The sequence below is a fragment of the Nyctereutes procyonoides genome, unplaced genomic scaffold (genome assembly GCF_905146905.1).
Source record: "Nyctereutes procyonoides isolate TBG_1078 unplaced genomic scaffold, NYPRO_anot_genome, whole genome shotgun sequence".
Lineage (NCBI taxonomy): Eukaryota > Metazoa > Chordata > Mammalia > Carnivora > Canidae > Nyctereutes > Nyctereutes procyonoides.
Genome location: NW_026575052.1, coordinates 11,793,045 through 11,932,578, shown reverse-complemented (window position 1 = coordinate 11,932,578; position 139,534 = coordinate 11,793,045). Strand labels below are relative to the sequence as shown.

Here is a 139,534-nt window from a genome sequence, read left to right as displayed (position 1 = left end):
TATAGGTGATGGTTACCAAATGGTGGTTTTCTAATTACATTATCTCTGCTTCAGGCCCTGGGCTGAAGGCGGCGCTAAACCGCTGAGCCCCCCGGGCTGCCCCCATTCCTATCATTTTAAAAAAGATTTTATTTATTTGACAGAGAGAGAGGAGGGAGAGAGAGCACATGCCTGAGCACAAGCAGGGGGAGGAGGAGAAGCAGACTCCCCACTGAGCAGGGAGCTGGGATGGGTGGGGGGGCGGTTTCCATCCCAGGACCCTAGGATCATGACCTGAGCCTAAGGCAGATGCTTAACTGACTGAGCCACCAGGCACCCCTATTATTTATTTTGATGCCTAATTGTCCTCAGTTGGGCCAGTGGGAACCTCTTCAGACCGGTGCTTGGGTCCTGTGTCCTCATCTTTCTTTGAGCACTTTCTTACTTTCTGGCACTTCAAGCTGTTCCAGCCTTACCTATATTTTCCCAGCCCAGTGCTGAGATCAGCCATCTCTTCAAGGAGCCAAATGTTTTATAAAATGAATGTGATAGGCAGGAGTCGTATTCTTATTTATCTAGGACGTTAAATCTGTAGAACCCAGTATCTCCAATTTCTTTCTTTTTTTTTTTTTAAGATTTTATTTATTTATTCATGAGAGACACAGGGAGAGAGAGAGGCAGAGACACAGGCAGACGGAGAAGCAGGCTCCATGCAGGGAGCCCGATGTGAGACTGGATCCGGGGACTCCAGGATCACGCCCTGGGCCGAAGGCAGGCGCTAAACCACTGAGCCACCTAGAGATTCCCCCCCCCCTTTTTTTAAAGAGTATCTCCAATTTCTTAAAAAGTCTTTTACCTGAGAGAAGATCTGACTTTGAACATGAAGTTTGCTTACTGACTTTATGATCCTAGGTAATATGAAATGGGACCAATAATGCCTAACCCCCAGAGTTGTTGTGAGGATGTCAACTCCAATGATCATTGTCTGCTTTTGACTATAGTGTCTCCAGCACCTAGCAAGGACCGGTGTGCACAAGGGTTTGAAGGGAGGAGCTGAGGTGACAGGTGTAGAGTGTTAGCATTGTGCCTCATGCTCAGCCAGCCTGCAGGTGGGGGTGGCTTCTTTAGTGTTTATTGGACATGGTCTTCTTTGTGGACTGTTAGTATATGCCCAGAGTTAGAGCTGATCATCAGGAGTGCACTGGTTAGCTGGAAGCCTCTGCCCATTTCAGAGGGAGAAAGGGTTCCGACTGAAGAAGCAGAACTGAACTAGCTTAAGTGTCCTAGGAAGATGGCCAAAGACAGGCAGTGGAGTCCAGAGGAGGCTGCAGGTAGCAATTAGCCAGCAGTTCAGGAAGGCGTGGCAGAGCTGGACCTGTAGCAGAGGGTGGAGTGGAGAGCCTTAGTAGAAGCAGACTTTTGGGAGATGGGAAGCTTTGCCACTAGACTTGGGGAGATAAATTGATGAGGCTGCGTTTTGGAGGCCCCATATTAAACTCTTGATTTAATGCAAGACACAAGCCTCCTCATCTCAAAGGGAGACCAGGACACGGCCATCTAGGAACTCCTAGTCAGATGAAGGAGACACAGACCTCACCCTTGGGGACCTCATACCCTGATCTCACCACTAACCCCCATCCTCCTCATTCTGCTCCCTGATCCCCCTCCAAATCTGATTGGACCTCAGGCTCTTGGCTTGTCCCCCTTCTGTCCGGGAGGCCTTGCAATCTTGCACCAGGCTACATTTCTTAAAAACACCCTCTTTTGCTCAGCCTCTGAGGGTTTCCTGGAAACGGGGTGGTGTTGAGTCTGCTTCAAAGTGGCCAGGGGTTGTTTTGGAAGGTGACACCTTCCCCCTTGTCTACCACAGCCCCCTTCCAAAGCCTCCTCACCTTCCAGCACTCAAAGCTGCTCTAACAGCTGACAGGGGGGAAATGCAAATACAGAAGCTGAATCAGTCTGCTCCGGAAGGCCACAAGTAGAGGGTGGTGGGCAGCTAGGTTCCTGCTTGGCATGCCCAAGTGGGCACAGCGTGGGGAGTGCAAGCAGCCTCTGATGCCACAAAAGCAGTCACATTGCCATAAAGTCCTCTGCCCAGGAGCCTGTTTATACAGGACTTGGAACTGCAGGTCCCCAGAGACAGGTATGAGCCTCTCTTGTTTGTACCCATTTTAAGATGTGGAAACTAAAGAAATGGATTGAAGAAGTTCCCAGAGCAAATTGGTGGCAGAACTAGGCTAGAACCCAGATTTCCCACCTGTCCTGTATCTTCTTTCCATAAACCCAAGTATCCTTGGCTAGGCATCAACGGAACTCAGAATTTTCCAAAATGTTTTTTGAGACTTCGTGTAGCATTCTAAAATGCAATCAAGGCTAGTGATATTTTCACCCTTTTAAATTTATTGGAAAAAATAATAATAAATAAAATTTATTGGCAAAACATATGCATTATAAAAATAAACATGTTTCTATGATTGATCCTGCTGTGACATAATCATTGCCTTTAATAAATGGTATGCCACACCCAAGCACTGTGCAGGGCCCACGGTAATGGCAGAAATCCCTTGCCACATTCTCTCCAAGACCACACTTCCCATGGCTTGCCCCCGGGCAGTGACTGAGCTGGCAAGGGCTGGAAGCCAGGGCTATCTTGGGAGACCAATGAGTCTTCTAATGGGCAATTTCAGATTGAAGAAGACCCCGTGGCTCTGCTGAAACTTTCTTAAAATTTCGTCACAGTCTAAGACTTTCCCAGCCCAATCTTCATTCCTTCCTCTCTGTCCTCCATCCGAGTCTCACTGGCGCCATCTCCTGCCAGCTCTCCCAGCTTCCTCGGCTCCTTGCCTATTTTCCCTCACGAGTCTTTTCCCCAATAAATCTATCCCACCACATTTAATCCCCTCCTGACATTTGCTTCCAGGAGGACCTGAACTAACACATCAAGAAGTCCTACAAGCTTCATGAACTATTCCCCAGTGCACAAATGCATTGCTTCATTTCAACAAATATTTCTTCACTTTCATCTTAATTAATGTGTTCTCCAACCACATACTGAATTGCATTTAAGATATTTGATAATTTTACTGTGTCTTGCAACTAGTCTTATAGTTTCAGTGACTGTGGTGCTCAGTACTTACTGTCTATTCAAAATAGGAATACATTTTTTATCATTTCTTGTAGCAGTTAATTTGTGACACCTCCGTTGTTTTGTGAGAGACTGGGATGTCTCCTTTAATCTGGAGGTCGTGACCTTCTGGTGGTGTTCTGATATATTCTTACTTTAAGAGTGTTCTATGGGAAATGAGTTTGTGAAGAGATGCTCCAAAGCCAGCTGGAACATGTTTCTCCTCAGTTCCTGACACTGCTCAGGGCAATGAGCTTTAGACAACTTCTGGCTGAGGGCAGAGCAGAGACTGGCATTGCCATAATCCACAGGGAACAAGTCTTCTAGAATCTGTGCCTGCCCGTCCTGTGCAGAAAAGAGGACCCTCAGTTTCTTCAGCCACCTTGTGTTGACCTCTTTGGTTTTCTTTAAAGTGTTAAGAATGACTAAATCTACAGGTGGTAATACTGTTGGATGCCTTGCGGGTTTTGATCAAGATGAGAATTTTTTTTTTTTTAAGTAGGCTCCACACCCAGTGTGGGGCTTGAATTTATGACCTTGAGGCATGACCTGAGCCAAAATCAAGAGTCAGATGCTTAGCCGAGTGAGCAACCCGGGTGTACCTCAAAAGATTTTTACTGTGAATGGTGTCTTTAAATTTCTCTCATATGTTTTCCAAATTGCTCATTTAGTTCTTAAAAAAGATTCTGTGATTCTTAGAGTTAGAAGTTAGGAGTTAGCTCTGGAGTTAGGCCTGGGTTCAAATTCTAGCTTGTTATGTAACCTTGGGCCAATCATTTAAAATCTCTGAGTCTTATTTGCTTTTCTATGGAATAGAGATGCTACCTCCTCTGGCAGGATGAAGTGAGGTCATGTACATTAGTAGTGGGCAGGGAAGGGACTGCTAAACCAGAGGGTCTGGAAAGCCACTGAAGCATGGAGTCATTAGTGACACAGTAAGTTGGCCTTCTCTGGACAGCAGAAGGAAAGCTCCCTGCTCTTTATTCCTTCAACACTTTCTCTGTCTCTTAAAGCTTTTCATCATTGTCCTTATTGTAATCTGTGGTCCAGACTGGGAGATTTTGGATGGCCAGAAGATTTGGAGTCTACTGAGGTTGAGACACTGTGGGCTGAAATGAATCCAGGAAGCCATTGTGTACAAGGACTGCCCCTGGGAGAGTGAAATGGCCAAGACACTGAGTAACAGCCACTGGGTCTGATAGGCCAGCAAACCTACTTGTCAGAGCTGAAGGAACTGCTACCATGAGGGGCTCTGATATATCAGAGAGCAAGTCGGGCTGTGTTGGCTCCCCTCTGTTGACAGAGGGGGTCCCAGATATGAGAGGGATATTCTTCCCATTACTGAGAGCACAACATTGCTTTGGTAGGGTAGGCATGACTTGTTGGCTCAGTGTTTGGGGATCCCCAGGAGACAGTGTCCTTGGCTCCCCATGGAGACAACTGGTTGCATCCCTCAGGTAGCATGTTTGAAAGCCCATCAGGCCATCCCCAAAACTCCCCAGATAAAATCCCCCTCACAGTTCCCATTCATCCAGCCTTTTTTTCTGTGCAAGGTGCTGGATTAGGCACTTTCCATGCACAGCCTGCTACAACCTTCATAACAACCCCAAGATCTATTACTAGTCCTATTTTATAGATGAGGAAACTGACGCTAAGGCATGTTACAGAAGTTGCTCAAGGTGCAAGCTAGAGCTCGCTTCAGCAGCACATGTACTAAAAAAGGTGCAAGCTAGAGTAGCAGAGGTAGCATTTTAATTTAGTCCAGTTGACTCTGGGGCCTTGGGCTATTAACCAAAATAATGAACTACCTTGAGGCAAAATAACTGAGGGAGGTTTCAAGGTTGGGTTGGGGTGAAATTTAAACCATTTCTTTTAACATATCCTCATTTATTTCCAGGCTTGGTAAAGCCTGAGTGTTTGAGTTACATTTGCATTCCGGGTTTGCTACGCATCTACCTAGCATCTGTAAATATCTGTTATGACAGAGTTAAGGCAGCAGGAGTCAGAACCATGGGCCTTCCTGGTATCTAAGACTCTTGCCTCTTGTGCTGGAGGAAGCTGTCTGGCCTTGGCAGTGCCTCCTGACCAGGGTTCGGAGGTTCTTCTGGCCTCAAGCATGAACACTGTCTCTCAGTGTCACAGTATCACACCTGTGGTCCTAGATGCTTTGTTCTTTGTACATGAGCCAAAGATGGTAAAAAGCTCAACATACTTGGCCTATGATTCAGCTCTGCTACTTATTGGCAGTGTGATCCCAGCACGTTAATGAGCCTTTCTGAGCTCAGTTTCTTTTCTTTTCTTTTTTTTTTTTTTTTTAAGATTTTATTTACTTATTTGAGAGAGAGAGAGATAGCAAGAGAGAGCAGCAGCTGGGGGCAGGGAGAGGGAGAAGCAGACTCCCCCCTGAGCAGGGAGTCAGATGTGGGGCTTGATCCCAGGACTCTGGGATCATGACCTGAACCAAAGGCAGCCACTTAAGCTGACTGAGCCACCAGGTGCCCCTGAGCTCAGTTTCTTATCTGTAAAATAGGAGGAAGAATAACCACCTCATAGGAATGAATGAGGAAATAGATATCTAGGATGTAACTCACTAAAAGAAATCTATCATAACAACAGAAAAGTTCCAATTCTTTTTCTCCTCTTGGTTACTATCACCACCATTACTTTGTATGACTTCTGAATCTTATAGTTTCTACAGCCCACTGAGGAAGCTTCTGGGTCTGCTCCCTGCAGTGGGGAGGCAAGTCAGAGCCAAACCTCAGAGCCAGGAGGCCTATGTTCTCTCAGTAAGCCACCAAGTTGCCATGAGACCATGGGCAAATCACTTTCCCTTCCCAAAGATCAGTTTTCCCATTGGCAGGCAGACAGAACAGTGCCTTGCTTGCCCCACTGGGCTGTTGTGAGATTAAAGGCTACAAGGAGCATGAAAGCATTTGTAAGGGGTCAAGCCCTTGAAGAGATTATCGTGTCCCCTGAAAGAAGAGCAAAAGATGCAGGAACCCAGAAGAGCTAAGCTGTCTCCTGCCTCCAAGTTTCTGCCTAGAGCTCTTCCTCCTCTTTGCCTGCTTCACTTATTCATTCAACATAAATTGGTTGAGATCCACATCAGAAAAAGAAAAGAAAAAAGCTGTTTCAAATCTTGACTCTGGACCCTGTGCACTCTTGCAAAAATGGTTGACCTAGAGCCTTTGACCTCTTCACTTTCACCTTCCAAATTTTACTCAAATGTATCTAGAGCAGAACCATATTCACATACCCAGAGTCCTAACTGCAAGGGATTCTGGGAAACTTAGGTGTTTTTGTTGTTGTTGTTGTTTTTGTTTTTTGTTTTTTTTTTTCTTCACATTTCACCTGTGTCCACTTGTGTAGTACAGGAAGTTTTCGGTTGTGGTCTTGGGGCCGTAAGATAGAGCTCTGTGTCAGGCTCCATATTGAGTGAAGAGTCTGCTTGAGATTCTTTCTCCCTCTCCTTCTGCCCCTCACACTTATTCTCTCTCTCTCTCTCTCTCTCTCTCTCTCTCTCTGTCTCAAATAAATAAATCTTAAAAAAAAAATTACAGCCATCCTAATGGGAGCAAAACAGTATTCATAGTGGTTTTCATTTGCCTTTCCCTAATGATGTATGATCCTGAACATTTCTTTATATGTTTACTGGCCATTTGTATATTTTCTTTGGAGAAATGAATGCATGAGCATTTTAACCCATTTTATAGTTGGGTTATTTGCCTTTTTTCTTTTAAAAGTCTTTATTTATTTATTCATGAGAGACACACAGAGAGAGAAGCAGAGACACAGGCAGAGGGAGAAGCAGGCTCCATGCAGGGAGCCTGATGCAGGACTTGATCCCGGGGCTCCAGGATCACGCCCTGGACTGAAGGCGGTGCTAAACCGCTGAGCCACCCAGGGATCCCTAATTATTTGCCCTTGCTTATTAAGTTGTAAGAGTTGCTTTTATATTTTGAATACAAATTCCTTATCAGGTATTATGATTTGAAAATATTTTTCCCATTCTTGGGTTGTTTTTTCACATTTTTAAACATAGTAAAATTCACATCACATAAAATTAACCATTTCTATTTTTTGCTACTATAAATAGTAGGTAAACTAGACTTTATAAAATTAAAAACTTTCCTGCTTCAAAGGATTCCAAGAAAGGAAAGTGTGTCGGGACGCCTGGGTGGCTTAGCGGTTGGGCGTCTTCCTTTGGCTCAGGGCAGAAATGCTGGAGTCCTGGGATCCGGCTCCCTGCATGGAGTCTGCTTCTCCCTCTGCCCAAGTTTCTGCCTCTCTATCTCTCTGTGTCTCTCATGAATAAATAAATAAATAAATAAGCTCTTAAAAAAAAGGGAAAGAGTGTCTATAACTAAAAATAAAAGTAAAAGAAGTGTTGGAAAAATTGTAGAGAAATTGGAAACTCATACATTGTTGGTGGAAACGCAAAATGGTGCAGCTGCTGTGGAAAATGATTTGGTGGTTTCCCAAAAAGTCAAACAAAGAGGGGTGCCTGGGTGGCTCAGTTGTTTGAGTGTCTGCCTTCATCTCAGGTCATGATCCTGGAGTCCTGAGATCTTGCATTGGGCTTCCTGCTCTGCAGGGAGTCTACTTTTCCCTCTCCCTCTGCCCCTCCCCACCACTTGTGCTCTCTCTCTCTCTCTCTCTCTCTCTCTCTCTCGAATGGTCTCTCTTTCTCAATAAATAAATCAAACCTTTAAAAAAAAGTTAAGCAAAGAATTACTGTATAACCCAGCAGTTCCCCTTCTAGGCATATACCCCAAGAACAGGGAACAGGTGTTCAAATAAGCACCTGTATACACATGTTCATAGCAGCATTGGGATGGTTGTAATTTTTTAAAAATATGTAATAAGAGGAACCTGGCTGGCTCACATCTGTAGAGCATCTGATTTCTCTGCATTGTTGCCAACCGTTGTCTTTTATTATATATATATATATATATATATATACATAACATTTAAAAAAGTAATCTCTATACACAATGTGGGGCTCAAACTCACTGAGATTAAGAGTTAGATGGGGACATTAGTAATCCTTATCTTAGAAGATTTTTTTTTAACCTTGAAAGATTTTGAGGAAGATTAAATGAGACAATTGTAGAGGTTTAACATGTAGGAGTCACTCAGTAAATGTACCCTTGCTTTTTCCTGGCTGCACAGTGTTTTGTTGCATGGTTGCACATAATATGTAGTGGACATATAGGTGGACTTCAGTTGTTCCATTTCATACAGGGTGCAAAGGACATCAATGTGCATGGTATGTAGCATTGCATAGTGGTGATCAATGTGGCATAGTATCAGCCCTACTGGGTTTGAATCCAGTGCTTGTGACTTTTTTTGATCTCCTTTCCTCTTGGAATGATCGAGATGAGAGGATGGGTGGGTTCAGGTATTCTTTGAAGACATCTCTTAATTTTGTCCTCAGGACTGGAAGATCACAGGTGGGTGCAGGGGAAGATGCAAGAGTCTTGAGGCCCCTTCTGCAGATGTGAAAGCTGGGGCAGCCTATCTCAGGATCTCCCCACCCTAGGGTGTGAAGCCAAAACGAACTCTCTGTATCTGGCAGACTGTCCAGGGAGATGAGATAAGTGAGTGTCAGGCAGGAGGAAGGAGGTGTCAACCACAGAGCAGAGTGAGGTGAAAGCACGGAGCTCCCCACCCTTAGCCTTGTCCAGAGTCACTTCCATACAGCTGCTTAACCCTCTGAACCTATGACAGTCCCAGATCCCCTCCTGACTTAGATTCCTTACCTGGTGTCCTTATAAGTATCCTTGTGACAGAGCTTCAGGACCCATGCACTGAGCCAACCTCAAGAGCTCAGCTGGCTGGCCTCAGGGTTGGAGGTAGCCATAGCTGTGGATTGGAGAAGCTTTTGAGGTTTTCAAAGAGGAAGTAGGGCTTTTGCCCGTGGTTCCATTGTTTCTTCCTCTTACTGCACAAGCCAGCCAGACACCCCTGGGTCTACTTTGCCCCCCAAAGTAGAGTATGCCTATTCTAATAATAAGTCCTGAGAGTTGCATCCCAATTTCTATTTTAGCTGCATCTAGCAAGGCTTCTGGTAACCAAAATGTGAATTTCCAGGGTCTGGGTCATATTTCCATGGGCTATATTCCCAGCAACTAGTCCAACACTGAGACATAGTTCTCATAGTCCTAAAGGGAATCGAGACTCCACTGTACCACACCTGTGGCTCTTTTTACTTCTTCAAGGTACCCCTCAAACAAGTCTTCCTTGAGCTTTCCTTCCTCTCCAGGACATTGCAGCCCTAACTTGGGTCATGTGGTCTTGAGCCAGTCACTTTCTTTTTCTGAGTTTCAATTTTCCTGTCTGTAAAATAGGAATAAAACTATTCATCTTGAAGTGTCATTGTGCTGATTGGGTTAAGCAAAACATGTCAAAATGCTTTGCAGGGTTCCTGGCACATATTAAGTACCCAAATGCCAAAAGCTGTAATTATTGTAATGTGCGGACTGACGTAAGGGCAGGATAGCATTGGGTGAGCACAATGGTCTCCAACTAGGGGCTAAAGAATAAAATGGAATGTAGTTAATCTTTCCAAGTGTGATGTTCAAATGCTGGTCCTCCACACTGAGCCAGGAACATTCATTACAACTTTAACATTATTAGGAAGCCGACTTGCAGATACTTGCCTAACCAGGGCAAGGGTTGATGTACAATAGTAACGTTAACCCACGATTGTCAAGTGCTTGCTTTGGGCCAGGCACTGTTCTAAGAGCTTTACATAAATTAACTTGAGGAATTCTCAAAAGAACTCCATGAAGCAAGTACTAGTATTATCCTCATTTGATAGATAAGGAAGAGGCACAGAGAGGTTAAGTGACTTGCATAAGGTCCCTGAGGTGGGATTAAGTCCAGCAGAGCTGATATTCTTAATCACTCTGCATATACTTCCATACAGAGGTCTTCTCCAGTCTTGTGTAGAACAGGGAAAAATTGGAAATACACAATGCAGGAATGCCATATAGTTTGTCCATCTCTGTAGGGGAACCCTATACAGTCAGGAAAAAGTAAGAGGAAACTGTGTATGCTCTGCTTGAAATGATGGTCACAGTAGATTGCTGGATACAGAGAGCTGCATGCACAGTAGATGTATTGTTATAATCCATGTTATATAAAAATAAAATTTGAAAGTTAATTTATAGGGTGCTTGGGTGGCTCAGTGGTTGAGCATCTGCCTTTGGCTCAGGCCATGATCCTGATGTCCTGGGATCTAGTCCCACATCAGGCTTTCCACAGGGAGTCTGCTTCTCCCTCTGCCTATGTCTCTGTATCTCTCTCTGTGTCTCTTATGAATAAATAAAATCTTTTAGGGACTCCTGGATGGCTCAGCAGTTGAGCATCTGCCTTTGGCTTAGGGCCTGATCCCGGATTTCCAGAATCAAGTCCCTCATTGGGCTCCTTGCATGGAGCCTGCTTCTCCTCCCTCTGCCTATGTCTCTGCCTCTCTTTCTGTGTCTCTCATGAATGAATAAATAAAATAAAATATTTTAAAAAGTTCACTTACTTGTTTGTAGGTTCATACATAAATGTCTGGAAGGATAATTACCAAACAATTCACATTGACCACTGGGAAATTGTGAAAGAGGGGAACTTCCATTTTTGTCCTTTTGTTCTCTGATGTTTGAAATGTTTACCACTAGTATGTTTTAATTTGTAATTGACAGAAAGAGAAAGAAAGTAAAAGTGCATGAGCCAGGAGCCTGCTGACCTCTGTCCAGTCCTCCAGCTCGTCAGTCCTCACTGGCATCTCTCACTGACCCTGGAAGGCCCCGAATCCTATTTCCCCTCCACGTCCCAATCTCCTTCTTCTTCCTGAAGACTTGGCATGGTCTGGGTCTCTCATCTGGGTCCAGGCACTGTGCAGGTTCCCTGGCTAAGAGGCTGTGGTCCCATGCCTGTGCTACCCACCCCGGCTATGTCCAACATGGTGTCATCCATCACAGTTGGGCCAATGACGTCACAGTGGACCTGGAGGCTGACAACACAGAAGACCTGACAGGGCCCAGGAGATGGGAGCAAGGAAGGGATTGGCAGGTAGAGGCTATTTTGGGTGGGAACTTGAGGGACCACCTCCCAGGACATTCCTAGCCAGGCCTTTCAGGGATTGGAGACCCAGAAATCTCCAAGGCCACTCCCCTTTTTGTTTCTAATCAAGAGGTTGTCTAGACTTTTTTGAGAGTTGGGAGCAGAGTATGATGCCAGGAAGGGGTGGAGTTGGTCAGTGGTAGGTAGAAGCCAACAGTGTGTGCAACTCCTCCTTGGAGACGAGTCTGTGGCCTTCTGTGGATGCCCCTCTGGGATTCCAGCAAGGCTGTAGGGGAGGCAAACTTGTGGCCTTGGAGGCTTGGAGGACTCTAGCTTTTGGGGCATGGAGTTTGGGTGGATCAAGCCTGCAAGTGGTGCTATGGGAGGAACTCCTCCATTAATCTGGAAAAGGCAGGAAGCTGTTTATACAGGTAGCTAGCCATTCACATCCTTGACTATTCCCGGCTAAACCCTGTTGCTTCATCTTCTGTTCTGGGCATACATTATGCAGGATTCTTTTTTTTTTTTTTAAATGCAGGATTCTTTATTTAAGCTATAGAAACCATTTCAGGGGGATTTAAGAAAAGCAATTCATTTAAAAGATGTTGGGGAAACTCACAGAATGTCTGGAAAGGCTGCAGAGCCGGGCTTGGAGAACAGGCTGGAAGCCCCAGGACCACATGTGCCAGGACCAGCTCAGAGAGGATTCTACAACCTCCTCTGAACCCCTTTGTTTCCCCTGCTGCCATGGAAGACAACATGGCATCATGTGCAAAGTGGAATCTCCACTGATCTCCACAGAAGCCAGTGGCCCCACTTCAGGACCACTGGCTTCTGATCCAGCCTGGATAAGGGTATCTAATTGGGCTAGTCCACGTCACGTGTCTGTTTCATGTGCTGGGACGAGGAGTCAGAATTAAATGCAAGCCAGCCATTTTGGCTTTTATTTATTTATTTTTAAAAGTTTTCCTTTATTATTTTGGCTTTTATAGTGGGAGGTGCCTTCTTCCTCCCTCCAGACTCATGTGGGGGGCGGGGGGAAGATCCAAAGAACTGGGCATCCAGAAAACCCAGCAAATGTCTACAAGGGAAGCAAAAATGAGTAGACAGTGGTCCCTGTCCTTGAGATGCTCCCAGACATGCAGGAGTCAGTTATATGGGAAGATAATTATGATAGGAAGTGATGGAGGCCATAGGGAAGGTGATCAGCAGCCAGGGGCTGGGCTGGCAGAAAAAGAGTGATAATATGCCCCTGGCTCATGGCAGAGAGTCCAAAATGTCTTTGTGTGTTCCAGGCCACCTAGATGCAATGGCTGGGTGGAGTCTGATGACGGGTTGGGGCTGTGTCACGCTGGGCTAGACACTGTGTGACACAGACACATGGACCGGGCAGGGTTTGCGTCTCCGGAAATGATGCACCTTTTTTGCTCATAAAAATAATGAAATTGCTTGGCCTAAAAAGCTGCTCCCTGGCTAATGGAGCCTCCCTTTTGATAGCTAGCCATGCCTCATCAGCATTTTGCTATGTTCTTGAGTTAACCTCTTGCCCCCACTGGGGCCTCAGTGCAGCATCTAGATAAGAGAGTTTCTCAGAAGAGGCAGATCAGAGTTGGGCCAAGAAAGAGCAAGGTGTTTTTGCTGCCTCCTCGGCTTCTGCTCTGTGAGATCAGGTTCCTACTGTCTTCTCTGCTTCACCCCGTATCCTTCTCTGTTGCCTGCTCTTGTCTGTCTGCACCCATTTCTGTCCCTGCATCACGTCTTTGCCATCATCATCACCACTTGCCTCTATCTCGGCTGGGCTGCTATCTCCAGAGGGACCCCAGCTCCAGCTTTTCATCCCTGCTCTGTCCCTCTTGGGCTCAGCCATCTGGGTTCTCTTGCAGCCAGACATAGCAACCCCCACCCCACCCCACCCCACCTCCACACACTGACATTCCAGTAAGCCCAGTTCGTGGTGGTCCAAAATCAGCACTTTGTCTTGTAGAGTTGCCACAGGTAGGTAAAGGCTGGTGGGCGGCTCCCTCTCATTGGGTCTCGCAGGGCCCCCTGCCTGCCCGCCTACCCTCTTCTTCCTATTTGTGGCTGCTTCAAATGTAGTGCCTTCCTGTCATCTCTCACACTCACCAGGGCCCCAACCAGAGCAGCTGGCTGCCTGCCCCACCTCCTTGCATCTTCCTGAGGGAACTTATGCAGAGCCAGGTGAAGAGCCTCATGCCAGCAGGTGAAGAGCCTCTGCTGGGTAGGGTTGGGAGGAGTCGGGGAAGAGAAAAGGGAGACTGGGGTTTGGAAGGCTGAGATACTCAAGTGAATGGACCAGGGGCACTTGAGAAGGAGGGATGTGTGGCTACTGAGGAGAATGGGAAGGAACCTTGGGACACTCGTTGAGCTGAGGTGGTCCTGTCCTATGTGGCCCTCAGTGAAATAAGGCAGAGAAGCAGAGTGCCAAGTGAGCAACAGCCGAGGAATCAGGGCATCTTCCCATCAGGCCAGTCAGGAGACCCAGAGGGTTCTTGGCCTACTCTCTCAGGCTGTCCCCAGGGAGGGAGCTAAGTCTGGCCCGGCTCCTTCAGCTGCCCAGAAAAGCTGTGTGGATGATCGAGGATGCAGGGGCACCCCTTGGTGGGAAGGCTGTGGTTGGCAGTCATGGAGGCAGAAGTCCCTCTCAGCACGGAAGGAAGCAGCTTCTCAATTCCTGGTGTCCTCCAGAAAATCTGGAATGTTCCTTCAGCTCTCTGAGTACACTTGGAAGTAACATCCATGAGAAACTTCCTCTCTCTCTTCTCCCCTGGGGATGAGGATAAGGTCAACTCTGCTTCTCACCTCTGATTATCTCCATTCAGTCTTCTGACACCTAGCAAGAGAGCATCACTGGCCTCTAAATGTCAGTACTGCCTCCTTCACACATCAGCCTGTCCAATCCTCATGTTTTGCAGATAGAGAAACTGAGGTCAAGAGGGGCAGTGACTGGCTCAAAGTCACATGGTGATTTAGTGGAGGGGTCGGCTCTAGGAGCCAGGCTCCTATTCAGAGGTCCTTCACTGCTCACTTATGACCGACCTGTCTTCCCAGGTAGTAAGGGCATGAAGTGGGAATCTGCTCCAGAACGACATTGCTGCCACAAGGCTAAGCGTCTGGGGAGTATAGGGAGCTCTCTGTCCTCCAGCTTGGATTCACAGCTCTGCCAAGGCGACCAGGTAAGGAAGGATCCCAGACTACTTATGGAAGGGAGAGGATGTCAGGATGAAGTGGGGGAAAAGCGGAAGGGACCAGATTCCCATCATTCCCTGGTCCTCAGCATCCCTACCACACCCAGGACATTGAGGGGATGTGCCCTTGAGGTGCCAGAGACCCTCTCCCATGTCCCAGGGGCCAGACTCTTCCTCCAGGGCATCAGAAGGGATAAAGCCTGCCTGCTGGATACTTGGCTGTCTGGCCACGGCCTGGGCCTTAGGGGGAGGGGAACTCAGGGTCATCTTTGGGGGTTTACAGTCTTTGATGAGGATTTTCTCTAAGTTCATCTTGGCTCCATTCAAAACACAGTTGATGGTCTGAGACACAGTGGGCCCAGGGCGGTCAGGAAGGGAAGGTGGAAGAGGGAACAGGGCTCGGGAGAGAGAACAAGGCCAGAACCCCTGGAGAGTAGGAGGGCATACTGGGGTGGGCATCAAAGTGCCCCAGGAAAGAAATTTTCAGATGAGGGATGGGAAGCCCTTTGAGCAGCAGACGTGGTGGAAGGCAGCTCTTAGCTTCTCCTCTCGTTTTATTATTTTGTTTTGTTTTGTTTTTTAAAAGATGTTATTTATTTATTTATTTATTTATTTATTTATTTATTTATTTATTTAACACAGAGGTAGAGCCAGAGAGCACAAGCAGGGGGCAGGGGCAGAGAGAGAAGGAGAAGCAGGCTCCCCACTGAGCAGGGAGCCTGACACGGGGCTCGATCCCAGGACCCTGGGATCATGTCCTGAGCCAAAGGCAGATGCCTAACTGACTGAGCCACCCAGGCACCCTTCTCTTCTCCTTTGGGAAACCAAACAAAAGCTGGGACCATCCCAGGGACACAGATGTCCCAGCTCCCCACCTCAAGCCCCTTGCCTCCTGCCCTCCAGGTCTTCTCAGCTTGCAGGCCACTCTCTGACACAGTGGATGCCCGTGGCTCATCCTATGCCAGCTGGCTGTGCCCCTCACCCCTGGCACCAGCCAGGTCTGCCTTGCTGACCTGTTGCCAAGGCCTGGACCTATACCTGTGCACCCTGCAGCCCACACCATTGGGCACAGCCGGGCAGAGTCTCAGAAGTGAAGTCTTGAGCACAAGTAAGCCCAGGGCAGAGGGCTGTACCTTGATGGAGGTGGGAAGTGGGAGGCGGGAGAGGACTCTTAGGTTTCAGGAAAAGATAGTGAGGGGACCCAGTGTCACTGGTGAGGACAGTGTCTCAGGCACACTTTACTTCCATGTTTAGGCCTAGAGTCTTGGTTTTGGCAGTGCGGTGGGGGGAGGTTTCAGGGTGACACCTGAGCCAGAGGAGATGGAGAGTGGCTTTCTCAGGCAGGGAGATCTGGAGTAGGTACAGCCAAAGTCCTGGGGATTGAGGATGGGGCTTTGTCTCCTAGAATGTTTGAGCTAGAGGGTTTTTTTTTTTTTGAAGATTTTATTTATTTATTCATGAGAGACACACAGAGAGAGGCAGAGACGTAGGCATAGGGAGAAGCAGGCTCCATGCAAGGATCCTGATGTGGGACTCGATCCTGGGACTCCGGGATCACACGCTGAGCCAAAGACAGACACTCAACCGCTGAGCCACCTAGGCGTCCCTAGGTGACTCTGACTGGGAGCCAGAGAGCTGAGGGTGGAGTCCTGGTTCTGCTCCTTCTGGATCTGTGATTTCAGGCACATTACTGAGGCCAGTTTCTTCTTCCATGAGAGTAGGATCCCGCTATACCTATATTCTAGGTCTGTTTTGTAGTAATGCACTATCTCATTACATACCTGTGACCTCCTGGAGGGCAGGAGCTTTGCTGCTACGTCCCTCATTTACCCAGCATTGAGCACAGAGTGAAGCAGTTCAGTGAGGTTGGCTCAGTGAATAAATGAGAATCCAAGCAGACAATCTACTTCATGGCATTTTTTTTTCTTTTTAGTATTTCACTTTACAACCCTCCTAGCTTATCTCTAGCCTCCCTGGCTGTTACATCTCAGTCTCCCTTGCTAGTTCTTCTCTACTTACCTCCAAAATATCTCTATGCTCTGGACCTCCTTCTCCAGAGCCTTCTTCCCTCCCCTCCCCCACTTTAGTCTCCTCTCTCCTCTTCTTGCCCTCCTCTTTTCTCTGCTTCATGGAGAGTAGCACTTTTTTTGTTTTTGTTTTTGTTTTGTTTTTTAGATTTTATTTATTTATTCATGAGAGACACACACACAGAGAGAGAGAGAGAGAGAGAGAGAGAGAGAGGCAGAGACACAGGCAGAGGGAGAAGCTCCATGCAGGGAGCCCAATGTGGGACTCGATCCTGGGTCTCCAGGATCACGCCCTGGGCCGAAGGCAGGTGCCAAACCGCTGAGCCACCCAGGGATCCCCTGTTTTTGCTTTTTAAGATTTTATTTATTATTCATGATAGTCACACACAGAGAGGCAGAGACACAGGCAGCAGGAGAAGCAGGCTCCTCACAGAGAGCCCAATGTGGGACTCAATCTCAGGACCCCAGGATCACTCCCTGAGCCAAAGGTAGACGCTCGACCGCTGAGCCACCCAGGCATCCCAAGTAGCACAATTTGATAGAACTTCCTGCAATTAGGGATACCATCTATGCTTGTGCTGTTTGCTACCTTGCCTACTGAGCCTTTTAAATGTGGCTGGTACGATGAATACCCACCATTTGCTTTGACGTGGATGGACCTGGAGGGTGTTATGCTGAGTGAAGTCAGTCCATCAGAGAAGGACAATCATCACATGGTTTCACTCATACGGAATATAAGAAATAGTGAAAGGGATTAAAGGGGAAAGGAGAGAAAATGAGTGGGAAAAATTAGAGAGGGAGACAAATCATGAGAGACTCCTAACTCTGGGAAACGAACAAGGGGTTGTGGAAGGGGAGGTGGGTGGGGGCGGGGTGTGACTGGGTGACGGGCACTGATGGGGGCACTTGACGGGATGAGCACTGGGTGTTATACCATATGTTGGCAAATTGAATTTAAAGAAAATATTTTAAAAATTAAGTGTCATGGGATCCCTGGGTGGCGCAGCGGTTTGGCGCCTGCCTTTGGCCCAGGGCACGATCCTGGAGACCGGGGATCGAATGCCACATCGGGCTCCCGGTGCATGGAGCCTGCTTCTCCCTCTGCCTGTGTCTCTGCCATTCTCTCTCTCTCTCTCTGTGTGTGTGACTATCATAAATAAATAAAAATTAAAAAAAATAAAAGTGTCATAAAAAAGAATAAACTACAAGTGCTAGAAAAAAATGTGGCTGGTATGAGTTGAGGAACTGAATTTTTTATTGTACTTATTTTAATTAGTTGAAATGTGATCACATGTCAAGTGACTATCTTGGACACTGCCGATCTGGCTCAGGTGGTCTCATTAGGCAGGGCCCCTGGCACCCAAAGTTATATCTTCAGCTTGGATCTCTCCTTTAAACTCCAAACCAAATCACCAAACAAACAAACTCCAAACCAATTCATCCACCTGCCCACTTGACTTCACTTAGATGTCTAATAAGCTTCTTGAATAGTTTTCTTTTTTTTTTAAATATTTTATTTATTTAAGAGAGAGAGAGACAGAGATGTCGAGAGAGAGCTCGAACAGGGCAGGAGAGGGAGAAGTAGGCTCCCTGCCACTGTGGGGCTCCATCCCAGGACCCTGGGATCATGACCTGAGCAAAAGGCAGACTGACTGAGCCACCAAGGCGCCCTTGAATGGTTTTCTCGTCTAAAATTTTTGAGCGCTGCATAAACACTAGCAGCTTTTGTCGGCAAGCACAGACCAGGAAGGCTCAGAGAGGGGAAACACCTGTCCAGTCATCCAGCAGGCTTGCAGGCTAGAGGGCTCCCCAACCCCGGGCGGGCCAGGTTGGATGGGGAGCAGAACCTTCCCCCAGGCTGCAGCACCCTGACCACCCTGACCATCTTTCTTTTCCTGCTCAGAGCACCAGCCACCAGGGCCGAAGGCCGGCTCCATTGATGATGAGAAACTCAAGGCCAAGTACCCTGCAAGCAGGGACAAGAGGGAAAGTGGGCAGATAAGAGCTGGAGAGGGGGCCCTCTGCCCATCCTTCTCTCCTCCCAGCGGCTCTTCCCCGACCCCCTGCTGGAACAGAAAGAGCCCCAGCCCTTTAGCGGTCTTCCCCTGCCCTCTGCCCAGGCCCATCTCCAAAGACCTCCCATTCTGCCTCCACCCCATCTCTCCTGCATATCCACTTCTGCTTCCTCCTTACCCGTGCACCTATGGGGCCCTACCTTCTGTCCAATGTCCCCCCCTCCTCATGCTGCCCTCAGGCTCCTCCTACCCCACCATGGCTGTGCCCAGTTTGCTGATGAAAGTCAATGAGCCCAGGCACCCCACTGCCCAGAGGGACATCCCGTATCCTTACCCAGGGGCCTCCCCGGCCTCTGGCCAAATCCCGCCTTTCCAGGCCAGGAATCGAGATCCTGGAGCTGCCAGGACTTACTCCCCAGGGCCAAAGAGCACTGGCAGGGTGGCTGCAGCCAGGCGGGCCCCAGCAGGCTCCCGGCCGGGCACCACAGCGCTGCCTTACCTGCTGAAGAAGGAGAACGGAAAAACCCTGTACGAGTGCAACGTGTGCAGCAAGAACTTTGGGCAGCTTTCCAACCTCAAGGTATCTGTCTCCCAGGCCCCTGCTGCTCCCCTCAGTGTCCTTCCATGACCCCCCCTAAGCTGAGTTCAGAATCAAGGACCTTAAAGCCACAGCAACTCCTGGGCGACCTCTAGGCTGTGATCTGGGATGGTTCCTTTGGCCCCTCACTGTCATGTTTGCAGAGAGGAGACACAGGATAGGATGGCCTCTGAACTCCTCCCCACTCTAAGAGACTGTCTAGGAGAGCTCTCATTTCAGTCAAAAATGGGGCAGCCAAGGGAAGGGTTTCCCCAAGCTCACTTTGGCTTAATGGTGAAGTTAGGCCTGGATATTAGCCTCTCGAGGTCTTTCCTGAACAACTACCTTTCTGGATTCCCAGTCAAGCCTCCTCTGATTTGTTTGTTTGAAGGTCCAGTGTGGGGGGCACCTGGGTGGCTGAGTGGTTGAGCGTTTGCCTTTGGCTCAGGTCATGATCCCGGGATCTCTGGGATCGAGTCCTGCATCAGGTGCCTCGTGGGGAGCCTGCTTCTCCCTCTGCCTGTGTCTCTGCCTCTCTCTGTGTGTCTATCATGAATAAGTAAATGGAATCTTTAAAAGGAGGAGGAGGAGGAGGAGGAGGAGGAGGTCCAGTCGGGGAACGGGTAGATTTTAGTGAGTTTGGGTCACAGACCTGACAATTAGCCTTTTTCACATGGGATCCCACAAAGCAGCATGGCGCTGTTAGTGTTATCATCCACATGGTCCAGCGGGGGCATCCTGGGCACCTCTCCGTGTGGCAGCAGAGAGGGGTTCTAGGCCCATGCTGGCAACTCTGAAGTTGAGTAAAAATTATGATTGTTGAGGAACGATTCTTCTAGGTTCTCCAGGGTGTGAGTTCTTAAGCTTTAATGAGATTCAAACCTGGAGCCCTAGGAAACATGCAGATTATGAGGTCCCAGCCCCAGAGATTTTGATGCAGCTGGTCTGGGGGCAGGGCCTGAGCATCTGCATTTTCCACGTTTCCAGGTGATGCTAATGCTGCTGGTCAGTGGATCAGACTTTTTTTTTTTTTAAGATTATTTATTTGAGAGAGAGAGAGAGACCAGGGAGGAGGGGCAGAGGTAGAGGGAGAGAGAGTCCCAGCTGACTCTGAGCTAAGCATGGAGCCCAATACAGGGCTCGATCCCATGACCCTGAAATCACGACCTGAGCTGAAACTAAGAGTAGATCACTTAACCAACTGTACCACCCAGGCGCCCCTGTGGACCACACTTTGAGCAGCACTGCTCAGGATATATATACATGGACTATACCTTACCTAGTCTTCTGACACTGTCACACCCCCGCCCCCGCTACTGGGCACCAGAAAGAGTGAGGGTATCTTAGGGAATGGAAGAGAGGCCCTGAGGGGAGTGATAGAGTACCCAGGAGATTGAGAAGCCTTGGTGCTCAATAGAGGTCCTGTGGGAGTGTGGGGAGAGATCTGGACAGAATCCCAGGCTCTGCTGGAGGGTTCTGGGCAAGTTGGCAGCATTTCTCCCACATCTTGCTCAGGTCCATCTGCGTGTGCACAGTGGGGAGCGCCCATTCCAATGTGCCCTGTGCCAGAAGAGCTTCACTCAGCTCGCCCACCTGCAGAAGCACCACTTGGTGCATACTGGGGAGCGGCCCTATGAGTGCCTGGTGAGACCCTCCTTCCCCTCCCCTGTACTCCTGCAGGCTGGTGAGTAGCTCCAGGCCCCTGGAGGGATGGCACCTATAGCCTCCAATCTCCAATCTTCCTGAGCAAGTGGAGACAGGCCTGGGGGCAAGGGTGGAGGTGGGGAGGCAGGTGGAGGTGAAAATGACCCCTATCAGCTTGGAAAGACCAGAATGCAATATTGGAAGTTACTCCCTGGGCCTGGAGTGAGGACTAGAGATGTACGTCTATGGGAGGAGGCTAATAAAGCTGGGGAGTCCTGGGGAGTGGAGTCCCGGATAAGTAAAAAGCCTAGTGTGTGCAAAGTATGCAAACACTACCAATAACATCAGCTTGATGTGAGCTCCTCTCTTTGAAGTCCTGCCACATCCAACAGCAGGAATTTTTCCCTGTTTTACAGAGGCAGACATGAACAAAGCATAGTAGTTCTCTGTCTTCTGGGCTACTTGGCTTCAAATCCCAGCTCTCCCTCCAACTTGTGTGACCTTTGGCTAGTGGCTCTCCTCCTTTGAGCCTCTGCCTTCTCGATGTAATATTGGAATTAGACTAGCACTTAGTCATGCCTCTCCAGGGTCCTGGGAAAGACTATGTGAGACCAATTCCTGGCATGTGGCAGCTCCCAGTAAACGTTAATTACGCCCACGAAAGCTGTAGGCCCACGCGTAAGGGTCCTGTGTGATGATCTCATTCTGTCCATCATACCTATGAGGTTAGGTATTAATAGTCACATGTTACCAATAAGGAGAGCAAGGCTTATAGGAGATGTCACCTATGGAAGGTCACGCAGGGAGGAAGAACCAGGCTACTAACCCAGATCTACCTGGCTTCAATGTGCCAGACACCGTGGGTCCCAGGGAGAAATCTACAGGGGACAGCTTCCAGGGTCTGTGCTACAGGGAGGCAGTGGTGGTGGTGGTGTGTGTGGGGGGGTGCCCACAGTGGGGAGGGGAGCAGAGATCTTGAGCCAGCAAGGTGCACAGAGCTGACACCAGTGCCCATTCCCACCAGATGTGCCACAAACGCTTCAGCAACTCCAGCAACCTCAAGACCCACCTGCGCCTGCACTCGGGGGCCCGGCCCTTCCAGTGCAGTGTTTGTCCACGTCGCTTCACCCAGCACGTTCACCTGAAGCTGCATCATCGCCTGCATGTTGCACGGCCTTGTGGCCACCTGTCCCTGGCATCTCTTGCCTGCTTTGCCCGATGGCACCAGGAAGCACTGGATCTTGTGGCACTGCCATCAGAGAGGCAGATGGATTGGGATTCAGAAAAGGCCAAGGTGTCCTTGGCACCTGGGGAAAAGTAGGGGCAGCCAGCCTGAGCCCTCGTGCCTGGAGAGGAGGCAGGAGCAGAGCAATTAAAGGATTTTCTCTATGGCAAGTTGAGGCCTCCTGAGCTTCATCAGTGGAGGGAGAAGTCACTGTGTATTTGTCAGGCCTCACACCTCACCTGGAAGCAGGTCAGGGAACATAGCCAGGGAGAGCCTGTGATGCCCACTTATGGGGTGGGCGCTTGCAGCCATCCACATCTAGCTGGATTTGGGTCCTGCTTCCTTTCTGGGATCTAGTCCTCCAATCTCAGCTTGCCAATGGATAGTCCGCCTTCCAGGACTCTGCATAGTGCAGACTATGTTGCCAAGCACTGGGCCCACTGCCTTCTTTCCTGAACAGATGTTCTAGCACCTGCTGGAACACCTCCATGTACATCAGATGTACATCTGATGCTTCCCACCACCTTCTTGTCTCCCAGTTCACAGGAAACTAGTGTGCCTCCTTAGCTGGTACTCCCTCCCATGATCAGGAGGGGTGTGCTCCTCTATCCGTACATGCCAGGATCTGAGCTGCCTGTGGGGGGTGGAAGGGCAGGAACACAAGGAAGTCAATGTCCACTCATGACCAGGAAACACCATGCTGCCCTGTGTACCAGGACCAGTTACCGCGAGGGCAAAGAGCTAAGGAGGTCCAAGTCTAGGGGAGGGGCAGAGGCCCTACAAGGAGTGTAAACAGGTAAGAACTGGCAAAGAGAACCCAAACGAGGACTCTCCTAATGACCGACCTCCCTGCAGTCCCAGAGGATCCCCTCAGGTGTGCAAGGTGTTCTGCACCTCTGGACTCCCGGGGGTTAGCATCAGGTGGGAAAGGACACTGCCTGGAAGCAGGAGACCCAGGTTATAATCAGCAGCTATTACTGAACAGTAACAGCTGGCCAGCTTCCAGCAGGGGGCTCCGTTCGCGCCCCGTGGGTTTGAGCGCGGCTTCCCGGGCCGGGCGCTGGGCCAGATTCCCGGCGTGTCGTAGGCTCTCCAGGAGCGCGCGCGGGACAGCTGTCACCAGGAGCCCACCGCGTCAGGGCCACGGCGGGGGGGCTTTGGCCTCCCCCGGACGTGGGGATCAAGGTCCGGGTGTAAAGCCCACCGCGTCACCCCTTTGGCCCTGAGCCAGATGCCGAGCACTCGGGCTGAGCCCCACCCGCTCCGCCAGGCCGCGCCCCCTCCCGGTGTTGCCCCGCCCCTGCCTCCTCGCCCCGCCTCCTGGGGAGCCCCCGCCTCCGGGCCCCCGCTCGCGGGAGGTTCCTCTCTCCGCGCCCACCTGGTGCACCGCGGGCGTGGGGTCGCCGGCACGCGGGGCGCCCCTGATGCCTCCCGAGGCCTAGAGAAGTCGCGCGGACCGCGCGGAGAGCACGGCAAGGGCGGGGAGGAGAAGTGGGGCTCAAGCAGGGGGCCCCGGCAGAGCGTACCCCATGCCCGGGGGCCAGGGCAGCCTCTGGGTCCCTCCCCCGCCCGCAGGGACTGGGTGCGCGGCCGCTGTTTGCTCAAGGGGGCGGGCCGGAGAAGGCGTTTCTCTGCAGGGGAGCGGATCCGGGTGGCCCCCGGGGCCCGCAGCGCCGTAGAGCCTTGCCCTTGCCCTTGCCATGGCCGAGCGGCACAGGGGGCTGGGGGCGCGCCTGGCCCGCCGCTTGGCAAGGCTAAGGCTCTGGAGGGAGCGCCGGGGGAAGCGGACCCGGGAGGAGGCCAGAGCTCGGGATAGGTGAGGGGGATGGAGGAGGGCTGAAGGGGCGCCCCCGGGCCCTGTGTGTGTGTGTGTGTGTGTGTGTGTGTGTGAGAGAGAGAGAGAGAGAGAGGGTAGTGGATGTTCAAATAAGCGTGTATGAGCGTCTCAGAGCATAAAAAAATGTGTTGGTGTGCTGCGATTTGGGGTATATGTGAACCCGGTCTTTAGAGAGTACCTGTGCTCTTTTAAAACTTTAAAACAACTTTTGCAATTCCCTAAACAAGCAGGCGGCCTGCGGACAAGGATTTCCTCTCTGTAAAGGCAAACGTGGTAGCTCCTCCCGCTCCGGTGGACTTTGATTGTCACATCACAGGCCAGTTTACCTCTGGTCTTCATTCCCTTTGTTGTGAGCCTGAAGAGCATCTGAGTTGCCTTAGACTGCACTGCATTTGCCCTTAGATGCCACGGGGACGATTTCCCCTGTCATCCCAGATCCTAATAACAATAAAGCTTTGTTTGCCCCTTGCTTCAGTGCCTTACCTGGATTATCTCATTTAATCCTCACAGCAGCTCTCTGAGGCAGGTAGTTCTAGTGATTCACATATGGAAATGGAAGTTCAGAGAGGTGAAGTCACCTGCCCGGTCACACAGCTGGGAAGTGGTGGAGCTGGGTTGCAAGCTTAAGCAGTATGACTACTCCTGAGCCCGTATCCTGAAGCACTGGGCTGCTCTGTTGCCTGGAGACATTTCAGGACTGCCAGCCAGGGGGCCAGAGCACCATCCTAACCCTAGCTGCCACTGGCCTTGTCACCTTGAACAAATTGCTTCCTCTGTCTGAGCCCATTCACTGGCAACTAATATCCAGGTGGTAGGAAAAAGGCCCTGGATGGCAATGCTGAATGGCTGGGAGGGGCATAGTAAAGAGGACCCCAGTGGTTCACAGGCCCTATATCTGAAAAGAGCATGGAATATGCTCGCAGGCCCGGGGTGTTGTGTATCTAGGTAGTTACCAGGCAATTTGTTCTGATCTTATCTTCAGCAGCACTGGGAGGGGTGGGGTACCTGAGGACCAGGGCAGAGTGAGAAGAGGGGTTTGTTCTGCTCGCTCACACCAAAGAGAGAGAGAGAAGAGGGGAGGGCCTAGCCACCCTGGAAAGCCTGGAAGCCTGGGTGCCCCTGGGGGTGCCCACACCCTGCCAATGCCCTGCCCGCCCCCACCTGGAAGACATGCCCTCTCCCATTACCAGGTCGGTTGGTTGGGCAGGAACCTGCCCTATAGGCCCAGGTGGTGGCACTGCCCCTCCCTTTCCCCACTTGAGAGGAGGCAGGGTTGGCATGCAGGTGAGTCAGGGGTTGGGAGGACAGGGGAGGGACTGTGCATGCTCATGGGCCACTGTGATGATACATCCCATGCAGGCACTTGGACTCGGTTCTCACCAGATGTGGGAAAGGGACTCCAGCATTAAGACACAGACCTCTCTGATCCCTGCGGATTCCCCGGGGTTGGGCACAGGGTGCACAGAGGAGGCATTGGAGGCACTCATTAGTGTCGTGATGTCCAACCAGCCCTTGGAATGGGACAGTTCTAGTGTCCTAACTCCAAGGCTCACCAGCTGTGTGACTCCAGGCAAGTTACTTCACCTTTCTGGGCCTCAGTTTCCTTATCTGAAAAAATGGGGGCGTAGTATCCACCTTGTAGGATTATTGTGAGGCCTGAAGAAGACCACTTGAGCACCATACCGAAGGCTCAGCTTGGCACTGGGAGGGCCTCAGCAAATGGCAAGTCTTTGAATTATTTTTTTATTTTTTATTTTTTTTAAATTTATTTATTTATGATAGTCACAGAGAGAGAGAGAGAGAGAGGCAGAGACATAGGCAGAGGGAGAAGCAGGCTCCATGCACTGGGAGCCCGATATGGGATTCGATCCCGGGTCTCCAGGATCGCGCCCTGAGCCAAAGGCAGGCGCCAAACCGCTGCGCCACCCAGGGATCCCAAGTCTTTGAATTATTGAGATGCTGTCCTTTTTCTATATTCTGGCCTCGCTACAGACCTAGTCCCCGCTTTTGTCCTAAGTTCATCCCTGTCTCTCTCTTTTGGAGGAGTAGACAGCTGTGGGAGGGAGCAGAGGGGAGGCTGCTGTGTAGACCCTACCCCACTCCCAAGGGTTCAGGACCTCAGCCTGCCCGTGTGCCCTGAGTGAAGTGGGCAAGGGCCCCAGGGTCCAGTCTGAGGGTGAGAAAGGAGGAGGCTACTTCACTCCTTTCCCTGTGCTTCCTTCCTAGGCCCTGGGGTGGCCAGAGCTGCCCTGACCTGGCCCAGGGCCTGGGCAGCACCAGCAATGTCAGCCTCCAGGTAAGAGTGAATCTGAAGGGGTAGGCGGGGAGGGGGTTTCAGAAGCTCTGGGAGGGGCTGCGCAGGCCCTGAGAACCCTGAGTTCTCTAATCTTCCCTCTGCCACTGATTCACTATGTGCCCCTGGGCAGATCATTCCCCCACCTCAGTTTCCCTATCTGCAAAATGGGAACAATGCCATTCATAGTTGTTGTGAGAAAGAAAGTCATGGATGCAGGACCTCCAGCGAGGGGCCTAGATGCTCTGGAAGCCTGAGCTTCCTAATGCCCAGGCCCTCGGGGAAGCCTGAGGGCCAGTTCCCATGCCCAGGAGCCCCCTTTCCATACTCCCTCAGCTTGACCTTGTCTTATCTTTGGCCCCCTTCCCCCACTTCCTGGCACAGCACTTCAGGGGTGAAGCTGGACCAGTGGTCTCACTTACTGGCCACAATTCCCCTGTCTTCAGTGGGGACTTGAGCCATGGCTTGAACAGTGACAGGGTGTCCTCCCTTTGGAGGAGCAGAAGGCCTCCTCTGGAGGTGGCTCAAGCAGCCATGTGTCTGCGGTCCTGAATACCATTAGTAATTACTAGCATTTAATTGAGTGCTCATTATGTGCTGGTTACTCTGTGCGGCTTATCTCATACTATCTTCACAACACTCCCAGGAAGCAGGTACTGTTATTATCATACCCATTTTACACACTGGGAAGGTGAGATTGTGGCTAGGAAGTAGCAGAGCTGTGATTTGAGCCTGGGTTGCCTCGCTCCAGCCCCCCATGTGAATCACAGTGCCATCCTGTCTCTTGAGGTATTCAGCCCTTGGGGAACAAGAGGCTGTACCTATTTCACAGATGAGTAAATAGAGGTATTTGGGATCAAGGGCCCCTGCTAGGAGGACTTTTGAGCCCAGACCTGGCTCCTCTTTTACCAAGGACACAATCCTGCCCCTGAAAATTAGTGGTTTGGGGAGCAGTGTCCATAATGGGTGTGGAATCCCTGGCCCTCTCCCTTCACTCACTCACATGGCCAGGTTGGGCTGCAGGGAAAGAGAGCAGATGGAGGTTAGGTTTGTCCCACTTTCAGGGGAACCCTCTTCCCTGGCTCCCTCACGGCTCATGTACACTTCTATGCCCAGGTACCTCCTCCTGGGTGTGCTTGGGATTCTCAGGCTGCGAGGTACTGGGTGTGGGGGCTGGTGGCTGTAAGCTCTCTGGAAGCCTGGAGTGGGCAGAGGCCATAGACACTTGTCGCAGGCATGCCCATGCAGTCCCCAACCCCCAGAGAAGTTGCTGCCGAAGGGCCAGAGGTCTGTGGATGCCTGGGAAGGTGGCCGTTGGCCTGAGAGTTGGGCCCTCACTGAGTGACTGCAGTCAAGTGGGTGTCCTCTCTGGGCCTCACTTCCCTCAGATTAGAAGCAGGAGAGTGAGTTAAATGCTGAGGTCCTTCCCAGAGCTCTGCCCTTTTGTCCAGTTCTCATGACCTTTAGGGCAGCTCTGCTTGATGTCAGAGCTCTGTTCAGCTTCTCCTGTGCCAAAGAGGGCAGTCAAGGGTGTTGAGAGGTGCTTGGAGGGCGAGGAGTGCTGTCACCATTCTCCTGCTTTTGCATTCCCTTAGGCCCAATCCCGCAGCTGCTCGGAATGGGACCTTCAGGCGGGGAGCCGTGGTTCCTGGCTTTGGAAGAGGCGACACAGCTCTGGGGAGTCCACTCAACCCCTGGGGCGCCTACAGAGGCCAGCGGTGGGCAGTGCTTCCGACCTGGCCAACTACGCCTCCGTGGGACGGGAGAGCCTGGCACTAGCGGCAGAGCCTGCTGGTGCCAGGTGCCCCTCATGCCCGGTGCCAGCTCCTGGATGTTCGGAGCAAGGAACCCCAGGTCGCACTGGCCTGCAACCCCCGTACACTGCCCCGGAGGTTCCTCTGAGGCCTGAGCCACCGGGCAACCTGGAAAACCTGCTGCCCCGCCCAGTGTCTTTCCCCGAGGCAGAAGGGGCAAAGGGCGAGCCTGTCACACCGGAGCCAGCCCTGTCAGATCTAGCCCAAATCCTACGCGAGTGTCCCTCTGCCAGGAAGACCCGCTACCACATCACTATCACCCTACAGGGGCACGGGCAGGCACCTGGGGAGGAGGCTGAGGAGCCTAAACCGGCCCGACCAGCTCTCCACCCCTGCGGCCCTGAGGAATCCAGGGGCTGGCAGGAGCCTCCCCAGGGGCCCCGCCCCATCACAGGGTGCCTGACAGACCTGCCCCGGGAGCCCCGGCGGAGAGCCCCACTGCACCAGGAGATCACAGCCCAGTGGCAGGAGCTCCAGGGCCACTGGACGCCCGGGTCCCCACACGGACGGTGAGTAGGGTCAGTCCCCACGTGGGCCGACAACGAGAGGGGCAACTGGCCTGGCTGCCCCCTCTTGGCTCCCTGCCTGGTCTCTGGGCTTTTCCAACCCAAGGCCCATTCATTCAGCTCCCTGGGCATGCGCTGACTCTGTCCTGACCACTCAGCTCTGCCCTCCTCTCCCTCCCCTCATCTGCAAGCTACCTCCGGGGAACTAATGCCTCTCTCCTTCTCTGTCAACCTGAGGAGGAGGAGGATAGCTTGTCATGGAGGGGAGGAGGAAGGGTCATCTTCTCCTCAGCAATACCCACCACTCCTTGGTTCTGTTTAGGACACCACAGACCCAGCCTGGGGATAGGTGCCCAGCCAAAGTGCTGGGTGTCCCGGGACAAGCTGCTTAACCTTTCTGGGCCTTGAGCTGTTGAATAGATTTGGTAGCTGGAGGTGAAGAGGGAGGAGGTGGTCATGGGACATGCTTTGAACTCCAGGGAATTGGGCCGCTGAAACAGCAGGGATGCTCATTACTAACGCCTCAGTTGCAGCAATAATTACCCCACCTGGCTCTGGGGTGGCGACCACAGACCAGCCTCGAGGTTCCCAAGCCTCAGTTTTCATTTGTGTTAAAATGACTCTCCTGAATCTGTCTGGTAGGCCCAGAGGTAGAAGGGTGGGTCCCTTAAAACTCAGGAGGGGGTGATGTCTCTAGGGCCACCAGGAAGAGGCACTGGGCCTTATACAGGGCCCTGAGAATTTCTGAGGATGATGGTGGTGGCTGTTACTTATGGCTTGTTTTCTAAGCATCATTCTTTTTTCTTTTTTCTTTTTTTAAAGACTTCTTTATTTTAGAGGGTGTGTGTGTGTGTGTGTGTGTGTGTGTGCGCGCACGCTCACGTGCACACGCGCAGGGGAAAGGCAGAGGGAGAGGGAGAGAGAGAGAATCTCAAGCAGACTCTGCCCTGAGCGTGGAGCCTGACTTGGGGCTTGATCCTATGACCCTGCGATCATGACCTGAGCCGAAACCCAGAGTCGGGCACTTCAGTGACTATGCCACCCAAGAGCCCCCTAAGCATAGTTCTTTTTAATCCTCAAAAAGCCCCGTGAAGTAGGCCTGATCTTGCTCACTGCCCCCATTGCCATAGGGAAACTAAGGTTCAGGGAGGTCACATCACTTGCCTAAAGTCAACTAGATTGGGAAAGAAGACGTCAGAACTTGAACCTGGAGGCCTGTGGCTCTAACCACTGCTTTCTCCTGCCTCTCCCAGAGGCTTTGTGGGCCCTGTGCCGCCAGTAGAGGGTTGAGTGGCTGCTGTAGTGGGTTTTCAGTGACCCTGTGGAGGTAGATTTGGCAGCATCAGGAATGCCCAGGCCCCCGGGCGGGAGTCAGGGTACCTCGTTCTGGGGTAAGGAAGAGGGAAAGGCGGGAGCCAGGCTGGCTCAGACACCTGCTCCGGTGCCCCAGCGGGGAGAGAAGGGCTGCAGAGAGAGGGAGAGTGGGGGGAGGAGGCAGGCCTTGGAGAAGGAAGAAGCAGTAGGTTTAGCTGAGGGGACTCGGGCTCTACCTGCCACTCCCCGGCTATTTTGGGACCAGGTAGCTAATGACAGACTCTGGCTGGAGGCTAGGCTCGCTTACAGAGGCAGGAAGCGGACCTCCAGGGATATTATCCTTCTCTGACCCCTTTCTGGGCAAAGCAGTCTCTGGGTTAGGATGGGCAGATGTTGGTGGGGGGCGGCGGGGATGTGGGAGTTGGGGCTGCAAGTAGGATTGTGTAAGATATGTATGCATTTGTGTGTGTCTGTGTTCAAGTGCAGGCAAATATCAAGAGGAGGAGGAGGAGGGCTGTGTGTTGACCGTGTGTCCTGTGACTGTGGGCATGTGTCACTAGGTCTGTGTGTTTCTGTGAGTGTGTGACTCGTGCGTCCACCGTGTCTCGGAGTGTCTTTAACTCTGACTCTGTGAGTCTGACCCTGTCGGTCTCTGTCTGTTTTTGTGACCGTGTGACTCGGTGGGTCTGTGTGTCAGCGTGTGCCTGTGTGACGCAGCATGTATTTGTGGGCCTGTGGGCCTGTGGACTGGTTTGGCCTAGTTTGGGGGTGACTCACAGGTAAGCGGGGAGAATCCAGGACTTGTTGGATTAGACAAGGCTCTTTCCCACACTCCCCGCACCCCCTCCTCAGCCTCTCCCTTTCCCGGCCCCACACACCTAGTTTGGAGGTCACAGTCACCCTGCCAACAGATCCATTTCTGGTCTGGGGCCCCAAAGAAGAGAGGGCTCTGGGAATGAGGACTTCTGCTAGCCTAGGAGAGGCATCCTGGGTCATTGGGGTGTGTCTTCAGAGCAAGGACACAAGGGGGCAGCTATATTCAGGCAGATTCCAGCACAGTTTGAAGAACACTCCAGCAGTCATGACTATCCAGGGATAGGACAGGTCAACTGTCAACTGGTGACCTCTATATCCCTAGAAGTATGCAAGCAGAAGCCAATGACCACATGTTTATGGAATGAGTGACTGGCAGGGGTGTTGTTCAGGGGCTGGGCTGGCTTGAGAAAGGCATGGAATTCTGATTGCTAGGAGGTCATTTACAATATCTGATCTGATGACCAATGGCTTCCTTTGAAGATGTTCTCTTGATGCTTTGCCAAAACCAATAGGCCCCTCCAAATGTGGCTCCTGTTTTTTTTTTTTAAAGATTTTATTTATTCATGAGAGAGAGAGAGATAAGCAGGCACCATGCAGGGAGCCTGATGTGGGACTCGATCTTGGGACTCCAGGATCACGCCCTGGGCCAAAGGCAGGCACTAAACCCCTGAGCCACCCAGGGATCCCCTGTGGTTCCTGTTTTTACATCTAATTCTTTGACCCCTGAACTCCTAGGATACCATCTTTTGGTGAACCAAGCCAGGGCCTAACACATCACCTAACACTGGATGAACAAATGAATGAATCAATCAATCAATGACTTAGAAACCCAGTCTCTGCCATTTAATGTTAATGTCCTCAGGAGCAGGGAATCTCAATGGAACCCTAGTACTTATTATTGCAGAAATAAAGAGGAGACTCAGTGGGGGGCTCAGTGATAGGTTGAAGCTCCTTGTCCGGAGTCTCAGCAGGCACAACAAGTTTCTATTAGAAGGAAAGGGGCTCCTCAGTGAGGGGGGTGGGGAAAGGAGCCTCAGCAAAGGGCTCTGATGTGGGGCCTCAGATGTCTGGTTGTGTCCTGCTCTCAGGAATTCTGGTCTGGGGAAAGGTTTGGGGAAAGATTCATGTCAGGCCCCTCCCTTCCCCATATGCAAGGATTTTCCAGGGCCACTCAGATCCTGTCATAGTTTCCCATGGTTCTGGAGTCAAGTCAGGCTTCCCTGGGCCTCAGCCCCTTTCATCTCTGTTCCTCATAAAACCTGAGTCACTTCTAGGGCCACAGAGCAGGATCAAAGTTCTGGGTTCCACCGGCTTCTCAGGAGGGAAGAAAATAGAGGTGGGGGAGGGGAGTTGGGGGAATGGGGGCATTTCTGGCCTTAATGTCCCTTATAATGGCCCAAGGGGCTGCCTCATGGAGAGAAATGGCCTGGAGATGGGCTGGCCCTGAGGCTGAGGATGAACAGCCTGACCTCTTGGATCCTTGGGATCTGAGAATAGGGTTGTCCTGTTCAGCACAGGCTGGAAGTTGGAGTGGGGGCTGGGTGGTCCCTCCAGCACTACTGTGGCCCCCCCCTTTTTTTGTGGCCCCCTTTAAAAAGTAGAATCTCCAAACCATAGAGTCTCTGTTCACCAAATAATTAACGTTAGGGAGTTTACTCCCTAATGATGGTCAGGTGCTTAAGGTTGGAGTTCAAGTATTGCCTCTGCCACTGTGTGTGATTCTGGGCAAGTTTCTTAACCCCCCTGAGCCTTTTTTTGTTCTCATCTGCAAAATGGGGAGGTTTGTTTAGAAATGGGTCTTTGAGGTATCAAATACATGGGATTCTTTTGAAGATTCACTAGGACAATGGACATAAAGCAGTTAGCAAGGCGCTCCGTCCTGAGTAAGCCCTAAGCCCTCAAGAGATGGCTATTGTCGTTATTATTACTATTACTATTAAACCAGAGAGATTCACCTGAGAGTTTCTAGAGAGCTTATTGCTATCCCCTACCCATTAAAGGAGATAATAGAGACCCAGAGAGATCAAGGAAGGGTAAGGAAAAAAAATAGGACCCAGGCTCCAGCCCTCAAGGAGCGAATGTGAGATGTGCTTGCTAAAGAGGCTCATGGGAGTAGCAGAATGTGCTCAGAGCCTTGGCCTAGTGGACAGGAGGGAAGATGCCTGGACATGGATTCAAACGGGAATTCTAACCACAGCCCGGCGGCTTAGCAGCTGCACTGCCCTAAGCCAGTCTCTTCTCTTCTCGGACCCTCAGTTTCTTCATCTGTACAGATAATCACAGAGGAGAAAATTGAGGGAAAGTACATTCACAGGCAAAGTGCTATGTGCTGCTGGGCTTCATTCAGACTCACAGGTGCACTTAGGCTCCAGTAGCTGTCACCACATGCTTTGGCCAGCACACAGGTGTGCATGCCCGTGAACATTTGCTCACAGTTTTCCAAGGTGATAGTGGGAAATTTTTGTTTTGGGTTTTTTTTTTTTTTTTGAAGATTTTGTTTTTTGAGAGAGAAGGAGGGAGAGAGAGGGAGAGAGAGAGAGAGAGAGAGAGCGCACAAGCAGAGAGGAGCTGGGGAGGGGCAGACTCCCCACTGAGCACAGAGCCTGATGCAGGGCTAGATCCCAGGACCCTGAGATCATGACCTGAGCCCAAGTCAGACACTTAACCAACTAAGCCACCCAGGTGCCCCTCCAGTGTTTTTGTTTTTAAGCAACTTGTCATTCTTTCTCTCCTATTGGACTTGGACAATAACTATGAGACACATACCGTTAGTATTCCAGTTTTGTGACTGGGGTCCCTGAAGCTTGAAGGGGAGAAGTGGCTGGCCCAGGGTTATTCAGCTAGTAAGCAATAGGGTCAGGGGAAACTTGGCTTTGCCAGAGCCCACATCCCATCTTTCCTTACCTTGCCTTAAAATGATCAGGGACAGGGTCAGAACAGTTGCCTGGTTTCCTAATGTTTGGCTTCTGGAGGACTAGACCCAGGGCTCCTTGGGGCAGAGTCATGGCCCTATCCACAGGCCAGTGAATCCAACCCATATGCTTTTTTGCTCTCTCCCCTCTGTCTCCTTCCAGGCTCGGGCCTCAGCTTCACCCCTTGAAGGACTCTGGCATTGGGGATCATGTGAAAGTGGGGAGATGGTGGGAGAGCTGGGAATATCATGCCCATTTTACAGATGAAGAAACAAAGGCCCAAAAAGTCAAATGACTTGCCTGGGGTTACTGAGCCTGAGCTTGGCAGGGGTAGTTACTCTGTACTGCTGAGAGCCACCCTCCCCACCCCTTGACCCTGTCTCTCTTCTTCCTGGCACCATCTGCAGGGAGCTGGACCATACTGAGCCAAGGACATCTCTGGACAGGTTGCTGGGGCCTGACATGGAGGGGGCAGGTGGGCCCCCGGCTCAGGCTGAGGCCCCAGTGGTGAGCACCACACTGGCGTGGCGGCGGCCCCCTGCCCAGGAAGAGATGAGACACCGTTTTCACAAGGTGTCCCTGGTGTCAGGGGCCCAGACAGAAGCCCCCCGGGAGGAGATGTTGGAGTATAGCCACAGTCGAGAGGAAGTCAATGGCTTTGCAACCCGGGAAGAATCGACTATAAGTTACAAGGGACCCCGGGATGGGGCCGGCTCCAAGAGCTTCCAGAGCCACGGGCCCATCTTTTCCAAGAAGTACACGCTACTCCCCAAGGAGAAGAGGCCACTGGGGAGACGGAAGGAGGCCGTAGACCAGGGCGACAGCAGCCCCCAAGAGCCCAGGGCTGAGCAGGCCAACCCGGAAGCCCTGGCCAGGACAGAGCTTTTGGTGCCCCTGCCCGGGCCCCGGGAGCCCAGCCCCCACCCTGGCGTCAGCCTCAGCAGTGGGAGCCCCCGGAGCCTCGAGGAACGCCGGGTGACGCGCACCGTGCAGACCACCGTGGTGGTGGGAGGGCACGTGGAGCGGCGGGTGAACAGCTCCGTGACCGTGGGCCCAGGGCCATGGGGCGAGGCCCAGCCCAGGGGCCGCAATGTTGTTCGCGCAGTACGGGCAGTGATCGTGAGCCCCGAGGCCGAGGGCTCCCCTACCCGCAGTCAAGCCCGGGAGCTGCTAAGTAGCCTCGTACCCACTGAGCGGAGCCCCGCTGCCAGCCGGCTTCCCAGGCCCATGGCTGTTGTGCCAAGGAATCCGGGTCTGGGTGGCTCAGGGGGCGCGGCCTCGGGGCAGCTGCCTGAGCCGGGGATGGCAGAGCCAAAGGACAGATCTGCTCTGGGTGCTGCAGGCAGCTCGGAGGATGGTCACCCGCCTCTGAACCAGGACGTACCTGCAGCTCACCCAGAGCAAGACCAGAGCCGAGCCCCTGAGGTCCTAACGCGGCAAGGAGCCTCCAGTCCCACCCAGCCCTCTCCCCAGATTTCTCGGAGCCATGTGTCATTACCCTCCTCTCTCCGACGCCAGACTCCTACTCCCTCCCTGGACCCAGAGCACCCCCCAGAGCAGCCAGCGGTGCCCACATACCCCAGGACCCAGCTTACTCTCAAGCCCAGGGTACCCCAGGCGCTGCCCTCCATAAAAAGGGAGGGGCTCACAGATCCCTCTGTTGTCACCGTCCTGCCCATGGCAAAGAGCGAGGTGCTTGTTACCGGCCCTGGACAGTCTCTTGCTCCATCCTCTACAAGACGGAAGGCTGTTCCTAGCTCAGGAGCGCTTTCGGCTCCATCCTCCCCGGGGAATAAGCTTGTTCGGGACTCTGAACATGTCCCTGTCTTCTCCCTTACCCAGGCAGAGGTGGTGGCAGGCCCTGCTGCTCCTGCTGCCTCATCCCCCAAGCCAAGCAAGGTGGTCCAGGCCCCAGCAGGCAGCCCTAGCACCCCAAAAGAGGCTGTCCATGATACTAAAGGTGACCTTGCTTCTTGTCCCAGCCAGGATGAGGCTGTTGGAGGCCTAACCACTTTCACTATTCCATCTCCCCAAGAGGAGGAGATTGTTGAGGGCTCCAAAGTGAGCCCCATCGCATCTCCCACCCAAAAGGAGCTTGTCCAGGGTCCTGGTGCTTCTGCTGCCCCATTTTCCACCCAGACAGTGATTGCCCAGGACACTGCTGTTCCCCCTGCCCCCTCCTCAGAGGGTAAGGTGTCCCCCAGCCCAGGAGGGCCCCCTGCCTCAGTGCTGATGAGAGCAGAGGCCAGCCTGGAGTCCCAACTTGTCCCCAACTCCACTGAGGGCGAAATGCTCCCAGAGACATCCAGGGAGGAGGAGGAGGTGGCCCTGGCTGCTGACCTGGAGATATTCCTGGATACTCTGCGGAGCATGGAGCCGCCTGAGATCCTCCGCACTCACCGGCTGCCACGAGCCCCCCGGTCCTCCTACCTGGCCATGTATGCTACGCTGCCTGCCATCGAGGAGGACCAGCCCGGACCATGGGTGCTGGGACCCAGCCCCCAGGAGGTGCCCACACTAGAAGGGAAAGAGGAAGAGGAAGAGGAGGAGGAAGAACCAGAGAACCCCTACCTAAGTGACGATGAGAAGCTCCAGCGCAGGCAGGAGAAGGCCGGGCCTAGCCCCTCCTGGGACTCTCGCCCTGCGAGGCCCCCCCAGGTCTCTTGTTCTCCTCTCGAGATGATGAAGAAACATGTAGCAGATGCCAAGGGCCCCCGCCCAGAGCTGGGGCCAGAGTGGCAAGCAGGCAGTAGGCCCACTTCTCGTCTTGGAGGCAGCCTTCTCTTCAGTGGTCTGGTGTCTGCCACCCAGGAGGCCCCCATCTCGGAACCACTGGGCACAAAACTATCTGCTCTGCCACCCCATGTGACACCTGGCACCAGGAAGGTGCCAGGACAGCTGCCCCTGCTCTGCAGCGAAAGGCCACCACCAGAGAAGCCTGCTTGTGCCCAGCCCCTGGCGGGGTGGGTGAGTGAGACCTTGGATGAGCAAGGGAGGGTGCCCAGCCTCACCTGGGGCAGGGTTTGGGTGGCATGAGCACTGTGGCACTGGGAACGGAGTCTGGAGAGGCCAGAGGCTTGGATCTGATGTCTAGTTCAGTGTGACCTTATACAAGCCACAATTTTCTGGGCCTCAGTTTCCCTATTCACACAGCAGGAGGCTTACAACTTTGGAATCCAAAGGGCTTAGTGGCTCTGATCTCTTGGAAGCTGGGGAAAGGGAGTGATAGGCACCTGCCCCCTGGGATGGGTGATGAGGTCCCTGGAGTTAGTGACATCCTCTGTGGGCAGCTCTTTGGGTTGGAGGCCAATAGGGAGCAGGTGGGATCCTTGGAATGACAGGTTGTGGGGAGGCAGTAAGGAAGCCACACCATAAGACTTTTTATCACCTCCCTCCATGCCAGAGCCCAGCATTGAAGATCCAGGGCAAGCTGAACACCAGGCCTGGAAAGGTAGGGGGGAAGACTGTGGGGAGGGGGAGCAGCAGGAGGCCGGGACCCGGGGACAGGGCCTGAGGATACCCTCTGCGTCCTCTCCAGATGATCCTCTTCTCAGAGCCTGGCTGCCAAGGCAGCAGCAGGGATGTCTGGGAAGACACTGCTGACACCTCCAGCTGGCCCTGGGTGGCCTCCGTGAGGGTGGTTCGAGGCTGGTGAGTGCAGGCTGCCGGGGCGAGGCAGGGGGCTGCTTGTGGACCTACAGGATTTCAGAGCAATGAGATGTACCTGGGCCAACCTGACCGAAACCCCCTCAGGCACCCCTCCCCTGCTTTGTGGGTACATCCTCTACCCACCCATGACCCCGGGTCTCTGTGCCTACAGCTGGGTGCTATACGAAGAGCCAGAGTTCCGGGGCAGGAAGCTGGTTGTGCCTGAAGGAGATGTGGATTTAGGAGCCCCAGGGCCAGCGTGGAGCACCCAGGGCATTGGCTCTGTGAGGCGGGTTGTCCGGGTAAGTGGCTGGGAGCGGGCACCAGATGCTCCCCAGGCCCTGAGGACGGGGACAGCCTAGGTGCCTGCAGTTGGAATGGCTAGGAGAGCTTATATGGGTGAGGAGCCTAAATGGGGCTTATTATGGGGTCACCTATAGATTCCTGACCTCAAAGCTATTTGGGGAAGAAAGGAGTTCTGGGGTGCTTGGCCTGGCTTGGGGAGGCAGGGGGCAGACAGAGGCCAAGCCCCAGCTTGGGAGAGTAGCCTGGGAAAGTATGAGCTGGACTTGGAGAAGGATTCAGTTAGAGCAACAGAAATGGGCGGGAGTGGCTATGGGTGCCAGCCCACCCCCCAGGGCCCAGGATCTCAGGCCCACAGTTAGACCCAGGGTGCCACAGCTGTTTGCTCATTTGCTCACCAATGCTGGTTAATGTCTGCTGCATGCCAGGCACCATGCCAGGCAATGGGTGGGTGGGGAGATCTGCTCTCTGCCCTGCAGGACTCATGGTTGAGCTAGGGTATGAGGGTTGGACTTGAAGCAAGAAAGGCAAATAATCAGATTAGGGGTTTATAAACATCCCTCTGGCTACCAGGAGGAGAAATCTGGGACTCAGGAAGACCAGGCAGGGCTGTGATTTCCAGGTGAGGGGCACCTCTGACTTTGAAGGGAGAAGTGTGTAGTTTGAAAAGGCATGGTCAGTGTTATGGTTTCGTATAGTTTTTGACAAAACTGTCTTGGCCACTAGAGACACAGAAGAGAAAGCAGTAACTCTAAAGGCAGGGCCTATCAGACTTTTTTTTTTTTAATTAAAGTTTGAATAACTCCAAGACAGAGCTGTTGCAATACTCCTGGTAAGAGGACGAGAGCTGACGAGTCTTAATGAGGGCAGTGGCCCAGCTATGCAAAGGAGGGAATAGTTTTGAAAGCCTCTCCGGAAACACACAAATGTTTGCAGACAGTTTATTGAGAGCTTCTCACGATAAATTCATCTTCATGTAGGAGGTAACGAGGAGTAAGAGAAGAAAAAAAAAAAAAACAAGAGCTTTGAAGTCAGGTGGGGGACCTAGTTTGATTTGATTCGTTCAGCATCGATCGGGCACCTGGTGTGTTCCAGGCATGTGGGAGGTGCTGGTTGCAACAGTGAACAAAAACCATATTGCTCTGTTCTTTACCCTGCTACGTACAGGCTTTGTGCCCAAGGGCAGGCCGCTTAACTTCGCTGAGCCTCACTTTTCTAGCCTGTGAATGGAGTAATGATTCCTGTTGGGAGGGCCAACTGAGATGGAGTAGGACATGCCCTTACCACAGTGCCTTGCGCTCAGTAGATGCTTCATAAGCATCTGATGAAGCAGCGAGGGAATGACATGGCCCTGGCGGGAAAGAAACACCCAGAATGCAGAGAGGACCCTCTGCTGCCTGGGATAAGTTGCAGATAGAAGCCAGTCTGGACTAGGGCAGGAATTGTTTACAAAGGAAGAGTCAAAGTTAGATCTCAGGAAACAGCTGTCAATCCTACTTGTCTCTGGGTTGGAAATCAGGGTACCCAGAGGCATGGTACTTGGCAGGCTCCCGCTGGGAACTTTGGACCTTTGGTGCCAAAGGTCCAGCGCCAAAGAGAGGGCTTTGGTCTCAGGCTTGTCTGGCCCACTTTGCGGAGAACGCCCCAGTTACCCTTCTGGCTTCTGTGGAGATGGCCACAAAGGGTTCCCAGAAGCGCTCTGGAGCCCTGGTTGGACACAGTTGGGGAAGCAGTTACTGGCAGGGTGTGGGGGGTGTTCTCTGAGGAGTACTGCTTTACACTTACTTCTTTTTCACCCCTCTTTCCTTCTACAGGACTACAGTACCCCAGAGATCATCGTGTACTCTGAGAAGGGCCTCAAGGGGGAGCAAGTGGAGCTAACGGATGCCTTGGAGGACACCCAGGGCCTGGAGAAGCCCCTGCAGGCCGCATCTGCCACTGTCTCTGCAGGACTGTGAGTCTGGGCTATTCTGGAAACCCTTCATTTTACATTCATTTTTCTAAGTGCTGGGGACACAGAGGTGATGGGACACAACTCCTGTCCTCAGGAAGTCCTTACTTAGTCTACTGGAGGGGACAGGCAAGTAAAAAGACAGTGGCAATCAGAGTCCTGGCATGGGGCAGCACAGAAAAGCACCGAAGCAGCCTGAGGTCAGAGAAGCCTCCCTGGAGGAGGAGACACCACAGCAGGGATGAGCTGACCACAGAAGAATCTCAGCATAATGAGAGCAGGGCATGAGGGATTTTGTAGGTTTTGTTCACTACTCTCTCCCTGATGCCTGAAGCAGGGGCTGGCACGGGGTAGATGCCCCTAAATATTAATGAATTAATTTAATGGGGAAGAGTATACCTAGTGGAGGGAACAATACCTGCAAAGGCTCAGAGGTGAGAGATCTAAGCCTCAAAAGCTGAGTCTGGCCCAACCAAACAGCAGGTGGGGAGATGTGAAGACCAGGAGTATGATCGGGGGACAGATCAAAAGGCCTCTGTGCAGCTGGGCTATCTTGTGGGGGCTAATGGGAAGCTACTGGGGGTCCCTAAGCAGGTATGTGTGCAGGAAAGAATTCTCCAGCTGCTGTGTGAAATTAGAGCACGCTGAGCCAGAGGAAGAGGGATCAGTGGAGTGGCTACTGCAGATTAGGGGGTCCTGAAATATCCTCCAGTGTCCCCTTGATGGGGGCCTCTTCCCCTAAAATTCCTTCTCCCCTCTAAACCTCCCCCCATCCACCAATCTGTGTCCCTGGGTATCTGGGGTAGAGCTGCCTCTCTGCCTCCTCCCCAGGTGGCTGCTGTACCCCAAACCCTCCTTTGAAGACTCTCCCTGCATTCTGGAGCCTGGAGAGTACCCGACCTTGGAGGCCTGGGGTACATCTGACCTCAGAGTGGGCTCCTTGAAGCCCATGAGATTGGTAAGGGGCAAGTGGTCACAGGTGACCTTGTCCTGCAATTCTGGGGGAAGAAGTAGGGCCTGGGGGCTCCTGCTGAGCATGGGATGGAGAGGGGGGCGTGGAATTAGCCCAAGGGGTGAGGCAGAGGGAAGACAGGGGGTTGGCCATTTTTAGGGGTCTCAGGATCAAGTAAATCCTGGGTTGCCAGCCCCCATCTGTCTTCTTTCACCTCTGGGCTGGCGCCTCAGCTTTGTCTCCTCTGTAGGGCTGCCCAAGCGTGGAGAAGCCGAGGGAGCCCAAGGTAAGAGTCTGGGCTGCACTGTCAAAGACGGCCTTTGGGTAGGGTGTGTATATGTGTGTGGCTACCTTAGCCTGGACCAGAAGACAGGAGAGGAGAGTGCTGGGAAACAAGCTGGCTCTGGGAGGGTGGAATCCTATGGGCTCACTGGGAACCGGCTTTTGATGTGTAAGGAGCAGGTCAGAGAAGAGACAGCAGTTACCTAAGGGACTGGAGCTCAGGTTGAGAGTGGGAGGACTTAGCTCTGGGCTAATGCTGGGCAGGGCCTCCCTGGGCTGGCTGGGTGTTTCAGGCTAGATGGCTCCCCACCACCCTCACACCACCCCTTGTCCCCAGATTGTGGTTTATGAGAACACAGGCTTTCAGGGCCAGAGCTGGGAAGTAAGCAGAGACATCTACAACCTCCAGGAGCCAGAGGACAGCCAGAGCCCCCACCTGGCCTCTGTGGGGTCCCTGCGAGTTCTTGGGGGCTGGTGAGGACACAGAACCTTTCCTCCTCTTTCATCCTCCCCTCTTCCCTCTATGCGGGGGGTGGGGGTGGGTGTTAGGGAGTGGCCCGGGCTGCCTAGGGGTGGGGGCAGCTGTCTTATACATTCGTGGACCTTCCATGACCGAGTCCGCTTGTTCCCCTCCTTCCCCCAGCTGGGTGGGCTACCAGAAGGCAGGCTTCCGGGGCCACCAGTATCTGCTGGAGGAGGGAGAATATGCTGATTGGTCACAGTGGGGAGGCTATGACGAGGTGCTGACCTCCCTGCGGGTCATCCGGACGGTAAGCAGGGGCAACTGGGCCATCCCTCTACCTGGGGCCACAGCCACACTCCTGCCGCCCCACCAAGTACAATCTGTGGAGGGAAGAGTTTGTTCCCTCTTTCCTAGTTCTCCTGAGTACTTCCTGCTGCTCTTCCCCAGGCCACACTGGTCGCCTTACTCCAAAGTCCCCTGGTGGGCTGTGTCCCCGGGGTCTGGGCACTCCCAGGGGTTTCCGTGGGTTGGCAGGAGAGACCTGACTATCCTTGGGGCCCAGGACTTCGGGGACCCGGCCCTCGTGCTGTTTGAGGCCATGGACTTCGAGGGGCACGCCGCGGAGGTGAGAGAGGCATTGCCGGACGTGGAGCTGGCGCGACACGGCCCCCACACGCAGGCCATCCACGTGCTCAGCGGCGTGTGAGTGACCCCGGCTCCGGGAGCCAGGCGCGCGGGGAGCGGTTCCAGGGGAGGAGCCGGCCCCGCCCCGCTGACCCGCGCCCCGCCCTCCCTGCAGGTGGGTGGCCTATCAGAAGGTGGGCTTCTCCGGGGAGCAGTACGTGCTGGAGAAGGGCGTGTACCGCACCTGCGATGACTGGGGCGCGGGCAACAGCGCCCTCGCCTCGCTGCAGCCGGTCCTGCAGGTGCGCGCCAGCCGCGGGGGACGGGGGCCCGGGGGCCCGGGGGCAGGGGCTCGGAGCCTGGGCGGGGCCCACCGCGGGGGGCGGGGCTGGGAGGTGCGGGCTCCGAGCGCGGGGGCGGGGCGCCTGGGAAGGGGCGGGGCTAACGCGGGCCTGAGCTACCCGAGAACCGTGGAAAGGGTCGGGAAACAGGCTGGAGTCTGGTACCTTTCTTACGTCTCGAAACTTTGGGTCCTCCCTTCAGGTCGGCGAGCACAATCTGCACTTTGTCTCAAAGGTAAGGAACTGTTGGGGGGTCTGTCTCCTCTTCCTCCTCCATCCCGTTCCATCGCCCTCCACTCTCAGCTCTTCCTTTCTCTGCCTGCAGATTCAGCTTTTCTCTGGCGCCGACTTCCTGGGCGACCACATCTCCTTCGAGGATGACCAGACCTCCTTGCCCGTCTCCTTCCAGCCCCAGTCCTGCCGTGTCCACGGGGGCAGGTGAGGACGTGAGGGAGGGGAAAAGCGGGGCGCACCTGCCTGGAGTGCTCAACTCGGGTGGGGAATCTGGGCTGCAGGAAGGTCTTTCCTTCAAATGATTTCTTTCCTTTCGCTCCCTTGAGATTACCTGTTCTGTCCCAAATCATTCAATCTTAAAACAAACAAAGCCAAATAAAGTTTTAACGGAAAACGTAAAGCTTGTAGATAGTATAGGATGAAGAACCCCAATCTTGTTTCATCTATCCCTTTGCTCTTTTTTTTTTTTTAGTGGTGCATTTAAAATTCCCAAGTAAATACTTCAACATATATATCTCTAATAAGAAAGGAGCCTCCCCAACCCACATAGTTGCAATTTATTATTACATCTAATAAAATTAACAATAATTTCTTGATATTACCTAATATAGTCCATGTTCAGATTTGTCCCATTGTCTTAAAAAAAATGCCTTTGTGAAATTGGTTTGTTTCGTTTTCTCAGGATCCAAACAAGGTCCACACATTGCTTTTGGTCAACGTGGTCTTTAATTTATAGCCATTCCCCTCCCTTCTTTTTGTTTTATACCATTTATTTAAAGAAACTCAATAGGAATGCCTGAGTGGCTCAGTTGGTTAAATGACAAATTCTTGGTTTTGGCTCTAGTCATGATCTCAGGGTGGTGAAGTCGAGCCTACCCACACCCCCACCCCTCTGCAGTAAGAGTGGAGCCTGCTTGGGATTCTTTCTCCTCTCCTTCTGCGGCCCCCCTCCTTTGCTAAACGGGAAGAAAGGAAAGAAGGAAAGAAAAGAGGAGCACCTGGGTGGCTCATTCAGTTAAGTGTCCGCCTTTGGCTCAGGTCAAGATCTCAGGGTCCTGGGATTGAGCCCCACATCCCGCTCCCTGCCCAGCAGGGAGTCTTCTCCCACTCTCTGCTCATGCTTCCATTCTCTGTCTCTCAAATAATTTTTTAAAAAATCTTTTAAAAAAAGAGAGACAAAGAAAGAAAGAAAAAGAAAACCAATAATTCATCCTGTAAGTTTCCCATCTTCTGAATTTGGCTGACTGCTTCCTTCTGGTGCCTTTTCCCCCCTTTGTGTCCCATATTTTCTGTAAACTGGTAGATCTGGAGGCTTGATGAGATTCAGGGTGTTTCATTTTGTTGGCAAGGAGACTATATAGGTGGTACCCTATATAGGTAGTACTTTTTTTTTTTTTGAAGATTTTATTTATTTCTTCATGAGAGACACAGAGCATGAGAGAGGCAGAGACACAGGCAGAGGGAGAAGGGGGCTCCATGCAGGGAGCCTGATGTGAGACTCGATCTCGGGTCTCCAGGATCACACCCTGAGCTGCAGGCAGTGCTAAACCACTGCACCACCGGGGCTGCCCAATATTTGCCATTTAAAAAAAATAAGATTTGCCATTTACGGCTCACCTCATGGTTTTAGCACCCACTGATGATAATGGCCTAGACTCGCTATTTCTTTAGAGGTTACAAAATGATGATTTTAAGATTTTTTTTTTTTTTTGGTATTCCTTCTCCATATGTTAACTGAAATACCTCTATAAAGAAGAGCTTTGCCTTTTCAACTTTTTGTTTACCTGAAACAGTTTATACAAAAAAAGGCAGTTTGATCCTTTCCCAACGATCAATTTCTCTTGATCAATTTTCAGAATAATTTCTGAGTTGGTAGGTACCCTAGCAACCTCCATAGCTGACTAATGAAATATTTTTTAATGAAATATTTTTTGAATGTTGTTATGAACTTATGGATATATTTGTAATTGAAATGCTTCCATGCATTGGAGCTACTGTTCTTTTGTGTGCTCTAATCATTCTGTCTTTGCAAATGAGAGCTCCTTCAAATAGTCTGCTTTTGATGCAACTCCGATAGTTTGGGTTTTTTAAAAATAATTTACTTGTTTTTCTGGTACAATAAGATGCTCTGGGATCATTTCATACATTTTTGCCTGAAACTTGGAATCAGTTATCTACCAAGGGACTCCGATTCCAGTGGTATTTAGACGAAAGCTGAATGATTCAAGACTATAATACTAATATTACTACTAACGGTAAAAAAGCAGCGAATGCTGTTTGGAGTTTCCCATGGTTCTTTTTGTCCTCAGGACATTTACCAGCATCCCATTTGCTATGTGCAGTTCAAAATATCATTTTTAAGACCCTTGAAATAATACTTTTTGTGTGGGTGGTTATGTCACCAACCTGACATACAGTTAGGTTCATTTATTTATTTAAGTTTTTAGGAATAATTTCCATTTTTACTTGTTTTTTAATTGCATAAAATATTTGCAGTGTCCCTGTCTTAACTTGGGCTGCTATAACAAAATATCATAGACTGGGGGGCTTAAACAATAGGAATTTATTTCCCCTGGTTCTAAAGGCTGGGAAGGTCAAGGTACGGCTCATTTGGTTCCCTGGCAAGGACTCATTTCCTGGATGGGGAATAGCTGCCTTCTTTCTGTGCCCTCAGGTGGTGGAGAGCACTCCTGTCTCTTTCTCTTTTTATAGGGACCTGTTCCCATCATGGGTACCCACCCTCCCGATCTCCTCCGAACTTCCCAAACACCATCATATTTGAGGTTAGGGCTTCAACATATGAATTTTGCAGAGACACATTCAGTCCAGAGTAGCTCCAAAGCCAAGTCAATCAGGAGGATCTACTCTATTCCTGTGATCTTTCCCCCTCCTCCCTCATAGGTAATCTTTTTTTTAATTCAATGTTTAGTTAATTCATCCATTGTTTCTTTTTGAAAAATATAAGCAAATATACTCTCATATGTATTTTTTAAAAGATTTATCTATTTATTTATCTATTCATGAGAGACACAGAGAGCAAGGCAGAAACATAAGCAGAGGAAGAAGCAGGGTTCCTGCAGGGACCCCAAGCCGGGACTTGATCCCACAACCCTGGGATCACTACCTGAGTCAAAGGTAGACGCTCAACCACTGAGCCACCCAGGCATCCCTCTCATATATAAATTTGCATAAAACTATAGAAACTGAATATATTTGTTGCCCTCCTTCCCCATATCCTTACACAAAAAGAAGCATACTACAACCTGGTGAATATACTAAAGACCGCTGAATTGTATACTTTAAAAGAATGAATTTTATGGTATGCGAATTGTATCTCTGTTTTTCAAAAGGAAAGCATTCTATAAATACTGTTTCCCCCTTGTTTGTTTTTCCTTAGCAGTTTGGAGATCACCTTATTTCCCCTTAAGACCTCTTCCTCCTCCCTTTTTATTGCTATATTATTATACCCTGCATCCTTAGTTTAATCAGCTGTGTCCTGCTGATGGACTTTTGGGCTGCTTCCACTCAGCCGCTGCAAACAGTGCTGTATGAAGAGCTTTGTGCAGGTGTCATTTCATGTTTTTGAAGATTTTGAGATTCCGAGAAATGGGATTGCTGAGTGGTTGTGCGTAGGGTTTTTTTGCTCGATATTGCCCAGTTTCTCTCCATAGGGGCAGTATGATATCATCCAGTCATTTCTGAAATCTCGACCTCAATCTCTTGCTGCAGGGCCTATTCATCCTTGATCTCCCATGGACTTGGTGGGGGAGTGGGTCACAGTCAAATCTGCATCCACTCTGCTGCATCTCAGAGGGCCTGACAGGCCAAGCACAGGATGGGACAAACTCAGATCCCTACTCACATCCCCCTACTCTTCCCCTTCCCCAGCTGGATCCTGTTTGGTGAGAAGAACTTTGAGGGTGACCAGTACATTCTCTCTGAGGGCGAGTTCCCCACTCTTACAGCCATGGGCTGCCTATCTTCCACAGTCCTGGGCTCTCTCCAGAAGGTACCCCTGGTGAGTAACCTTGTTCAGTTCCAGACAACCCCTGAGGTAGGGTGTACTGCTGGGGGAATGCCAGGTACCGAGCCTCTTCTCACTGTTGGCTAGGCTGCTGGAGCTTGAAGTCAGGCTTCTTCAGAACCACTCTGGTTCCCCTGACCCGGAGGCTTCAAAGCCCGTTCCACTTACTAGAGTTGTATTGAGTGGCCACCATGTCAGGTCTTGGGGACACTGAAATAAATCAGACATGGCCCTGCCTTCAAGGAACCCATGACCACACTGACATAAAGATTACATTGCAGTGGTGTGTCCCGATATAGAGGTGGTACGGGGACAGTAGAGACTAGCACTCAGGTGGACTGGGGGCAGGCGCCAGACTTCTGACATGCGGGTTCTGTGCAGGAAGGAGCAGAACAGAGAGCCAGCTCCGCTGTGTGTGGAGGCCAGATGGACAAGCAATAGGTCTGCTGCTACAGAAATCCAGAATAAATGATGGTGTCCTGGACTAGGGAGGAGATGGAGGGAAGTGGCCCAGGCCGTATTAAGGAACCAGAGGCTGTAGGACTGGGTGGGCCAGCCATGGCAGCACAGCAGACAGCTGTCCACCGAGCATGTACCAGGCTCCAGGCAGTGTTTAAAAGACTTCCCAGGGCAGCCCTGGTGGCGCAACGGTTTGGCGCCGCCTGCAGCCTGGGGTGTGATCCTGGAGACTGGGGATCGAGTCCCGCATCGGGCTCCCTGCATGGAGCCTGCTTCTCCCTCTCCCTCTGTGCCTGTGTCTCTGCCTCTCTCTCTGTGTCTGTGAATAAATAAATAAAATCTTAAAAAATAAGTAAATAAATAAATAAAAGACTTCCCATGTAGGGCAGCCCAGGTGGCTCAGCGCTTTAGCGCCACCTTCAGCCCAGGGCATGATCCTGGAGACCCGGGATCCAGTCCCACGTTGGGTTCCCTGCATGGAGCCTGCTTCTCCCTCTTCCTGTGTCTCTGCCTCTCCCTCTCTCTCTGTGTCTCTCATGAAAAAATAAATAAAATCTTTTAAAAAAATAAATAAACATAAATAAATAAAAGACTTCCCATGTGCTAAGGCATCTAATCCCCACCGAGACCCTATGAGGTTTGTTACCACCATCACCTCCCTTTTCCAGTTGTGAAACTGAGGCACAGAGAGGTGATGTGACTTGCTCCAGGCCACAACGGCTGTAACAGGCAGAGCTGAGCTCTCCTTAGGCGGCCCAACTGCTGAGCCCAGGCTTTACAGCTACATCTTAGGCTGTGAAGGCACACACATCTGCTTCTGAAGCCCAGCTCTAGAGACGTGAGCAAGTGGTTTAATCTTCTCCAGACTCAGTTTCTGTTCTGTTAAGCAGGGATGATAATAATAGCACCTACCTTATAGGGTTGTTGAGAAGTTATGAGATCAGGTAAAGCACTAACGCAGAATCTGGCATGTGGTAAGCCCTGAATATCTGACAACCGCTATAATTACCCATATTATCATTACTATTCTTAGAAGTACCATTTATTGGCACTGAGAGGAGGTTTGAGGTGGCATTGGGGGCTCAGTCTGAGAATCAGGGGGGACACCCAGCTGCCATTGTCCAGAGCCCTGCAGGGCAAAGCTTAGGAGGGAGGGAAGATACCGATCCAGCATTGAAGTATCTGGAATTTGGGGCCAGGTCTGGGACTGGGGTCCAGGCTCTCTCAACCTCACCCCTTCTTCATGCCCCCCACCCCAGCACTTTTCAGAGCCTTCCATTTTTCTGTATGGACTGGAGTGCTTTGAGGGTAAGGAGATCGAGCTGGACAGAGAGGTGCGCAGCCTGCAAGCTGAGGGCTTCAACAACCACGTGCTGTCCCTGCGGATCAAGGGGGGCGTGTGAGTGTGGTGGCGGGGGTTGGGGGGGCACCAGGGTGGGGCTGCTAGGGAGCCAGGGGCAGGTCCCTAGCCTCTTGCTCCTTCCCACCTCCCTTCCATTACCTGTGCCCCCAGCCAGGAGGGAGGGAGAGGTGCAGGCTGAGGAAGGTGGATCCTCCAGGACCCTCCTCTGCCCTGCAAACCCCAAATGTACTTCCCAGCCTCCCTCTCCTGCCTCGGGACCCTGACACCGGGCAGAAGAGTCTCAGAATAAAAGCAAAGGAGGTGGAGAATGTTCTGACATCCGTGCCTCCTCTTCCCTGTTGTCTGTCTTCCTCTCTGCATCTCTGGCACCTGCTGGGCCCAGCTGGGTGCTGTGTGAGCACAGTGACTTCCGGGGCCGCCAGTGGCTGGTGGGCAGCTGTGAGATCACCAACTGGCTGACGTACAGTGGGATACAGAGGGTGGGATCCCTCTACCCCATCAAGCAGGTGAGTAATGCATCAGATTGTGTGTGTCCACGCTGATCTGTCTGGCCATGCGTTCCCCATGCTTCCCAAGCTCAACAGTATGCCTTTGTCATAATTTTGCCACACTGTCATTCCTCTTGAACCATTATCTACTCAATATTTTTCTCTAAACCAACTCATTTTTAAAATTCACTTTATCCTTGTCCTAACGATTATTATCCATAAAATCATGGGTTTGATGTGTATGATTTTCTTTAGCTGACATTATAATAAATATGTTAACATTACATTTTTAGCGATAATGTTTATCCACTTAGGACTAAAAATCATGTCATATGAGGCTAGGAGTAATACACAGGCCTCATTCTGGGAAACATTGGAGCCATACTTGGTTTTTTCCAGGTCTGTGAGTGCATGTCTGGACCTGTTTCTGATTCATGTACATGTGCATTGATGCAGAGGCATGGCTGGGGGCGGGGGGGGGGCACACACGTGCATGTGTGTATGGGCACACACATGTCCTCTGATTGTATTTCTGTGGCCATGATGTCATTTGTATCTACGTGTCTGTGCTCTGGAGGTGACATGTGGTTGTGTGGGAGGTGTGGGAGGTGTTGTATGACCACACTAGCCTGTTTTTGTAACACTGTTGAGACCGTGTATACTTGGATGAGGATATTTATGCTCCCAAGATTCAGAGTCTTAGGACATTGTTGCTAGAAGAAACCTTGGAGGTTATCTCCACCTCTCATATTTACAGATGCAGAAATAAAGGTCCACCAAAGTGGACAAGGCTTTGCTCTGCAATCGTGGGCAAGTACTGTCCCTCCGTGGGCCTCTGTTTCCTCATCTTTAAGATGGGGATAACATACGAGCCACTTGGCTGGCTGCAAGAGTGTGCAACTCTTGATCTCAGGGTCATAAGTTCAAGCCCCACATTAGATGTAGAGATTACTTACCAAAAAACCCCCCAAATAAAGTCTTTTAAAAAACAAAATATAATGGGGATGACACATGATGGAGTTGTCTTGAGGATTTGAAGATAAATATTTGTAAAGCCCTTAGAACGGTACTTGAGTGGGTAAACACTCAACACATGTTAGCTGTGGTTCTTCTGACTGTGATTACCATCACCACGACTCAAGATTGGTGGCAGAGCCTGGTCTGATGTGTGACAACAGGGTGTCTACTTTTCCAGTATGGTCATGAGTGTGCACATCTGTGTTTCTACACACATCCATCCCATTAGCAAACATGGAGTGTGGAATAGGCAAGGGGGACCCGTGCATCGGCTAAGACATGTGTTTGCATGGCCACCTGTGTCTGTGTGTTTGTGTCTGCTGCAAACTTCTGCACGACCATGTGGACCATGAGCGTCTCTGCCAGTGTGTCCCTGTGCACGGGGCTGTGGGGGTCAGTGGTCACGGTGCTGGGTGGCCGTGGGTGTGCACCATGAGTGGCCCCCTGAATCATGTGTGAAAAAGAAGGGACTGAGAAGCAGGGCCAAGGAAGGAGGGCTTGTGGGCTGGGGATACTCGGGGGGTCAGAGTTGAGGGTGTCAGGTGCCCTGGTGGGAGCATCCCTGCCCGGGGACCCCTCACTCTCAGCTCCCCCTACTCACCAGCGCCGGGTTTATTTCCGCCTCTGGAATGCTGCACTGAGGGGCTTCCTGGCGGTGCCAGACCACGTGGAGGACATGAAGGCGGGCCGTGTGGTGGTGTCCGAGCCCCAAGCCGGAGGCAGCTGCATCTGGTACTACGAGGATGGGCTGCTAAAGAACCAGGTACCGGCTGAGGGGCTGGGCCAGGGACACCAGAGCCTCAGGTACCCCGAGGCTCACTGCGAGTCAGGAGCAGGCCCTGCCCTCCAGCCAGAGTGCCAGGACCCTGGGGAGGTGGAGACTGCCGGCTCGCACCCTGGGCAGTCTGGGCTCTGTTCTGGGCCTCAGTTCCCCAGCTGCAAAACGAGAGCGTTGAACCAGATACTTCTAAGGGAACTCCCAGCTCTGCTATCCTGGGCCAGAACTTGGATCTTATTAATCATGATAGAATTCACTCCACACACGTTTCCTGCACACCTGCCATGGGCTAGGCCTTGTTCTAGGAGCCAGGAAGACCGCAGTGGGAAGACAGAAATGACTCCTGTCCTCCTGAAGCTTCCATCATAGTGGGGAGAGACAGAAACCATTTAAATGAGTAAAATATCTCAGTACATTAGGTGAAGAGAAGTGCATGGGGGGAAAAATAAATGAAAGGAGAGTAGGGAATATCAGTAGCTCTGATGGGGGCGGGGGGCTTCCTAAGAAGGTGGTATTTGAAAGAGGCAACCAGGTGGGTATCTGCGGGAAACATGCTCCAGGCAGAGGGAACAGCAAGTAGAAAGGCCCTGAGGTGACTAGCTGGAGTGAGGGGAGGGAGGGAAGAAGCAAGAGAGGAAGTCAGAGAGGTTATGGGGATGTGGGTTTTTGTAGGCCACTGAAGGAGTTTCCATCTTTTACTTGAAATGAGAGAGAACTTGGCTCTGTGGCAGATGCTGTGTTAAGCCCTTGACACGAATGCCTCATGTGATCCTCAGAGGACGCTGTGGGGGCAGGTGTTATTTTACTCTCTGTTTCATAGGTGGGGAAACTAGAGCACAGAGAAGTTAAGTAACAGGCTGGAAGTCACACAGGCAATTAGTGTGTGAAAGCTTGTCTGATTCCAAGTCTTGTGCTTTGGGAGTCAGCCCTGAAAGTCTTCCTGGAGGAGCTCCTTTTCCAGACCTTTTATGATATTTCACATTGAATGCTTGCAGCTGCCAGTACTCAGGGATTCCCATTCCCAGGGAACCTGGTGCTCAGAAGGATTAAGAGATTTGCCCAGGGTCACAGTCCATGAGAGCCAGGATTCGAAGAGCTGGGTGTGTGTTAAGGGTATCGGGCGCAGAGGAGTCCCTGAGGGAAGTAACTGTGCCTGATGACCTCCTGGGGCCTCAGGCAGCCCCTACCATGAGCCTGCAGGTGATTGGGCCCCCCAGCCCAGGCTCCAAGGCTGTGCTGTGGGCCGAGAGCCGCCTGCCCCGTCAGACGTGGAGCATCAGTGAATCGGGCCATATCTGCAGCCAGATGTTCGAAGGCCGGATCCTAGATGTGAAGGGTAAGGGGGCCTGTGTGTGGGAAGAGGCACCTGAGGGGTCTGTTGGCACTGGAGTCCTCGGCAATCTCTGACTGTCTCCCCATCTCCCCCCTCTTCCCCCAGGTGGCCGGGGCTATGACCGGGATCACGTGGTGCTGTGGGAGCCGGCCAAGGACCGGGCGTCCCAGGTCTGGACTGTCCATGTGCTCTGACCGCCCCTGCTCCCCAGCCCTGGAGGCTTACCCTGGGATGAAATGTTTTTATAGGTTTTTCTTGTAACATAAGATGTTTTCTAATATGCTCCCAGGCATCCTCATTTTTGTGCACCTTGATATTTGGGGCTGGGGTGAGGATCTGTTCCCCTGCCTTCTTTGCCCTACACTCACCCTACTTCTTCCCTCTCAGCTCTGGTTCTGGGGTTCAGATGTAAGGCCTCCCTCGGCCACCAGAGGGGGCCCTGGGCCCAGACTAAGGGTGAGTATGTTCTCTCAATGCTGTCACCCAAGTGACAAGAGCCTGCTCTGAGCCAGGTCTGGCACTGAGCTGTGTGGCACAGACATGAGTCAAGCCCCTTGGTACCTGCCCTCAGACAACTCATGGTCTAGTAGAGGATTCCAATGGGTAGGGTGATGTGTTCAGTGACAGGATAAGCATGGAAGCAGAGGGATACACAGAGGAGGAACCTGAACCACTTAGGGGGCACAGGGCAGGCAGGCAGCTTGGAGGAAGAGATGCTGGGCTGAGATGTGGAGGACCGGAAGGGGTTGATCAGGCTAGATGGTGGCAGAGGAAAAGTGTTCTAGTGAGGCAGGTAACCCGAGGGGTGAAGACCTGGAAGTTCAGTGTGATGGGGTCGTGGTAGACCAGGCAGGAGAGGTGAATGGGAGACACTCCCCAAAGGACCTTGCCCACCAGCATTCCTCTTCATTTCCTCCAACTCCGGTCTCAAGACCTGAACGTTTGGCATCTCTGTCAAAGAAGCCTAAACAGGGGGCCTGGGTTCTTAAACCCAGCCTAGAGAAGGCGGGACCTAGAAGGGGAATAGCTCCCTCCATCCCAGTCTAGCAGGAACTTCTCAGCCACCCCCCACAAGGTCCTCTAGGAAGACGAAGAGGAGTTCAAGGCCCTTGGGGGCTTCTCTGGAGCTCCCTTCCCTCCTTGCACCTCCCAATACCACCACTGCAGGCCCAGGAGGATAGAAGTGGTGGTTAGAGCAGTTGTGTGTCCTTCCCACCTTCCCAGCCTGGGGTAGGTGGGGAATGGGGAGATGGCCTCCTCTTCATCCTTCTTAGCACCCCTGTGGACCAGTCTCCAGTGCCTGGTGAGGACAGGAGGGTGCCTGTGGGGCTGAGACCCCAAGAGATTTGTGGGGGATGTTTCTCTGAATCTACCATTCTGAAGACACCCAGGTACTAGGGTGAGGGACTCTCTGAGCCTCACCAAGTAGGGATGTCCAGGGGCAGGATGGGGGGGTCCTCTGGGACCATCATTCTCAACACCCAGGGATGGGTGAAGCAAGTGCAACTAAAGAGGATGGCAGATTTTGGGCCATGTCCCTACAAGGTGATCCTGAGGGGACAGGCTTCCACCCTGGGCCTGAGGGGACAGGCCTCCACCCTGGGCCACCCTGGGCCTTTGGACAGGTAGGAGTTCTCTGCTGCCTCTCCTGCTGCTGGGGGCACGAGAAGATCCTTGGAGCCCAGTGACCACACACAGCACCCTACCGAGTACAGGACATGTTTATTGACCCCCAGCTGGGTGGTGCTTGCCCCTCCATATCAGTACCTCCCTGTGTCGGTCATTGCCTCCAAGGCACTACCGTTTAATTCCAACAACCTGGTGATCTCTGGCATCCACCCCTCCTGGACCTGTGGTGGTGGGTGGGGGGAGCTTCTCTCGCTAGCGATGGTGGCAGCTATCTCAGGGGGCACAGGGCTAGGGCTGAGGCATGTCACCTCAGCTGAGGTAGAAGAGCTGGATGAGAATGTTGGCCAAGAAGAGAAGGACACTGCCACCGCCCAGGCTGCTGAGTGCTGGGGTCGCACTCTTGGCTTTCTTGGTGGTCATTCGAGGAGTGGTACTGTTCCCCAGGACTCCAGTTTGTATCTACAAAAGAAGAAGCGGGGCAAGCTCAGGGGCTTTTGAAGCTCATGTTATTTAGAGACCTAGGCCCCCTACCCTGATACAGTAGTTCTCGGTCCACCATGACCACGACTTCTGCCACAAGGTCCTGTGGGGACAAGACCTTCCTCTCTTGATATAGGCAGGGTCAAAAGTGGCCCCTCCACCACGTCCCATGGAAACTTTATCTCACCTCCGCCAAGCCACCAGCTCCTCCAGTATGTGAGAGACAGGAACCTGTGGCTCAGCCCTTGACCTGACTAGCTGGGCTGGGAGCTTAGCCTCTCTGAGCCTGCTTCCTCATCTTCTGAATGAGCCCATCACAGTCTTGAGACTGTGTGAGACAAGGCACCTGGCAAAGTGCGGGTGGGTGAGGAGGTGGGGAGAGTGTGACCTCTTGCCCAAGGAAATCGCCAGATGGTGATCAAACTGTTCTCAATGCTTGACTAGGCTACGACTAAAGCTGCTCCTGATGGAGATTAAGCTGTTTTTGATGGTGATCAAGCTGTTCTTGATACTTGATCAAGCTGTTCTTGATCTAGAACTTGATGGCTCTGGTCTCCTATGCAGACGAGCACCCTTAGGGCACATGGGATGCTGCCAAAGCTGCCTTCTAGAATTGCAGTTGAATTTGAGACTAGCTGTTTCTGGAGTGGGAGATTTCTGTCTTCTTTGCATTCCCAAACACACAGGGTTTTCTCCCTGGAGTGGTTTCCTGCTATCTCCAGGACCAGGTCTGACTCCACTTGAACATATCCTGGCCCCTTCCCAACAGGGCCACTTCTCTAGCTTTCCTGGGGATTGATGCCACCCTCCCTCCAAGCTGTCTCCCCAAGTCTCGTAATTCCTATTCCACAATACCCTCCTGTGTGCCTGGTATCCTGTAATGCTCCTCAGCCTCAGTTACAGGATTCTGGTCAGAGGCAGACCTCAAGTGGTCCAACCCCAGTCAGAAGGGCTGGAATGCTAGGACCAGCCCCCCTGAGTCGCTGGTTCCCTTACTGGACCATCTGCTCCCATGGAAGAAGGCTGAGTACCCAGGAGCCTGCATTTACCCACTCCCATGCCAGGCAGGTCTGGGGAGTCCTGGGTGGTGGTGTCAGGGGCTCCGAGGGACTATTCTTACCTGAATCATAACCAGGAGACTGATAGTAAGTAGGAGGAAGAGGAAGCCCTTCATCTTTGGAGAATCTTGGTGGCTGTCTTGATAGCTTTTAGAGGTGAGTGCAGAGTTGTCTGCAGGCCTCTTGGCTTGGGTGCTTTTGAACCGAGAGGCATCAGAGGAGGCGGGGTAGAAGCAGGAAGAAGGAGGGCCTATGGGTATGGGGTGGGGTGCTGCTTTCTTTCCACAGACCTCATGATTGAGGACACCAGGTCCTAAGTTCTAAGGCCCTCCATAGATGGTAGGTTTTGGATAGGGACTGAGGCAAGGGTCGGGATGGGAGGTGGGTAAACCAAGGGAGTAGAGCCCTGGGCTTGGAATCATGCAGAGTGGGGAATGAATGTTGGCCTAATCCCCTGTCAACCCTGGACCTGGCCTAGAAACTGTCCCTCTTTGAGTCTTTTTTTTTTTTTTAAGATTTTTATTTATATATTCATGAGAGAGGCAGAGACAAAGGGAGAGGGAGAAGCAGGCTCCCCGCAAGGAACTCTATCCCAGGACCCCAGGATCACATCCTGATAGACACTCAGTCACTGAACCACCCAGGCATCCCCCCTCTCTGAGTCTTTAACCTAAGAGCTGCCAGAGCGTTAAATACAATATAATTAAGAAGATTGGAACAGGGGATAGGAGCTGAAGACAAGGCTGGGATAGGCTTAGGTTACAAGGTAAGGTTGTAGGTGGCTCCACAGGGTCAGAATGAAGGCTTGGGGAACATGAAAACTTAGGATTAATGAATTTCTGTGAAATCGAAGCATGGCTTTAGGAATCCAGGGACCTGACTTCTAGATGAGCCCATTCCCTCCGGGCCTCAGGTTTCACCTTTCAAGTGAGAAGACTGAAGTGGATTATTATTTTAAGGCCCAGATGTGGAAATGACACTCAGGGAAGGCCCTTCCTGGCAGTGAAGGACAAAAAGCCACTGAATTAGGAAAACTGGACTCTTGATCAGGGATGCTTGTAGAGAAAGATCTTGATCAAAAGAAGGAAGGACACCTGGGTGGCTCAGTGGTCGAGTGTCTTCAGCTTTGGGCATGAGCCTGGAGTCCGGGAATCAAGTCCCACATCGGGCTCCCCATGGGGAGCCTCCTCCTCCTCCCTCTGCCTGTGTCTCTCCCTCTCTCTGTGTGTCTCCCATGAATAAATAAAAATCTAAAAAGAGAGGGCAGCCCGGGTGGCTCAGCAGTTTGGCGCCGCCTTCAGCCCGGGGTATGATCCTGGAGACCAGGGATGGAGTCCCACGTCAGGCTCCCCGCATGGAGCCTGCTTCTCCCTCTGCCTATGTCTCGGCCTCTCTCTCTCTGTGTGTGTGTCTCTCATGAATAAATAAATAATATAAAAAAAATAAAAAATAGAGAGAGAGAAAGAAATGTGGAAAGAAAAGGAAACCTCACTACAATGGAGTTGAGAAGTCAGAAGTGGGGTAGGAGGCCCTTATGCCATACCACCCAACCTCAATTACAGAAAGAATGATCAGTTACAGGCCCTAACAGGAAAAGCTGTCCATGGCCACTCCTGCGTAGTATTGGAGATATCTCCTTGTTGGGTACATCATTTTGGAAAGTTTTGGCAGGCAACAAGTACAGAGTCAAAAGTAATACGACAATTCCCTTTTTTTTTTTTTTTAAGATTTTATTAATTCATGAGAGACAGAGAGGCAGAGACATAGGCAGAGGGAGAAGCAGACTCCTTGCAGGGAGCCCGATGTGGGACTCGATCCTAGGACCCCAGGATCATGTCCTGGGCTGAAGGGAGATGCTACATCACTGAGCCACCCAGGCGTCCCTAATACGACAATTCCAAATATATAATTGTGGTTCCAAACCAGGACCTTAGCTCTGAAAGTAGCCAACTGAAAATACTGGCACTTATTCCAACATGGGGGAGAAAAGTCCTCCCTGTGGGGGCAAACCCCAAGTCACGGGTGCCTCCTGGAAGTGCCTGCTTAACTCGACCATTAAAGCAGAACAGTGGCTACTGCAAGAGCCTATTGAAAGAATTGAGTGCATTTTTGAATATATAGTGCAGGTATGAAAACGAAGCAATAGTTGGTTATTTTTATTTTTTTAAGATTTTATTTACTTATTCATGAGAGACACACACAGAGAGAGCGAGAGAGGCAGAGACACAGGCAGAGGGAGAAGCAGGCTCCATGCAGGGAGCCCAACGTAGACTCCAGGATCAGGCCCCGGGCTGAAGGCAGACACTAAACTGCTGAGCCACCCAGGGTTCCCAACTTCAAATATGTTTTTAAAACAGTATTATCTCAAAAGAACTTGTTACAAAATGTGTTATCAGTAATAGCCTGTAAAGTTGTAAGAAAATGTGCATTTGGATAAGAATTCAGTCAGTTAATAGTCTACGTGAAAAAGAGAGACTTCTGTGAATCCTGAAACTTCTAACAGGCCTGCTCTGGATATCTCAGGAATGCTGTCTGTCTGCTCCAATTCCGGGAAGTCTTTCCTTTCGAGTCACCAGGTGGTGTGCAGGTCCAATCAGGGTTTGGTGCTTTCCTGATAATATGTCATATGACTCCAGGATTCTAGTCCTTGGAGTTTGGCAGCACCAGAGAGGGGACTTTCCAGCGAGGTTGAAAAGCCTTTCTGGAGGTCTCTCTTCCAATAAACAAAATCTCCAGGTGCAAGGTATGGTGTTTAAGGCCTTTGTCTCCCAAGAGTGCAAGATAAAACCATTGCTCTACCAAAGCATGGTTATTTTTGTTTGTTTGTTTGTTTGTTTGTTTGTTTAGAAAGGGTGGGAGGGGGGAAGGGTCACTGGGAGAGGGAGATAAAGAATCTTTTTATTCTTTAAAGATTTTATTTGAGAGAGAGCACATGCACAAGCAGGGGGAGGGACAGAGGGACAGAGAAGCAGACTCCCTGCTGAGCAGGGAGCCCAATGAGGGGCTGGGATCCTGACCTGAGCTGAAGGCAGACACTTAACCAACTGAGCCACCCAGGTGCCCCAAGAGAGAATCTTAAACAGGCTCCCTGCTGGGCATGGAGCCTGACCTGGGGCTCAATCTCACAACCCTGAAATCATGACCTGAGCCCAAATCAAGTTGGACACTTAAATGACTGAGCCACCCAGGCACCCTAGCATGGTTATTTTTACATTTTTAATTTATTTTAAATTCAATTAATTAACATATAGTGTATTATTAGCTTCAGATGTAGAGTTTAGTGATTCATCAGTTGCATACAACATCCAGTGCTCATTACATCACATGCCCTCCTTAATTCCTGTCACCTAGTTACCCCATCCCTTCACCTGCTTCCCCTCCAGTAACCCTCAGGTTGTTTCCCATAGTTAAGAGTCTTTTATGGTTTGTCTCTCTCTCTGATTTCATTTTATTTTATTTTTCCCTCCCTTCCCCTATGATCCTCTGTTTTGTTTCTTAAATTCCACATATAAGTGAAATCATATGATAATTGGCTTTCTCTGATTGACTTATTTTGCTTAGCATAATTCCTTCTAGCTCCGTTCATGTTGTTGCAAACAGTAAGATTTCTTTTTTTTTTTTTTAAGATTTTATTTATTTATTCATGAGAGACACAGAGAGAGAACCAGAGACACAGGCAGAGAGAGAAAGCAGGCTCCATGCAGGGAGCCCGATGTGGGACTCAAATCCTGGAACTCCAGGATTACGCCCCGGGCCGAAGGCAGATGCTAAACCACTGAGCCACCCAGGCATTCCCTAAGATTTTTTTTTTTTTATAGCTGAGTAATATTCCATTGTATGTACATAACACATCTTCTTTATCAATTCATCTGTCGATGGACATCTGGGCTCTTGCCATAGCGTGGCTATCGTGGACATTGCTGCTATAAGCATTAGGGTGCAGGTGCCACTTCAGATCACTGTGTTTGTGTCTTTTGGGTAAATATCTAGTAGTGCAATTGCTGGGTCATAGAATAGCTATATTTTTAACTTTTGGGGGAACTTCCATACTGTTTTCCAGAGTGGCTGTACCAGTTTGCATTCCCACCAGCAGCATAAGAGAGTTCCCTTTTCTCTGTATCCTCGACAACATCTATTGTTTCCTGACTAGCCATTCTGACTGGTATGAGGTGGTACCTCATTGTGGTTTTGATTTGTATTTCCCTGATACCAAGTAACGTTGAACATTTTTTTCATGTACCTGTTGGTCATTTCTATGTCGTCTTTGGAGAAATGTCTGTTCATGCCCATTTCTTGACTGGGTTATTTGTTTTTTGGGTGTTGAGTTTGATAAATTCTTTATAGATTTTAGATACTAGCCCTTTGTCTGATTATATATTTGCATATCTTCTCCCATTCTATAGCTTCTCTTTTGGTTTTGTCGACTGTTTCCTTTGCCATGCAAAAGCTTTTCATCTTGATGAAGTCTCAATAATTCATTTTTACTTTTGTTTCCCTTGCCTTTGGAGATATGTCTAGCAAGAAGTTGCTGTGGCTGAGGTCAAAGAGATTGCTCCCTGTGTTCTCCTCTAGGATTTTGATGGAGTCCTGTCTCACATTTAAGTCTTTCATCCATTTTGAGGTTTTTTTGTGTGTGTATGGTGTAAGAAAATGGTCCAGTTTCATTCTTCTATGTGTGGCTATCCAATTTTCCCAACACCATTTGTTGTCTTTTCTTCCACTGGATATTTTTTTCCTGCTTTGTTGAAGATTAGTCAACCACAGAGTTGAGAGTCCATTTCTGGGTTCTCTACTCTGTTCCATTGATCTACATGTCTGTTTTCATTGCCAGTACCAGCATGGTTATTTTTAATGGAAGCAGTTATGCCTTTACCATATTGAAGTCCATCTCCTTTTATTAACTGTGGGTCAAAGGAGGCAGGGGCCAAGTGCACTGGACCTCCTATGACTATCTTAAAGGGTGAGAGTCTATGTGTTCCCAAGGGGGTGGATCTGAGATTTAGAAGCAAAAATAGCAATGTTTCAGGCCAAGGTATTTGGAAGGTTTCTACAAATTTTGCCAATTGAGTTTTAACAGTGCCATATCTGACTAGCTCTGAGGATTGAGGATGGTATGCACAATGAAAATGTTGCAAAACTGGCCAAACAGCACAGATTTGTCAAAGCACCTGACTAGTAAAGTGGGTTCCCCAATCACTGATGTTCAAGAGGGGTTCCCCAGGTAGGGATAACAAAATTTTAGCTACAGAAGGGGCACTGGCCTGTCTATGAGAGAAGGCTACAACTCAGTGAGAAAGCACATAAACCATGACTATAACATATTTATATTGATGGAACAGGGCAAGATATATGAAATCCATTTGTCAAAACTCAAAGTTTTAGTCCATTAGGCTATTTTAAGTGTCTGGGAGCAGGGCCAACAGATTTCCCTAGATTGTATTCTGGACAAGTGGAACAGGTGAGATAGGTACTATGGATCCTGCCAATATCAGTTGAAGATTTTGCCCATAAGAAGGGTGATATCTGATCCAATAGGGACTAATGATCAGTGTCCCCAGATTCAGCTATGGTGCCATCAGAAATAGAGCAAGTAAAAACAGTCAAAAGGTCATTTAATTCACCTGCTTCGCCATTTTGATTGCTACTGTCAAATTCTAGAATTATTTCCCCCTTTTGGGAGAAGGAAATTCTGGTATGATACTTCTCTCAAGAAATCTTGGCTGAAGGACACCTGGGTGGCTCAGTGGTTGAGCATCTGCCTTTGGCTCAGGTTGTGATCCCGGGGTCCTGGGATCGAGTCCTGCATCGGGCTCCCTGTGAGGAGTCTGTTTCTCCCTCTGCCTATGTCTCTGCCTCTCTCTGTCTCTCATGAATAAATAAATAAAATCTTAATTAAAAAAAAAAAGAGAAATCTTGGCCTAACAGCCACATGGGTAGCTCAATCAGTTTAGTGTTTGATTCTTGATTTTGGCTCAGGCCCTAGTCTCAGGGTCATGGGATTAAGCCCTGTGTTGGGCAGTGTGAGTCCGCTTGTCCCTCTATTTCTGCTCCTCCCCCATAGTGCTCTCTCTCAAATAAATAAATAAATAAGTTATTTAAAAATAAATAAAGTCTCCCTGAGAGGATCCAACATCTAAAAGAAGACCAGAGTTTTCTTTGGAAACAGTCTGAAATGGATTATGACAGTCATGAACAGGTTCATCAGTTTTTTGTGTGCAAGCCTGAATTTTGTTCCAATTCGCAGGTTAGGAAAAGCTCTAACAATTGCTCAGTGCAGGTTTTCAGCAAGTGTTCTAGCCATAGGTTAGGGGCTTGTTTATTTTTATTTTTAATCCTGTTCATGATGTTCCCATCAAGCAAATTTTAGCCAAAGTTTGGCCTGGTCCTCACCAACAAACTAACTGATATAAATCCGAAGAACTAGGTTGGTAAGTATTAATAGATACTAATTCTTCAGCAAACCTGTGATTGTCTTCAGTTGGTTTCATAAGAAATTCTTTCACTATGGCTCAAAATTTGGCCTTCAACCAGGGAGAAGATATTGGGGATTTTTTTTTTTTCCATTGGGGGTTATTTGAATCCTCGGGAGACTTAACTTTTAAGGGATTGTGTGTTTGGAAACAAAGGAAATGGAAGAGGGAAAAGAGAGGCCTCATATGCCCTTTTGTCTTTAATTGTTTGTTTGCCTCAGTCCAGAAATTGTATTTTGCAGAGAGGCAATTTTAGATTCCTGATAGCATTTGGAATCTTTAAAACATCAAAAAAGGCATCCCATGCCATTTTGACAATTTTAAAGCCACAGCTGTTCAATTCTGAGAAAAGTAAGTTTGGGGTGATCTAAAGTTCCCCATAATGAGCATTTGTGTTCTAAATTACTTTTGGTTAAGTGATCCATTTTGTTAGAAATGCACATGAAGGGCAGCCCCGGGTGGCTCAGCGGTTTAGTGCTGCCTTTGGCCGGGGGTCTGATCCTGGAGTCCTGGAATCCAGTCCCACGTCGGACTCCCAGCATGGAGCCTGCTTCTTCCTCTGCCTCTCGCTCTCTAATAAATAAAATCTAATAAATAAATCTCTAATAAATAAAATCTTAAAAAAAAAAAGAAATGCACATGAAAAGGAACTGCAATTTTTAAACACAAAACCAGCTGGGGTGCCAGAAAGGAGGGATACACTTTCAAAGCATTTTGATTACTGGGATCCCATTTCTTACAGGCTTTTCTAGAGGGGAAAAATTCCTAAATAGCATAGTTCCAATAGAAATAGCCCAGTTCCCAAAAGCAGTCAAACCCAAAGCCAGACAAGTACTCCTGGAATGGACAAATCCTTAAAACAGATCCTGAATAAAGCCTGGAGAGCACAAGACACAATGAGAGTGGAGCACAAAGTCCAGCAGAGACTTACCTTCAAACTCCAGTGTGAGAAAGCTTCGAACTCATCGATCTCAGTGGGTACTGGCACCTGTTTGCTCACTGGCCTTGGAGTTGTTGAGCAGTAGGTAGGGAATAGGGTCAGCTCTGGATCCTACTTCTGACACCAAGTGATGTTAACCTTGAAAATAACTCTACTGGGCAGCTTGGGTGGCTCAGTGGTTTAGTGCCACCTTCAGCCCAGGGCGTGACCCTGGAGACCCAGGATCGAGTCCCACATCGGGCTCCCTGCGAGAAGTCTGCTTCTCCCTCTGCCTGTGTCTCTGCCTCTCTTTCTCTCTGTGTTTCTCCTGAATAAATAAATAACATTAAAAAAATAATAACACTATCAGTTATTTTGCCAGCACAAATGGGTTGTTTTGGGCATAGTAGAGAATTACACTTTAGAACAAACAACCTACAGCAAATACCATAGGCTAGTCCAACAAACAAAGGAGAGAAATATTATTTTATGGAGAAGGAGAAAATTGGGAGGAGTGTTTTGAACGAAAGTCCAATGGAGAAAAGCACGGGTTCAAGGTGATGACAGTTTCTCATTGGCTGAGTTGCTGGGGTACAATGTACATCTCTTCCTGTTGGGGCCTGTAATTGATGATTCTTTCCTGTTGACAATTTTTCTGTTAGGGTCTGTAATTGGCAATTCTTCCTTAACTGGCCTTGAGTGAGATGGCATGAGAGCTCCCCCTTCTGTCCTCCCAACCACATTTTAATAAGGTTTCGCGTTTATTAATTTTCACAGTATCAATCTAGGATGAGTGGGAGGAAGGCTAGTGAAGAGACAAGCAGGTGACTAAACCTTAGTGGAAGGGATTTGCGGTGGGGATGGCTATGAAGTTATAGTGAGGTGTGGAGGATGAGATAAATCACAAAACTGCTTAGATGGTGCTCTATTCTTAATACATTATCTTGCTTTATTCCTTCAGTGGGGCTCTGCAATAGGTTTTCTAATTATCTCTATTTTGCTGATGAGAAAACTGAGGCTTAAATATTAAGTGACCTGTCCAAGGTAGTAAATGGTGGAGCCAGCCTCATTTGAACTTGAACACCGATCTTTCTGAAGCCACAACCATGTATGTAACCTCTGTGGCTACCCTAGAAGTCCCTGATTCCCTGCCCTTCTCCCTCTTAGAGGACCCAATGATTGGCCCCAAGTCCAGCTCTAGCCTCATCCATTCTTCCTTCCTTAGTCTATTTTGTGCCTCATATGCATTCCAGGTAATACAGGAAACACCTCTCACTTCCCTTCTATGGTTTTAAGCCTTCTGTTGCAAGCTTTAGAAAAACTTGAGTGGGCACTTAGGGGCCTCCATCCCTGGCTAAAGAGAAAGAAAGAAAAAAGATCTGAGTCAAGACTGGTGAGAGAAAGCCAGGAAGTGGAGAGGGAGGGGGCAGGGCAAGAGTCTTGAGGCCCCTGCTGGGTGGGATTGGGGAGGTGTAGGCTCAGAAGAGAAGCAGGAGGAGCCCTCAACTACCTATCACTAGGGTCCAAGCCCTGGGAGGGAGGGGAAGGGAGTTGCAGCACATATTACAATATGGTCTGCCCTGCATTTTTCATCCCCACTGAGAGAGGGCTGTGATCCAATAGTACCACAGAGCACTCTAAGGTAAACCTTCCTCCATCCATCCATCCATCTGCCCATCTACCCATCTATCTGATTTCAGGCAATTTATTGACATCTACTGTGTGTATCAAGCAAGATGAATGAGTGAGGGTCCCTTCATTGAGTTCATAGTCTAAGAGGGAGAGACATGCTGTAATAATCACAAAACTGAATAAAAAATGCTGTAATGGCAGCAGGACTATTAGAATGTGGGGTGTAATTCTGCTTGGGAGGAGTGGGTGTATTCATGGAGGGAGGGACACCTGAGCTAGTTCTTGAAGGATTAAGAAGGATTTTCCCAGGGGGAAAAGGCAAAGGTGGATGTTCTCACTGGAAATCAAGTCCTGAACGCAGGAGAGCGCGTGATAGATTCTGGAACACTGAGAAGGGCAGAGGACAAGATTCATAATCTTAAGGCCCTAAATGGCAGGTTAAACTAGAAATCATGGGGCTTGACCCAAGGTGGCCTTGATGTAGGTGGGAAGAGGGGAAGATGGGAGAGAGGGCCAGGGTTTTATTCTGAAAGGAATATATGGACTTAGAGGACTTCTCTCTCCTTTATTATTTACCTTTCCTTCCTCAGCTCCTATGACCCAATAAACTCTTTAACCCCAAAGGGGTTAAATTGGTAATTGATAAGGGTCTTTCAGGAAATGACCTAAAAGCAAAGAAAACTTTGTCGATTCCCAAGAATAGAGCTTCCAGAACCATCTGGTGCCAGGTCTGGGGTCTACTTCCTCATCTTACAGGTGGGCAAATAGGCCAGAGAGAGACTTGTTGAGGACCTCCCTCCTCCCAGTCCAGGGTCTGTCTACTGTTGTCAAACAGGGAACATCCACCCTGGGATGGAATGAAAAAGAAGCTGAATGGCTCCCACCCCAGAAGTCCAGCAGGAATCCTTGGAAGCTAGACAGAGTAGCCTCCAATGTCCTCCAAACACTCAAGTCTTATGTGAGCCTAGAGATCTTGAAAAGATTTTCAGAACCATCTAAGATGAGGAATAGTGAAATCTAAGTCAGAAAAGTAACTATGAGGTAAGGTTAGACTCTTGTTTTGTTTTCATAATTCTATTTCTGGAAAACATTTTTTTAAAATCAATAATGTGACAATGTCATGAGATTTAACTTGCACAATAATCCCATGAGGTAAGGGGCACCTGGGTGGCTGAACCAGTTAGCGTCTGCCTTGGACTCAGGTCATGATCCCAGGGCCCTGGGATGTAGCCCTGTGCTCCCCCCTGAACAGGGAGTCTGCTTGTCCCTCTCCCTCTGCCCCTTCCTCCTGCTCTCTCTCACACACTCTGTCTCTCTCAAATAAATAAATCTTAAAAAAAAAGAATCCTATGAGGTGGGTTCTATTAGTATCTCTATTTTATAGATAGGGAAACTGAGGCTCAGTGAAGTAGCTAGAGCAGGAATAGCCAGTTACAAGTGACAGATCCTAGATTTATAGACTTGATAAGTTATGCTGACCCATAATACATCCTTGATAATAATAAAAAAAATACATCCTTGATAAATGATAGCTATAATTATCTTCCAAGTTTCTTTTTTTTAAGATTTTATTTATTTATTCATGAGAGACACACAGAGAGAGAAGCAGATATATAGGCAGAGGGAGAAGCAGGCTCCATGCAGGGAGTCTGATGTGGGACTCGATTCCAGATCCCGAAACACACCCTGAGCCAAAGGCAGACGCTCAACTGCTGTGCCACCCAGGCATCCCATCTTCCAAGTTTCTATGTGAAAATGTATACTTAATTTATTTTTTAAGATTTTATTTATTTATTCATAGAGACACACACACAGAGGCAGAGACACAGGCAGAGGGAGAAGCAGGCACCATGCGGGGAGCCTGACGGGACTCAATTCTGGGTCTCCAGGATCATGCCCTGGGCTGCAGGCGGCGCTAAACTGCTGCCCTGTATACTTATTTTATAATAAGGCTTTGACTTCTCCCAATATATTTTTTTAAAACTAATAAACTGGCCTGCCAGGGTAGAGGGCTCCCACCCATCTCACGTGAACTAGGTGTTTGAGTGTCCTCTGCTCCAGGACCATAGGCTATGCCTCAGGTTCTGGGTAGGAGAGAGGTATGTGGTAAATCCTGATGCCCGGGTAAATGCCAATCCACCTTCCCTAGTCTTGCTGAGGAGGGAGGAGGTAGGAAGATGACAGCAGGGCTCCCAAGGCAGACCCCTTCAAGGGCAGAATGAATGTAAACAAGGTAACGGTATAAAGTTGTTGACCATAGCTCCAACCTCCCAGAAACAGTTGGCCCAGTATAACCTAAAGGTTTCTCAACTCCTATACCTCAAGCCTCAGAGAAATTTCTAAGAGAAGCTCAGAGGCACTCTCCCACCTCTGACTTCCAGTTACACTTTCCACCTGAACTCCTCCCTTGACAGGAGGCCTGTACCACTTGCACCTTGGCCTATCTTCCCCTGCCTGTTTCACCAAAGTGGGAGCTTCTAGAAAGAGTACAGAATTTGGGGGCAGACAGTTCTGGGTTTGAATACACTTTTGCTGATTACCTGCATAGTCCCGAGCAAATCTCTTCACTTCTCTGAGCTTGTTTTCACATCTATAAACCTCATAATGTTGGCATCTGGCACTTGGAAGGCACTCATTAATTCATAGCTCCCTTCAGCCTCCAATTGGTGTGTTAGGAATGCCTCAAGAAGCTGGTCCTCTCCTGAATGCAGATTAGACAGTCAAATGGAAAACATTACAAAGTCAGTCTGAGATATGCAAGAGAGTTTTGGTGGTTGAGCCCAGGAGTAAGGAAGTGGGTGCCTGAGAATAGAAGTCATAGATTTTTAGACCATCACCGCTGAAAAGCTGAGAGACACTGATAAAAATAGTTGAAAGCAGCAAATGTTTTTGAAAGCTTACCCTATGTGGGTGTTGTGATAGGTACTATTAATAATTATTTCATTTAATACTCAGGGCAACCCTGCAAAGGGAGGGTATTCTCCCCCATTTTACAGATGAAGAAACTAAGGTGAATAACTTGCTCCAGGACACACAAGTCAGTCACTTGGACTCCTGTGGCCAGAGTCCATGCTCTTAATCAAACTGCCTCAAGCTGATCTAATCTAACATCTTACTTTTTCTGATGAGACTGGGGAGGGGAATTATCTCTCTCAAAGTCATGTGTTACCCAAAGGCAAAGGGAGTCTCGGAGTCTTACCTTAACTTTCACACAAAGGAACTACGATTTGAGTATCCCTGATAAGGCGCCATCTGGTCAAGAAGGGAGCAGAGAATTTCAGATTTAGGAAACATTTATTGAGTACTTGCATCATTTCAGTTCATGCTCATAAAAGGGGCGCCTGGGTGGCTCAGTCGGTTGTCTGCCTTGGCTCAGGTCATGATCCAGCCAGCATCCACCTAACTGCTCCGCGGGGAGCCTGTTGCTCCCCCAGTTTATGCTCTCTCTCCCTGTCAAATAAGTAAATATTTTTTTTTTTTAAAAAAAAGCACCCCCGCGCTTTGTACTGTACAGATGGGGAAACAAGAGAGTCAGAGGGATAATCTCCCCGCAAATCAAGTGTGCAAAAACAGTGGCACTGTCGGATTACACATTCATGTTTCAGAGGCTTCACGAATCCAACCCCAGGTTCCCCCCCTTTCTCGGGGTGGGAGGGTGTAACTGGACCCTTCGTTTCTCCAGATTTCGAACAGGCTCAGGGCGGTGACTTCTGGGATTTGCAGCATCCCCCTAAGAGTTTAGACCCGCGGGCCAATAGCATTCGAGCACAGGCGGTGGGACCCGCCCGGGACCCTCGAACTAGCCAATGAGAAGCGCACGGGCCCTGGTCGCCTGGGAAACCGCGTGACAACAAGATGGCGGCGCCGCGGGACGGCTCCCAGGCCCTGCGCGGTGAGTCCCGGCTCAAAACTTTGCGGCCCCGGCATTCCCCACGCAGGGGGGGGGGGCGCGGGCGCTCGCCCCGAGAGCCCGGGGACCCGCGAGCCTCGCGGCCGGGTCGCCCGGCAGGCTCCCGCGGCTTGGGAGCGGCTTCGGGCCCCCGCCTGCCGTGGCTCCGCGAGGAGGCGGGAGGAGGCGACGCGGTTCCCTGGGAGGGGTTGGGTCGTGACTCAAGTCGCGTCGTGAGCACTTCCAGCTGGAGAGTGAGGGCTGAAGGCGTGCAGCCGGCCGGGCCTTGTCGGCGCTGGAGAGCACTGGGGCCTGACTTGGGCCCCAGAGATGTGGGGGCATGGGCCACAGCTGTCCTCTCCCAGCCCCGGCCTGAAGGGGAGACAGCCCAGCCTGAAGGGGAAGTCACAGCCTGGAAGCCCCCAAGTGAGGGGAGTAGACGTAGCTCTATCCTCAGATCCACCCCCACCCCCAGTCTGAGGGAGGAGGAGACAGTCCCGCCCTCGCTCCGGGGTCCCCAAACTGATAGGGAGATGCCGTCGTCACCCTCAGGGGTCTCATAATCCATGGGGAAAATTAATCCGGAGACAGTGTGTTGGATGGGCTGGAGGTGAGCCGGAAAGCAGGGAAGTCAGCGGCCATCGTGACAGCCCCAAGGAAGGGCAGTGAGAGGGCCCCTAGGAGGGCCACCGTGGGAACAGAGAGCAGAGCTGTGTGAGAGACATTGCAGTTTAACCTGCAACGTTTGGCGATGGGTGGGATTAAGAGAGAAGGAAGGAGAGGAAAATTTTGTAGTTGGATGATGGGGTCCCATTAAGTAGGGGAAAGTGCGAGGAGCTTATTTTCAGGGATGGTGTTGGGTTTGGTTTGGGGACCTTTTTTCTGTGATAGCTTTGTTGAGATATAATTCCCTTTACCCCTTTGAAATGTAAGTTTCAAGTTTTTAGGATATTCATGGGAGTTGTACAAACATCACCGCAATCAATATAGACATTTTCTGGCATCTGAAGAGAAACTCTGTACCCGTCAGCAACTACCTCTGTTTGCCCCCCCCCCAACAGCCCCCAGTCTTAGGCAATCACTGGTCTACTTTCTGTCTCTAGATTTGTCCATTCTGGACATCTTAGATCAATGGGGTTATAACAATATGTGGTGTTTTGTGACTGTCCCTTAGCATAATGTTTTCAAGATCCATTCATATGGTGACATGGCTTCCATTGTAAGGATATACCAGACTTCTTTATCCATCCATTGACTGATGGACCTTTGGGTTGTTTCCATTTTTGGATATTATGAATAATGCTGTTGTGAACGTGTAGATGAGCTTTCATGTGGACATAAGTTTTCGTTCTCAGGTAGGTGGGGGGATGGGGTGACTGGGTGACAGGCACTGAGAGGGGCACTTGACGGGATGAGCACTGGGTGTTATACTATATGTTAGCAATTCAAACGCCAATAAAAAATATACACACACAAAAAAGTTTTCATTCTCTTGGGAAGCTACCTAGGAGCAGAATTGCTGAGCCATAAGGTAGCCTTTTGAGGCTGCCAGAGGGGTTTCCACAGCTGCTGTGCCATTTCTGTTCAAGCTAAGGTTCCAATTTCCTCACCTCACCAACACTTGTTAATGTCCGCCTTTTTAAAGTAGTTTCTTCTGAGGGGTTGTTAATGGTGATGAGTTTGGAGAAGGGAGGGGTAATCAAGCCCAGTGGAAGTTCACACAGGACAGTGTTAGCCACAAAAGGAACATCACCTGATAGCAGATGAAATGTTCTAAAGATTGATTGTGGTGATGGTTTCACAACTTTGTGAATATACTGAAAACCACTGAATCGTACACTTTAAAAGAACTAAGTGTTTGAGTTAGGTCTCAATAAAGATTTTTTTTTTAATTTTTTTTAATTTTTATTTTTTTATTTATGATAGTCACACACACAGAGAGAGAGGCAGAGACACAGGCAGAGGGAGAAGCAGGCTCCATGCACCGGGAACCCGACGTGGGATTCGATCCTGGGTCTCCAGGATCGCGCCCTGGGCCAAAGGCAGGCGCCAAACTGGTGCGCCACCCAGGGATCCAAGATTTTTTTTTTAAGGTTGATACTGTGTGTTTCCACTTATACAACATTCTTGAAGTAAGAAAACAGTAGTGGTTTCCAGGGGTTGGGGATGGCATGGGTGACTAGAAAGGGTTGGCATGAGGGAGAGCCTTATGGTGAGGGGAACTCTGTGCTGATGGAGTAGTTCTTTGACTGCAGTGGTGGTTATCTGGGATGTACATGTGGGTAGGATAGCATAAATAGATACACACATAGAGTGTCACTGTTGGGAGCAACTGAGTGAGGGCAGACAAATCCCCTCTGTACTATTTTCCTAATTTCCTGCAAATCTATAATAACTTTCAAATAAAAACTTAAAACTGGGGGATCTCTGGGTGGCTGGGGGGGTCCCTGGGTGGCTCCGCAGTTTGGCACCTGCCTTTGGCCTAGGGTGCGATCCTGGAGTCCCCGGATCAAGTCCCACATCGGGCTCCCGGCATGGAGCCTGCTTCTCCCTCTGCCTGTGTCTCTGCCCCCCCCACCCCCCGTGTGTCTATCATAAATAAATAAATCTTTAAAAAAAAACCTTAAAACTAAAGAACAGACAAAAACAAAAAAAAAAAAAAAGAGGAGTTAGCCCAACCAAGGGAAGGGTGAAGATAGGAGTAGGGATGCCCTTCCAAGAAGGGGTTCCAGGCTGGGGGAGCCACATGTGCCAAGGCCAGTGCTTTTGAGGCCAGGCTGGCTTGAGTGTAAGAGGGGGAGACGGGGGAGTGAGATCAGGAGGCATCGGCAGGGACCTGATCATCTATGTTAAGGAATTTTGAATTTCTTTTCTCTGGTGAGAAGGAGCCATTGGGAGCCTCATGCGAGACATAGAGAGAGAGAGAGAGGCAGAGACAAGCAGAGGGAGAAGCAGTCTCCCTGTGGGGAGTCCGATGTGGGCATTGATCCCAGGACCCCAGGATCACAACCTGAGCCAAAGGCAGATGCTCAACCACTGAGCCACCTGGGCACCCCAACGTGTTAGCTTTATGTTTATGAAGATCCCTCTGGCCAGATGCTGGCGCAGGGAACCATGAGGGACTGTTGCACTTGGTGCCACACAAACCATTAGGATGCCAGAATGGGAGGCAGCAGGGCCTGGGGGAGGCTAGGGGCAGATTGGGAAGGCTGATGGTAGGGATGAGGCAACACTAGACCTGGGGTATGAGACCCAAACTCCAGAATGAAGACTGAGAAGCTGCCTCCAGCCTCCATGCCGGGCAGCCTCAGGGGCAGGGTGGAAACCAGTGCCATACATTTTCAAAGTGAAACTGCCTTGGATTTGTCCTAAAAAGGCTTGATTCAGGCCCTCATGGGGGTCCTCGGTTCTAGGATTTCTAGATATTTAGCCACATAATGTACTAATTCACTGAATAGTGTTGGCCTTTATTTTTTTTTAAAGATTTTATTTATTTATTCATGAGAGAGAGAGGCAGAGACACAGGCAGAGGGAGAAGCAGGCTCCATGCAGGGAGCCCGACGTGGGATTTGATCCCAGGACTCCAGGATCAGGCCCTGGGCTGAAGGCAGCGCTAAACCACTGAGCCACCCGGGCTGCCCTAGTGTTGGCCTTTAATTCCATCACTGATGTGCATTCATCTTTCCAGAAGGAAGAGGAAAGGAAGGGAATGAACATGTTTGAATGTCCTCAGTGTATAGCAACAAAAGCCATAACATTAAAAACTTTTTTTAAATATTTTATTTTATTTAAAATTTTAAAATTTATTTTTATTTTTTTAAAAATATTTTATTTATTCATTCATGAGAGACACAGAGAGAGAGAGGCAGAGACAGGCAGAGGGAGAAGCAGGCTCCATGCAGGGAGCCTGACGTGGACTCGATCCAGGGTCTCCAGGATCACGCCCTGGGCTGAAGGCGGCACTAAACTGCTGAGTCACAAGGGCTGCCCAAATTTTTTTATTTTTAACTAATCTCTACACCAACATGCGGCTCAAACTCACAGCCCTGAGATCCAGAGTTGCAGGCTCCACCACCCTGAGCCAGCCAGGCGCCCCCACAGTTTACATTTTTCCATGCCTCCCCTCGGTGTGGCACTGGGCTCTGTGCCTTATGTGTGTTATCTCTGAATCCTCTTGTTGACCCTACCTGGCTGGTACTGTCACCATATCAAAGGAGACCAAGGCACGGGTTACCTGGTGGATGGCAGAGCCTGTGCAGAGCCTGGGCTCTTGATCTCCCTACCACACAGTCTGTGCCTTGGTCGAATCCTGCCCGTGGGTTGCTCCTCTGTGGCTCCGAGAGTCAGAATGACAGCTGAGTTCCTGTAGGAGGGAACAGGACACTTGAGCTTTGTGTCCACAGCTCCTTGAAGGATGGCTAAAAGCCCCAGGCCTTCTGGGTAGTCTGGTGACCCAGCTCTAAGTTGGGAAAGTCCCAGGCTTCTGGCCCATCTCTGTACCCCATCCCCCTTTCCCAGCCAGTCCAGGGGCCCCCAGGGCCAGAGCAGAAAGCAAGATATCCAGAGGATCCAGCAGACATCAATCACACGGATCGTGAGGCCAACCTGCCTCCAGAAACCTCTGCAGGGGCGGTGGGAAGAAGTGAGGGGTGCTGCTCCCTGGACAGTGCTCCCTCCTGGGAAAAGAAACGAGGGAAGAGGAAGTTTCCCTGATCCTGAAGCCCCGGGCCCCCTCTGTCCCCTGGGACTGACTTCCTTCCATCTTCTCAGGGAGTTCCTGACAGCTAGAATCTAGAAGTAGAGCTATGAGCTCACCTTTGGCCTCCCTTGGCAAGACCCGAAGAGTCCCCCTGCAGTCAGAGCCTGTGAATCCAGGGTAAGGAACCGGCCTCAGGGGGTATTTATGTTCATGCCCCTGCCTCCTCTCAGCCCAGTGGACTAGGAGAAGGGCTCCTAGTGTCTCCGGGAAAAGGTGAGGAGTCACATAGCCTTCCCTGACCACCGTATCTTTCTCTTATAACTTCTTCAGAGAGGCTCTGCGGCGTCTGAGCAAACACTGGGTTGTGCCGTCTAGTAGGGTGTGGGCTGGGTGGGAGCAGCGCGGCACCCAGTTATTCATCGTTCTCATGTTCTTTGGCAAACACCAATTGTAGGGCTCCCCTGGGCCAGCCACGTGCTGGTCCTCAGGAAGAGAACACTTTACATCTGTCTAGCACTTCATCCTTTTGAAGCATTTTTTTTTTTTTTAACCTCTCTTCTTCCTCTTCTGAACACCACTTTGAGTCATTTGAAGGCCGGGGAGATCTAGAGCAGTCAAGGGACCCACCTGGGGTTCGCACAGTCATTTTAAAACACAGCTGGGGCTGGGCTTCTGGGCTTGGGAGCTCTGTGTCTTCCACCCAAACCTCTGCCCTTCAGCCCTTCCCCACCTTTCTCCACTGGGAGGAGGGGACACCTCAAAGCCTGTCCCTTGGCTTGCCCCAGTGCCAAGGATGCGATTTGGGAAGGAGATAGCCTTGGGAGGCAGAGGCCCAGCCTCCATCTCCTTTAGGCTTGGCTGGGCACCTAGACTGACCCCCTGGGACATTCCAGAGGGTCCTAACTTGTCTATCTGTCTTTTCCTTCCTGCCTGGGTTCCTAGGAGGCGAGGGATAAAACTCTACGGAGATGGTAAGTGTGGGCTCTGCCCTCGTGTCCCCCTCACTTCCCACCTGCTGGTCTCCCTGGGGTGCAGATTGAGAGAAGGAACAGGATGATCACCCCTGTCAGCCAGAGCAGCTGGCCCACCTGCAGCTCCCTCATCCCTCCCGGAGGACAGGGCTTCCTGGCAGCTTTCTGATTAGGAGGCGCACCCCCTTAGAAGAGATGTCATTGCTAGCTTTTGAACCCTTCCACTTACTGTGGGGTGGGCCAGTGGGTGCCGAGAAGCCATAGGAGCCCAGACCCCAGCCTTCTCCAGCCCATTACCACCTTTTCTCCCAGAAGCCCCATCCTCATTTCACTGCCCTGCCTCCTGCAGGCTCAGACTTTAGCATCCCAACCCCATTCTTGCTGCCACCGTGTGGCTGGCATTGGCTACTCAGGTCCTCCCAGGAGCCAGGCTGTCAGAACTACAAGAAGCCTGTTCTGGTTGGACCCTTGCTCCCTGACATCCCACATGTTCTATTCACATACACTTGGGAGTACAGCATCCAGGCTGCTTTATCCAGGCCAGAGCCCAGGGGCCCAGCTTCCTCTGGGCCTCAGCCCCAGAGCAGTGACCTGGGCATCCCTGTCTGCAGAAGACGAGGTGGACGTGCTAAATAATGGACATGGCTCAGAAGAAAGGATCTCCATCCCTTCATGCTATGGCGGAGTAGGTGCCCCTGTGAGTAGGCAAGGTGAGAACAGAGGCCTAAAAGGGTCTGGGTCCCTAGCAGCTGGAGAAGGTCTCAGAGAGGGGGCAGCCGAAGGAAGCCCAGAGAGGCACAGACCTACTCTGGCCTGCTGTGGGTGAGCCCAAGGTCCCCAGACAGCCCTCCTCGCCTGGCCTGCACCCTCCCCAAAGAGCTGTGGTGATACTCATCTCAGAGGTCCCCAGATGGAGCTCACGGGGCAGCTTCTCAGAGGAGAGAGGGTGGAACGGGTCCGGACATAGGGGAGACGTGGGCAGGTAGGGTCAGAGTCTGCTGCAAGCCTGGAGGAGCTGGGAATGAGATTAGAATGTTCCGCTAGCTGTGATATCTTGGGTAGGCAACATTCTGTGTCTCTGCCTCCCATTTCCTACAAGGTCTGTGAGGTGGGAGGCAGTCCTTCACTGAACACTCCTCTGTGTTATAGGACAGGGATTTGAAGTGGGGAAAGGAGACAGAAGAGCCTGGCGCTACAGCCATTCAGGCACAGAGTCAGCCCAGCTGGGGACACTTTCCTTAGTAACCCCAGTAACCAGCTCCTCCCCTTGAGGAGCCATCCCAGGCACTCTCAGCCTCTCCCCTGGCATCTGCTCCTCACCCCACTCTCAGCCAGTGTCTGTCCCCACCGAGGTCACAAACAAGGACTTGCCTGTCCTGTCTCACTTCTGTGCACAGCAGCATTCCACATGGGTCACCGTTCCCTCCTTCTCAGATCACCCTGGGCCCTTGGCCACCATAACACTGCTCTCTCAGATTTCTTCCTGCCTCTGAGGCTCTTTCCTCTCTTTGCTAGATCCTTCTTTTCCTCCCAGCTTTTCAGTGTGATGCTCCCTCCCCCCTCTCCCTCTCTCTTTCCTTCCCTCTCTCTCTCCCCAGCTCTCCCCCTCCCCTCTGCCTCAGTGAGCTCATCCATGCTCTATGCGCTGACCAGCCCAGATGTCTATCTGTCTGTTACAAAGCTTTGACTACAAGTCAGAGAAAACCCTTAATCAGTTAGCATGAACATTGAGGAGGACTTATTGTCTGGCATACCATGAAGTCCAGGAGGCAGCTCCAGGATTGTTAATCCATTGACTCAAAGACATCATCGAAAGTCCAGGTTTTGGGGCACCTGGGTGGCTCAGTGGGTTAAACGTCTGCCTTCAGCTCAGGTCATGATCTAGGGGTCCTGGGATCGAGCCCTCCATCGGGCTCAGCGGGGAGTCTGCTTCTCCTTCTCCCTCTGCCCACCCCCGCCCCCAACTCATGTGTGCATTTTCTCTCTCAAATAAATAAAATCTTTTTTTAATATTTTATTTATTTATTCATGAGAGACACAGAGAGAGAGAGAATGGCACAGACACAGGCAGAAGCAGGCTCCACGCAGGGAGCCTGACACGGGACTCGATCCTGGGTCTCCAGGATCACACCTTGGGCCGAAGGCAGCGCTAAACCGTTGAGCCACCCAGGCTGCCCCAAATAAATAAAATCTATAAAAAATTTTCAGGTTTCTCCATCTTTCCACTGAGCCATCCTTGGCATGTCAGCCCATATGGCTGCATGGTGAAAAATGCAGTTCCTGCTTCACACACAGGCCAGTGTGCAGGGAAAGGAGGACCTGTTCCTCCCTGTGTGTCTCTCAGTTTCTTTTCCCAAACTTGTTGTGTTGAAGAATTTCCAGCCTATAAAGAAATTAAAATAATAGTATGGTGAACACCTCTATGTCTGCCATCTAGATGCAACAATGAGTGACATTTTGCCACTAATTTGCTTTCTCTCTGTCCGTATACACATATCTATGAATGTAAATGTATTTTGTTGATGAACCATTTGGAAGTCGATTACAGGTATCATGACGTTTCACCCGTAAGCACTTCAGTGTGCCTGTCCTAAGAATAAGGAAGCACATGACCACGGAGCAGTGACACGACCTAAGAATGTGGATGATGCGGTGATACGCTCAAGCCTCTTCTGCGCTCCAATTTCCTATGCTCCAAAATGATCTCACAGCTCTTGTTTTTCCTGATCTAGGTTCTTTTTTTTTTTAATTTTAATTTTTATTTATTTATGATAGTTACAGAGAGAGAGAGAGAGATGCAGAGACATAGGCAGAGGGAGAAGCAGGCTCCATGCACCGGGAGCCTGATGTGGGATTCGATCCTGGGTCTCCAGGATCACGCCCCGGGCCAAAGGCAGGCGCCAAACCGCTGCGCCACCCAGGGATCCCTGATCTAGGTTCTAATCAGGGTCATGCACTGTGTTTGTTACACCTCCGTAGAACAGTGACTTTGCCTTTTTAAAAAGTGACACTGACTTCTCGAAGAGTCCAGGCCGTGCACCACTTGGAGGGCCCACATGCAGATCTGGGTGCTTGTTTGTCCTTGGTGCTGACTCACTCCCCTATCCTCTGTGTTCCTGTAAACTGAGGCGCATTGTGGGGACAGCATGAGCTGACATGAGCAGAGTATGTAGGATAGTCCCTATTATCTAAGTGGCAGCTACTAGTACTCCTCTTATTTCTGCTTCTGGAGATCCCTGTCCCCGTCCACTGGCCCCCCACGCCTCAGCCTCTGCTGTAGACCTGGGCTCTAGGACTTTGTCCGTTTGGCAGTCCCTGTATTCCATGACTCGGAGCTGGTGGCCACCTTGACCAGGAAGATGCGAGACCTGGAGCGGCAAGTGAAGTCTCAGGCTGATGAGCTTCTGTCCAAGGTGGGACCCTGGTGGGGAGAGGGCCAGGGTCTGGTCTGAGGGGTGGAAGGGCCCAGGCTGGGGAGGCCAGTGAGCTTACTCCCGCAATAAGCCAGGGTGGGTGGGTTCTAGAACCATCTCTCCCACTGAACCTCCCAGTTCAAGGACCAGGTATGGCCTGAGGCTGATCTGGATCCCTGTGACCTGAGCAGAGAGGTTAAGGGTCTTCTCTACAGCCGAACAAGGCCAGTAGCCTTGGACTAGATGGCAGCAGTGCTGCTGAGCTCTGGAGCACTTGGGGTACTCCACACCTTTCCTCACCACAGTGGAACCACAAGGATATCTGAGGTATAGGAGCAGTGGCTGTGCCAAAGAGTGGCAGGGGCAGGGTCTTTAAACTCCCCAGTGTCCCACAGAGGCAAGAAGTTTGGATCTTCCCAGCTGAAGGGGGAAGTCCCCAGCAAAGTTCCCTTGCACTCTGGGAACCCCCAAATCTGCCTGCCCCTCCTTGTCTTGCTGCTGCAGGATCGGAAGATACGGGCCCTGGAGGAAATGGTGCAGACCTTCCAGGAGCACGAGGGTAAGAGGCGCACTTGGTGGGCTGGTCAGCCCTCCTGGGGCACCTCCCGTGGGCTGGTGGCTCCTGGGCATCAGGGCTCCAGGACCATCAAGCTGAGTCCTGTAGCGGGGCCTGGACAGCTGAGCCCAGACACAGGCAATGGCACAGCGCCCTCCTCTGTGGGACCGAGTCCCCTGGGTGCACAGGGCGCACTGTCAGAAGTGTGAAGGAACACCGCCCCGCCCCCTCAGGAGCCTTGGGGGGGGGTGAGGTTGGGGGGCTCTCCTCTCAAGGCCAGGGAGAGAGGCCAAGCAGGCAGTGTTCAGGGGAGCCCTCGAGTTAAGGGGCAGCTGCTCCAAATGCCCTTCTCGGGGTAGAAGGTTGGGCAAGGCCAGAAGTGGTCCAGCGGCCTCCTTGCCGGCGCAGACCCCTCCCGATCCTCCCCTGCAGGCAAGGTGAAGGCGCAGCAGCAGCAGGAGCTGGAGACCATGTGCTCGCGGCTCCAGCGGCAGGTCGGGGAGATGGAGGTGAGAGACACGGCGCCCCGCCCCGCAGGACCTGGCCCGGGGCGCACCCGTCTGGGTCCCCTCCCGTACACCTCGCGTTTCCCTCCTCAGCACTAACCCAGAGTCTGGAGAGCAGGGGAGGGGTCTGGTGCCCGACCAGCCAGCCCCTGGGTCCCGCTGGGGGCCTCTCCTCTCAGCCCGGGCCTGCCTCTGCTTGACCACGTCGAGCTCTTCCCGCCTCAGGACCTTGGCCCGTGCTGTTCCCTCTCAGAGGGTACAGAGAATTCGACAAAATATTTAGATATTTAGAGGGGTGACATGATAGAGACGAGCTGGAGCCTGAACCGCTCGGCGGGGTGGCATCGGGCAGATCTGGAGGCCGAGGAGGGGCCGGGGAATGAGCGTCAAGGCTGCAGAGTAGATGCCGGGCTCCGCGTCCTGCTCCGCGTCCTGCTCCGCGTCCTGCTGCGCAGACTTTGGTGGGCTCGGGCCTGGAGGGCCAGAGGGAGAGGGCGAGGCGCGAGGACCATCGGGGGGCTCGTCCGTCCGTCGTGCGGGGCTGGATTGTCCTCGAGGATGGGAGACCGTGGAGAGGTCCCAGAGGTGTGGACGGCGAGGCGGGTGGAAGCGCAGTTGGAGTTGTCGGGGCGGCGACGCTGGGGCAGGGGTGTGGCTGACAGACCGGAGATCTGGAGGGCTGGGGCTGGGGCCGGGGCCGGGGCCGCGCAGCCGTGCCCCAGGGGAAGGAGTCCGTCTTGAGAGGCCTGGGAGACCCGCAAGCGTGGACGCCGGGAGCACGAAAGGGCGCGGGGTGGTCCATGTTGAAGGGTTGGCCCCGGGAGGCCGCTAGGGCTGCTGAGGGGGTTAGGAGAGCAGGGAGCTGCAGAAGCAGCCACAGGAAGTGTAGACGAGTCAGAAGTCGGCCTGCGGCAGAGGGCATGGGAGGCCCTGCCCTGTCCCTGCCCCTCCTCCACTCAGGCCACCCACGGGGTCCCCGCTGCCATCAGGGCCGCCTGCGGTGGGTCCCACGGCGCCAGACACCCTGCTTTAACCTCCATGTGAATTCTCTTAACTGAGTCCTCCCAAGCTTATGGGGCAGGGAAGAGCCTGTGGCTCCGGGGGGGGCGAATAGGCTTCCCAGGGTCGGGCGGGAAGCAGCCAAGACCCCTGCGCCCATCCCTGCGCCCAGCTGGCTCTGCGATCTGACGAGCTGAGCCTGAGGCTGGGACTGGCTGCCCGCACCCCCCCCCCCCATACCTGGCCCTTCTCTCCGTACAGCGGTTCCTCGGGGACTACGGGCTGCAGTGGGTGGGCGAGCCCGCTGACGACGAGGACTCAGAGGACCAGTCAGACTCAGAGGATGGCAAGAGGGACTGGATGACAGCCAAGAAGTTGTGGAAACCAGGTAGAGTAGGGGGTCCGCCCCCGACCCCTCCTACGAAAGGAGTTCCCCAGCACCCTCCTTTGGCCCAGCAGCTGTGCAGAGCCCATCTCATTCACCCCTGACCCAGGAGCAGGGAGGAAAGGCCTCAGGCTCCGTCACTGACCACCGAAGCTGCCTCGGGCCCTCTGCTTGCTCCTCTCTCAAGGGCTCCAGAGACCCAGAGATAAATGGAAGAAGACCTCATTTGTCTCAGGCTCCAGAGTTTACATGGTGTCGTCTGCCCCAAAGTTGTTAAAAACTGAGTCCTCTGCTTTGGAAGCTGCCCGCGGTGCCAGGCTCAGTCCCCTCTTCGCGTTCCTTTTTCAGCCTTGCTTGTAGCCGGGCCGTTGAAATCACCCCGGTTCTCTAGGATGCCACCATTCTTTACTCTTAACTTGATGCTCATGTCCAGAGAAATGCACCCCCCAGACATGGGGCCATAGAACTGGCCATTTCTGCAAGCCCAGCCCATTCTCTTCAAAGAACGAAGGTGATTGCCCAGAAGGTGCTTTTCTAGGCTCTGGAGCCAGTCACACCTGGATTCTCATCTCCATTCCACCACCTGTTCCAGGTGTGACTTGGGCTCGTGGCTTCTGTTCTCTGAGCTCCCAGTTCCCCATCAGTAAGTGAGGGTGTGCTCTTCCCTGCGGAGTTGGAAGGAGTCAGTGGGGTGGATGCAGAGCACCTAGCACCAACCTTGCCCGTCATTGTGCAAGGCCTACCAACAAATAGGGCTTTTCTTGTTTTCCATGGTCAGGTGGCAGCGGCAGCCTCCTGGGAGCGGGCATGAGCATGGTTCCCGAGGGGAGTAGTTGGAGAATGATAACACGGTCTTGATTCCATAAATTTCAAAACATGAAGAGTCCTCTCTCCCATTCAGGTCTGAGCTTTGAGCAGATCCTCTGAAGTCTCAGGGGACAGCTCCCTCACTGCTTGTTCTGAGAACATCACTTCACATTTGTACAACACTTGCAGCTTTCAAAGCATTTTCATAAATAGCCTTAACATGGGCCAGGGGTTGTTCCATTTTATAGATGGGAAACCAAGGCCCCTAAGAAGTCTGGAGACCGTTGAGTGAAGGGGGCAAGACCTGAGGCCGAGAGCCCATTTAGGAGGTGGTTACAGTCATCCAGGCAGGAGATGAGCTGGTGTCTGGTGGAAGAGTGATCCTGGCAGGCACGGCGAGGAGGGGCAGGGCAGATATAGGCGGTGGAATCTGTGGCCTTGGTGATTGTGCATTAGGGAGCAGACAGGAGGAAACGGACGCCTGGGACAGCCCCTCCTGGGTGAGAGGTAGAGCTCTGAAAGGTGACTGCCAGATGCCCTAAGAACGTTCCTGGGGTCTAGGGCCAGAGGCCTGCCAACACCGCACCCTGGTCCCCCACATGCCCCTGCCAGCTGAAGGGCAGCCTTCCTCCTGGCCAGTGGGGGGCCTTCCAGCACCTTTGGGGGTCAGACCAGATAGCTGGTTCTGGACCTGGCTCTGTGGACTCCTGTCCTACCCAGTCCCTGCCAAAAACAGAGCAGCCCTCTCAGGTCTGTGTTGTTTGTGCTCAGAATAAGCTGGCTCTGAAGCTGAGTGCTTCAAAGCTAAAGCACTTGTGAAAACCACCCAGCCATACGCTCCCTCTGTGCATCCTCCTCCTTTTGCTCTCTGGTTCTTAAACAAGGAGGGGTCCTCAATTTAGCTTTTTTTTTTTTTTTAAATATTTTATTTATTCATGAGAGAGACACAGAGAGAGAGGCAGAGACACAGGCAGAGGGAGAAGCAGGCTGGGGAGCCTGATGCGGGACTTGATCCCAGGACCCTGGAATCACAACCTGAGCTGAAGGCAGCCCTCAACCACTGAGCCACCCAGATGCCCCAATTTAGCCCTTCTGCCAGATGAACATGTTTTTCATTTCCAGCAGCTTTTCTTCCTCCCACTCCCACCCCCAACCTCTCTAGGCTTCTCTTCCCCCACTGCTTTGTCCCCAGGCACCAGGCTGCTTCTGCCCTAGGGGCCCTCAGGTGCACAGAGGGGGCCCCTTGCTGGCCCTGATACTCTGGCTCATTTCTCTGTCTCTCCCTCTGTTGGATACCACTTCCCACAGGCCTCAGGCAGCAGGGGAGGATGGGCCAGGGCATCTGTATGGTGCTAACCAGTCTAGTGCCAGGACTCTTGCTTTGGGGAAGAGGGTCCACTGGCCTGTGAAGGGGACCCAGCACAGGGGAAGCATTGCAAGGACCTGGCCCCAGGCTGGACCATTCACCACTCCCTGCTCTCCCCACCAGTATATTGAGCATTAAATAGAATACCTGGTGCTTCAGGGCATGCGGAGACTTGAAAGGGACAGTCCTGCTTAGTCACAAGCCATTGTCAGGTGCTGAGCCTCAGGGCTGAGAGCTCCTCGCTCCCTCTTCACTATCCCCTCTGAGCTCCCCACTGTCACTCATCTCCATCTCCTCTGAGCTCCTCTTCCCCTTCCCTATTTCCTGCAAACTCTTCCTCCTCCTCCCCATCCCCTCTGAGCTCCCTCCTCCTCATCCCTGTTCCCTCTGAACTCCTTGTTCCTTCTTCCTTGTTCTCTGAGCTCCCATCCCCCATCCCTATCCCCTCCCCCCCCACTAAACCCCCATCTTCTCTGAGCTCTTCCTCCCCTTTCCATGTCTCTTATGAATGCTTCCTCCTCCTCATCCCTGTCCCCTCTGCAGCTCCTCATGCCCCGCCTCACCAAGTTCTTGCCCTCCCTCTACCTCTCTCCCTCTGCCAGCCTCTGCCTACCCCCTAGCATCCCTCCCCCAAGCCCCAGTCTCCAGCATCTGGGTGGGAGCCTCTTCCCTCCTCTGCTCAGGAAGCCATATTGACTCCAGATCTTGTCCCTGGGGCTCCTGTGTGTCCCCAGCCTAGACCCCAGGCAGGCTAGTGTCCTCCCCACTCGCAGTATCCCCTCGAGCCTTTACTTTGTCCCCCCAAGTGCCTTGCCCCCTTTTATCCTCTCTTTTGAAGCTTAGCTGAAACCCAATCCCATGGAGAACCCGCTGGGAGTACCTGCAGCCCAGCGCTGCACCACCCCGCCTGTGGGAAGGGGCTCTGCACTGGAGTGACTGTGTGGACAGCTCCGGCTGAGGAGCCAGGGGCTTGTGTGGTGAATGCTTCACCTCTCAGAGTCCGTGTCCTCATCTGTGAAATGAGGAGACAGCCTGCTGATGCCCAGGCCACTGGGGGCACCGAATGCTGTAGTGCACGTGGAGGTTCTCTCAGGCTGCTGGTGGTGGATGAACGAGGCCCGTGAGCCCCGGCCGCTTAGCCCCCGTCAGGCCACGGAGTGTCCAGCATGGGACACAGTGCTCGGCTGTGGGCCAAGGCTTGGTGGGAGTGCCTGGGTGCCCAGGCCTGGACCATCAGGTGCCCTGGGACAGTCATCTGCACAGGATGAGGTGGGGGTGGGTGGCACGATGCTCAACCACAGGGGCCTGAGAATTAGTCGTGACCCTGGCAGTGGTGAGACTCTTAGGGCCTGTTCTCTTTCCTCTGAGGAGCAGAGGGAATGCAGATCCCTAGAGCGGGGCCACACCTGCAGGGGTGTGGAGATAGCGGGTCTGTTTCCTGTTCAGCCTTTGGTGAGGTAGTGGGGACCGGCTTAGCGGTTGTAGGGTGCGCCTTAGTATTCACAGCAGCAGGTGTGAGGAACCAGCCCAGAGCAGGCCTACCACTCACCGGCTGGGAGGGCAGGGTCTGGCCCTCCTCTGGGCTCTGCAGCCTCCGCAGTGGTCCTACTTATCACCTGCCATGGTCACTGCTGTCACCCTGTCTCCTTCACTCAAGTATGAGCTTGAGGAGGGCAGGATGCCGGGTGTGGGCATAGCCATGATTCTCAGGGCCTAGCAGAGCTTGGCCACTCCGGACATGCTGGTAGGATGGAGGGATGGATCCAGTTCATGCTTCGGAGCACCCACTCTGGGCCAGGCCCAGGATGCTCTACTTGCATTCATGGAGTGCCCGCTGTGGTTGGAAAGACGAACAAACCAAAGGACAACAGCCTGTGATAAGTGCCAAGCTCCGGAGTGGGCCCAAGGCTCCAGGAGCTCAGGAGGCTTAGGCTCCGGGCAGGGAGGGGCTCCTGGCAAGGCGTCTCAGAGGAGGTGGTGAGCCAGTGGTGAGCAAGAGGGTGGGATGTGGGTGACAGCAGCCACCACCTGCCAGGCACCTCCTCTGAGCCTCACAGCCACCTATGAAGTGGGGACTTTTATTGTCCTTATTTTATAGAAGAGGAAGCCAAAGCCCAGAGAGGTTGGTCCACTTGTCTAGGACCACACAGCCTGGAAGCTGTAGCCCTGGCAGTATGGCTCCAGAGAGGAATGGGGGAACAGGTTGAGGGGAGGCCAGGGAACCTGGGTTCCCAGGGTCTTGGGCTTTGGGCCAAGGAGCACTGTCTTGATCACCATGCCTCCCTAACTCCCCCTTTATTTATATATTTATTTTAATTTTGTTCATGAGAGAGAGAGAGGGGCAGAGACAGGCAGAGGGAGAAGCAGGCTCCATGCCTGGAGCCTGATGGGGGGACTCCATCCCGGGACTCCAGGATCATGCCCTGGGCTGAAGGCGGCGCTAAACTGCTGAGCCACCCAGGGATCCCCCTAAGTCCCCTTTTTAATAAAATCATGGGCGCTCAAAGTTGGATGAGGCCTCAGAGATGATCTCTCTACACCACACCCCTCCTTAGAAAGGGACCTCAGGAGCAGTGTCCAAAGAACCAGCACTGACAGGCAGCCTGCATGGTCACAGAGACTAGAGTCTTAGAGTCCCCTGGGCCCCAAAAGCTGCATGACCAGTAGCACGTCACCTTATAAGGGCTGGTTTCCTCGTTTCTAAAACGGGAGTGGTAATACCTGCCTCTAGGTGCTGGGCACGAAGTGGACACTCCCGGAGTCGTCCTTACAGTCAGTCCCCCTGCTGGATCTTGTTGGGTGGGATAAAGGTTCCTATTCTCTCCCACTCCAGGGAGGGAGAGCTGCAGCTCAGAGAGGAAATGCCTCAGTAGACCTCTGACCTGGCTCACCCCATGTGACCTGGCGACAGGCCAGGCTTCTGTTGTGCACTCCCTGCTAGGTGGTGGCAGCGCCGGGCTTCCTTAGTCTCAGGCCTGGTTTGCCCGGAGCTGCGGCTCTATCTCCTGGACCTCTTGGCTCGCTGCAGGCGGCTGCACCCGACACGTGCCCACCGCACCCCACCTTGACGTCTCCATGCCCTAGGCCCACTAGCTGAGAGCCTCTGGGGCTGACTTTCTCAGCAGACTCTTTTCCTTCTAGCCGCTTCTTGGCATCCTCCCCTGGGCTGCCACCTGCCCCCTCCACTGCCCACCACCCCATGTCCATCAACTCCCTGAAAAAGCCTTGGCCCCAGGATGCAGCTGGATTGGCAGTCACCATATCTGAGTGGTCCTGGCTCTGCTTGGCGTGGGCTACATGGGCCCAACCCTCTGACTTTTCTAGGCCTCTTTCCCTATCTGGAAGAACACAGGGATAGGGGCAGGAGTTCAACGAGATGAGCTTTTCTGTTGTTATCTTTAGGTTTACCAGTGCCTTCTGAATGTAGTTCTTTGTTAAAGGAGAATAGTGGCTTGATATTGTTCCGACTCATACCAGGGATGCCCAGGGATGTTCTGTGAGTTTTTCTTGGGTATCTCAGGAACTTAAGGGGACCCCATGAGGAGGTGGGGGCAGGTGCAGTCCCTACAACCTAGCAGATCTAGGGGGATGGGGGAGTCCAGCTGAGGCCTTGAGCAGCCACAAGGCAACAGGAAACAAAGCCACCACATCTGTACTTCCTCAGCACAGCCACCACACCTCCAGAGCCGGTGCACCACTCTGAGGAAAGGAATTGGGCCTCCAGAGTCCTGACCCACATCCTGCTGCAGCCTGGCTGTCCTGGTGAAAACAGGAGGTTTTGTAGGGTTACACCCTGGTGGACAACTTACTTGGGAGCCAGATCCCTTCCAGGACTGACCAAGGGCCCCCAGCCTGTACCCCTCCAGCATCCACCTGCTCTCCAGCTGTTCTATTCTAGCATCTGTTGTGGCTGTCCCCACCACCCCCTGAAGCTTAGGCACACCTGTGTGTGCAATACTTTTCAGAAGAGGAGGCCAAAGCGTGTTAGCTTCTCAAAGGGGTGCGTGACCCAGAAATAGTTGCACAAGCCGAGGTCTGCCGCAGATCTGTCCAGCAGCTGTCCTGACATCCACCCCAACAACCTTGTGTGCCTACCCCAACCTCCCCCTCCGGATGGTGCAGATGGGTGGGAAAAGCAGACTCTAGAGTCAGCCCCTCCTCTAATTTGCCAAGTGACCTGGGGCAAGTCATTTTTCATCTCTGAGGACCTGTTTCCTCATGTGTAAAATGGAGATAAATGACTCCTGCGTCATAGCCTCTGGGTTGGCCCAAGGTCCATCTGTGCAAGGTAGAGTTGGCAACAGTAACCCACAGGACAGAGTGCTTGCTCCGAGCTGGCTCTCTCGTGGTCTACCTTCCCAGACCCTTGCAGGAGAGGAGGCTGCAGTGCAGAGCATTACATGATTTGACCAAGGTCACAAAGGTGGAAGCCAAAGAGCTAGGATTTGAATCCAGGCAGATAATCCAGAGGTGGGAGCTCTGGGCTGTGCTTTTTCAGCTGCTGACACAGGCAGAGCTGGGATCAAATCCTGCTCCTGCTCCTTCCTCTGTGCATCCCTAGGCAGCCTTTAACCTCCTCTAACCTGTGGTTTCCTCATCTGAAGAATGGGGGTGATGACAGCCCCTACAGCACAGGAGTTGGTATGAAGAGAGTGGCACAATAGTTATTAAGCCCCCAGCACAAGGTGAGTATTCCGTAAAAGAGAGCTATTATGTAGCAGTAACTGTCCCCCATCCCCACCGGGCGGCCACTTACAGAGATGCAGAGGCCGCTGCTTAGCGTGCCAGGGGCCATGGCAGTCAGAGCTGCTGGAGCACACAGCTGCCATGAAGAAAGGCTCATGGGTGTTTATCCTCTTTGCCAGGGGACTCATTGGCACCCCCCGAGGTGGACTTTGACAGGCTGCTGGCCAGCCTGAAGGATCTCAGTGAGCTGGTGGTAGACGGTGACACCCAGGTGACACCAATGCCCGGTGGTGCACGGCTCCGTGTCCTTGAGCCCATCCCACTGAAGCTCTATCGGAATGGCCTCATGATGTTCGATGGGCCCTTCCGGCCCTTCCATGACCCCTCCACACAGGTAGGAGTGGTGGGGAGGGGAGACAGGCCACTCTGGTGGCCTTGCCCCACCCTCTCTCACCATTAGCTGGAGATGGGGGGGTGCGGGGGGTGCAGCTCCACCAACCCTCCATAGGTACCCAAGCCCACATGCAACTTGCAGAGCACGGCCCCCCAGCCCAAGTCCCGGAACCCTGGAAATGTCCAGAATATGATCCATTGGTTAGACCCAGGGCCCAGAGCCTGCCATCCAGACAGAAAGCAGAGCAGAAGGCACTGCACAGGTCCAGCCCTGCCTCACTCTTCCAATCCCTGCCACAGCGCTGCCTCCGAGACATACTGGATGGCTTCTTCCCCTCAGAGCTCCAGCGCCTGTACCCTGATGGAGTCCCCTTCAAGGTGATGGGCTGCTCCTCAGAAGCAGTGTGAGGATTTTGGAGGGGTTGGGGATAAACTGCTTCCTTGGACATCACCCAGTTTGAAGTGGGAAGCCACTACCCCCACCCCCCAAGGGAACCCTGGTCTGTTGACTTCCCAGAAGAGGGTGAGCCTGAAGCTAGGCTGAGAAGGGCCTAGGAGGGAGGCTCCAGGTGACCTCAGTCACTTCCTTAGTGAGGGCCGCAGCCAGTGGCTAAGCGGCAGGGGGTGCCCCCTGCTGGCACCCTGGAGGCACAGTCTTCAGCCTTGCAGGGGCACTGCCCCACCCAGCATCCAGGACACCTTGACAGCCTTGGGTTCCCGAGGTTCTGTGCAAAAGTGGCCTGGCTTGGCCTAGAAGCTCCTGAGGCCATCTGCTTTTGTGGAAGGCGGCACTGTGGGGGGCAAATGTTGGGATTAGAGGACTTGGCGTGAGCTGGCCCCCTCCTGGCAGGGGTGGGTGGGGGTGAGATGGGGTGCTGTGGCAGGGTGTCATGATGTTAACTCACCAGCAGCAGCCCGCAGTGTGGTGCGTCATTCCACAGCAAGGGGACATGAGGGGGTGTGCACCACCACCACCTGGGCTTGAAAACCATGTGAGTCATGATTGGGGGTGTTTGAGGCAGTTCACGCCAAAATAAGTCTTTGCCCTCTCCTCACACCCTGGCCCCTTGATTCCTGGCTGGGTCCTGAGAGGGGCTCTCTGGGGAGGATGTTAGTACAGCGGCTCCAGCTGGCGCAGTGAGGAGTGCCTGTAGGAGCTGCGCCCAGGTGGGTGACAGTAGCATGAACTGCAGCTCTCTCGCTCTCTTGGGGGCCTCAGTTTACCTGAAAAATGGGGGTTGCATCAGATTATCCCTTGAGCCTATTCCTGGGACAGTGGGGTGGGGGGGCTGGGGAGGCCTCTGGGCAAGTGTGGGGTGGAGCCCAGGGCTACAGGTCTAGGCCCCCACTGTTGCCTTTCCTTCCTGCCAGGTGAGTGATCTGCGCAATCAGGTTTACCCAGAGAATGGGCTGGACCCATTCCCAGGTGAGGGCCGTGTGGTGGGTCGACAGAGGATGCACAAGCCCCTGGACAGGATGGAGCACTCAGGTGAACCTGGCCCTGAGGCTGAGCCAGGGGGTGGGGGCACTGGGCAGGACCAGCTCTGGGTGGCTTCCTCCACCATCAGCCATCCCTCGCAGTCCCTCCCCAGGCTCAGGCTCCCAATGCACTCCCTGCAGGCTCCAGGATGACTGCTGAGAAGTTTCTGAACAGGCTCCCCAAGTTTGTGATCCGGCAAGGTGAGGTGGTTGACATCCGGGGACCCATCCGGGACACCCTGCAGGTAAGGCCAGCTCTAGCTCCCCCAGACTTCTTGGGCTCCCTGACCCAACCTACCAGAGCAGTGGCTAGTCTGGAGACTCAGGCTCAGGGGCTGCTGAGGAGGGCCTAGATGGAGAAAGGAGGCTCTCAGAGCAGTTCCACTATCTCCTGAAAACAATCTGGGGCGGGCTCGGGTGGCACCCAGTGAGGGGCTGAGTTGGCAGCATTGTGGCTGCAAGAGAGGAAAAGTCAGAGTCTAGGCCAGGAGTTGAGTCCAAGGCCTGGGTGACCTCGTCGAGGTCCAGACCGGAACATCCAGTTCAGTCCTGGATCCCCCTTCCTGCATCTGCCCTTCTCACTCCCCATCCTGCTGCTCCTCCCCCATCTCCACCTGCGGAAGGGACCCAACCTGTTTCCCACCGCTCTGCCTCCTTCACCCCACATGGCCAAGTCCTGCCTGACCTGTCCATCTCCAGCACCTCTCCCGAACCCGTCTCTTCTCCCCATTCCTTCTGCCCACTATCTGGACTAGGTTCCGGAGTGGCTCTCAGACACTTGCAGCGGCCTCTCACTAGCCTGCCACCTCCACTCCTGCCTTGCCAGCTGCCCTCCCCCAGCAGTCTCTGTGCTTCTGTTAAACCTAAACCGCATCTGGGCCTTCCCGGTTGAAACCCTCCAGTGGTTCTTGGGTAAGGCCAAGCTCTTATCCTGGCACTCAAGGCCCACCATCCCGTGTTGGTCCTCTTCCCATATCCAACCTTTTCTCTTCCAGTCCACCTGTCAGCTTCAGCCACATGAACTGCTAATACTTTCTCAGATGTATCATCCCACAGAGAAGTTTTCCCTGACCAGGGATTCTTTCCCTGCCCCCATTCCATTTCTCTGGACTTGTCCTTAGTCACAGCTCAGGTGTCATTTCCCCTGAGAAGCCTTCCCTGACCCATGCTAGGTTAGGCCTCCAGCCCAGTCATTGTGCAGGGTTCTGTCTCCCCTCCTCCCCTGAGGGACCTCAAGGCTTCTTAAGGGAACATTGAGGCTGCCTCCCAAAGCTTCCCTTCCATTTCATCCCCCTCTGGCTCACTGGTCTCATCCATCCCTGGTCAGGGAGAAGGGTTGGGGGAAGGGTGTGACTCTGGCAAGGCCCAGGGCTCTGTTCCCTTTCATTGATGCCTTCCAGAACTGCTGCCCACTGCCTGCCCGGATCCAGGAAATTGTGGTAGAGACACCAGCCTTGGCTGCTGAGCGTGAGAGGTGAGGGACTGACTAGTGAAGAGGTGAGGACCTTGGGGTTGGGCCACCGGGGGGCACTGATGGCCTCTAGGCCCACAGGAACCAGGAGTCCCCAGAGTCACCAGGACGCCTGCTCTCCATGCTGCGCATCAAGTCTGAGAATGGTGAGCAGGCCTTCCTGCTGATGATGCGGCCTGAGGACACTGTTGGTGATGTGCGCACCCTGCTTGCACAGGCCAGGTGGGCAAGAGGTGGGGCTGGCAGCTATAGGGGGTTCTCTGGCCCCAGGACCCAGCCTGATCCATTCTGCTGGGTCTCCAGGGCTGTGGATGCCACCACCTTCGAGATCTTCAGTACATTCCCACCCACGGTCTACCACGACGACACGGCCACACTGCAGGCAGCAGGCCTGGTGCCCAGTGCAGCGCTGCTGCTTCGGGCGAGCCGGGCCCCACTGCCTGACCCAGGACCCAGCCCCAGCTCCAAATAAAGCGCCCGCTCCCACACAGGCTGCTCTGTGAGGCTCTCTCAACGGGGCAGCCCAGCTGGGCCTGGGAGGGGGCGGTGCCGACCTGCCCCCTTTGTAACTTGAGCCCCAGCTGGCGGGCCTGGCTTCTGGGTCTTTGTCCTCTAGTTTCCTCTTTCTCCCCACATGGGCTAAGCAGATCCAGTGGAGGGAAGGCAGGCTCCAGCTCAGTCTCAGCTGATATAAAAGAGCCTCATGTGCAAGTGTGCCACTAGCAGATCCCTGTGCACACATATGCACAGAACCACAAGCACATGGGGACACTTCCCCAACACTGTGCACAAAGCCACTGTCTTGAAAGGGGTAGAACTGCAGATGTGAACCCACTTCCATGACACACCCACACTTAGCCAGTCAGCTGGAACACAGGCAGGTGGCCACATGGCATGGTTACATTACTGACAAGCATACAGATGTGCTATACTCCCCAAACTGGGCGTGTCCGGACACTATCACATGCATGTGAATCAGGAGGTGACCTACCCACTGTTTCCAGAAACGCAGGTCCTACACAGTTATGCATATGCCAGACATACACCCACATATGTGCACAAACGCACACAGAGGTGCCACACAGGAGGCCGTTCAACCAACCTGCCCACAGCACAGCCTCAGCACAATCCCATCTACCAGCCTTGCTCAGAGCTAGGGCCCAGGTCACATCAGACAGACACAGTGTCAGTGGAATGGGACATTTAATTGTCTCTAGGGTGTTCCCAGGACGGGGAATGCGGGGCCTTTGGCAGAGCCCTGGTTAATGGAACCAACAAAGGTGCCCATCAGCCAGTGCTAGGCAGGGTGGCAGCCTCAGGGCCTGGCTGAGGACAGCCAGCACTTGGGCTGTTGCTTAAGACAATTTCTGAGACTAGTGGGTAAGGAATGTCGCCTTTGAATGGAGGAGAGAGGAGGAGAAGGGGCTTGGGTTGAGGGGAGAGGTTCCAAGGTCAGAAGGCTAGGAACAACAAGGAGTTATAAGGTCCTTCATGGCCGGGCGGTGGCTGGGGGATGTGGTGATGGAGCCCAGTGGGCTCAGGCCAATTTCAGGAACTCCTGCAGTGTGTTTTGTTCCACAGCCTCCACGAAGAGCTCATAGTCCTAGGGGAGGGGAGGGGAGAGACAGTCACCTGTATGCTGGTGTTCTAGCTCAGGTCTCTGACTTCTGGCCCAGGAGAAGTCCTACACTTCCCCGCTCCCAACTCCCAGGGCCCATACCCCACAGTACTGGTCCCCGTTGACAATCTGGGGTGGGGTGGCCTTGGGGTTGCCCGCCAAGGCTCGCATCTCATCCCGCAGGGCGTTGTCCTGGGAGATGTCCACTAGCTGGTACTGGATGCGCTTCCCATCCAGGATGCGGGTCACCTCGCTCTGCTGGGACTTGATCTGGGGGTAGAGGGCGGGCAGGGATTAGTGAGTAGGCTGGAGGATTTATGGGGGGACCCTGGGCAGAAAGAAAGGGGCTGTGGGCAATAGTTTTTGTCCCCCTCCACACCCTGGGATGGGGTTCTGGCCACCAGAGAGTGAGGAGGATGAGTCAGGCTTGCGGTGGTGCCCGATGAAAGCAGGACCACCTTAGGGACGCAATCAGAATGAAAAAGGGAAGTGGGATAAAGTTCTGGGTGGGGAGAAGCAGGAGATCAGCGAGGGGAAAGCAGGGCAGGCTTGTGTGGAGGCTGGTAAGGGGCCACCCCGGCCCAGGAAAAAAGTGGAGGAGAGGAAGGGCACCATCAGGACGTGATCGGGGTGGCACTGAGGTTGCTGAGTGTGAGTGACGGGATGGGCGTGGGCAGCTCGTGTTGGGGCTGCCTAGGATCCAGAGTGCCCCACGGAGGGGTCCGAGCCTCGGAGCCCACCTCGGGACCTGACCCGAGAGGCCGAGCCCCTCGCCGCCCCCCCACCCGCCCTCACCCTGGGGGCGGGTCTCGGGCGCCGGGCCGTAGCAGGGCCACCGCCGCCAGCGCTCTCCCCCAGCTCTCTCCCCGGGCGAGCACTCACCTCGCGGGAGCCGGTGACCGACGTGCTGTAGACGCGCAGGCCACTCATGCTGCGGGTGGGCGAGCGGGCCGACAGGCGGACGGACGGCGGTAGCGGCAGCTGCACGGCCTGGAGACGACGCCGCCGCGCTCGGGAGCGGTTTCCTTCCTGCTCAGCCCGCGAGTCACCGCTCTCGGGACCAATGGGCGGCGCGGGCAGGCGTGCGGCTGGGGAGGAGCCTGCGCGACCCCGCCCCGCGCGCCGCGGTCTCCCTCCCCTCCCCCCTCAGCAGCCGGGCGTGCCGAGGACCCCGGGGTGCCGCGCAACGCCGCCCCTTCGGTCTTTCCCTGATCTAGGGCTCAGAGTGAGGCTGGGGAAGGGGCCCCGATGGCCAGAAAGGCCAGGGAAGGCAGGGGTGAGGGTTTGCCAGGGGCCCTCTCCTCAGCACCCCCAGGTTTGCTGCACCCAGCTACCCACCCCTGGTGCCGCAACAGTGCAGCATAGCTCGGCAGCTCGGAGCTTTGAAGGTTTGGGCTGTTTTGAAACCTACAGTTCCTTGGCTAGGAAACCTCGGTCCAAGGGACCCCTTCCCACAGTCCCTGGGATGACACGGACACATGGCTAACCCCATGGCATACCAAAGCAGGGTCAGCCCCTGCTGGGAGACTTCCCCAAAAGTTCCTCTCCACTCAGGCAGGTTTAGACAAGGTAAGTTGGTGGCCAGAGACAGGGCCACACCCTCAAGGCACCAGATGGAAGCCGAGGTAAGCAGCTACTAGGCTCTAGAAAGGGTGGAGGCAGAGGCTTGCCAGGAGTTCTGAGGACCTGCCCCCCCCCCCCCCCGCCTTGTAAAAGATCCACAGCTAGTCTTAGGTGGCCCTAGCTCAGCCTCAACCCCCGATGGCATTCTACTGCCACTCCTGCTCCCCCCCCAAAAAAATCTACAAGGCTCAGAGAGAGCAAGCTCTAACAACCAGCCCAAATTTGGAGGCTTGGCTGTCTGAGGTTGGACAGGACTCCCCTCACAAGTTCCCCCCAGGTCCAGGTCCAATAGCAGCCCAGGAAGACAAACTCTAGCTCCCTGAGGTAAACGTGCCCTGCCTGGTTGCAGCCACTTCCTCACAGCAACCTTGAAGCAGCCAACTTCCTCTCAGAGGATTACTGAAACGCTTTTCAATGAGACTTGCTCAATGACTCAGGGCAGCCTTACCCAATAGAAAGTGGTGTGGGAAGAGATCTTATTTGTCCCCACAGAGAACAGAGGAGCGGAAGTGATAGAAATACAGACAGGCCGGACCTGCCAAAGGTCCCTCCTTGCTGCCATCTGGGGAACTTGGCTAACCACCCAGGCTTTGGCTCCAACAAGCCAAAATGAAGGGTGGAGTAAGGGATGGTGATGGAAAACTGAGGAATTTGTTAAATATTTTATTTTATAATCAAAATAGGCAATACAAACCAGTTGACATAACAAGGATTCATATAAATAACTGCTTATAAACTTTGAGGAAAAATACCCGTGAGCATGGTGGCTGGGCTCCCAACACAGGGTGGAGACCAACCAGACAGCTCTGCTTTTAGGAGGCAGGAACGAGCCCAGAGGCTGAGAGGATGGCTGGGTGGGGCTGCTCTGAATGGAAGGGATACATCATTCCATAAATAAGACACAAAATTGTAAAAACACTTAAGGAGTCTCATTCAGACCCAAGATTGAGGTTCAAGATGTTTCTCTGACAGCTCAAAGCTTAGCAACAAACTCACAGAGCTGGCCCCTGAATTGCTCACGGTTCCTCTTACCCTTACAAACCCCTGGCTTGGCCTGGTTCCAGATCTAGAGGCGGCCTGTGGCTAGTCCAACCACCAGATACAAACAATTGTGTTGTGAGATGCTCCCTAAATGAGGCAAGAGAAATCAGAAAGCACAGGGTCCAGGGGCCCCAAACAAAACCCAGCAAATACAGAAAGCTATACCTTAAGAGCCAAATTATAGTGGGTACTCTGAACTCTCAAGAAGCCCCAAAGCAAGAAAGGGAAAGGATCCTGTCCCCAAACGAGAGGCACAAATCAGGGCTGGTCACCCACCCTAGCCCCAGAATGAGGTGGGGAACTTGACAGTTACTCTGTGGTATTCTAGGGGAAAATCCTGCCCAAACCCAGAACCATAAAGAGTTTACAAGAGACTACCTGACTGGCCGGAGAACCAAAGAGAGGAGAGCTGTGCTAAACACATGGCCAGGACCCCAAGGGACAGGGGACCCCAAGGGACAGATGCAGCTGGAGAGTAGGGCATCCTGTAAAATGACATGACAGCACAGATGAAGGAGGGCTGGCCATAGTCCTTAGGCCAATTCTAGTGGGTACTTTGCTAATAAACAGATCACCCTGAGGAAGCAGCAGTGAGACCAGGCCTAAGAATACCCAGAAAGTCAGCTCAGATCCCAGGTTGGCTTACTAGCCTGAGCATTCTCATATGGCCGTTGTGACTGGTACTCAGCTTTTCAAGGCCCTTCTACTGAACTCTGGGCATCAGCAGGATCAAGCTATGAAGTGGGAATGAATGTGGATCCATCCTAGAAGATGGAAAAGGGAACTGAGCAGCCTGTTTACCCTTGACATCAGCCTGGGGCTGGGAACACTCTGTGAGGACTTATCAGTCAACCTGCAAAAGTTAATTAATAACTCACCCCCAAAGGGTAAATCAGGATGACAGGACAAATGCAATCCAACAAGGCAAAGCCAGTGTGGGGCAAGGCAGGCACAGTTCCTTAATCAGCCCTTGGCCCCAGATCCAGATTTTTACCCCCTCACCCCTTCTCTCTGGGAATAGCAGCAGACAGGAGGCAAGAGATTGTCAGGGCAGGACCTGCCAGACTGGGCTCTCAGCAGACCATATCTTCCCTGGGGGAACAAAACCTGTGCCATCCCCAGCATTCCTCACTGTGTGACACAGTTTTCTCCCATATCCTGGGCATATCTGTCTGACATGGTGGTCCTTAAGTCCTCGATGTCACGGCGCAGCTGTTGAACCTCTTCTAGTTTCCTCTTGATCACATCCGGCTTCTGCAAATCCAGCTGAGTCCCCGGGTGCTGCGCAGCTGAGTAGGAGAGCATTTCAAGAGAATGTTAGTGAGTCAGTTACGAGATGCTTTCATGTGGACGGGGCAGTGTGGATAAATATTACTTTGAGGCCCATGATCTTAGGAAACGGCACGTTGGGGTTTTTTTGTTTTAAACAATGCAGAGCTTGAACTCATGACCCTGACTGAGATCAAGACCTGAGCCAAAATCAAGAGTCAGATGCTTAACCGAATGAGCTACCCAGGCATCTCAGGACATAGCATGCTTTTAGAAAGGTAGATTGGGGGCGGGGGTTGGCTCAGCAGTTGAGCATCTGCTTTCGGCCCAGGGCATGATCCTGGAATCCCGGGATTGAGTCCCACATCAGGCTTCCTGAATGGAGCCTGCTTCTCCCTCTGCCTATGTCTCTGCCTCTCTGTAAATAATAATAAAAAAAAAAGGTAGATTGGGATAGTGGGCTGAAAACTTGCTGCCTTAGGGCCATTTTCTGTTTGTCCTGTATTCAGGTACCCATAAAGATGCCTGTTTCCAAAAAAAGATTTACCATCTACTTTACAAAACACAGGAACTTCCAGGGAACAGTGACCAAGCCTACAAAGCCTTATTCACATATTACCCTAAGGATGGGAAAGCTGGGTGGGGGTGACAGGAGAATGAAAGCCACTCTCCTGGGTACCGGACTGGCCTAAGGACTCACAGTGAATGCCTAGGAGCAGGGAGAGATTGGGATCATGGCCCTGGGCCCTCTGGGTCACAATGCTACAGACAGCCTGCAGATCTTGAAGGCAACTGGCCAACTCCTGGTGCAGCTCAAATGCCAGCTGGGCTGTGTCTGAAGATGGAGACCCTGGTTGGGCCTGGCGCAGGTGTTCCTGGAGTGTCAGATTCTTCTCAATCAGGTCTTGGTTCTGCACTGAAAGCTGAGTAGATAGATGGGCAAACACATTAACCCAGGCCCAGGGAAGGGCAGAGTATCTTACATGTGTGTGGATATGAGTCACAGGTGATATCCCTCCCCTCCTCACCCCTACCAACAGGCCTAGCACACACCCCCCAAACACTCCCAGTATTGGGCCTAAATTCTCCTGCAGGTGGGTCAGGCCCGTAGCATTGGAGAGGAAACCACTCCCCAACAGACTCTGAGTCATCAGCCTCCAGGTTTCTGTTAAGGAACCAGAGAAGATACTCCTGCCCCTCGGAACTCTATCTGAAGCCAGTCCCTCAGCCAACTCTGTTAACCAGGCTATTAGAGAAGGCTTAACGTGAACTGTGAAATCTGAGGAGACACTGGTTTCAATCTCTTCCTGTCACCCTGACAAAAGTGGCCACCAGCCAGACTGATCAGTGTGTGTCAGAGGAATAGAGGGCAAGAAATACAACAATACAGCTAGCAGCCACTGGGTGGAGGGCAGGAGAAACTAGGAACCTGGAGAACACAGTGTTAGAATGTGTCCTGCCTGCCTTTTCACACCTTCACCTCAGTGGACTCAGGCTTCTCTACAAAAAGTTTTAAAAGAACTGTCACTGAAGAACAGACATTCATGTATGTCTGTTTCCTTCCCTGAACAGCTTAACTCATTCTCCCCTCCCTACCTCTATTCCGTTTTAAAGACACTGAATAGAGTACTTCCTCTAGTCCCAGTCCTTCACCCACAACACTGAGCCATGTACAATCCTAGCTCTGAGAGACTGGTTCCTAGGTCAGTGAACTTGCTCACCCCTTGCTGACAGCTCTGTTTACCCATGAGGACCACCAAGTTCTAGGTCTTCTTGGACCCTTCCTCCCCAACCCCACAAACCTGTGGCTATCAGAAGACAAAGGGACAGAAATGGACTTCTCACATCCAAAAGGTATTCCTGGGTAATTATGGCCACTCTAAGATGGGCTTAGGGTCTTTAATATATAGGATGATGCAATGTCTCTTCTCATTCTTCCACCAAAAAAGCTCAGCAGGGACCTCTCAAACATGAGGGCTCCTGTGGAAGCAGGGATGGGGAGGTTTCTCAGAGAACTCAGGTTTGTGGAGGCTAGAGAGGCCCAGCTGCTCACCTCTTTCACGGCTGTGCGCAGCTGCTGCAGAGCTGTCTCCCTCCGTTGGGCCTCCTCTTTTAGGGCCTGGCTTATTCCTTCTTCTTGAGCCACTTCTTGCTCTAGGCTCTGAATCCCACGGCAAGGAGGGGTAGGATTACACATGTAGAGTAACAAATTTGGTTCAGACCATATCATCTCTGGCCTGCACTAAACAGTAAAGCCCCACCCCACCCCCACACTGCTAAGAGATTACCTTAGAACAGCCCTGATCTGCTACCTCCCTTTGAAACTCTCCTGTAAGTCACTGACCATGAACCAACTAGAGGCCAGCTTTTCAGCAGGGCATTCCAGGCCAGTTTGGCCCTTACCTACTTTTCTAGCCATATTTCTTTTTACCTTCCACACAGCCTCCACTCCAGCCACACATAATGACTGAACAGCCTTCATTCCCAAAGGCTCTAGGTCCAATGCAGTTGCTCACTCTCCTTCCCCTCTGCCCAAGCTACTCTTCTGCTCTGCCTGTCACCTAGGAAACCTTCAAGGCCCACCTGAGCCTTCCTCAATCTGAAAATCAGATCCTATTTTTTTTAAAGATGTATTTATTTATTCATGAGACACGCACACACACACACACACACAGAGAGAGGCAGAGACACAGGCAGAGGGAGAAGAGCAGGCTCCATGCAGGGAGCCTGATGCGGGACTCAATCCCGGGACTTCAGCCTGGGCAGAAGGCAGATGCCCAACTGCCAAGCCACCAGGCTGCCCAATCAGATCCTATTAATTGTACTCTTGCCCTGCTACTTATACCTCTGTCATGGTTCATGAGTACATTTGTTGGCTGTGTACGTAAACCCCCCACTCTGTAACTTTCTTAAGGGTAAGGAATGTCCATTCAGTTGAACTCAGTATTTATTGAGCACTTACTGTGACACAAACTGAGGATACTGAGAATACCAAATACCGGTCTTTGAGAAGCTCATACCCAAAGCCCTTGAGAATACTGTATAGTAGTAAATGCTTCTGACAGAGATAAAAGGTAGGAGGGTGTTCCCACAGGTACCTAATCTACTTAGGAAGGACGGAGCAAGGGAGGGGGAGAGAGAAAGAAAGAGAGACAGATGCGGGGAGGGAGGAAAGAAAGAAGAAAGAGAGAGAAAGAGAGTGTGTGTGTGTATAGGGATGGTCAGGAAGAAGGAGGTATTTACACTTGCTGTTTTGCCTCTTATTCTATTGATTCCAATCCCCTATCCCAAGTTTGAAACTTATTTGAATAAAATATTTAAACATTTTCTGAATTTCCCCATTTTATATTAATAAAAAAAATTTAACTGCCAAAGGAGAACATCTTATCACCATGAAATATCCAAGGCGACCATTTAGAATCTACCTGATTCCAGCAAATTCACCTGATACTTTAATTTGCCTAAGGAGTTTCATCATGGGTAAATGTACCACTTAAATGTTGAGCTTTTTCAACTTTTGCGGAACCTGAGGGTCTCGGGGAGTGTATCTGAGATCTATTAAAAACTGTACTAAGAATCTGGGATTTAAATGGGTATAAACACTCACTAGGCTTGACTATCCTAACAGGACTTGAAATAGGGGAACCAGACAGCATAGCCTGACCCACATGATGGCAAAGGCAGAATGGCAGCTTTGAGCTCTTCTCAGAATGAGTGCCTTTCACTTGTTCTGACGTGAAAATCTCTTTTGGAGCCCAAAGAGAACCTGAGTGAACCTGCTTTGCCTAGGATTTCTTGGAGAACCCATTAAGGACACCCCCCCTACTCTGGCCCAAAATAGACACCAGGAGTCGTCTTTAATTTTTCCTTATTCTTTAACCCCCTACATCTTGTCAATCACCGATTCTTCTCAATTTTACCTCCTAAAATTTACTTAAATCTGTTCCCTCACATCTTGCTATGCTGCCTCATGCCAGGTTCCTTCATCATCTCTCACGAGAATTTCTGCAATACTCCACCAGCCTCCAGCCTCACCCTTCTCGAAGTGCCAATCTTCTTTCCACACTCCAGCCAAAATTGCAAACCTAACTACATAACACCCAAATTAAATTCTATAGTAGATTCCCATGGGGTGCCTGAGTCACTGTCAGTTAAGCATCTGACTCTTGATTTCAGCTCAGGTCATGATCTCAGGGTCCTGGGATTGAGCCCCAAATAGGTCTCCACACTCAGCGAGGAGTCTGCTTCAGCTTCTTTCTCTCCCTCTGCCCCTCCCCTTGCTTGCATGTGCATGCTCTTTCTCTCTCTGAAATATAAGTCTTTATAGTAGATTCCCATCACCTATTGAAAGAATAAAAGCAAACTTAATTGGATGAAGCACTTCCATAGCCCAGTTTCTAGTCACCACCTTATTTTAACAATACCAAATTGCTTGCAGCTCTATGTGGAAACTCTGTTGTTTCATGCCTCCATGTTCCTACCAGTGCTATTCCTTCTATCTGGAATTCCAAAACCAAACTATCCAGCTCTTCTTTGCCTAACTCTTCTTCCTCCTTCCAGGCTCATGACCTCCAGAAACCCTTCCTTAGCCTCCCCTGCCCTGCCTCTGTTCCCCCAAAGTAACATGGATATCGCTCTCACAATACTGTGCTGACACTCCTTCCCAAAAAGACTGTAGGCTAAAAGCACTGATTGGGTCTCATTCTTGCTATACTCCTAACACTAGCAAACTGCATGATACAGAATAAAGAGTTGAATTCCAGAGATTCCATCAAGTCCTGCCCATCATGTCACAAGGACACCAGCTCACCTGTACTTGTAAATGCAGCTGATCCATCTTCTGCTGTTGCTTCTCCACAATCTGAAAGCAAAGTTACCAAGGAAGGCTATAAAAACAGGCTGGCAGTGAGGTCAGAGGGCAAGTAACTACAGGAGGATCTGTGGTCTGGCTATTAGCCCCATTGGTTATAGCCAATCAGTAGTGAAACCAGAGTGAAGACAATTTAGCTCTACTTACATAAATATAAACCAGACTCCCTATCCTAGTTAAATAGCTTCACAATTCTGTGCTTTACTCACAAAGAGGTTTAAAGAGGAATGCAGTGTGGATCTATGACCACTACTTGGGGGAAGAGGGGAACCCATCCTGATAAGTGTGGGCCAGTGGAATAAACTTTATATATAACCAGTGTACATTCTGGTTCTTGTAAAGGGCATAACTAAAAATTCAGTTTAATGCAGTCTGCCCTATCCAGGGCTGTGATGGATGCTATTATTTATAGTTTTGGTCACACTGACGGTCTAGGGAAAGAACCTGAACAGGCCCAGTTTCTTGTCCTTTGAGACCTCAGATATTCTCTGAACCATTTCCAGGTCTTCTTTTTTGCTAATCTGTCATTAATCTCACCAACAGGGTTGGAGACTCTCTTCTCTGCTGAAATACGCCACCTCACTGCTCAGATCTCTGCCCAATGCAAGAGGTACTGTATGGGGCCTAAGCCATGAATGAAGGGCACCAAGCTTCAGTGTACCATTTTGGAGTATCTAGTATTCTAGTTGTTCAGAAGCATATCCTCCCCTAACTCTGCTTGTCTGTCATAAAGATAAATATCTAAAATGCAAACTTTATATAATGCAGGAGTGGCTTCTCAGAAAAGGGAGGAAAGCTCTGGGTAACACATCTTAGGTGGCCTAGGGCCAGAAATTCATGGTTCCTTCCCAGTACAGAATCTTCTCTTTCCTCTCAGCCTGCCCTCTATTACAGCCTGGATACTCTCAGTCACCTTTTGGAGTGAATCACATTCTTTCTGCCAGGACTCCATTTCCGCTTTTGGACCTTCTCCCTGTTGGGCTGGACCTTCTCCACTGGCCTCCTCCACACACTGCTTATCTTGTAGGCTGAAAAACAGTGGCCTCTTCAAGAATTTTGAAGTCAGACAGATGTGGCTTTGACTCCTTTTTCTATTATTTACTGTATATTTTGGGGCAAGACACACTCAGGCCGTTCCAAGCCACAGCTGGGGATAATGTTAGGTCTGTTGTAACAGAGGGTGTGCCACACACAAGCTGCCTAGTGTATGTTAGTTCCCTTCCCTAGAGGCCAGCATCTATCTAATGTGCCACCAATTTTCCACCTGCCCAAAGCTCTTTTATATTTGTTTTGATATTCAAAAATAAATATTCACCTCATGTACTTAGATTATAAAAGTCATACATGTATACTGCAGAAATTCTGGGAAATAAAAAAAAAAAATCTTTTTTCTTGGCACACATAGTCTGGAGTAGAGTCAACTTTGACCCAACCTCTCTTCTGACTCCAACCAATGGTCTCCTCCCATGGATCCCCACAATCACTTTCATCATGGTTCATCTGCTGAGATAAACAACAGGGTCACTGTGGTTGGATATGGGATGAGAAATCCAATCCAACCCATTAGAAACTGGATTTGGTTCAAGAGGCTGCTGAAACAGCCATCACATTTTCAAAACTGCAATTAATATGGAAGAGGCTCTCAAGACACCCTGAGAGTACATTATGGCATCTTGTTTTGTTCTTAGATCCTGTTGTGACAATCGAGAACAATCCCTAGGGCTGAAGAGAAACAGATGTTCCTGGTAGCCTTTAGCTTACAAGGTTCAAAATGTAGATAATCTCTTTCCTCTCCATCCTTAACACCAGGATCTGCTTTTGCAAATATACAGATAACTAATTTCCCAGTTTATAAAGTGGTTCCCTTCACCTAACACCTACATACTCAGGGATTATTATCCAGTATTATTATGCTAGGCACTGGGCTGCACCTTCCGAAGGTTACAATAACAAGCCCCCACTACACCACTATATCCTTCACTCTCCATCTCAAAGACCTCTTCCTTTATTGCTAAAATACACTAATCATCATCTGAGCTTTCAGTAAGTCTTAATCACTGATCACAGATCACTCTAACAGACATAATAATAATGAAAAGAAAGGAAAGTGATTTGCCCAAAGTCACACAGGTAGTGAGGGGAGTAGACTTAGCTCTCCACTCCTTTCCTCAACCACACTGGGGTATTTACCTATGTCTAGCGGAGAATTCTGTTCCTTTCTGTCTCAGGCTTTCCAATTGAACCTCCTTCTCTCTGCAGGCTGCCTGGGTCTCCTCCAGCAAACTCTCCAGCTCGGTCACTCTCTCCTGCAGCTCTGTACTCTTCAACTCAGAATCCCTAAGCTGAGAGACAGGATCCCACACTTAGGTCAAGGAAGAATATCCGGGTCTCAAAACCTTTGCAGTCACGGTGCAAATTTGACAGATAGGAGTCTGGATATTACTCCTTTGGGATTTTCCTTTCAGGAACCACAGGATAACTGCATACAGCAGAGGCTGAGAAAGTGCCCCTGCTTGCCCACTCCCTGTTTGCCCCACATACACCCAGAAATTGCTGCTACCTGTTGGCTCTGCTTCTGATGGTCTTCCAGGGTGGGCAGGTCAGCCAGGTAGCGCTCCAAGGTCTCAATACGCTGCTGCTTCTCCCGGTTCTGCTCTGATTCTTTCTGACATTTCTTTTTCAAATTATTGATATGTTTATCACGACCCTTTACCTGGGAAAGAAGTGTCAAGAATCTGTCTCCATGGACTCCTCTAGGACCCAAACATATTTTTTTCAGAAGTGACCACTGTCTCTGCCCCTAGGGCTGTAAATGTTGTTTTACTGCAATGAAGGCAGGGAGCTGATCAAATTTTGCCATTTAAGATTAAGGCATAAACTGCAGAGTAAACACATCTGAATTTTCCAATCAAGGGTAGGGAAGAAGGGCTCCTGGGGCAGTTTTTAAAAACTGGTAGCAGTTCTATATACAGGCGTACCTGGGTGACACTGCAGGTTTGGTTCCAGACCACTACAATAAAGCGAATATCACAATAAAGCAAGTCAAATGAATTTTTTGGTTTCCAGTGCATGTAAAAGTCATGTTTACACAATATTGTAGTCTATAAAGTGTACAATAGTATTATATCTAAAAAAAATGTACATGGCTTAATTTAAAAATATTTGCTGTGATGCCTGGCTGGCAGTTGGTTAAGTGTCCAATTCTTGGCTTCAGCTCAGGTCATGATCTCAGGGTCATGAGACTGAGCTCTGCATTGGGCTCCATGCTCAACATGGAGTCTGCTTAGATCCTCTCTCCCTATCTGCTCCTCTCCCCAACATTTTCTCTCTCTAAAATAAACAAATCTGAAAAAAAAAAAAAAAAAACCTTTATTGCTAAAATATACTAATTATCATCTGAGCTTTCAGTAAGTCTTAATCACTGATCACAGCACTGTAACAGACATAATAATGAAAAAGTTTGAAATATTTCAAGAATTACCAAAATATGACAGAGAAATGAAGTGAGCAAATGCTGTTGGAAAAATGGCACCAACAGACTTGTTTGAGGCAGTTGCTACAAACCTTCTATCTGTAAAAAATGCAGTATTTGGGAAACACAATAAAGTGAAGCACAATAAAACAAGGTATGCCATGGGGCACCTGGGTGACTCAGTGGTTGAGCATCTGCCTTTGGCTCAGGTCGTGATCCCAGGGTCCTGGGATTGAGTCCTGTCCTGTACTGGCCTCCCCACAGGGAGCCTGCTTCTCCCTCTGACTATGTCTCTGCCTCTGTGTCTCTCATGAATGAATAAATAAATATTTAAAAACAAACAAACAAAAATCCAACAAGGTATGCCTGTAATAAAAAATTTGTCTGATTTTTGTCTTGGGCTTCCAGGAGAAAATTTCTAAACTCTTAGAATTTCCCAAATAATGGAAGCATCTTTGTTATTCATAGTGGTCTGATCTGTCCTGGTGAGATAGGTAATGCATTCTTCCTTAAACACCACTCATGATTTAAAGCTAAGCAACCGGGCAGCCCTGGTGGCGCAGCAGTTTAGAGCCGCCTACAGCCCAGGGTGTGATCCTGGAGACCTGGGATCGAGCTCGTCGGGCTCCCTGCATGGAGACTGCTTCTCCCTCTGCCTGTCTCTGCCTCTCTCTCTCTGAATGAATGAATAAACAAACAAATAAAATAAAGCTAAGCAACCAAGTGGAAGGGTTAATGATACTCTCAACTTTTTGAGAGGAGCTGTATCCATTTTGCTCATTATCATAGTTACAATACATAGCACAATGCTTGGCATAGAGTGGGCACCAACCAAAATCTGCCGAAATAGAGATCTTTTCTTCATTATTACGGTTTTTTTTCCTTTGGCTTGTGAAAAAAGGATGCTGAAGAAGCAAAAGAAAGCAGAGAAAAAGGCAAATCTACTGATGTCAAAAGGAAACACTAATTTAAAAAGGAAACCTAACCTAATTTAATCCGAAGATAAGAAAGTACCAAGAGTGGATACCTGAAAAATCAACCAAAGGCTTTACCCCAGGTATAATCTGTACCCTTCAAAGCTCTAAACCAATGATTCTCACATTTTAATATGCATCAGACTCAACTGGGAAGCTTACTGAAAATGCTGATATCCTTGAGTCTGGAATCTCCCTCATCTGATTTTTCCAGAGAATAAATCTCCAGGCTCCTGTTGGGGAAATCTTTGAATAAATGGTGAATTACCCACAGACATTTATCTCTTCTACTTTTCAAAACATTTCTAAAATGACAGGAAGGAAATAAAGTATTAATTTTTAAAAGTTAATAAAGGAGGAAACAAAAGTGTATGAGAGATTTCAATGTGTTTATAGAAGATCAAACTAGACAGGAGATAAATTACTTAGAGGAAGAGTTATAACCTGCAGTGGGAGTTACAGACTACATGGAAAACAATGTGCCCTTCACACCTCTGTACTCAAAGCTCCAAGTATGTCTGAGCCAGGCATCAGCCATAGATCTGAAAACAGGGTACTCACTGGAGGTCTACATACAGGTTAGCTGGATACCATTTTCATCCTAGGTTTCCCCAACCGGAGACTGGAGATTTATTTGCTGGAGAAATCAGATAGGGGAGATTCTGGACTCAGGTATATAAGTCATAGCAGAGAGAACGTGAGTGGGTTGAAAGTAAGTATAAGTAAAAATGTATGTACAGAACTGTGGCACTCCAAACCTAACCTCTTTCTCAATATTGAGATCCTAAAGGCCAAAAAAGCATTCCTGGCCTTAGCCTCCCAACTAGGCAGCAGACTGAAGATTCTTTTCTGGAAGAGAAAAGATAAGACAGACATTCAAATACTAATATTTGAGGGTTCCTAGGTGAGAAGGAAGTCTAAATCTGATTATCCTATAATGTAGTCCACCAGACAATTATCATGAACCTAGAGCTTCTATCCAGCTTTTAAATATTTCATTCTTTTGTTTTTAAAGATTTTGTTTGTTTGTTTATTTATTTATGATAGACATAGAGAGAGAGAGGCAGAGACACAGGAGGAGGAAGAAGCAGGCTCCATGCCAAGAGCCTGATGTGGGACTCGATCCCGGGACTCTAGGATCGTGCCCTGGATCAAAGGCAGGCGCTAAACCGCTGAGCCACCCAGGGATCCCCTAAATATTTCATTCTTAAACATGAGTGCCCATTCATTCAAGGATCACCAAGCCTCTGACATGAAATACACAAGAACAAAAGGTTCTGAAAAAAAAAAAAAGAAATAATACTATAAGCAGATGTAGATATCCCAAAAGATACAATCAATATCATCAGAGAAAGAAGATATTGCACCCATGAAACAAAAACAGCAAAAACCTCAAGACTACTACTCAGAAATACAAAGGTAGGTCAAGAGAAAAAGAGTTAAGGATGGAAATCTTTGTGGAAAGGGGTTGGGTACAGAGCTACTAATTTTATTATAAATATACTGGTATTTGATGATTTAACTTAGATATATGTACTTTTGACTAAAAGTTTTTTTTTTTTTTTTAAGATTTATTTATTCATGAGAGACACAGACAGAGGGAGAAGCAGGCTACCTGCATGGAGCCTGCCTGATATGGGGCTCAATTCAGGACTCCAGAATCACTACCTGAGCCACCTAGGAGCCCTAAATTTTTTTTTTTTTAAGATTTTATTTATTTATTCGTGAGAGACACAGATAGAGACAGAGAGAGAGGCAGAGGGAGAGGCAGAGGCAGAGACACAGGCAGAGGGAGAAGCAGGTTCCATGCAGGGAGCCTGACGTGGGACTTGATCCCGGGTCTCCAAGATCATGCCCTGGGCTGAAGGTGGCACTAAACCGCTGAGTCACCTGGGCTGCCCTAAAAGTTTCATTTTTAACAAGCTTCTAAGTCCTTGTTATACTAGCGACATCAACATCACGTGTGTTAAAAATGCAGGATCTCAGGCACATCTCACCCCAGAAGTACTAAATCTGGATCTACATCTAAAAAAAAAAAAAAAAAAAGATTTTATTTTTAAGTACTTTCTACATACAACATGGGGGTCAAACAACTCCGAGATCAAGAACCACACACTCTACTGACTAAGCCAGTTAGGATCCCCTGGATCTGCATTCTAAACAAGATGACCCAGTGATTCTTAAGCACATTAAAGTTTAAGAAGCACTGCTCTGGTTGATCTTGATGCAAGTGGTCCAGAACTAAACATTACTACACTGATCCCCCAAGATCATCTGCATTAGAGCAAGGTGTGAACAGAAAGAAAAGATTTTGAATCAGCTCCTTCTATGATGACCAATCTTACCCTAAGGCAATTCTAAGAGTACTAGCAAAAATGTACAAATTTCCAAACTGGGTGCACACATGGAATTCTTTTCTACTTTTTAGGTAGGATAAGGAAAATCCAGGCTGAATGATGTAAATTTACCACAGATGTTTAAACATCTTGCAACAGTACCATCCGGTATGACTGCTCAAGCTGGTTTTCAACCCAAGTCAGTTGGAGGCATATCACAACCTGGGGCAGTGAGGGACTTTCTCTGTCTGTGGCACTTTTGTGGAGATGAAGTGAAAAGGAAGGGTGCCATTTCTAGCAGCCCAGTCCTGCATGAAAAGTCAATGTAGGATCTCACCCAATTGGCTCCTCCTAGTTCCAAGAATGGGGGCCAGAAACAACTTAGGGTTTGGCAGGAAAAGGCTGACTGCCAACTCCTTTGTGAGTTAGAAAGCTACCAACTCCTTAGCTCACCCTTTCTTCCTGTTTCTTCCCCTCCTCTGAGTGCTTCTGCAACGCCACTTTGAGTGATTCTCTGATGAGCTGGATTTCGACTTCTGAAGCAGAGAGTTTCTTTTCAAGCTCGATCTTTTCTTTGCTCAGGGCTTCTGTCTTCTGTGCAAACTGTGCACGTAAGAAAGTGTTCTCTCGCTGCAATTCCTGCATAAAGATTCTCGATACATAAATGTGCCTCACCCTTACAGCCCCATATACTTTACTTATTCTCTGTATACTTTATGGTCAAATATCAGCTTTCTCTAAGAATTTCTTCAAGCAGTGCTTTTCACAGTGGGGTCCTAGGACTAACATCTTCTGTATCACCTGGGGATTTGTCAGAAATAAAAATTCTTTTTTTTTAAAGATTTTATTTATTTATTCATAGAGATACACACAGAGAGGCAGAGACACAGGCAGAGGGAGAAGCAGGCTCCATGCAGAGAGCCTGATGTGGGACTCGATCCAGGGTCTCCAGGATCACGCCCTGGGCTGCAGGCGGTGCTAAACCGCTCTGCCACCGGGGCTGCCCAGAAATAAAAATTCTTGAGCCAACTTCTAGGTCCCTGAATCAGAAACTCTGGGGATGGAGCTCAATAATCTGTGTTTTAACAAACCCTCCAGGTGATTCCAATGCACACTCAAATTTTCTCCTCTACTCATTCTCTATATGATCTTAGGCAAAAGTTCTTCCTCTTTCTTGGGCCCCAATCTTTTCATTAATATATTAGAGGACTGAGCTAGATTTTATGTAAGGACCCTTCTCACTCTAACATTCTAATTCTGTAAGATAGAACACTATTTTAACAGGCCCACTAGGTGGCAAAGTCAGTACTATAATCTAATACCCATCACTCAAAAGCCCATTTTGCAGAAGTTAACAAAGCAGGCTTTTTTTTAAGGAGCCATTACCCTAAGGGAAAACATGGCTTCCTTTAGTTGCTCCTAGACATGAAAAAATAAAAATGAGAATGGCTCTAAATCCCATTACTGGGGCAACCTGGGTGGCTCAGCGGTTTAGCGCCATCTTCAGCCCAAGGCGTGATCCTGGGGCCCCAGGATCAAGCTCCACATCGGGCTCCCTGCATGGAGCCTGCTTCTCCCTCTGCCTGTGTCTCTACCCCTCTCTGTCTCTCTCATGAATAAATAAATAAAATCTTAAAAAAAAAAAAAATCCCATTACCTCTGCTTCTCCCTCCATTTGGCTAAGGCTCGTATTATTATTTATCAGAACATTTCCCAACTCTAGAACCTTACTACGTACCTGCCCTGCCTTCGTTTTTTCCCAGTATGTCCTGACACCAAGGCATACCTGATTCTACCCTCGAGCCTTTTCTGCCTCCAGAAAGGCGGAACAAGGGATGCTTTATAATTAGGATGCCTACACTTTGAAGGCAAGGATACCTTATATCACTTGATCCCTTTTCTATGTCTTGGATACCTACTAGTACTAAGCAAGGGAAGACACAGAGTTATGATAACCAGAATGCCATTCTGGCTGCCAATGCTTACCTGCAGCCTCAGCAAGCAGACATCCCCAAAGGGGGCAGGGCGGCCCAAAAGGGCACTGTGGACTTGCAGTTCACTTTCTCGTACTTTCTGCTCCAGCTGAGAGATGTGCTTTCTCTGCCTGCAAAAGCCAGTAGAATGAGGTCCAGGGTCCTGACACTAACCCACTTGCAACATGAACCCCCACCTTCCTTAGGTGGGTACAATTCATACTATGTAAAGCAAGGCCTTTTGTCTGGGCAGTACTGTTCTGCTAAAGGAGGAAGAGCAAATAAGAAAGCTGACTTGGGGGAAATGAGGAAAGATCAATTACAAAGAACTGGCTGCTTGCTTTAGGGACTCCCAGAGCCCCTGCAGAGGATACACAATTGGCCTATCACATTAGTCAGATACAGGAATAGGTTGCTTATCAACCTAGCTCTACCATGAGGCAAGGCGTGGACCCAAACAGAGAGGGATACGCTATCCTTTGGGAGACCTCATTAGGTGCCCTCAGTGGGGGCTGGGAGAGCAAAGGCTGATCCTAGGGCACCCCTTGACCTCTTACTTGTCAATGAGGAGCTCCTTTTCCTTCAAAAGGTGTTCATTACTGTTTAAGATGCTGATCCACTGTGCTGGTTCTAATGTGGGCAGTGATGGAGCAAAAGCAGCAGGATGGTGGCAGATGGCTCCATTCTGAAGCTGGAAGACAAGAAAGCCCAGAGTGGCTTGATCTTAACTACAGACACCTGAAAACACCTGAGCGGTATCCACTTGGGTCTCTAGTCAAGGCTCACTTTGGCTCAGCCTGAAGAGGCCCAGTGTTTATGAATAATTTTAGCTCTGATGCATGACTGGAAAGAACCTGCCAGGGAGACTTCTGCCAAATGGACACTCCCTGCTTATAAAGGCTCCAGTTTCTAAGAAAAGGTCACTTATCTTGCATTATCTGGCAAGAGAGACAAACCAGGAGCTAAGATGTCCTCACCAACCAGGAAAGGAGACTATGTCCTGCTTCTTTCCTTCCCTTTCTTAAGCAGCACAAGGCCTTTTTTTTTTTTTAAGACAAAATTGGCATATGGAAGAAATATAGGGGTGGTTTTAAACCCTAGTTCTGCTGCTTACCAGCTTTGTAACCCTAGACAGATTATTTATTCTAAGAAACTGGTAAACTAGGACACCTGGGTGGCTCTGCTCAGCGGTTGAGCGTCTGCCTTTGACACAGGGCATGATCCCAGGGTCCTGGGATCGAGCCCCACATCAGGATCCCTGCAGGGAGCCTACTTCTCCCTCTGTCTGTGTCTCTGCCTCTGTCTCTCATGAATAAAATCTTTAAAAAGAAAAAAAAAGAAAGAAACTGGTAAATTTCTGTATTTACCTCATCAAAGGTAAAGGATTAAATAAGATGCTGTAAGCAAAAGTACGTAGCCTAGTGACTAGTATATATGCACACAGTGTTAATGACACACCTTTTGGGGTCTTCCGTTGTAACCCTCTACTCTGGAGGATCTACCTAGTATTGAATTAGACCACCAACATATTCAATGGCATTCACAAGCCTTCATTTCCCTTTTATTTATTTTTTATTTATTTATTCATGAGAGACACAGAGAGAGAAAATGAGAGAGAGAGGCAGAGGGAGAAGCAGGCTCCATGCAGGGAGCCCGACGTGGGACTTGATCCTGCGTCTCCAGGATCACGCCCCAGGCTGAAGGCAGCGCCAAACCGCTGAGCCACCCGGGTTGCCCTCATTTCCCTTTAAGAAACATCTTCCATCTTTCTTTTTTAAATTTTTTAAAATCTATTTATTCATGTGAGACAAAGAGAGAAAGAGAGGCAGAGACACAGGCAGAGGGAGAAGCAGACTACATGCAGGGAGCCCGATGCGGGACTCGAACCTAGGATCCCAGGATCAGGCCCTGGGCTGAAGGCGGCACTAAATCACCGAGCCACTCGGGCTGCCCCATCTTCCATCTTTCTTACAAAAAAATTTTTGAGGGATCCCTGGGTGGTGCAGCGGTTTAGTGCCTGCCTTTGGCCTGGGGCGTGATCCTGGAGACCCAGGATCAAACCCCACGTCAGGCTCCCGGTGCATGGAGCCTGCTTCTCCCTCTGCCTATGTCTCTGCCTCTCTCTTTCTCTGTGTGTGTGACTATCATAAATAAATAAAAATTAAAAAAAAAAAAAGAAAACGTTTAAAAAAAATTTTTTGAGTCAAAATTTATAGGACAAAATCTATATAGTTCTTTTTTTTTTAAGTCAGTGTATGTAAAAATCTATAGTTCTAAGATCTGCAAAGAACCCACAAAAATCCAAAGAAAGAAGGGCCTCTACCTGCATTTGTTCCATCTGTAAACGGATCAACTCCAGCTGCTGCCGACAAGTGCTGAGCTCACAAGATCGCTCACGGGGGTGCCAAGGGTCAGGGTTCGGCTGCCATACCTGAGAGGGTAGAGGCTTAGAGAAGCCAGGAGCAGGCTGGAGTCCCAAAGGGAGCACTCCACTGCTATTAGGGTGAGGTCCATTCCGCTCACATACCACCCCACTGCCCGGTGCCTTCTTGGTCTCAGGCAACACTTTGTATAACTCCTTGTTTGTGTCAGTTCTTGGGTTATGAAAGTGGACTTGGTAGTGGGGATCTGAATATAGTGTCTCCATCATTGCCGACTGATTAAGGGTAGATTCCATACCAGGAATATCAAACTTCCTCATTTCTTCTTCTCTTTCATGGCCCACTGCTGGAAACCAGGACTGCTCAATTCCATTTTCTCCAGTAGCACCACAAAGGTATGTGAAATCTCTAGACAGGCCTGGAGAACGTTTCATTGCACCAAGGTCTCCATTTCTTGTCATCCCCACATTTTCAGCCAGCCCTGACAAAGGGAGTTTGGAGGAAGAGAGTCCAGCAGGTAGAGAATTTGGCTTGGCAGGAGAGGTCCCCAAAGTAGAAGGTATCACGTGGGCTGTTGGAATGGTTATGTGGCTTTTGATGGGCTGGAAAGAAGGGCTGCTACTCGAGCTACAAAAATCTGCAAAGAAAATAGTCTTCTGTAAGTCAAAACTAAAGCAGCAAGCTTTGAGTCTGGCTGCTATGCCCAGTGTTCTCTGCCTGTCCTGAGACCAGGCAGGATATAGACACTATCATCACAAGTACCAGGCAGAAAGACAGGCAGCCTACCTGAGAAGTGTGTATTCTAGAATCTCAAATGCCATTCACAAGGTAAACCAACAAAAGGCAACATCAGCTTTACTTTCAACTTAAACTCTGTCCTTTTTATTTGAATAAAAAATCTTACCAGTCAAAAACAAAGCTGAAAAATGAAAAAAAAAAAAAACAAAAAACACTTACTTAAGGGAAATGAATTAGGTCGTATTCTTCTGGGAGCTGGTCAACTCTCAAGCCATAATCCAATCCAATAAAAATATCCTTTCCAAGGGCTGCCAAAATCCTCTGTGGCCTCCAAAAGCTTCCCAGTGAAGGTAAGCAATGAATCTAAACTATCCAAAGAATAGGCAAAGTGGACAGTGCTGCTCTGTATCCAGGGCAGGGAGTATAGCATCTGAATCAGGATTCTATTCTCTCTCCCACACACCAGACCTGACTGCCTGGATATGTGAAGTTATTCTTAGTAACTCTCAGGTTTCACTCTAGCACAGTGAGCACTCTCAAGTGGGTACATACTGAAATCCTCTATTTTGTATTTTGCCTTTCACTTCCCCCTTGTTTATATCCAATTATAACTTTTTCATTTTTCCTTCACACTGAATTTATGCTTCTTTTAACTCTTGCCTAGTTTTGGGAGACAACTCTCTGATTAGACCAGCTGCAGAAGGTATACATTTCTACATTATTTCCAACTTTTAAGCTCTACTCTGAAGACCATAAGTTCACAGAATTAATGTCCCAAGGCAGTGGGCTTCAAGCAAATAAGAAGACTGGAATGTTAGGAAACATACATATTACCTTCAGCAGGGAGAAATTTGATTAAGGGGACAAGGAATATAAATGTCTTCCTTTTTCAACTATGTCTAGTACTCTTTTCCAAACCAAACATCTATCATGGAGAAGAGTAGACTACCAATTTAATTCATTTCTCTTTTTTCTTTCCATCAACCAGCACAGAACACACTCAGCTAATGAGGACAGATATTACAACCTTTCCCAGAATTACTACGGATCAACTACCATCTTCTCATATGGGTTTGTAAGCAGCTCTTTAAAAACATGGACATGGGGGGACGCCTGGGTGGCTCAGCGGCTGAGTGCTGCCTTCGGCCCAGGGTATGATCCCAGGGTCCTGGGATCAAGTCCCATATTGGGCTCCCCGTGTGGAGCCTGCTTCTCTCTCTGCCTCTCTGTCTATCATGAATAAATATAATCTTAAAAAAACAAAACAAAACAAAACATGGACATGGGGCACATGGGTGGCTCAGCTGAGTGTCCAACTTTTGATTTTGGCTCATGTTGTAAGACTGATAACCCCAAGCCAGACTCCATGCTCATGCTTGAGATTCTCTCCTTCTCTCTCTGCCCCTTAAGCCGCTCATACTCGTCTCTAAAATAAATACATTTTTAAAATATTAAAAACAAACAAACAAAAAGGCGGTGCCTGGGTGGCTCAGTCAGTTAAGTGTCCAACTTTTGGCTTAGGCTCAGGTCATGATCCTGTGGCTGTGGGATCAAGCCCTACATCAGGCTCTTCGCTCAGCATGGAGTCTGCTTCAGATTCTCTCTCCTTGTCCCTCTCATGCTCTCTTTCTCTCAAATATATAAATAAACCTTTAAAAAATACATAAAAACAAACAAACAAAAACCCCCAAACCATGGACATGCCCAATTATCCCTTATAATGTATAGGATAATACAAAGTATCTAATTTTCTATACTTAGGTGATCTTGGGGATACATATAAAAGGCCATACTAAAACAATAGTAATTTCTGATAAATGTGTCTGCCTTTATACATTTATAATAAGGAAATTAGCAATTGTGATAAATTACTATAAAATAAGTTACGACGTAAGTCTGGTTTGTATTTTGAAACATTTTTTTTTTTTTTTGACAAAGAGAGAGAAAACACAAGCACGGAGAGGGGCAGAGGGAGAAACAGACTCCCTGCTGAGCAGGGAGCCCAAAGCAGGGCTTGATTCCAGGATCCTGAGATCATGACCCAACCCATGGAGGCACCCAGGTGCCCCCTGTATTTTGAAACATCTTAAAACAAAATAGCAACACTTATTTTCAAAAAGGCCACTTACTTTTTACAATTTTCAAAGGCTTTCAAAATGGGATATGTGATTTTTAGAAAAGTCTGCAGTTCTCAGAATCACTGGGTTTCTGCCACTTTAAGGATATTCATATTTCTAAATCTCTCTTCTCTTCAATCATACCCTCTGCCTCAACACCCAATTCTTTTTAACAACCCTGCTTTCTCGTTGAGGGGTGGATTTAACTATTTTGCTCTTGCTAAATCTTACTGGTTTCTGAAGTAAAGTAGTCTGAACTAAGCCAGTAATTATTTCAGTCTGTAGCAAAGAGCCGAAAGCCTTCTGGGTTCTTCAGTATCTACTTCTACCCCACCCCTTGAGAATCTTCAAGGTAAAACTTTTTTTTTTAAGGATTTTATTTATTTATTCATGAGAGACACACAGAGGGAGGCAGAAACATAGGCAGAGGGAGAAGCAGGCTTCTCACAGGGAACTTGATGTGGGATCAATCCCCAGACCCCAGGATCATGCCCTGAGCTGAAGGCACACGCTCAACCACTGGGCCACCCAGGCATCCCAAGGTAAAACATTCTAATGAATAGTGGAATCAAACGACCTGTCCAGTTTAAAGATGAAACGATGACTATATTTTATACCAGTCATAAGGGTCCTTGTCAACAGGGCTCTAAATAAAACCAAGCTAGATTCATGAACAAAATGAGCAAGGATTAAAAAAAAAAAAAAAAAAAAAAAAAAAAAAACCGAGCAAAGATTAAGATAAAAGCCATTGTACATAACAAACACAGCAGAGAAGACACCTTGGATCTTTTATTTATTTTTTAAAAGATTTATTTATTTAGTGTGTGTGTGTAAGCAGGAGGGGCAGAGGAAGGAGAGAATCTCAAGTAGACTCCTCAATGAGTGCGGAGGACAATGAAGAAATCAATCTCACAATCTCACATGATCTCAGCCTGAGATCATGATCTTGGCTACAATCTAGAGTTGGGGGCAGCCCAGGTGGCTCAGGGTTTAGTGCCACCTTTGGCCCAGGGCGTGATATTGGAGACCCAGGACTGAGTCCCACTTCAGGCTTCCTGCATTGAGCCTGCTTCTCCCTCTGCCTGTGGCTCCCTGCATGGAGCCTGCTTCTCCCTCAGCTGGTGTCTCTGCCTCTCTCTCTCTCTCTGTGTTTCTTGTAAATAAAATAAAAAAAATTTAAATAAACATAAAAAATAAATTCTTAAAAAAAAAAAAGAGTTGGATGCTTAAATGACTGAGCTACCCAGGTATCCCACCATGGATCCTTTAAAAAAAACAAAAAACAACTTCTAGACCAATGGCTTTGGCCACTACATCAAGGCTACTACAATTTAAAGAGAATACACTACACAGGAAATAGATTTCCCCCCAAAGGAATAAAAAGCGCACAGTCTATGTAACAATGTGAGTGAATTAAATACTGCCAGTCAATTCAATAGAGGGAAAATCTAGACCATTGTTTGATTTTTAAGAGATCTATTATTTAGTCAAAGTGAAAAAGGTCCCATGATTGCACATGTAGACAAATCTTAACAAACAACTAAATTGACAATAACACTTGATTATACAAGTGATAGAAAGAATACTACAGCTGGACGACCTGAATCTGACTAGTTGTGCAACATTAGACAAATTATTTAACCCCTCTGGGAATTTTTGTTCCTCACCAGCAAAAAGGAACTGGATTAAATGACTTTCGAAGTCCTGCCTAAAACATAATCTATAATTCAGTACTGCTCAACTGCTGAGCACCATGCCCATATACATACAGCTATCAAACTATTAAAATTAAATGTCATGTGTCTAGGAGTCAATATTAGTAAATATCTGTTTGATATTTTTTTTCTTTTCATTTCTATTTTCAAACATTTCTAGCCTTTTCTTTTTTTTAAAGATTTTATTTATTTGAGAGAGAGAGTATGAGTAGAGGGACTCCCCACTAAGCAGAGAGCCTGATGTGGGGCTCAATCCCAAGACCCTGAGGCCATGACCTGAGCAGAAGGCAGATGCTTAACCAACTGAGCCACCCAGGTGCCCCCATTTTTGCCCTTTTCTTAAAAAAAACAGCTTTACTGTGGACTATAATTCACATACCATTAAATTCACCCACTTGAAGTTGTACAATTCAATGGTTTTTAGTATACTCAGTATTGTGTAACCATCACTACAATCAATTATAGAATATTTAAAAAAAAATTATAGAATATTTTATCACCCCCCCCAAAAAAAACCTTTTACCCTTTAACAGTCACATTCCATTTACCTTAACTTTCCTAGCCTTGAACAACCACTAATTTATTTTCTGTCTCTCTAGATTTGTCTATTTGGATATTTAATATAAATGGAAACAGAAAGGGGCACCTAGGTGGCTCAGCTGGTTAACCGTCTCCCTTCGGTTCGGGTCATGATCCCAGGGTCCTAGGATCGAGCCTCGCATCAAGCTCCATGTTCCTTGAGGAGCCCGCTTCTCCCCCTCCTTCTGCCTGCCATTCCCCCTGCTTGTGTTTTCTCTTTCCCTGTCAAATAAATACAATCTTTAAAAATAAATAAATAGGGGATCCCTGGGTGGCGCAGCGGTTTAGCGCCTGCCTTTGGCCCAGGGCGCGATCCTGGAGACCCGGGATCGAGTCCCACGTCGGGCTCCCGGTGCATGGAGCCTGCTTCTCCCTCTGCCTGTGTCTCTGTCTCTCTCTCTCTCTCTATCATAAACAAATAAAAATTAAAAAAAAAAAAAAAGTTCATCCATTTCATAACATGTATTAGTACTTCATTTCTTATTGTGGAATAATATTCTATTATATAGATATACTACATTTTTCTCATCCATTCATCAGTTGACAAACATCTAGGTTGTTTCCACTTTTTGGCTACTATGAATAATATTGCTATGAATATCTGTGTAACAAGTTTATGTGTAGACATATGTTTTCATTTCTCTTGGGTATATAGGTAGGAGTAGAACTGCTGAGTCATAAGGTAACTCCATGTTTACTCTTTTGAAGGTCTGCCAAACTACTTTCCAAAGCAGCTGGAACATTTTACACTCCTACCAGTATTGTACAGAAGTTCCAATTTCTTTACATTCTCACCAACACTTGTTATTATCTCTTTGATTATAGCCATCCTAGTATGAGTGACATCTGATAAAGTACTAAAGTGATTACTTTTGTGACTTTAACCAAGCCATCTAATCACTTTGAAATTCAGCTTTCTTGGGGTGCCTGGATAGCTCAGTCGGTTGAGTGTCCAATTCTTGGTTTTGGCTCAGGTCATGATCTCATGGGTCATAGAATCAAGCCCTTTGTAGGGCTCTGCACTCAGCAAGGAGTCTGCTTGAAGAGTTTCTCCCTCTACCCCTCCTCCCAATCATGTTCTTTCTCTCTCTTAAATAAATCTTAAAAAAAGAAATTCAGCTTTCCCATCTGTAAAATAGAAATAATAAAATATTTCATAGAGTTCTTAAAGATGTTAATGAAAAATGGAGAAAAAATTTAGTACAGTATCCATCATAAAGTATTTAATACATAGTTATTAATTATTATCATCAGATCCTCTGTCCTTTAGGAACTATCTAAATGAAAAAATACTCTTGCAGTGCCTGACTGGATCAATCAGTAGAGCATGAGACTCTTGGTCTTGGACTCATGAGTTCGACTCCCACATTGGGTGTAGAGAGCACTGTCTACAGTTATTACTAAATTTAAGTAATAACTGCCCAAAATGGCAGACACAATAAAGACACAAGACTTCAGAGAGGGATATCAGTAATGGGTGAAGAGATCGGAAAAGTCCTGTCAGACACTTCACTAGTTTTTGAAAAATAAAATCAGCATAGCTGGGAAGGGCGAGAGGAGGTATAAACAGCACAAATGGGCCCAGATAAAAGAAGGAAAGAGCTCAGATATCCAAAAACAACAACAAAAGTTCTGTGCTTTTTCATTGCACAGTAAAACATCACACTTCGTAACAGTAAGAAATGTATCTGAATGGGTGGGATAGGGCCAGATCACAGAACAAAGACCTCTGAATTTTATCCTCCAAGTAACAGCAATAGTCAAAAATTTACTGGAAAGGGAAACTATGAAATCTTTTAGAAAGATTAATCTGGCAGTAGAAGTAAAGACCTAAGGCCAAAAAACCTATTAAAAAGTTGTTTAAGGGATCCCTGGGTGGCGCAGCGGTTTAGCACCTGCCTTTGGCCCAGGGCGCGATCCTGGAGACCTGGGATCGAATCCCACGTCGGGCTCCCGGTGCATGGAGCCTGCTTCTCCCTCTGCCTGTGTCTCTGCCTCTCTCTCTCTCTCTGTGTGACTATCATTAAAAAAAAAAAAAAAAGTTGTTTAAGATAGGACAAGGAGTAAAAACTGAGAGGAAAGGGCAAAGGGCAGATGTAAGAAACATGGAGTAAGAAAAATCAAGCACTCCTTGGCTGAAGGGACAGTTATGAATATTCTGGAAATGACAACACACCTAGAACACAATCTGAAAATGACAACACATATTAGTAATCAAAACATTAATTCAAACTTACCCTCTGCAATATCTGAGCATGACGTGCCAATGGCTGTGTCCCCACTGTCAGCTACACTCGAACAGCGGCTAAAGCGACTCCGAAAAGCCTCTGAGATAACTGGGGTCTGCCATTCAGTCCCCAGGGAGCTGCCCTTTTGAATTACACCGGATCCTGAAACAAGTGGCATTTCCCATCTTTAGTGTGAACCAACTGATGTAACCTCACAAGACTGTTTAAATAAAGCAGCATCACTCTATCCTTTTCTCTCTCCTATGCCTATTTCAGCTACTCTTAGTTAATTTTAAATGGAAACAGCATGAGAGCTGAGAAGTTCACAGACAGAAATAAGACTTACCAAGAAGCCAGGGATACTACATAAAAAACAATACTATCCAATAGTAGCCATCATTTTTTGAAACCTAGAAGCCATAATACTTTACCAACATGATTTCATCTACTTACTGAACAGTATTCATCATCACTGTTTTACAGAAGATAGAGCTGAGATTTGAACCCAATTTGTTTTGATTCCAATATCCACATTCTTTCCTCTCACAGGATTTCTCAATAGGTGCTTCTGGCATAGTGGACATGACAATTCTTCAATGTGCAGTCTATACAAGGCAGGATGGTTTAGCAACCCTGGTCCCTTATTAAATGCCAGTAGCAGTCCTAATCCTATCCCACCAACACAGTGACACCTGAAAATATCCTCATATATTTCCAAATGCTTCCTAGGGTAACACGCAGTCCAATTTCTCTTGAAAACCACTGTTTAGGGGCCTGCGTGGCTCAGTCTGTTAAGTGTCTGCCTTTGGCTCATCAGGATATAGGGGTCCTTGGGTCAAGCCCCACATAGGGCTCTGCTCCCCTCATTCATGTGCATGTGGGCGTGCTCTCAAATAAACAGAAGGGGGGTGGGGAGGGCACCAACCATTGCTTGGCTGAACTGGGGTACTGCGTGGGCAGGGTAATCCAGATCAAGGTAAGTCTTAAAAGTCAATCTGAAGAGTTTAAGACTTTGACTGCAATGCAAAGAACCATTAAAATTTCTGATTGGGTAAGACAGATGAGATTCATTTAACTTAATTAGCTTACTACTTGAGGGCTAGTAGGTAGAAAAGTGTTCAATAAATACTTGGTTTACTTGTACTTATTGTTAAAAAAACACAATTTTTCTAGGCTGTTATCTGATGATCCATGTAAACAGACAAGAAGGTGGCTACTTATCCATTTAAAGTGTCAGAGTTTGAGTTGAAATCAGAAAAGAAGGTTCTATAGACTCCTTGATTTGGTGGGAAGCAAATGATATTTAAACACAAATCACCTTTTCTCTTCTTCCAATTTTAGTGCTTCTCCCATCTTTTTAACTCACTTTCTTCTAATTTTGCTACCCTGTGCATTTTACGGAAGGCACTCTTGGGGTCACAGTGGACTGCTTGATGTGAAAGAATCTACACATATGCAGCAATCGGTAATAACCTTTCACAGAAGACCTACCCAACAATCAGAGCTTCTGATCAGCATAAGAGCAGCTGGTGTTACTATCTATACTAAGTATAACTCTAGGTAGAAGGAAAAAAAATTGATTCTTGATAAGTCTATATGGTGTTATCTCTCTAGTCAGTAGACAATTTGCCAGGTCTTTTGAAATAATAAAAATTGATTGAAGGCCTTTATTACCATCTTCCTGTCCTCTTACTTGTTAATAGTACTAATCTTCGTTTTTACCAGTGCTTTACTATCTGCTCACTTCATACATCAATTCTGAAGACATATTTAGTAAAATAAAAATGTATTTTGAGGGGCACCCAGCTGGCTTAGTCGGTAGAGCACCTAACTCATTATCTTGGGGTTGTTAGTTTGAGCCCCACACATTGGGTGTAGAGATCACTTAAATAAAACTTTCTACTTCCTATTTAAATATACTTAATATGTTTATTGGGTGTATTTATTTATATATTTCTGTATTTATATATGTTTAATATATATACTTAATATATCCACAGAGCTTTCAAAATCTTGTCAATCCATTCTAAAGATAAATTCCCAAGTCTCCAGTGACAACATAACTGAGTCTGTTGGCATCCAAGAAGAATTCCAATCTTTTTGGGCTAGCAGATGACTGACCCACCCACAGGAATACAAAGACAACATAGAACACAGTAATTTATGCTGTGTTTTTCTGATTTCATTTGGAACTATGTTCCAAAGTCATTCTGTTCCTTCATGTGTCCTCCCCTCCCAATCAATCATGTGGTCTTGTTGGAAGTCATGTAGGACCAGAGATAAATAGTTGCTCTTTTGGAGAGGGCTGTTTTTCTACTCAATATAGCTTTATGTTATTTTTATTCTTTAAGTACCAGCATTTTAGTAAATGTTTTTGTGCATAGTATTTCCTTTAAAGGAAATTTCAGTTATGAAATAACAGAGCAAACGTCAGAAACTTAACCCAGAAAACTCTGACTACTCACCTGGTGAAGTGACATGAGAGATCCTCTCACTTGGGTATTTCTCCTGCATGGCCATCAACACTGTTTTTTGAGCCAACTGTAGAATGAAGGAATAACCAGTCAGATCTATCTTTTATTTTTTTATTTTTATTTTCTCAGATCTATCTTTTAATTCCTAATTCACTCCCATTCAAATGAAACTGTCAAAACCACACGTGATAGTCCTCCACATGTTTTACTCTTAAAGATATTTTTTAAGGTAAAGCAACTCCTAATACTCCATCCTACTTCTCTTCCTAAAATAAAGGAGAGAAAACCTAAAACCAAATGGAGATTTCTAATACTGACCCTATAAGGTCCTAGAATTCCTCAATTGTTGTAAAAATTAAAAACAATTGGGATCCCTGGGTGGCTCAGCAGTTTAGCATCTGCCTTCGGCCCAGGGCGTGGTCCTGGAGTTCCAGGATCGAGTCCTGGAGTTCTGCATTAGGCTCCCTGCATGGAGCCTGCTTCTCCCTCTGCCTGTGTCTCTGCCTTTCTCTCTCTCTCTCTCTCTCTCTGTGTGTGTGTGTGTGTGTCTCTCATGAATAAATAAATGAAATTTTAAAAAAGAAAAATAATACTTTTATTTTTTAAAAATACTTTGAGAGAGGGGATCCCTGGATGGCGCAGTGGTTTAGCGCCTGCCTTTGGCCCAGGGCGCGATCCTGGAGACCCGGGATCGAATCCCACGTCGGGCTCCCGGTGCATGGAGCCTGCTTCTCCCTCTGTCTATGTCTCTGCCTCTCTCTCTCTCTCTCTGTGACTATCATAAATAAATAAAAAAATAAAAAAATAAAAAAAAAAATACTTTGAGAGAGAGAGCACGAGAGGGGAGGAGCAGAGGGAGAGAAGCGGACTTCCCACGGAGCAAGAAGCCCAACTCAGGTCTCAATCCCAGGGCCCTGGAATTGTGACCTGAGCTGAAGGCAGACATGTAACTGATTGAGCCAACCAGCCGCTCCATATTACTTTTTTTTTTCCATATTACTTTTAATTAACAAACTTTGCCAAGGATTTTGTTAGCCATGAAAACAGGATGGGAGAGTAAGGCAAAGAAAGAACCAAATAACCAAACCAACAGAGAAGTATTATAACTTCAATTATGATTAACATAAATCTCCCAATTCTTCTAGTAATGGAAGTTAGTTATATGATACACAAATAGAATTCTTGATCATAAGCAGAACCCCAATTCTCAGCTGGGAACATGAAGTTTTCTTCCCATTTCCCTACTTCTTAGAACATTTATATTTGTTCTAATGGTAAGCTGTGAGAATTCAGCAGAAGTCTGATTTCTATCTGCATAAACAAAAGCTTTAATTAACTGTAACTAACAGAAGCAAATACTAATAACACATTTGCATAGTACCTGAGAGTCACGGAAGTAGGAAGTGGTTCAGTATATGCACTCAAGATCAGATAGTTTAGGCTTATTTAGATGGCGAGGCATTTGGCTACCTTAAGAGAATCATAAGTTACTCCCGCCGTTTACCCACGCTTCACTGAATTTCTTCCTTTGACATTCAGAGCACTGGCAGAAATCAGTTTAGGCTTAAAGTCTGACTTAATTAGCTGTGTAACCTTGGGCAAATTTCCTAATATCTTTGTATCTCAGTTCCTTCATAAAAAAATAAGGATGGGGGTGCTTGGGTGGTTCAGTTGGTTGTATATGTGACTTATTTTTTTAATTTATTTATTTATGATAGTCACAGAGAGAGAGAGAGAGAGAGGCAGAGACACAAGCAGAGGGAGAAGCAGGCTCCATGCAGGGAGCCTGACATGGGACTCGATCCCAGGTCTCCAGGATCATGCCCCTGAGCCACCCAGGCTGCCTGGATAGGTAACTCTTCATTTTGGCTCGGGTCATGGTGTCAGGATCGCGGACAGAGCCCCATGTTGAGCTCCTCACTCAGTGGGAAGTCTGCTTGAGATTCTCTCCCTCCACCCCTCCCAACTGCTTGTGGATATGCACTCACTCTCTCTCCCTCCTTCTCTCTCTCTTCAATAAATAAATCTTAATAAAATAAAATAAAATGGAAATTAGGATAGGGCAGCCCAGGTGGCTCAGCAGTTTAGCGCCGCCTTTCAACCCAGGGTGTGATCCTGGAGACCCGGGATCCAGTCCCGCGTTGGGTTCCCTGCACGGAGCCTGCTTTTCCCTCTGCCTGTGTCTCTGCCAATCTCTCTGTGTGTCTCTCACGAATAAATAAAATCTTTAAAAAATAAAAGAAAAGACAATGCAGATAGGAGCAACTATGTGACTGTCAGTTATGTGTCCCACTTTTTAAAGATTTTATTTTTTTATTCATGAGAGACGCAGAGACATAGGCAGGGAGAAAAGCAGGCTCCCCAGAGGGAGCCCAATGTGGGACTCGATCCCAGGACCCCAGAATCACAACCTGAGCCAAAGGAAGATGCTCAACCACTGAGCCACCCAGATGCCCATGTGTCCAACACTCTTGATCTCAGCTCAGGTCTTGATCTCGGGCTGTGAGTTCAAGCCCCATGTTGGGCTCTATGTGGGGTATGAAGCCTAATTAATCATCATCATCATCATCATCAAATAAGGATAAAGACAGGACCCAATTCATGCTAATTTATTTATTTATATTTATTTTTTTTTTGCTAATTCATTTAGAATTAACTCACAATAGTGTCTGACACACATTGAGTCCTTAATTATGTTATTATTTCTTGGCAGTTTACATCAATAAAGTGGCATATGGGGGGGGGGTCTCTGGAAGATAAAGTATAAATTTAGAAACTGAATTTATAAGAGCCCCCAAAGAGTTTGGGACAAACTCAGTTGATAGATCACAATTCTTAGAGGAGAAATCCAACTTTGGTAAGAAAACAGAGGAGATATATATTTATATCTATAAATTCTCTCTCTATATATAATTTCTCTAATGTGCTTTACTGACCTCTAGAGTTTTCTCTTAGTAACAACAACCCAAACCCTAATTCACTGCATCTACAACAGAAATGGTACCATCCCCTGAAATCCCAGGTCTTCACATAGTGGGTAAGAGAGGATTATTCAGTCAAAGCTTCAATTTATGGCTATTATCAGTTAGTGTGTTAATGGTAACACAGAAGGATTAGATTGTCTACCTAGTAGTGATATCAAAATCCTTTTCTTCACACATTTCTTTAAGGCATAACAAAATGATAGTAGGTCCATTGGATTCTGAGACCTTTCCAAATTCAGATGAGTTGAAAATAGGATGAGAAAAGAACTCAGTTAAGCAGAGTTACTCTATAACTCAGCAATTCCACTCCTAAGAATATGTTCAAGAGAAATAAAAATATGTTCACACAAAATTTTGTACATGAATGTTCAGAGCACCATTATTGATAAACCAAAAGGTAAAAAAAACCTCAAATGTCCATCAACTGATAAATAAATTCCATTTATGTGAAATGTCTAGAACTGGCAAATCCATATAGACAGATTAGTGGTTGCCAAGGACTAAGAGGAGGGAGGTGGGGGAATCGGGAATGACTGCTAATGGATATGGGGTTTCTTTCCAGGATGATGAAAATCTCCTGATATTAGATAGCAGTGGTGCTAAAAAAAAAAAAAAAAAAAAAGTGGTGGTGCTGCACAACCGTGTGAATGTACTAAAACCAATTAACTGTACACATATAAAATTGAATCTTATTGTACATTAATTTTACCTCAAAAAAAAACTCTCAAAAGGAGTAAAACAGTACGGAGGAGATAATTTTTTTTCTTAAGTAGACTCCATGCCCAGCCATGCCAGCACGGGGCCCGAACCCATAAACCTTAAATCAAGACCTGAGCCAAGACCAAGGGTCAAACACTTAACCGACTGAGCCACCCAGGCGCCCCGGAAGCAATAATTTTTGAAGTTCTACAAAGTTCACAAGTAAATGAGGTACTGGTACAAGTTTTTAGGACAATTTGAAGGAAATAAAGATTTCCTGAGATAAAAGTGAGAGAAATGAATTATAATACAAATAATCAATTATACAGCCAAGAAAGGTAGGAGTGAATGGAAGCAGGCAGAAAAAAAAGCACCCAACATTGATGGTTTCTATCTTCAAAGCCTTTTAAATTACCAAAGTATTCATTCAACAAATTTAACATATGTTGAGTACTTATTTCCTACGAAGCACTGTGCTAAACACTCTATAGGTATAATGTCTTATGTTTAATGCTCACATCAAACCTGTGAAGCAGATACTATTATGACCCTTATTTTATGGATGAAAAAAATGAAGATTTAGAGAGGTGAAGGCCATATAGCTAGGAAGAGACTTCAAAGCCAGGACTGTGCTCTAATGTTATACAGTCTAGTCAGCATTCTTTTGTGTGTGACAAAAAGAAATAAAGTAAGTTACCAAGGTACCATAAATTGGGAGTTTCTGCTTCAGACACAGCCAGAGCTGCAAGCCCTAAAGAAGTCAGGGGCAGGGAGAGCTCACACGATTTGTTCACGTTGCCCTTTGGTCACCACCCAGACTCTATTTCCCAAGTTGCCACCCAAGACTTAGGCTTCAACTGTTACAAGTATTTCTCCCCTTGAAGAATTATAGTCTTAGGGTGGAACGTCACACTTGGCAGCTGCTGAGAACCACATCAAGACTGGGGAGGATCTGAAGGGATACACAGCTGACAAAAGCACATTAAGAATCTCACACCATCACACTATTTTCATGACCTTGATCTTTCATTAAACCAGACCCAAGAAGAAATCCTGCCAAGAAGTTGCCTTTACAAAGTCCTGATACATACAAGTCCACCAGACTATTATAAAACCTACAAGGCCTAAGGGCAGGTAGTGAGGCATGGTTATCTTAATCATCCTGGTGGTATCATCACCCCTCCCTACCTAGCACACAGTATTCATCAATCAAAATTTACTGAGGGCTTACTATTTGCCTGCCTCTGTACCATGTACTTGTACTGCTTTAAAAGACAAACGGGGTTCTGATCCTCCTATTTTATCCTGATGAGGTGCTGAACACCCTCTATTGAACAAACTCGCTATAACCCACTAAACTTGTGGTTCATCCAAAGCACCAGTTCCTCCTTGTCTAGAGCAGGGTTCCTCAATCTGGATGCTCCTGACATTTTAGGTCAAAGAAGTCTTTGATGGAAGGGGGGGGGGGAGTGCTGTCCTGCACACAGTTGGATGTGTAGCAGCAGCCCGGATTTCTACCCTCTACCCACTAGACACCAGGCGTAATCTCTGAGTTGTGGCAACTAAAACTGTCTCCTGGCACTATCCGATACCCCGTGTGGAGCAAAGTCGGCTCCGAAACCCAAGCCCAGTGCTTTCACAAAAGCTGTCTCCCCAACCGTCCCTCTTCATCCTGTAACCCTCCACCCCCAACTTCCCTTCCTTAGGGAGGGCTCCCTGCCGTCCGTCTCCCACTACACTGGCGCCTTGTGCCAGGGCCGGGTTCTCCGGGCCACACCACTGAGTGTTAACCTAGCCGTCACCGGCTTCACGTCTACTCTTCTCCCCGGATCCTCTGCTCCGCGAAGGCAAGCAACGTGCTTCCCGCCGTACTCCCGCCCCGGCGACTGGCACAGGGCCTACCCTTTACAAAGGTAAAGCAACTGCTGCGGAGTGAACCGCGGAGAAAGCCCGGCGAAGAGGGCTGCGAGGCGACCGAGTCGCGAGGGGGCGTGTGCGGGGCGTTATTTTAGGAAGCCCAGAGGGTGAGACCCAGAGGGGACGGTTTAGCGGCTCTGCGCATGCGCTCCGCTCTCCCGCGGCCCCCGAAGAAGGTAGGTCATGAGTGTCTGGGCTCCTCCGGTGCTCCCCAAGGCGGGGCGGGCTCTACCAGCCCGACAAGGGTTCCCCAGGGGAGGAGGACTTACGTGGGGCCGAAAACGGGCAGCGAAATCCCTCACCCAGGGACGCTGACTGCAGCCACCACGTCAGCCGCGGGCGGCGGTTCAGTCAACCAGCTCCCCTAACGGCCGTTACACGCCCGCCGGGCCGCGCGCCTGAGAGCGCGCGCCGCCCCGGCCCCGCCCCCGCCCCTTTCTGCCGCCCGCGGCCAATCAGGAGTCGGGCCGCGCCGATGTCCCGCCCCTGCACGCTGCGCTCGGCGCCGGGAGCGGACGGATCTCTCTGCGCATGACCCCGCAGCTCCTCGGAGCCTTCTCTGGAGCTCCTGCCCGGGTCTCGCCTGTGGGCGGAGCTCTCGCCCCTCGGGTCTGCAGTGACCCGCCGGGCTTGGGCTGTTCGAGAAGCTGGAGGCCAGGGAAAATCATTCGGGAACCCCCCCGCCCCCCCAACACACACACCGCCTCACCCTTCTCTCATTCCCCATGGCCTGTCATTCCTCCTACCTGAAATGAAGCAGGGGGTCGGGTGTGGTCCGAGTTAGGGTGCGACCTGGGTCACTGCCTTGTCAGTGTTAGGGCTCAGTCTGTGGCTGGGATCAGGGCTTGCGCTGGTTGGGTCAGACTGTAACCAGCACTCGGGTTGAAGGGTAACTAACAGATCGATCTTGCCTCCCTACCCAAACTCGGTCTCCAGGAAAAGTACTAAGTTCGTTTGCGTTCATATATACTTAAGAATCAGACTGGGGAATTGTTAAAAGGAGGAACAAAGACATGAGCCAAAGTAGTGAAAAATTCCAGGTTTCTGGAAACCTGACTTAAGGGGGAGAGGCATTAAAAAGTTGTAGGATTTCTTAACTCTGAAGAACCGGGCTTAAAGAGAGTTAATTACGGGATGAAATTCACTCTATAGTGAGGACTCTGGGGACGTGCTCCAAAATTCTATTCCGTCCCTTCCGCCCCGGCCTCGTATAACATTTTAAGGTAAAAATATAGAAGGCATAGAATAGGTATAATGGATAATGAACCTAGGTATGATGTGATGGATGCATTTAGGGGATATTCTCTGAAATTAGGACCAAACACTTTTGTTAAAACATAAATGGTAAGAATGAGTATCTAAATGAATAAACTTGTGGACTAATGGGTAGGAAGTAGACTGGTGATGGAAACATCTACTTGACTGCTTCTATTTCTTTTGTGAAAAACTTCTGTGAAGAGAGAAAGCAGGGGCATGTAGTGGACTGAGAAGAGCGGGGAGGATTTGAAGAGCTGTTGCAGAGAATGGAAGACAAACCTGACTGGAAACATAAGTGGAAGTGCTAAGATTTAAATTTACAAATGGCAAATAGTGCATTTGTACAGTTTTCTCCAATGAATTTTTTAAAAGATTTTATTTTTAAGTGATCTCTACACCAATGTGGAGCTCAAACTCACAACCTGATCAAGAGTTGCATACTGGGGATCCCTGGGTGGCTCAGCGATTTAGCACCGGCCTTTGGCCCAGGGCGTGATCCTGGAGTCCCGGGATGGAGTCCCACATCAGGCTCCCTGCGTGGAGCCTGTCTCTCTCTCTCTCTTTCTCTGTGTATCTCATGAATAAATAAATCTTAAAAAAAAGAGTTGCATACTCCACCAATTGAGCCAGCCATGTGACCCAGATATCTGTATTTTAAAAGTAACTCTGTTTTCAAATTTGAAATACTACTAATTTTCAATTGTGAATGAATCTTCATATTTTAATAAAGATTTGGTGTTCATTTCAGAGAATATTCACAATCAATTTTTAGGTAAGAAATAGTTTTAAGTCTTCGGTTATTTTATTATTTTAAAAAGACTTGCTGCAAGGGGCACCTGCATGGTTCAGTCCATAATCTGTCTCTCTTTTTTTTTTTAATTTAATTTTATTTTTTTCCATTGTCTGTCTCTTCATTTCAGCTCTGATCCTGGGCTTAAGCTCCCATTGAGCTCCACAGCTCAGCAGGGAGTCTGCTTGAGATTCTCTCTCCCTCTGTTCTTCCCCTACCACATGCTCACTCTCTTTCTCTCTAAAATATATATATATATACACATATATGTGTGTGTGTGTGTCAATTTTGTGTGTATATACATATATATACCTCTAAAAAAAAGACTTGCTGAAAATTTAATAAAATGTCAATGGAACTATCACCTGACATGACTGAAGAAGGAGCCAGATATGTCCCACCCAGCTTAATCAAAGAAATAGGAAAATAGGGGATCCCTGGGTGGCGCAGCGGTTTAGCGCCTGCCTTTGGCCCAGGGCGCGATCCTGGAGACCCGGGATCGAATCCCACGTCGGGCTCCCGGTGCAAGGAGCCTGCTTCTCCCTCTGCCTGTGTCTCTGCCTCTCTCTCTCTCATTCTATGTGACTATCATAAATAAATAAAAATTAAAAAAAATTTAAAAAAAGAAATAGGAAAATAAACTAGATGCAGTTAGTTATAATCATCATTAGAGCTACCACTTTCACATGCATAAGTGTTGTCTAGTGGCTTATTTTATAAGCATCTATTGTTATACAGCTCAGAGGCTTCTTTCATGCAGTCAACTAAGTATAGTTTAAGTTCAATAGTTTCCTTGTTTACTTAATTTTGTTTCATTCCATTTTCTATTGGAGATATTTAACATAATATAGCCTTTATACTTTAGGATATATATTTTTTAAGATTTTATTTATTGATTTGAGAGAGAATGGGAAAGTGCATGAGAGGGAGAGGGGCAAAGGGAGAAGCAGACTCCCAACTGAGCAGGGAGCCTGACATGGGGCTCAGGACCCTGAGATTGTGACCTGAGCCAAAGGTAGAAGCTTAACCAACATGGGGCCACCCAGTTGCCCCCAGGATATATTTTAAATAAGGGCAAGGATTAACGCCTTCACCAACAGGTCTATTTAAATACTCATAAATAAATAAAGGACTCCAGACCTATAAAGTGAATATGAATTCCCAATGAAATGTAATTACTTGCATGCTGATTTAATAAATGTGTGCCTTTGGTGTACATAAAAAAAAATAACATGGACTGATCATCCAACTTAATTTTTTCAGGAGCTGTGAAAGCATTAAATAAAAAGAAAAGCCTTGAAAATAAAATGTTAGGACTGTTGAGACACCTAGGTGGCTCAGTGCTTGAGCATCTTCCTTTGGCTCAGGGCATGATCCTGGGGTCCCAGGATTGAGTCCCGCATCGGGTTCCCTGCAGGGAGTCTGCTTCTTCCTCTGCCTATGTCTCTGCCTCTCTCTCTGTGTCTCTCATGAGTAAATAAAATCTTTAAATATAAATAAATAAAGTTAAATTTAAAAAGTTAGGACTGCTAAATTTAGCTTTTATTGTTGTTTGTACCAAAGTATTTTCCCAAGAAATTAATTTCCAAGATGATCATAGATAGCAATCAAAAGTAGTATTTTATTTCAGGAACAAAACAGGGAACCCTGGGTGGCGCAGCAGTTTAGTGCCTGCCTTTGGCCCAGGGCGCGATCCTGGAGACCCGGGATCGAATCCCACGTTGGGCTCCCGGTGCATGGAGCCTGCTTCTCCCTCTGCCTGTGTCTCTGCCTCTCTCTCTCTCTCTCTGTGACTATCATAAGTAAATAATTTTTTTTAAAAAAAAGGAACAAAACAAACAACAAAAAGAGGCCTTCTTGTGATTTTGTGAAAGTGCCACCTCTACCAACTTATAAAGCCTGTCTTGTTTCCTGGTCTGGTCCACACCAATCAACTATCCTTTCTGTAAGGTCAAAGACTGTGTCTAATGTACTGTTGATCCCCAGGGCTTAACATGGGAATTGGTACACAGTAGATTCCAACCAATTTTTAAATGGATAAATGATAGTAACACAAACACTGCTCTCTATTTCCGCCTCTACTAGGAAGGAGAAGGGGGTTATGAGGTCAGAAATAATTAATAGGCAAGATAATGTCATGTGGAATCATTTAATCCTAATTCTGAAACTGAATAGCTCTTGTCCATTCTGCAGAAGAAAGGAGACAGGACCAGTTGGCCAAGGCCCAAGAACCTTCCCTGGAACCAGAGTCAATAGAGTCCCTGTGTTGAAGCCCAGATCATCTGGTCAAATTCTTTAACATATAGGAGAACCAAAACCCATAGAGAATAAAATGACTTCTCACATATGCATATACCTCGTTCCTCATAAAGTACTGAAGCTTTGTAGTCAGATCGTGCCCTTGGAAGAGTCCAGAGATGGGAAGGGATGGTGGGATGAAGCGCAGCCCAAGGCTCAGCAGCCACATTTCTTACCAGATAGTAGTTGGGACCCATGGGGGTTCCATCTTCACTCCCTAACAAGAGGATAGACTACTTCTCTCTCCCTAAGTTTTTCTCCACCCCATCCTTACCTCAGACAACAAAACTAGAAGCCAAGGGTTAGAGTTGGGGGATATATCTGGGCAGGCTTTTTATTATAGCATCACACCTGTTACCATCAGAAGAATGGGTGATTCACGCTCCTGCAAAAAAGAAAGCAATGATTACAAACAGGATTCGATGGCTTTGTGAGCCTTGGAAACTTTTTAGGCTTAGATATTCCACTTTGGGGAATTCTTTAGTAATCCATTCACGCATTCTTTCGACAAAGCTTTCCTGGAACCCCATGTCCCAACTGTCTGACATTCCCTCCCTTAAATTGGGGGTGAGGCAGATGGAGTATAGGGATGAAATGCACTCTCTAGTTCAATGGGGACCCCACTCAGCCTCTCTCATTTATTACCTGCCTGGCCCAAACCCTGTACTCTAAGTTATTTCTGGATAGTCTCAGGTTCTCATGAGGTGTAAAGCTCTGTGACTACCAACAACCCCACAGTGACAGCTCTGCCATGTACTGCTGAGTAAGCTGATATTTGGAGAGGGTAACTGACTTCTCCCAAGTCACACAGAGTTGAGCAGAGACAGGTTCCAAGACCAGCACCAGCCAGAACCCAGTGTGCACCCCCAGACGCTAGTGCACCTACCCAGAATTTCAGACCAATATCTGTGTACCAACTTGCCAAACACCTGCTGCTAGAGGCTTTGTACTCTGAAACCACATAGAAAGAAAGACTGAGCTTGAGAAACCATCCTGACAGGATTCTCATTGTTTCATCAAGATTGAAGAGGCCGACCCTTTGTTGAAGCAGAGCCTCAGAAGAGTGTGATGATGACTCTTCTGTCTCTAATTAGAATGGGCTTACTAAGATAGGCTTTCCTGGGAGGGTCGAAGCTTTGGAGGACTGTTCTGGAATATTAAGAAGAGACTGTTCCAGACCAGCTAGGAGGATATATATAAAAGCAGGCTGGCACAAGGGACAGACTAGAAGAGTGAGCTGGTGTGGCAGGAAAGGTGGGAATGAGAGGAGAGGAGTAGAAGTTGAATGAGAACAGGATCTGTGAGGGGAGAGGACCCCTCTAGAGCAGAGAAGTTGAGGACCTAGGTTTGGGGAGGATATGGACCAGGATTGAGGGAGGAGTGTGAGGACAAGAAGGTAGGAGGGGTCTCACAGAAGTCAGTGGGAGGCTCTGCAAGAGGAGCCAAGGAGACTCCTAAATGACCCAGTTACCGCTTGTCGGGTTGGGCTTGAACACCATCCAGCCCGCCCGCTCTCCAGGAGCTCCTGGGCTGGGATCTCCCAAGCTTCATTTCTCCGAGGTGAACTCTCCTGCCTACAGGTCTGCGAGGGGAACAGCATAAAGGTAGCGAGGTCCCTTCTCGCTTCAGCCAGGGAAGCCCTTCGCCTGAGACACCCGGGAGTTGTGTTTCCCCCAAATCCCGCCCCTTAGTTCTAGCCACAGGCCCCTAGCGCCACGAGCCCCGCCCCCCAGCCCCGCCCCCGACAAGATAAGCCAATCCCCGGCACCGCCGTCCCCCAGGCCCCTCCTTGGTCCCGCCCCCGGGACGGCGGCATTGGTCCATTGCCCGGGGTCTGGCTCCCCAGTGGCGGTCCCTAGTGGCCAACCCCAGCGACGCCAGCGATGCCCGGAGGCCCCGCCCGCGCGTCACACGAGGTCCCCCGGCTGTGCAGGTAGAGCGTGTCGTTGGTCACGAAGTGGAACAGGTTGAACGAAGGTCATCGTCACCGGCCGAGAGGCCTCGTGGGCCCGCAGGCCCCGAGCGGCCGGTTGCTGACTGGGCAGCTGTGGGGAGAGGCAGCGTCCCCCACCGTTAGGAGAGCCGGCTTGGGCGGGGTGTGGACGCAGAACACGGATCCCCACCCCCCGTGCTGTTTGAGTGTAGATGCTGCGTCTCACACAGAACTTTACGTGCTTGCTTTCATTCCATCCTCGCATCAATCCTTGGAGGAAGACTATACTTTTGCCTTTTCCCTTTCTTTGTCTCTCCTCCGAGTCCGTTCTTCCCCTTTCCCTACTCCTCCGCTCCCCCGCCTCTCTCCCTTTTACATCTTTTCTCTCCCTCTGTTTTGGTTTCTTCTTCTCTTCACTATTATTGTTTTGTTGGGTGGTGCCCGTAATTCATGGCAAGGTCAGCCTGCTTCTCCCTCTTGCCTGTGTCTCTGCCTATCTCTCGGTGTCTCTCATGAATAAATAAATAAAATCTTTTTTTTTTCCAAAAATATTTATTTGAGAGCCAGAGCCAGAGAGAGAGCACAAGCAGAGGGAACAGCAGAGGGAGGACAGACTCCCCTTTGAGCCAGAAGCCGGATGTGTGCCTTGATCCCAGGACCCTGGGAACATGACAGACTAAACCCCCCAGGTACCCCCCAGGTACCCCCCAGGAGACACTTTATAATAAATTCTCCTGTCTTCCCTGACCAGCCTAGATGGTTTCTGTTACTTGTCTGGCAAGTTTATTTTTTTAGAGATACTAATTTGTTTTGTTCTTTGATTTCCTTCTCATTCCAACAGGTAGTCTGGGCCTTGGGGGTTTTGAAGGACCTAAACTGTTTGAAGTCAAGGACACTTTCTGTCTAGTAAATGTCGAATCTGAAGAGACAACGCTGGAGTACCAGCTGCTATAGGCAGTGGAGCATGCCACTCTTGATCTCAAACCCCATGTTGAGATTATTTAGAAATAAAATCTTAAAAAAAAAAAGAAGAGCTAGCCCTGAAGGCGGTGAGGAGGGAAGGAGAGAAGGAGGAGGGAGGGAGGGAACAGGGAGCCCCTTTGGAAACCAGGAGGAAGGGGCATCAGCATCTTCAAGGCCTCTTTAAGACTTCTTAGTCTCATGAACCAACAAATTCTGTTTCATTTTCTTTCATGGTTTCAGTTTATTTATCTATCTATTTTGCTCAAGCCAATTGGAGTTGGGTTTTCTGCCACTTGCAGTACATGGTGTCCTGATACATGTCAAACAGCGATGCTTTGGGGGTGATGAAAGAGAAGCTAATACTTAACCCTTCCCTTCTTTCTGTGTCTGCTCTCTCCACACTTTCTATTGAATTATGAACTGTTTAAAAGTCATTAAAAAGCTAAACGTAGGGTGGCCCAGGTGGCTCAGCAGTTTAGCGCAGCCTTCGGCCCAGGGTGTGATCCTGGAGACCCGGGATTGAGTCCCATGTCGGGCGGGCTCCCTCTGCCTTTGTCTCTGCCTCTCTCTCTCTCTCTCTCTGTCTCTCAATAATAAAAAATAAATAAAATCTAAAAAAAAAAAAAAAAGCTAAACGTAATGGAGACACTAGTGTTAAACATTTCTGGACTCTTTCATTATTTTGAATTTAAAGACTTTTCTCACTTTCTTTTTAAAAGAAGCTCACCATTTCTGCTTTGGCAGGTATGTTTGGTCAGAGGGATGGGTTACAATTTGAGGGGCAGGTGCATTGTACCAATGTGTGTTCAGTGGGACAGGGTGGGGGTTGAGTCAGTCACATAACTTCCTGCTATTGCAATTGATAGTATATAGTGATACCGAATGTCAAATAATAATATCAATAAAGCTAACCCTCAAACACGAATGCTATGCAATAAACTTGCTCTTGGGCAGCCCGGGTGGCTCAGTGGTTTAGCGCTGCCTTCAGCCCAGGGCCTGATCCTGGAGACCTGGGATCGAGTCCCACGTCGGGCTCCCTGCCTGGAGCCTGCTTCTCCCTCTGCCTATGTCTCTGCCTCTCTCTCTCTGTGTGTGTGTGTGTGTGTGTGTCTCGTGAATAAATAAAATCTTTTTTAAAAAATAAAATAAACATGCTCTTATTAACCCCAGGAGAAGAAAATGAGCCATAGTTCAAACCCAGTCTATCCTGCAGAGTCCATGTTCTTACTAACCTGAAAAAAAATTAACACAAAAAGAAAAGCTGTCTCCTTCTCAGTGCATGAAAACACAATGATATATTTCATAATTTCTATGGAGGGATAAATGCAGTATTTTACAAATGAGCACACCACCCTGGTCTCACCAATACAAGTTGTTGGCAACTTGTCCCCTTGTTGTCCTCTTGTTGACAGGGACAACTTTCTAATGAGCCAGCACCTACTCAGGGCTTGACTAAAACACCCTGGGCTGGACTCATCACCCCAGTCACCTCTGCCTGCCCAGCTCTGCATGACTCTCATCTGAATTCCTCTCTTCAACAGCCAGCTATATTCCATCTTCCTACAGCCAGCTATATTCTACATAAATATTCCTCAGAATGAGGATTCTAGGGACAAACAGTCTTGGGAAATATATGCTATAATTTGCTTTAAAAATATGGTTTTTGAGGAAGTCATAGTGGATAGTGGAATATTAAAGGCTCTGACAAGTCCTGCAGTTAAGAAACCATTGTATTTAATCCAGTATTTTCTCAATATATTTAATAATAGAACCTCACCCTTTACTTATTTTTTGATGATTTTTTTAAAGATTTTATTTATTTATTCATGAGAATACACAGAGAGGAGAGAGAGAAGCAGAGACACAGGCAGAGGGAGAAGCAGGCTCCATGCAGGGAGCCCGATGTGGGACTCGATCCTGGGTCTCCAGGATCACACCCTGGGCCGAAGGCGGCGCTAAACCGCTGAGCCACCGGGGCTGCCCACCCTTTACTTATTTATATTTTTTGGTAATGTCTATTGAAACCCCAAAGCACTGGTGTCCCACAAAACACATTTTGGGAGACACTGACTCCTAAGTTGAGCACTGCCTAGTTTTGAATGTAGTGGAAGCTTCATTCCAAGACTAGATTATCTAGAGACGAAAATAGTAATGCCAAAGAAGTATTTTTTGAAGGAATTTGATATTTTAAAAAGCCGAGTAGTCATTTTAGGAAAATCAGAATTTTTTTTTTCTTTTTCAGAATTTTATAAAAAACTTAAAGGTTTGGGAGTTAGAATTATTTTGACTATGGCAGACATATATTTGGGGGACACCATCATCTTTTTGATTCCCAGGACCCAGTTTCTGCCCTGCCAGAGGATAAGCCTGGGAGTTACTTGCACCGCTTGAGGGAGCCCCTGTGAATTCAACCTCTCTGTAATATCTAGCCCCAACAGCTACCTAGCCCCTCTTGCCTCTGCTGGGGCTACAGCCTTTGTTTTTGGTGGATCATCAGCTTCTTCTTTTAGGAAGATTCATTGTCTGGCCAGTAATTGGGATCCCGGGGACTGGGGGCTGATGAATTGTCCATTCTAACTCTGCTACAGAGTTAAATGTAGCATACGTTACCTTTAACATATGTTAAATCCTAATACCTAATAACAATGGGTATTAGGAGATGAGGCCTTTGGGGGTGATTAGGTCATGAGGATGGAGCCCACCTGGATGGGATTCATGCCTATATCAAAGAGACCCTAGAGAGCTCCCTTGCTCCTTGTACTATGTGAGGACACATAGAAGACAGCTGTCTATGAACCAGGAAGTGGGCTTTCACCAGATACCTAATCTGCTGGTGCCTTGATCTTGGACTTCCAGCCCCCAGAACTGTGAGAAATAAGATCCTGTTGTCTATAAGTCACAAATTCTGTGGTATTTTGTTCCAGCAGCCTGAACTTACTACGATAGCCTCATGTGCTCAGCTACCTGTCCTCTTACTAGAAAATCACCCGTACTCCAACGGACTCTTTAGATGCCAATGTCTGGCCAAACCTCATGGGCTCTCCCATAGCCATTGGACACACACATTTGTCTGGGCCTTCCCAGGGTAATGATGTCCACTCTGGCCCCCGGGCTCTTCTTTGCTGTACAGACATGAGGTGCTCAGACTCACCTGAGTGGGCATAGTAGCTGTCATTGCACATACAGACTCCTCCGCCAGCTGGGTACTCATCCCAAGCACGGGCTCCTGGTTCAGGACCACTGCTCTGGGTGCATTTAGGGGAAGCTTGACTGGACCCAGTCATGTCAGAGGACTAGGCTGTCCCCGAGGAGCTGGGGATTAGGGCTGTCGAGTGAGCAGCTGCCATCTCAGTGACTTGGCTGCTGTAGTGCCAGCACTAGGAGCTGATTCCACTGGCCAGGAAGGTGTCGGTGTGGCCATGCTGTGATGTGTTTCAGACAGCACGTTCATTATGAGGGCTATTGCTGGGGTTCAGGGCACAGCTGTAGTTTCCCCTTCCTGAATCCCAGACATGGTTGTTCCAGGAACAGTTGTCCATAGGATAGACAGGGTGAGTGAAGGGGTGTGGGTGACTGCATTGGTTGTCATGGGTAGAGATTCACATCAGTGATCTTGTTCAGTGTTGTCAGGGATACCATTGTAGCTGACTTCTCAGATACAGTGGCTGTCAGGGACCCCGATGACGTAACGGCATCACTTGGTATATTTATTGCTGTTAGAACTGTGATCGTGGCTGATGTCTGAGAGTCAGTGAACACTGATGATTCCAATCCATTGATTATAGAATTTGATGCTAAAGGGACTGTGGTTGGAGCTCTCTGATTTTGTTTTAGGGCTTAGCTGAAGGGGCCATGCTGGACAATGCTGTGCCTCTGCATCTCTCATCCTGAGTCTTAAGTATTGGGGTTGTCTGCTCAGTGGACCCAGCAGAGCTATTGGCTTGTGGTGAAGTGGGAGGAGTAGCTGGTGTTGGACTCTTGTGGAACTCTGACATCATTGTCCTTCTGATTGTTGGGGAGGTGTTAAGTGGCACCACAGAGATGTTGTCTCTCCCATTGATGGATAGCGCCAAGGTTGTCAGTGAGCATGCTGCAGGTCCCTTAAGCACAGAGACTTTGGTGGAGTCCATTGTATTTGACTCAACCCCCTGAGTTGTAATAGTGCCTGTAAACAAACAAATAAACAGAAACCAATACACTTGTTCCCTCCACCAATCCAGAGTTCTTTTCTTTTAATTTTTTAAATTTATTTATTTATGAGAGAGAGAGAGAGAGAGAGAGAGAGAGAGAGGCAGAGACACAGGCAGAGGGAGAAGCAGGCTCCATGCACCAGGAGCCTGATGTGGGACTCGATCCCTGGTCTCCAGGATCGCGCCCTGGGCCAAAGGCAGGCGCCAAACTGCTGCGCCACCCAGGGATCTCCAGAGTTCTTTTCTAAAGTTCTCAATTAACCAAGTATCTTTATTGGAAAATTCAATAAAAATCATATCAACACCAACTACATTATTGCTGGCTCACATTCGTTTATGTGCCAGCTCTGCTAATAGATCTTAAATAGTAAATGATCTTAATTCATCTTAACTGATTAATTTTACTAGTGCTGGCAACTATGTCTCCCTCTGCTCAATGACTACTCTAGGGACAGAGTCAGCAAAAGATGAAAATCTGTCATTGCATTTGGTCTTTGGTATCTGGATGCCTTTTTTTTTTTATGTGAGTTTCCTACTGCATTGAATATGGTTCTAAAATTTAAAGATTTTACAATATTTTGGTATAATATGATCCCTAATTGCAATCCAGGTGCTTCATTTAATGCAATAGCAATCTAGAATATTTTTGACATCATTCAGTTTCACCTTGTTCAAATAAGGTGCTGCTGCAATGCATGAGCATCGGTGCGTTGAATCCTCACAACCAACCCCAGGTAACGATTATTATTTCTATTTGTCAGATGAAGAAACTGAGGTTCAAACAGGCAAAGACATTTGTGCAAGGTCACAGGGCCAGGAAGTGGTGGCACTGCATTTGAAACGAGATCCATCAGACTCAAGAGCCCAATGTCTTCCCTGTCACACTGCACCGCTTTGCAAAAATATAGCTTCATTCTCATGGTTGAGCCAACCACTCTAGAGAGAAAGGCCCAAGTCAGCTAGATTTGCTGATCTGGATCTCTTGGATACCTTCCTCTTTTCCCTGGACAATGGGCAGAAATAGGTCCTTTACCTGATGCTCTGTCATTGCATCCTTGACACAATTGTCAAAGGACTAATTCCAAAAACTAGAGGTGACCCAGACCAGGTGGCAGGCTCTTCCTTCCCACAACCTCACTCTGAGGAGACACTGACCCTTGCCTTCAATTCTGCCCATCCAGCACTTGCTCCTTCCACACACTTTATTCCAGTCTTATGCAGAGCTAAGGGATCACAATAGGGCAGGAGAGCTGGCCAGAATGTGTGGAAAGAGGAGGACGACCTAGGTTCTAGACCTAGCTCTATTACTGACTTGTGTAATCTCGAGGAAGACCCAACCCCCTAGTGCTTCCATGTCCCCCCTCAAAACAGTGAGGGACTGGGCTCAATCTTGTATAAGTCCTCTAAGCTCTAGTGACCTGTGGGTCTATCTGCAACAAAAAATTCTGGCTATGGGCAGCCCGGGTGGCTCAGCGGTTTAGTGCCGCCTTCAGCCCAGGGCCTGATCCTGGAGACCTGGGATCGAGTCCCACGTCGGGCTCCCTGCATGGAGCCTGCTTCTCCCTCTGCCTGTGTCTCTGCTGTGTTCTCTCTCGCTCTCTGTGTCTCTCATCAATAAATAAATAAAATCTTAAAAAAAATTCTGGCTATAATGAATAGATGTCATGCCACAGAGATCTC

At 49.4% G+C, this 139,534-nt stretch overlaps 5 protein-coding genes across 8 annotated transcripts; 3 read left to right on the top strand and 2 right to left on the bottom strand.

Annotated features, from left to right (window-relative positions):
- Positions 1–12,813: 12,813 nt before the first annotated feature.
- ZNF683 (zinc finger protein 683) lies at positions 12,814–22,046 on the top strand. Of its 2 annotated transcripts, XM_055332198.1 has the most exons (7): positions 12,814–13,156; positions 13,289–13,382; positions 14,231–14,355; positions 15,271–15,475; positions 18,298–18,989; positions 20,502–20,630; positions 21,655–22,046. In XM_055332198.1, exons 2-7 carry the CDS (start codon positions 13,349–13,351, stop codon positions 21,949–21,951), a joined length of 1,482 nt encoding a protein of 493 aa, XP_055188173.1. In that variant the 5' UTR covers positions 12,814–13,156; positions 13,289–13,348; the 3' UTR covers positions 21,952–22,046. The 2 variants fall into 2 exon arrangements, with proteins under 2 accessions (XP_055188173.1, XP_055188174.1); XM_055332199.1 differs by lacking the exon at positions 12,814–13,156 and having other exon boundaries at positions 13,319–13,382; positions 14,235–14,355.
- Positions 22,047–23,226: 1,180 nt separating this feature from the next.
- CRYBG2 (crystallin beta-gamma domain containing 2) lies at positions 23,227–51,905 on the top strand. The gene is made up of 22 exons (XM_055331844.1): positions 23,227–23,671; positions 25,919–25,988; positions 27,581–28,308; positions 33,755–36,314; positions 36,751–36,798; positions 36,886–36,998; positions 37,168–37,297; positions 39,113–39,252; positions 40,081–40,207; positions 40,452–40,487; positions 40,821–40,957; positions 41,127–41,253; positions 41,509–41,648; positions 41,746–41,872; positions 42,114–42,146; positions 42,237–42,349; positions 46,034–46,163; positions 47,888–48,027; positions 48,374–48,497; positions 50,101–50,259; positions 51,451–51,610; positions 51,713–51,905. The coding sequence occupies exons 1-22, from the start codon at positions 23,556–23,558 to the stop codon at positions 51,799–51,801; spliced, it is 5,547 nt and encodes a 1,848-aa protein (XP_055187819.1). The 5' UTR covers positions 23,227–23,555; the 3' UTR covers positions 51,802–51,905.
- A 4,618-nt stretch (positions 51,906–56,523) lies between these two features.
- UBXN11 (UBX domain protein 11) lies at positions 56,524–89,903 on the top strand. Of its 2 annotated transcripts, XM_055331847.1 has the most exons (16): positions 56,533–57,517; positions 67,478–67,687; positions 72,455–72,560; positions 73,326–73,354; positions 73,966–74,064; positions 76,667–76,767; positions 77,272–77,326; positions 77,756–77,832; positions 79,090–79,216; positions 86,252–86,466; positions 86,766–86,843; positions 87,837–87,954; positions 88,086–88,189; positions 89,345–89,418; positions 89,497–89,637; positions 89,719–89,903. In XM_055331847.1, the coding sequence occupies exons 3-16, from the start codon at positions 72,490–72,492 to the stop codon at positions 89,885–89,887; spliced, it is 1,458 nt and encodes a 485-aa protein (XP_055187822.1). In that variant the 5' UTR covers positions 56,533–57,517; positions 67,478–67,687; positions 72,455–72,489; the 3' UTR covers positions 89,888–89,903. The 2 variants fall into 2 exon arrangements, with proteins under 2 accessions (XP_055187823.1, XP_055187822.1); XM_055331848.1 differs by lacking the exon at positions 73,966–74,064 and having other exon boundaries at positions 56,524–57,517.
- A 698-nt stretch (positions 89,904–90,601) lies between these two features.
- Positions 90,602–92,078, bottom strand: SH3BGRL3 (SH3 domain binding glutamate rich protein like 3). Its single transcript, XM_055331849.1, has 3 exons — positions 91,916–92,078; positions 91,136–91,303; positions 90,602–91,018 (listed from the first exon to the last, which is right to left on the bottom strand). The coding sequence occupies exons 1-3, from the start codon at positions 91,961–91,963 to the stop codon at positions 90,953–90,955; spliced, it is 282 nt and encodes a 93-aa protein (XP_055187824.1). The 5' UTR covers positions 91,964–92,078; the 3' UTR covers positions 90,602–90,952.
- Positions 92,079–93,304: 1,226 nt separating this feature from the next.
- On the bottom strand, positions 93,305–126,782 carry CEP85 (centrosomal protein 85). Of its 2 annotated transcripts, XM_055331845.1 has the most exons (14): positions 126,693–126,782; positions 120,815–120,890; positions 118,359–118,511; positions 110,915–111,609; positions 109,149–109,282; positions 108,605–108,722; positions 107,072–107,257; positions 102,397–102,549; positions 102,027–102,178; positions 100,750–100,864; positions 99,777–99,827; positions 97,020–97,127; positions 95,667–95,889; positions 93,305–94,986 (listed from the first exon to the last, which is right to left on the bottom strand). In XM_055331845.1, the coding sequence occupies exons 2-14, from the start codon at positions 120,867–120,869 to the stop codon at positions 94,826–94,828; spliced, it is 2,304 nt and encodes a 767-aa protein (XP_055187820.1). In that variant the 5' UTR covers positions 120,870–120,890; positions 126,693–126,782; the 3' UTR covers positions 93,305–94,825. The 2 variants fall into 2 exon arrangements, with proteins under 2 accessions (XP_055187820.1, XP_055187821.1); XM_055331846.1 differs by lacking the exons at positions 118,359–118,511; positions 120,815–120,890; positions 126,693–126,782 and adding an exon at positions 111,930–112,134.
- Positions 126,783–139,534: the final 12,752 nt, after the last annotated feature.

Excerpts from the sequence above, each read along its gene's own strand:
- CRYBG2 (XM_055331844.1), top strand. The coding sequence starts at position 23,556 with ATGGCCGAGCGGCACAGGGGGCTGGGGGCGCGCCTGGCCCGCCGCTTG. Across the intron at positions 48,028-48,373 it reads CTGCGGATCAAGGGGGGCGT|CTGGGTGCTGTGTGAGCACA; the intron begins GTGAGTGTGGTG and ends TGCTGGGCCCAG. Across the intron at positions 48,498-50,100 it reads CCCTCTACCCCATCAAGCAG|CGCCGGGTTTATTTCCGCCT; the intron begins GTGAGTAATGCA and ends CCTACTCACCAG.
- UBXN11 (XM_055331847.1), top strand. The coding sequence starts at position 72,490 with ATGAGCTCACCTTTGGCCTCCCTTGGCAAGACCCGAAGAGTCCCCCTG. Across the intron at positions 76,768-77,271 it reads CTGATGAGCTTCTGTCCAAG|GATCGGAAGATACGGGCCCT; the intron begins GTGGGACCCTGG and ends TTGCTGCTGCAG. Across the intron at positions 89,638-89,718 it reads ACCCTGCTTGCACAGGCCAG|GGCTGTGGATGCCACCACCT; the intron begins GTGGGCAAGAGG and ends CTGGGTCTCCAG.
- SH3BGRL3 (XM_055331849.1), bottom strand. The coding sequence starts at position 91,963 with ATGAGTGGCCTGCGCGTCTACAGCACGTCGGTCACCGGCTCCCGCGAG. Across the intron at positions 91,304-91,915 it reads CGGTCACCGGCTCCCGCGAG|ATCAAGTCCCAGCAGAGCGA; the intron begins GTGAGTGCTCGC and ends CTCTACCCCCAG. Across the intron at positions 91,019-91,135 it reads ACGGGGACCAGTACTGTGGG|GACTATGAGCTCTTCGTGGA; the intron begins GTATGGGCCCTG and ends CCCCTCCCCTAG.
- ZNF683 (XM_055332198.1), top strand. The coding sequence starts at position 13,349 with ATGCAGAGCCAGGTGAAGAGCCTCATGCCAGCAG. Across the intron at positions 13,383-14,230 it reads GAAGAGCCTCATGCCAGCAG|GTAGTAAGGGCATGAAGTGG; the intron begins GTGAAGAGCCTC and ends CTGTCTTCCCAG. Across the intron at positions 20,631-21,654 it reads AGCGGCCCTATGAGTGCCTG|ATGTGCCACAAACGCTTCAG; the intron begins GTGAGACCCTCC and ends CATTCCCACCAG.
- CEP85 (XM_055331845.1), bottom strand. The coding sequence starts at position 120,869 with ATGGCCATGCAGGAGAAATACCCAAGTGAGAGGATCTCTCATGTCACT. Across the intron at positions 99,828-100,749 it reads AATGTGATTCACTCCAAAAG|ATTGTGGAGAAGCAACAGCA; the intron begins GTGACTGAGAGT and ends CTTTGCTTTCAG. Across the intron at positions 95,890-97,019 it reads TGCGCACAGCCGTGAAAGAG|CTTTCAGTGCAGAACCAAGA; the intron begins GTGAGCAGCTGG and ends CTATCTACTCAG.